The sequence below is a fragment of the Callionymus lyra genome, chromosome 15 (genome assembly GCF_982586985.1).
Source record: "Callionymus lyra chromosome 15, fCalLyr1.hap1.1, whole genome shotgun sequence".
Taxonomy (NCBI): domain Eukaryota; kingdom Metazoa; phylum Chordata; class Actinopteri; order Syngnathiformes; family Callionymidae; genus Callionymus; species Callionymus lyra.
In genome coordinates this window covers 23,020,365-23,156,740 of record NC_141832.1, presented here as the reverse complement: position 1 = coordinate 23,156,740, position 136,376 = coordinate 23,020,365, and the positions used below count along the sequence as shown (strand labels likewise).

Here is a 136,376-nt window from a genome sequence, read left to right as displayed (position 1 = left end):
CTGTTTTTTCTTTTTTGAAAAAACCTAAAAGGTCTTGGAATTCAAGATTTTTATAAAATCAAAATACACACACCTGATGGCAACATCAATTGGAATGGTATTTGAAAACTATTTTGATCATGATGTCTAGACAGAAAATCAATATTTAAGTTGTTTGCTGCAAAGATTAATGATTTATTTTCACTAACATTACTAGATAAACTCGATGCCTATCATCGATCCACCTAAAATGCAAATGTGTGGTTGACAATTACCCCAAATTGTCTCATCTATTCCATCCACATTTGTCTAATAAGAATCAAGCCTTTAAAACACTCACTTGAATTAATCTAGTTAATAAGTATTTCCAAATGAGATGTTGGCTAGGAGGTTTATCCAAAAGACGAGGTTTGTTGTTTTTGTATTGTTTTTAAGACTGCAGGAGTTCTTCTAACAGAGCGCTCGTAGTGTGCACAGTGTGCCCACACGCGGCCCCCATCATTCCCGCCAGAAGCATGTTCATTCGCTACTTGCGGTACTAAAAAAGCTGGTATCATTGTATTTTTTGTGTGCTGGTATCGAATTGGTACCGAAGTATCTGTTCTTGTGACAACCAGGGTTGTGTATTGGTAAGAATCTGACGATACATGTATATACGATATATATATTGCGATTCTGTAGGACCAACGATATATCATACACTTTTTCTCAAACAAGCTGGAGCAATATCCAGTATCTGTCAGTGTTACATTTTTTTTACTTTCAACTTTGTTATAAAGCCAAAATGAGTCGAAACGTCAGCTTTTAAATCTGAGGTTAAATATACTGTATATCGTTATATCAATATTTTCTTATACCACAGTGATTTCCCTAGTATATTCCATATTTTTTATTGCTCGTTTGTACAATTCAGTGGTCCCAAAATTCTGCGAAATAATCATCTTTTATTTTTTACAATTATTCTACATGCCAAATCCTAGACAGATGATCATCCTAGTTAAAATGAAGAAAATCCAGAAAGCGAGACGCCTGTTACGACGTCAAATATGTTTCTCCGTTAGCCAATCAGGACGCTGAACACAACGCGGGTACACAGTAAAAAAAAAAAAAAGCAAGCAAAATTACACAAAAAAAAAACTACGAAAACGGTGAGGCCGCTATAGGTGAATCCTGTTATACTTTATTTACCACTGTACTTGTAATAATCATTTAGAAATTCACTTTAAGATTGATGCAGCCATTTGGAAGTCGAGCATTGCACTGGATACATGTTGGAAGTTGCAGCCACATTCCTCTTGCATCAACCTCTGTGACAGGTTTAACTCCCTTTTCCTTTTTTCCCAGCTTTAAACTCTTTGTCTTGTTCCCCTGCCTCATGCATCGCGTCTTTTAATATTGCCTCAGTGGTAGTTCACGTTTTCATCCCGACAAGCTCTCTTTAGATGGTGTGAATGTTGTCACCAACCCCCCTCTCCTCGACTGTCGGTCTCTTCATGTAAGACGATATCAGATGTCGAGAGGCAGCCAACTCCAGGGGCCTTTATGAAAGCAATTCTTAGATTGAAGCAGAAGTGAACAGACTGTCCTCTGTTCACTAACTGCATATACCATCATGCAACTGAATATCTGTCCGTTTTTGTTTTTTTCCCTGTTGCTCCTTCAGTGTTGACAGAATGTTGTTATTGCTCACAAGATGAATTGGAAGATGTGATTGTATGTCCACAAGCAAATATCGCTTTTTCCCAATGTTAATTTGTTAGACATTTCCTGATGTCGTCTCTTTTGATTGGTCCCTGTGGGCATCTAAGCAGCTTCAGACAGGTTTTATGTTTAGACTTTGGCAGTATGCCCGGGTGGAGCCAGCGAGGGGAGTGTTACCAAAGGTGGAGTTTGACCTCGGAACCTGTGTCCACAGGCAGCATTCTTTTGTAGAAGTAGTAGAAGCAGCAGTAAATAAAGTGTCTTAATTTTCTAATGCCCAATAGTTGATTCTAAACAGAACTGATGCAGTGAGTTAAAACGTATAGCTGTGGACAATTGGAGTAAATTAACCTGGTACCAGTCCCCTAGAAGTGTTTCAAATGTAGGCTTATTTTTTTTTATTATTGCCCTTTAAACATTTTTGATCACTTAAATGTGATCTACTATGGTAGAAATGTATAGCAAAATGCTTTTCGAAATTCTTAACTGGCTGTAAACACGCATTGAATATATGCTTTTGGTAAGCGCATATTACCTATACACAAGTTTGTATATCTTATCGTGTTTGCTGGTGAACAAAGTGGTTGCTATTTGAACTGGAGTCTTATAAATAGACCTGTGTACTGCAGCAGCAGGCAGAGCGTTAACAGAGTCGGTAACCTGTACAATCAAAAGGTCAGGACACACACATGCGCTCTTGCTGTCAAAAGCACCAGTCCACTTTTACTGAAGAGTTTTTGACATTCAGCTTATTGATCCCTCTTCTGTCACCTCCTTTTAAACACATTCGTAGGAGGTCCATACGAGAGTGAGGTGATACAAGTGAACAAAGGTGACCAGATTAAGGTTTCACTACTATGTCCTTAAAGTGTTGTTTATCGGTGTTGTTCGTTCAAGCCCCCTAACCTAGAGTGTAGCTAACTCATTAAACTTGGACCATTTCAAATACATTTCACATGTATTACAAAATACATGTATATGTTTTACTCTTATTTGGTCAGATATAAACAGTATCATTGATGAATCCAAAAAATCATAAAATAAAATATTTTTTAATGATTCATACATTTTGTTGTGTTGACTTTTTTTTCTTCTGTGTTCCCAAAGCAAAAAAGGTCCCGACTGAGGCGGTATTTTACACCACTTGCACATACAGAGTAATTCAGTGTTCTACAAGTGCTCAGCAATGCAAAGGGGACCCGATCAGCCTGCTTGCACTGAAAAACCCGGCCGCTATACCCCAATCCCCTGAGGCAGTGCCCTCCAAACTTTCCATCCCTGGTCACTTGTTCTCCACTCAAACCAAGGAGGCTACCTTGCCGAGCTAAGGTCTGCAGCTGTGTGCTGCGAGTACATCGAGGTAATGATTCCTTCCTTTTCTTTACACTTGTTTTTCCAACACTTCTTAAACAATTCAGGTTAACCGAGCTAAGTCTATGAAGTTAGATCTTAATCTATCAATGTTCTTTTACATTCTTAATTTTCCTGTGGACTGAAAAAGTCACACCTGTGTCTGTGTTTTGGCTCAGGCAAGTCCTATCTTGGGCTTCATTTCCAAATATTTGCCTTGAAGTTCTTTGTATAATTTTAGAGAGAGTTTATAGTACAAAATACTTGTTTTTTTTTAATAATTTTGTCCATAAAAAACAAAGTATCAGTGTGTCCATGAGCATGAAGAAAGTGATCTCCTCTAACTTGCAAGATTCTCCTCCGCCTTATCATTTTTTACATACTTTTTTTTTTCTTGACTCACACCTGACTGAACCTCTTTTTTGCTACTGCTCCACATCTATTTCTCTTCTTTGACTTTGTTTGACAACCTTTCCTATCTGTATTTCCAGGCATGGCTCCCATTCGGGATTCCGTCAGCCACTCCCCTAATCAAACAGGTGACTACACACTGCTGCTTCATTTTCACATTTCTCTGCATTTCCTTCTTCCCTCTCATGCGTTTGCTCTTGGCAGTATTGACCGATAGTACCCTGAGTGTTCTTGAAATGTAGTAGTTTTATTAAATGGTAAATATTTTAAATGTGAATCATTATTTTTCCTTGAGCAATACCATGCCTTTGTGTTGCTAAGGAAGCAGATTGACATGCCTTCCTTAACTAAGCGTAATGCTAGACTTAAATCCTAAATATTTTAACCATCTAAATTTTCAACTTGGTCAACACAACATCTTCAGCATCAGGTTTACGTTTAGATTCTACCTTATCTTCATCTCTGAATGACAACTAATTTTAGATGTTTGAAATCTCTGGCTAAGCCACAAGAATATAATTAAGAATGTTTAAAAAGTTGATTTTTATTTTTGTTTTCTATGCTCCTTCAAGGTCTGGAGCACCCTGTCTTGGACTCCCAGTATGATCCGTCTCCTTGGTCCTCTGGTTCACCCTGCAGCAATGATGGCACCAGCAGCTGGGGAAAGGTTTTAGTTGATGGAAACCCAGACAAACCTAACAACTCTCCAAATAATTCCTCTGCCTGGCCACCTTCTTCATCTTCATTCTCCTGCTCATCCTCCTCTTCCTCCTCGGGTTGTGGGTCAGGATCAGACCCAGAGTTGGCATCAGAATGCATGGATGCAGACTCTAGCTCCTCCGTTGGCTCAGAGAAAAACCTTTCTGCAACAACAGTTATGATAATGTCAGCGAATGCTTCTCCCTCTGTGTCTTCTGTGACATCCTCTCCATCCTCCTCTTTAATGACACCCGCTATGATGGTTGGCGTCACAGTGAACGGAGAGGGAAATGGAAACGGTCACCAAGTCGGTGGCGGAGGAATCGGAAATAATGGAAACATCACTGGACCCTCATCATTCTCCATGACTGGGTCCAGCTGTATTGGCAGCAATAACCTGGCTAACCACAACAACAAGCTTGTTAATAACAGTGGTGTATGGGGCAACCAGTCAGGTGGCAATATGGTCACAGCGAATGGAAGCAACCCATGCATCAATGGAGGGTTAAACCCAAACACTTTAAATCCAAATACCAACCATGGTGCCTGGCCGCAGAATTCAACCTCAAACTCTGTGCCCCAGGGCCAACGGCCTTCACAGGCTCCGGGGATGAGTTCGAAAATGGCTGTTGCACATTCACAAAGTCCCATGCTGGGTTGGAGTGACATGGCAGGTCCAGAGATGGAGGACACTGAAATGAATAATGGTACACCATGCAAAGTGTTAGGAAGCAACAACAATGGAAACAGTGGCCTACAGCCTGCAAAGCTTAACACTGAAATCAATGGACCAAATAACACTATGTTGATGAATACTACTACTACTAACGCCACAATAACCTCTACTCCAACAAACTCTACCGCCTCACCCCAACTAGGTGAGAACTGTCCTTGGGGCTCCATTGGAGGCGGAAATAGCGGTGTAATGCCCGATGGACTCATGTCATCAGCCCTACAGCACTCCCAAGGAGAGCCAGCCGCCCCTGGGGTCTTTGGTACACCATGGGGTGGTGGCCCCCCAAATGCAGACACTGTGAAATCCCAAAACCCTACCTTAATGAGGACTGGGAATTCCCAAGTCTCTGCCGCCACTGCTGCTTTTAAGAGTAATAATAACCACAATAACACTGGGCCTCTGCGCTGGGACCAGGGTCCAGCAAGCTCACCCCAGAGCAACATGACCTGGGGTGTCTCTTCAAATCAAATACCAGGCCCTGCCGGACAAACGTCCGCAAACCAAACTCCAATTGGAATACCTCGCCCGTGGGGTAGCAGCGCATCATCTACTTCCTCATCATCCTCCTCCACGTCAAACAAGATGTCAAATGGAGAATGGGGTTCAACCTCTCATGCTAACAACCCTCCAGAGGCTGGAAGTCTTAAAGGAGGCCCTGCCAGCAATGGCTGGAAAAGTCTGGAGGATGATGCTATGGGTATGGGAGCTAATTCTGTTGGAAATGGAAGCCATGGTATTGGTGTGTCTAGTGGCTGGGGCTGCTCTGGAGGGAGTGAGGGAAGCGGTGAGAGCTCTGGGGGCCGATCCAGCTCTGAAAGGGATGGCAGTCAGACAAAAGGGGGAAACCGCAGAAAACCCAGCAACACTACAACTGTAGTTGCAGCTTTGAGTCGGGCTGATGTAGACCCCAGGGTTCTGTGCAACACTGGCTGGGGACAGACACCTGTACGACAAAACACCACCTGGGATGTCAACCCTTCTGTAAACAACCGCCAGTTCCCTCCCAGAGGAGAAGAAAGAAAGCCCAGCAGTGGAGGCTCCAACTGGAGCTCGGCAACACCAGCTGCTGCCTCCCAGGCCTCTGGAGGTACATGCATGTTGTTTACTTTCAGTCTTATGTTAGATTTTGAAGAAATGAGACCATTTGGGCAGTGTTTATAACCTCTACACTGGTTTCAGGTTGGGGTGGAGGTCCTAGTAACTCTAGCGCAGATGCTGGAGGTCAAGGCTGGGGAGATCAGAGGTCCTCTTCTGGATGGGATAACAAAGGCCCAAGTGGAGGCAGAAACTGGGATGATGGACCCAGCCAAAAGGGAAACAACAGTAACACATGGAGCAATCCCAATAAAGATGATGGGTAATTATTATGCTTTAGTACTTGTATTTTGTTTTAATTTTTAGATGACCCTGGTGGTCAAAAGACTTGCCTTTGTCTATTTGCCAACACCAAAAAATATTCATATTATTAATTCATAAACTTTTCACTTTTAGATCATCCAACACTTGGACTAATGCACCGAAACCACAGCATGGTTGGAGTTCGGCTAGTGGAACTGAAAGCTGGGGCCCTGACAATACCAGAGCTGGCCCAAACAACCACTGGAGTGAGCCCCAGAAAGGTGCAGGCTCAGCTGGATGGGACAGCGACAGTGACAGATCTGGCTCTGGATGTTGGAGCGAACCTGGTCGAACAAACGCCACCACTGGCAACACCTGGGCAGGGAGCGGAGGATCAAATACTTCAGACCAGAGCACTCCCAATCCAGGTCCCAACTGGAATGACTCGATGCCAAAACCGAACCCGCAAAACAAGGGTCAAGGCTGGGGGGAGCAGATCAATAACAGCAATGGCATGCAAAACTGGGGAGAGCCCAATTCTAAGCCCCGTACCAATGCGGAGTGGGGCAAAGGACCTGACACTAGCATGTCTAGAAACAACCAAGCAAACAACAAGCCCACTGGTAGGTCTTGCTTAACCTTAGATGTCGCCACTTTAAATTTGTTTTATTCAAAACTTTAAATCTTCTGCTGCAGGGTGGCTAGGTGGGCCAATTCCAACCGTTGGTCAGAAGGAGGAAATGTCAACCGGCTGGGAGGAACCTTCTCCTGAGTCCATCCGTAGAAGAATGGAAATTGATGATGGAACTGCAGCTTGGGGAGAGCCTGGTGAGTCCAGTGAATCTACTGCTGAGATTCAGTGCATATTCATGACTTTGAAATGTTTCTTCAGGTAAAACTGGCGTGAATTCAGTCAACATGTGGAACAAGTCTGGCCCCGCCGACCAGGAAGCCATGGGCCCACCTCCTCAGCACTCTCATCCAGCACATGGTTCAATGCCACCGCCCCAGCAGATGCAGCCATCTCACCACGAAAAAGGCAATAGTTCAGGTAGGCTGAGAAATTGTGGGGAGATTATGTGGGGGATGATAATGTCCTTCAATCATAGAACTACACATCTTCCTAGCTGTACATTAAGAGGACAAACGGTAGTCTTAAAAGTACTAGGAAGGAAATGCATGTAATGGTAATATGGGCCACTTTTGAAAACGTATCAATAAAATATTGAATGTGAATGATCACCTTGCATAAAAAATATTTATTTGTACTGATTACTGTACAAATGTATAACGACAAAAAAAGTAGACTGTGATAAACCCTTTTTTTTGTTTTTTGTCTGAAATAATAACTGGAAAAAAAACTCTTGAATCAAGCCATCAAATAAGACCAGCCGCGGCCACTTCCCTGTGATGTCGTCAGTGTTCAAGGCTTTTTAAAAGCTGGTTGAGTCATCCTTTCAGAATGCTAGCAGCCTCCTTTTTCCGTCTCTCATTCGGCTCTTTTTTTTCCACTCGCCGACAAACTCCTCTTACTGAGGAATTCGGAACTGCCAGGAGGGTCTGTATTTGAGTAACTGTATGCGAGTTCATCTGGTGACAGGATTATAGCGAAGATTTGAAATCTAGAGAAAGACAAACTGAATTGAATCAAGCGGCTCTGCTGATGGGGGGCGGGGAGGGGGATTGGGGGGAATCTGGGGTTATTCAGGGTTTCTGTCTAATGAGTTTACTGGGGCAGCTAAGTGGTTGACGAATGTCAAACTGGAATGGGTCAGTGCGGAAAAAATAAGATGAATACTGCTTTAGACTTTTAAACTAACATCACACCAGCTTTATCAGATTGTCCAAAGAAAAACTGTATCCCTTTTAAAAGCAAAAATCTATCCTGCTGAGAAACTGATTATGTGTCTGACTTGGTTCGTTATGCTGCTTTTGCAAGAGTCTTTGTGTTTGTATGCATTTATACTTTCAAATGTGTGACACTGGAGCTGGAGGCCACCCTGTGATCTATTCTATTTTTACTAAGAGGTATCTCTGGCATCTCCCCACCTCCTCCTGTGGATGCAGAGGGGGAGCAGGTCTGGGTGGCCAGCTGTAATATAAGCTGTGTACTCTCTGATAAACACTCCAATGACTACAGTTTGATCTCACATCTTCAAGTGTAGCAACCTTCCGAAAGTACACAACATAAATTGCATAAGCTTGTTTATGCCGGTTTCTCCCAAGGTGGAAGAAGTAGAGTCTACTTCCTAAACTTGCTAAGACAAGCTCATGTTACATCTATGTACTTTCAGTACCAAAATAGATTTGCAGTCAAAATCCAGTAGCTCATTTCATTTGAGCTACTGGATTTATTTTCCAATAGGAGACTTAATACACGTATTGTAAATCCATTGAAATGACCGTTGAACTAGAATGTCTTCACATTTATAAACGGCAGAGATCGGAGAAGGATTCAGTGTGGGCACCAGCCATTTCTTGTTTAATCTAGGTTTGAAAACAGAGGCTCCCTTGTCCAGAGTGAACACACTCAAATTGAGTCGCTGCTTCGTATTGGCTTCAACAGGTCCAAGTCTAGCAGTAAAGTGAAATCGGCTTATGTTGTTCTCCAGGCTGGTGTGACCCTTACCCTCCAAAGAAGGAGTCTTCTACATGGGGCGAGCCGACCAACACTGCTCCAGCCGTCTCTGTGGACAATGGGACATCTTCTTGGGGAAAGCCTGTAGAAAGCAACACTGGCTGGAACGAGCCCAGTAGGGAAAACCGAAATGGCTCTGGCTCAGGATGGAATAGCCAGCACAAGTCGGGTAAGAAAATAATAATAAATGCCTAAAATACTATTCTATTTTTATATATTTACATTAATTTTTTCTTTCATGTCAATGACTCCAGGTGTCAGTAAACCCATGGAGACGTGGGGAAACGAGGATGGTTCCATGAGTAATAACTGGAACCAGGAGGAGGAGATTGAAATTGGCATGTGGAGTAACAACCAACAGGAAAGCAGGTCCCATGACCAAAACACATGGAATTACAAAAACAGAGCTTCCAACAAGGTTTGAAAGCCACTTATTCTTAAAGTAGCGTTTAAAAACTGTCAGTCTGTGACACGATTTCATTTTTCATTTAGATGAACAAACCTGTTAACAAACAGGACGAGCACTGGATGAAACCCTTCGTTAACCAATTCAACAACATGAACTTCTCTGTGAGTTTTGCTCTAAGACTTTTAGCTTTGTAAATGTTTAATTTCCATACGAGTTTATTTTGTTTATCCAACAGCGTGACTCCCCTGATGACCACATAAAGTCAGGACCAGGGATGATGCAAGACAAGAGAATGGATGTTGGCAGTTTTGGAGACTATAACGGAATGATGGGGAAGAACCCTGTGTCTCGACACCAGCTCCCCAAAGAGCCTGTCATGGATCGCAGCTCTTACTACGACAAGGTACGTTTGTTATTTGATGTTTTTGTAAATAATATGTCGCTTCTGGAGAAACTCCTAACTACTCAAATGTTAAACACAAACGTTTATACATTTTCTTTGGAACAAGTGCGTGTTCATAAAACATTTATTTGCTCAGCCCTCTATCGCCCCTCTGTGGCTGTGTCATACAACTGCAATATACAAAGACGTTCTTTTCAACCTTAAAAATATAAAGCGTGTGCTAACCCATAAACTTTTCTTTCGAAATATCTGACTATTAAATGAGAAATCCTAGAAAAAGATGCCAGGATCATCCAGTCAGAGTCCTGTGGTGCACAGTCTGCAGAGTCTTGCTTTATATTTTTTCTTAATTGCACTAATGCCATCGAACAGACACAATATGAGTAAAAAGCAATAAGTGGTGCTATTAGCCTTCTGCCATTATAAAGCTGCTGCTTATTTGGTTTTGCTGCTTCTCTTGCGGCTGTTACTTTCAGTGTTTTGTTTTATCCTCTTTTCTCTGTGTGTCTTGCTTACTCTGCAAAGATTAACAGTTTTCTTCCTTTTCTCCTCGCCTGTCTGTCCTTGTCTGGCTGCTGCTGTGCTTCCTCCTGTGTTTGCTGTCCATCTGCTGTGCGCCCGGCCTTGCTTCTCCAGCTGTCTGTCTCTCCCTCTTTTGATAATCCAGCTTCTGATGAGCTCTCATCCAATCAAAGCATGAGCTTTTCCCCTTCCAATTCCACTCAGCCTAGCATTTGTCTTGATTCCGGGCCATCTCTGGCCCACGCTAGTCCCGGGGCTGCTCGCCAGGTGAGTCTAGGAGGAGCTGAACTTTTAAAAAGAGATACACACCATTAGCTGGCTTGGTTAATATTTCTTTATATGGTCAAATCAGTAGAATGTAGTAGAAATGTTAATGAAACATTTGTTTTTATCTTTTCTATTCAGAATGTAAACCCAATGTTGGGTGGCAGCAGCGTAGCACAGGGCAGAGGCCCACAATCGCAGGTCCCCTCTCAACCCAACTTTCGCAACCAAGTGCCTCCACCCATCCTGCCCTCTCAGGTTTGAGGACCATCTCTATCGAATGTCATAGTCTATGCATGAGTGAACCTTGTCATTATTTTCTACATTTGAAATGATTATAAAACAGAACCAAAAGTCTTATCCACTGTGGTTTAGTTTTCATATTTTCACTGTTAAACTGTTCTAAAAACTACTTCTGTGTGCTCGCTCTGGTTCAAAGTCTGTGCATCTAAAAACCTACCAATGTTGTTGTTTCAGGTCCCTCCCTCCCTGCTGAAGTATGTTGGAGGTAACGGAGGCCTGAATCCCTTGTTTGGACCCCAGCAAGTGGCCGTGCTCAACCAACTCTCTCAACTGTCACAGCTCAACCAGTTCAACCAGCTACAGGTTTGGGAACATTGACATGCTAAAAGTGCACGCACTGGAATTTTCACAGCTCTGAATTCATTTTTGATCTACCTTGCAGCGTTTGCTTATCCAGCAGCAGCAGCAACAGCAGCAGCAGCAGAAGGCACAAAGCCAGAGAGCCATGCCGATTGGGCGACAGTCCGAACAGGTAGGTGGTTACATGGCCAATATCATCTCGATCCTAATATTCCTAAAAGGCACCAAGTTGACTTTGATTCCTGATTTCCAGACTCGACCCATTGGCTCTTCTCCTTCAATGATGCCGCCACCACGTCACCTGGATCCTTCCCTGCTGAAACAGGCTCCACCAATCAAGCCGTACCTGGATAACTTCTTATCCCAAAACACACAAGACGTGCAGAAAGATGTGGCAAATCTGGGATCCTTCAGCAATTTCCCTTTAAGTAAGTGGCACGTCCATGAGCTGCGAGTGTCAATGCCAAGCGTTCTTATGCTCTCCTCTGTCCAGGCTTGAACTCGAACCTGAATGTATCCTTGGACATGGGCGTTTGTGGTGGCTCTGGTGGTGGAGCTGTGGGCTACAAAGAACCTTCCCAGTCCAGAATGAAGAAACTTTGGGCTACTGAGCCCATCGAGCAGAACAGCAAACCTGGTGAGGGATGGTTGTCTTCACCAGTACAAACTGGCTTTTCTGCCACCATTATATTTTGAAAGAAGAGTTGAAATTGAATGCATGATTCTCTGGAGAAGTTTTAACTGCTGCTGCCTATCAAAGTCTGGCTGGTAACACCGTTGTATCTCACAGGTGCTATGTCGTCTGGGCTGCGTATGGAGGACTCTCCCTTCTACGAATTCCTGTCTCCTGGCCCATCTCCCATGAGTCCTCCTGGCCAATCATTGGGCTCGGTGGGTGATGGCTGGCCACCCCGTGCCAACTCTCCCCCACCTCATGGAAACACTGTCACTTGGCCCCTCGGTACGTCCGCTTTAGCTTCAAACTGTGTGATCTTTGTCAGGCTCAAACTCTGTGTCTTGCTTCAGAGTTCCGACCAGGGGAACCTTGGAAAGGTTACCCCAACATTGACCCTGAGACTGACCCGTACGTGACCCCCGGTAGTGTCATCAATAACCTCTCCATCAACACCGTCCGTGACACAGACCACCTCAGGGACAGAAACAACGGTAGGACATCAGTGGTCCAAAATGAACTTAAAAAACAAATGACCCATTCACACCATCACCTTGCTTCTCTGCTCTCAGGGCCATCCTCATCACTGAACACCACGATGCCTTCTAACAGTGCCTGGTCATCCATTCGTGCCTCCAGCCACAGCGGTTCCCTCACCAGTACAGCACAAAGCACTTCAGGTGGGATTTCTCCGGCAACCCTCTTCAATTCTTCTACTAACGTATTATAGTGTCTTCTGTCTTTGCAGCCAGACCCAGTGAGTCCAAGTGGTCTCCCGGTGGCACTTCTGTGTCTAACTCTTCCCTTGCCCATGAGCTGTGGAAGGTCCCCCTGCCTCCCAAGTCAGCCCCTGCTAGACCACCACCTGGCCTAACCAGCCAGAAAACGAGCTCCGCCTCCTCAGGGTGGGATGGTTCTGCTCTTAGACTGGGAGGGTGGGGCCCCACCGAGTCCAGATACACACCTGGTATGCAAAACCCTTTCCTGTCCTTTTGGTTTTTTCTAAGAGGAGATAATAATGTCTGTTTTTTTAGGTTCCAGTTGGAGTGACAACAGCAGCAGCTGCTCAGGGAGAACCCAATGGCTTGTTCTAAAGAATCTTACCCCTCAGGTAACAATGTGCCAAAGGTTGCCCGTTGTTTGAAGTCATTCAGTACTTAAAAGCCCTTCTCTGCTCTCAGATTGACGGCTCCACCTTGAGGACGCTGTGCATGCAGCACGGCCCTCTGATCACATTCCACCTTAACCTGCCACATGGCAATGCCGCGGTTTGCTACAACTCCAAGGATGAGGCTGTTAAAGCCCAGAAGAGCCTGCACATGTAAGTTCTCCAACACCTTCTGACATAAAACAATATCAGCAAAGTAGTAAACATTATATATTTTGCATGTTTAATTTGAACAAAACTTGTCTAACATAAATCAAAACTTGCAAACTCAACATTGCATATGAGGTGCCATCTCTCGCTCTCTCTACAACCCCCTTGGTAAAAGTGACCTGAATAGGCTTTGTCACCCAACCAACCAATCACAGCATCAGGCGTAGAATTTAAATGCAGTGTTGTAGCGACCATTCTGCAGTCACTAAATGCAGCAGTGGCATCATGGAGAACCTTTCTAGTTGGCACTGTAGTAATATTTAGGATTAGTTAGTTGGCTGAAAGATATTATAATATTGTTTTTACTCAACTGTGTTTTGACACTATAGTGTTCTATAGAAGTGCATTATTTAAAGTGACCAAAATGTACATTCAACTAATGGCTGCATCACATGCAGTCACACATCGACTGAGTTTGTCAGATGCAACATTAAATCAAATCTCTTCCCAGGTGTGTTTTGGGGAACACTACTATTCTGGCCGAGTTTGCCAGCGAGGAGGAAATCAACCGTTTCTTTGCACAAGGGTGGTCTCTGGCCACGCCCTCCTCTGGCTGGCAGGCCGTTGGCTCCTCTCAAAGCAGGATGGATCAGTCGCAGCCCTTTCCTAGTCGTGCTCCTGAACCAAACCAGTGGAACAGCAGAGACCTGCATAGCTCCTCCCTGTGGGGGGGAGGCAACTATTCCAGTAGCCTCTGGGGGAGCTCCAGTGGCACCGAGGCAGGGAGGCTCAGCAGCCCTTCTCCAATCAGCTCCTTCCTCCCGGTGGATCACCTGACTGGTGCTGGAGACTCCATGTGAGCTGGTGGGCCACGCTGGTGGAAAGGGTCAGTAGAGAATTATCAATAATCAGCAGAAGGAAAAAAAATGGCACTAGTTGGACTCTTTCTCACTTACAAGTTATTCAACAAAACCGGGGTCACCCCTGTGGAAAACAAGTTACGTTTCTCTCTCTGCACATGTGTCCACTTTGTTTTAGCCCAAAAACATATCAGTCGAAATACTTGAATCATGCAGGCCAATTCTATAATGTGAACGGATGGATATTTGCTTCCAGGTAGTGCTCTTTCAGACCGAAAAAAAAACTTCAATCGAGCTCATTATTATTATTATTATTAATATTATATATTTTGTTTCATTCTTCATGTTTATTTGAATTCCGATTCTATTTTTTTTTCTTTTTTTGTTTGTTTGCTGACAATGTTGGAGTATGAGCTTTTTTAACTTTGCACTGAATGTGTTTTTTTCTCAGTATATATATATATAATCTGCAATATAGAGGGAGCAGCCAGTTTTTCCAGTGTAGCTGTTTACTCATTGAGGTCCTTACCGTGTGTGTGTGTGTGTGTGCGAGCGAGCGCGTGTGTGTGTGTGTGTGTGTGTGTGTATGTGAGCTGCGTGTGCTCCTCTCTGCCTTGGCACGCCTACCTTACTGCGTTGTCGTGGAGTTCAAGATCAACAGATAGTGAAAATAGACGCTGACATTGTGAGGAGAGAATATCTAGTGGTAGTAAAAGTGACATTTTAAAAAGTATTGCACCAATTTTTGTTTTTAAACTAAAGAACGTTGAGCTCTGCAGTGCAAAGGACTGTAGCCGCAGCTGGGACTAGCGAGCCCCGCCTTCCCTATTGTAGGGTGCGGGGCCTTTCTAGCAAGCCCTCCTTTACTCCCCCTAGCGGGCGAAGGAGGGAACAGCACTTTCAGAATAGGCTTTCAATGTTTTGGAGGTGCCACACTGCAACCTCTTGTTTACAAGACTTCGGAGGCGAAATGTGTGTTCATGCTTCATTTTAAAGAGATGACAAAACTGAAAATTAAAAAAAAAAAAAAAAAATGCATAAAGACAAGAAAAAAAATATAAAATCTATTGAAAAACTGAAAAAAAATATCAAACTTATCAAGGATGAAGATGATGCTTTGTAACTCTGGGAATTCGGATCAGTGTTTTTTGGCCATGGTGTTGGTTATTTGAACTATTCCTCTTTGTCTGCTAAATAACCAGCAATGGTTCTCAGGAAATCAAGCCAGTCCCCCTCCCAATCACCCCCCCTGTAGTTGAATAAAAGAAAACTACAACTACTCCTTGTCGGAAAGGAAAATCCAACTTCTAGCACTGAAAACTATGTATAGGTCTGTTAGTTTATTTCTCTGCCAAATAACTGCTTTAAGCTGGAGAAGCTCAACACACTGCTTTCAATAAATGCTGTCTTTTTTAGAGTGGGGGAGTCATAGTACATGTGCGGAGGGGGGGGGGGCAGAGATTGGGCTTTATAAACCCCACTACTCCCACTTTCCTCCCGCCTCTCCTCCACTCCACTGATGTTTGGAGTGTTCTTTGTGTCAGTGGAAGTGTCCGACTTTTAAACCAAGAGAAAGGCGACTCTGTATCTATGCACACTGTAGCCTCTAACATGGCCTATAGAGGCTTTTTTTTGTTTTTTTCCTCTTTCCTAATGTTTCACAAACATGTTTTAAATGTTTCATTTACTTACAGCAACGACTTGCTTCTTTGTTTTTAATAAAAAAAAAAACTGCTCTCATTGCCACAAATGGTGTTAAGAAAAAAAAAAAAAAACCTATAAAAAAAAAAAGACGTGTTGAAGATTTTAACGAAAGTCGTCCACATTTCATTGCCTTGATCCTAAATAGTGTCCGAAGATGCAACAAGTCAAGTGGCTTCTACCTGTTTACAAATGGAATACGATTGTATTGTTGTGCTGTTTTTATTTTGTTTTATTTTTCTCTTTGGGGAGGGAGGGAAAGGAATGGAGAGTTCACGATTGCTTCCGGAGGTTTTGCTGTGTGCTTTGAAAAACAATTCCTGCTTATTTCCATCGCTGGCGTTTGTCCGACGACATCGCAAATGAGTAATAGTTCCACAGACGGGCTACGCTGACGTGAGCGGTGGCCGCCAGAAAGAAGTCCAGGATCCAAAAAAGTGTTTTGTTTTGACCTCGGCTAGTCACGTTTAATAATGTTTGAACCATAGCAACCGATCAAACAGCTGAAGTCCGAATGCTTCAACTGAGACCAAAAAGTCTTAATTTCATTCTGATTCAAGTTCTCAAGAATTCAAGACAGTCATGTGACCAGACTTCCATCCAGTAAGGGGGGGGGGGGGTTCAGGTCGGACCAAGTTTTTAGCTAAATAAGCAAAACTGGATTTTTGAAGTGTCCAGTCTTTAAAAGTCACATGAGATTGGAAGGAAATATTGACACTAGATCTTAAAAGATCATCTGACCAAGTATTCCTGGATCAGAACCAGATGATGAATTCATCTCTCGCGACATCCCGCCGTCCACGCCAGCGTAGCCGCAGATCCTCGCTGCTGTTCCGGGAACGACGGCGTGAATGAGAAGTCAGCATTAGCAAAGCCATGGACCTTAATGTCGCTGTTCAAGTTGTGTGTGTGTTTTTGCTTAATTTTTACAAGTTTGACAACTTGCTTTATCTCTGACGACTTGGTGGAAACGACCTTGAGTATTAGCCAGACTTGCCGCGGAGTGTGCCAGTATTGATCTGCTCTTTACCAAATAATTCAATCATACGATGAGAAGATGAGTTTACTTAATTCCAGACCTTTTATTCTTAAGTTGTTTTCTCTGTGTGTTGCGTAACAAATTTGTCAGTGGAACATTGGAACCATGTTTTACAAATGTATCGGAGGAGCCTTGATTTTGCACTTGTGGTGGAGAGAGGAGTGTGGCGGGCGGTCGACGGGACGGGGGGGGTAACCTTCGTAACCGAGGTTCTGGTAGTGACGCGACGGAGCTCAGAACCGAGCTGGAATGTAGCTGCAGGGTTGGAGAGAAACGGTCTTGCCTGATCCGACACTGTCGAGTCACCCAGCAACCACTGCTGCTCTTAATGTGTGTGTGACTACTGTTGTGACTGTTGCCATGGCAATGGTGTCGCGAGCCTAGACTGAAACAAGGCGAGGCTCCTCATTGGCTCATTGTGACGAGGGCTGGCGCGACTTGTGATTGGTTACTCATGGCTTTTCAGGGAAATGGGGGTGGGGGGTAGAGGGGGGGCACTTGCCTCTGCGCGCTGACTTACCCAGGATCAGGTCTTCCTCTCGGTCACTTAACTTCAGAGAGGAGACGCAGATCTGACAGCAGCTCCTGAACTACACTTTCATTCATTCTGTCTGCAAGCGCCGCTCCCCCGGCAGCTGACCTGGCAGCAGCACGTCCCGCCTCATTGTCCTCAACCATTCATGAGACGACTGGTCTGGGATCGGCTGCCGGGGAAGCGGCGCGGCTCTGCTGTTGGGAAAAGGGACGAAGCGGCACCTCTGGTCAACGTTACTGTTCTTAACAGCTGGATCTCGCCTAGTCTACTGTTGTGTGGAGGAAAACTGTGCAAACATTATCATGCCAAATTCTTGTGTGTCTGAGTGAGTCGGTATGAGTGTGTAAAGGGATCATGAGGCGAGTGTGTGTGTGTCTGTGTGTATTTAAAGCTGTACTATGTCAAATGCTTGAAGAAAACTGTCATTTAGGATGATGTAAGGAAATACCTTTTCAGTAATTGAAAAACCACCACGAGCAATGTACAATCGCCAGGGCTGCCAAGCAGATTTCCCAACCGGGAGGGAAGGCGGGTGGAGGAAGAGGGAAGCTGGCAGGTTGATACTCTACTACTTTTTACTATTTAATGAATAAAATGTGACTTTTTGTTGAATATTGTGTGAGCAGATGCTCTGTCGACAACACACAACTGTGATACTGGTTTGTACTCATTCACATTCACCTGAACCCTGAAAAGCTTTAGTCTAACCAGCACAAAGATGTGGGTGGGCGGGTGGGGAGGTATTTCGGGAGGGGTGGGGGGGGGGGGTCCCTAAGAGAGTCTATGCAGTGGAGTGTTGAACCCAGGCTTCCATGTCCACCTTGGGTTTGTTTTTCTTTTTTTGTTGCTTTCTCTGAAAAAAGTTTAAAAAGTAAAAAAAAAAAAAAAAAAAATTAAACTTGGGATAAAAAAAAAAAGAAAAAAAAGATGGAATTCAATCCAATAATATTCCTCAAACATGTGCCATCGTTGAATCGTACTACTAATAAACCTTTATTACCTAGCAAGCGTCGGGCCAGTTGTAGCAGGAGGTGAAGATTTGCAAAAGTCCATTTCTATATTTTCACAGCTCGTTGACAGAAGTGAGGCCGGTGAAACTGCAAATTTTACACGACTACAATGTTTTTTATAGAGATTCTATGATCCACAGCGTGTAGTTGGAATCACCTGTAAACCTAATATGCACATCGCTTTGGGAGACTGTTGAAAATATATATAATATATATATGAGAATATTAACGTACATGTCTATGATCCACGAGAGGTGCTCTTCCTCTCTTGACTAAACAGGAAGTAACTTTTTATTTTCAAACGTCTTCCTCGGGTCATCAAAGATCTTAATCTTCGGGGAAAACTGCACTTTTTGAAGGACAATCTTTATTCGTTGAAAATTGACAAAATCGAAGTCGCCTGATATTACAAGGTATAGAAAACCAACTCCAGTGTGCTCTGATGAATGTCTCCTCTGATGCTGTCTCTTTACTTTCACTCTCCTTCCGTTTTTTTTGTTGCTTGGTTTGTTCAGTATTTTTTTTTTTTCTCGTTTTCAGATTTTAGTGCTCTTAAGAGAATCTGTACTAAGGTGTAGAGTAGTAGGTAGTAGTTCTTCTGTTGGCTGTACTTGTATACTGATTACTGTTTGTAACCTCTGGCCTCTTCAGCCAGCAGACGAAGCTGTATAACTTGGGTACAACCCTCAATAAAAGACTAACAATTCAACCATGTGTGTCTTTGATTCTTGACTTGCAATTCCATCATGTGCTGTTGAATGTGTGGTTCAAACTTTGTTTTAGATTTGCAAAAAAGATGTGAACCATAAAATCTTCATGGGCTGCTTAAGGGTAAAACGTCTGAGTCAACTGGACTGTTGAACCTTTTATCCAATAAGATTTAACCAACTTCAGAGTATGCAGTAGCTCACATCTCCAACTGTCTAGCTTCAGCTTAATTACTGGTGCTCATGACTCAGGTTCATTCTACAGTAAGGGCGCCCTCTGCTGCTAGAACATTGAACTCCATGAGAAGCTAGACTAATTTAGAGGCGCCTTTCTTGACACTCAAGGTCACCATACACAATATGTATAAATAAAAAGTAGCAGACAAGGGTAGAGGAATAGCATCAAATGGAAAAGCACTTTTAAACGGATGCGTTTTGAAATGGGGGAATGAGTCAATGTTTGAGTTGGGGTGGAAGTGAATTCCAGAGACTGGGAGCAGAGCAGCTGAATGCTGTACTAAATGTAGATATAACTTGATCCGTTGAAAAGACATTGAGACAATCAAGTATGAATATTAAGTGACACTTTAAGTGTATTAATGGAATTGAATTGCTGGGATCCATTTTTCCTTAATCAACTAGTCTAATTTCAACTGTATAGTGTCTTGAGATAACTTTGTTATGATAAGACACTTTAAATAAAATTGAATTAGGATTTACTTATTTAAGTTCGATAAAAGGATTGAATAGAATCTTCATTAAAAAATAAAATGCAAACAGAATCACGTCGACATTCGTCTCTTTATTGATCTATATATGAGAAATAACACATGGTGGCGCTGCAGGAGAAAACCAAATGTGTTTAACAATGTTATCTCCCGACACATTTAAATACAAACAAAAACCGCAGCAGGCGTCTTTACTAGGGGAAGTGGAATCTGGTGTCGATCTTCCTGGGATACGCTGAGGGCGGAGACAGTCTTTAGTTGACAGCACTGACACGGTGGAGTGACGCTCACCTCTGCACGCCTACTCGTACACGTCCTTCTTGTCTGCGATGTATTGTACGATCTCCTCGGGGGTCATCAGCTTCTCCGCGTCTACGTCGGGAATCTCGAACCCTGAACAGGAATTTGTCAATTTAAACAATTATTAAAAGACTAAAAACATTTGATGTTGCCATGACGACAAACTCACCAAACTCATCTTCCATAGCCATTATGATCTCCACCTGGTCCAGACTGTCCAGACCAAGGTCCTTCATGAAGTGCGAAGAGTTCTTGAGCTGAGAAGAAGAAGAAGTGGATGATGACCAGGTCGTACACCATCATCATGAATTAAACTCACCACTTCAGGGTTGATCTTGTCGTAGAGCTTCAGGACATACATGACGCGATCTTCGATGAACTCGAGGGTGAGAGGAGGAAGGTCCGAGTACAGTCGACATGACACCTGGTTAGTCTGTTGAGGACACAAGGCATTAGAGTCAGATACTGAGGAGCATGAACATCCAGTTAGTTCATCCTTGTTTAACCATCAGACCAAACGTGACCAAGGCTTGCACATTAAAGTGTTCAATGTTGCTTTTGATATCCACCAAATACAGTTATGCAATTATTTAAAAAAAAAAAATTGTAGATGTTTCTCAAAGTCATTCAACAGAAGATTGTGTGACGTCACTGAAAGTCAAAACACATGCTAGACAACAAACTACATGCAGCAGCTAACAAGCTAACGAGCCGAAAACCCTTCAGCGCACGAGCCTTAAATCTCGGTGCAAGAGTTTTAAATCGCAGGATGTTTTGTTTGTTCCAAAGAGAAGGTCGAGAGACTGGCAGCAGAGTTCAGGAGAACTTCTCATCGGAGAGCAGCGTGAATGACGCCCGTAGGTCACAGCCAGGAAGCGTAAGGCCACAGCACTCACCGGGCTTTGCGTCAGACACCGCGTCCTGCGACTGTCTGCAGCGAAGGTCAGAGGCCGGAGGGCGGCTACCGTCGGAGCGGCGGCTCTCGGTGTCACTTTCGCCGGGAGAAGCCGCAGCGAGGGTCGGACGAGGGAGCGGACACACTGCTGCAGGACACGGGCCGCCATGACGGAGAGAAGTGTCTGTCGTCTCCCAGCATGCACCGCGAAGACGGAGCGAGGTCAAGGGCTCTGAGAGACGACGCATGCGCAGATCCGACTCAAATGTAATCGACTTATGATTATTATTATTTTTAAATAAGTCTAAACTCTGCTTTCAATCTCTTTTCGTTTCAAACATCAACTATATAACGTATAAATTAAATTGTATTTTAAAAAAAAACATCCATCCATGATTCGGTCTCGACTAGTCATCCCTCCCTGGCGAAGGAACAGAACACAGATAAACTGATGCATCTTCACTGATGTATTAAACATTTTAGTTAGAATCGTTTCATCCACGTGTCAAAGATGGAGCTCTCTGAACTACTGTACAACAAAGCGGAGTACATTGAAACGGTAATATTATCGGTTGGAATCGCTGCATCTCAGATGCTAGCATTGTTGCTAACAGGGCGTTGTTAATAATAAAATGGCTTTCATTGTTGTTGTTTTTCAACGATTAATGATCATTTACTCTTTATGTCATTGCAGGCTTCCGGGAACAAAGTCAGCCGACAGTCAGTGCTGTGCGGGAGTCAAAACATCGTCCTGAATGGAAAAGTAAGTGGTGATCTGAGTTTTCTGTCTGCTTTTGTTGACACATTATAACCAATGCATGTGATTCTATTCAGACTATTGTCATGAACGACTGCATCATCAGAGGGGATCTGGCCAACGTGCGGGTGGGGAGACACTGTGTTGTCAAGAGCAGGAGTGTCATTCGACCCCCTTTCAAGAAGTTCAGTAAAGGGTAGGTGTGTTAAAATCAACTTAAGAGAAATGACTTCAAACTCTTCTCAAACTCTTTAAAAAATGTGAATAAAATGTCGTTGCAAGCATGAAATGTAAACATGCTTTTATTGCTTCTCCAGAGTGGCCTTTTTCCCGCTACACATCGGTGACCACGTCTTCATCGAGGAGGACTGTGTGGTCAACGCAGCGCAGATCGGTTCTTACGTCCACATCGGCAAGAACTGCGTCATTGTGAGTAGAAGACACACAATCTGTGTCTGTTAGAGTCGAGTCTGCGGTGCGGCATCACATGACAGTCATGAAGACCGGCTGAAGATAGAAGTGGAAGCTGGGAATAGTTCTTCATAATCGTGTCGTAGTAGATTTTAAAATGCAAAAAAGTAGATGATTGATGGGTTGGTTTTCATCATGACTGAGAGGAAACGGCTGAAGTAATTGCATTATTACAATGTTCTATCAAAGTATTACATTTGAAAATATATTTTTAAAAGTAATAGCCTTTAACAAAAATACTTTGAAAGTGCATTGAATTAAACTTTATTTAAAGTGTCACAGAGTATCTGAAGACAAAGTTTAAACTTTACTATAAGAGAAGAGAACAATCTCAATAAGCATCAGTGATGAGGAAAAACCTAATTTTAACAGACAAAATTAGCTTCAACACGTGTGTTATCTCTGGCTTAAGTCAAATGTGTTTGTAGTATCCCTTGTGTTGATTCTGCAACGGGTCACCTTGACCCAGAGACAACACAAGGGGTTGAAAGTATTTGGAGAATTCCACCAATCTGCTCATTTACAAACATATTATGACTTTTTATGGAATGTTACTGCTGAACAATATTGTATCTGTATAAGAGGAAATCTTGTTTAACATTTTAAATATAGTTCAGTGGAGTAGCATTCAAGAACTCCCTGGTATGAGAAGTATAGCAGGTGTGGCGGCCACTATTGTTTACATAATCGCGATCAACTATAAAAAGCATTGATGACAAATTTAATAATAAATGGCGGTTTTTTTTTTTACGTTTCAATTTATCCTCAATCTAAGCTCCAGCGTGAAGGAGAATAGAGAGTAACGATATCAAATCTGCTGCAAGTCATGTTCTTCTCACATCTTTGGATGTCTGGAAAGGATTTTTCACTGTTTAAGTTGGTCTAACTATCAAATTTAGTTGTCTTTGTTTTAAAATTGGCACATACCTTAAACCAGGGCAACCATCAGTTTAATACACACTATTGAAATGACTTAATATGTATTACAATTGATGATAGATTATATTCCTGTAATGCACATGTTTAATTCTTCAATAATTAACAATGGGGCAACAAGAATGGAAACGTAAAACAAACATAGTCAGATGGTTATTGGGCTCTATGTTGGTGACGCCAGCCTGAAACACATTTGATGGTTTTTTAAGAAAATAAATGGTGGCTAATCTATTATCAAAATAATGGTTTGTGGCAGCTCTAATATTAGGTGTGTGCGAAAACCCTACTTTGCTCCTACTTGTGCTAAATATTCAAACAACTTGTGGATCCAGATGGTAATGCAGAAAACCCAAAATATAATCATATGAGAAGTTGTTTCAAACTTGTCTAAACTATAATTTTAAATAAAAAAAATATATATATACATACATACATACAACAGACAAAATAGAGGTCAAAATTAGGATTTATTGTTTTCTTTACCTAATAATATTTAATTTAAAGCAGTTCTTTTCAGCTTTGAATGTGACATACTTTGTTTTTTAACAAGTCCTGTTGAAATGTATTGAATCTTCAGCACAAATTAGTCTGAGATGAAAATGATTTCTGCACTTAAAATATATTTTTGTTTGCAGGGGCGCCGCTGTGTTCTTAAAGACTGTTGTAAGATCCTGGATAACACCGTTCTCCCTCCTGAGACTGTGGTTCCTCCTTTCACCATCTTCTCCGGCTGTCCAGGTGAGCTCAGCGCCTCGACACCTTGCATGACACGACGACTCTTCTGTTTCCTGACGTGTCGCTCCTCCTCAGGGCTCTTCTCGGGGGAGCTGCCGGAGTGTACACAAGACTTGATGATCGACGTGACCAAAAGCTACTATCAGAAGTTTCTTCCCCTCAGCCAGATCTAACTTCTGTACCACCTGGACTGAGTCACTTTGTCCCACTTCACAGACGACAACAAAAAAACTCCTGACGTGACATTTGAAGATTTGGACCAAAACACTGATTTTTCCGCTGCGTTCGACTAGGAAGAGGATGCCTAATGAAGATGACATTCTTCAGCAATTTTACATGTGATTTTGTTTTCTGCTGAGAAAAAATGTAGACGATATTTAAGCTATTCAGTTATATTTCAATAAAACTAATGCAACAATAAACAGCCTGTCGTTAACTTGTGATCCACTCACTGCCCTTCATTTCCACCTAGTGGCGTATAGACACTCAAGCTGTCATTACATTAGTTATTCATTTAGTGTTACTTTATTGATCCAACGAAGAGAAAATCCTCTAACGGAAGACTTTTTCAACGAGTAGGAGTTTTTCTACATTTATTTCATGTAGCAATTATTATCTACAGCAGCTTGTCAGCAACACAACACATCTCATCAATATCAAAATGTTTCCTCATCTTAACAGAAGAAACTTCCATCTTGACTCATGTGACTGCGCAGTATTGGTGTCATTAGAAGCTTCCATGTGATGCATCATTTAATGTAGACCAACGTCAGGGCTGCTCTTTAAATGTCCAGATCAACCTTCTACATCAATCATCTCATCTCATCAAATCTTGACCACTGGTTCATTCTTAAGACATTCACAAATAAAGATACATCCTTGCCTCGGCTATAAATCTCTTAAAATTGTTATTTTTAATCCTAGATCAGACTAATTCATTTTTCACACTGCAATTGACAATATTCACTTGATTTTATTCATAAATCCTTATTTAATAACATTTATTTTGTGTTTTAATTAAGCTAAAACCAACCACCCGCTTGCTTGTGACCTCGGCTCTTGCATGTGTCTTTGTAATATCCAGAGTAGAGTGGTAAAAATGATTTTAGACTACATGCTATGTTTTAAATTAGGTTCATATACAATTTCATCAGAAATGTTTGAATCCTTTTGAATGTAACACATTTGCAAACTCATGAATTGGAACAGACACTGGCTATTGTAGGTTGTTCTGATACCAACATGCTTTAAAGGTTTCGAAAACTCTTAAATTTAGTTTAGAGCTCATGCCATAAAATGACCAAATCTACCTCTCAGGCCTGGTCTTAAGACACATGTCTGGCAGGAGATAATTTTTTCTAGAATTAAAATTGCATTTGATTCTTACAAAGCTCCGCGAATAACCACAGTCTCTCGAACAGCAACTCAATAGTTTTATTTCCTTTTACAATGTGAACCACGTATCATAGCAACAATTATGTTTAGTATATAGATTAGCCATGTATTACTTTAAAACAAAGAGTGTTAACAAACAGCTGATAAAAGTGTTGGCTCCTTGTGTGGCGGTTCCTTCGGGAGGAGCAGGATCGTCAGTGACGGCAATTCTCGACCAAGAATTTGAACTTCCTGTAAACAACATGATTTACATTGACGGACAGCTTTTTCTGACATGAACCAAGTTGATCCGACTGAAAGAATGTTACCAATGCACTGCGATTAAATCACGACTTGAACTGGCTTCTGGTCACGAGACTTGATCCGGGATGTGAGATGGGACGGTAAACAATCAACCGATGATTGATTTAGAAAAGCATGTTTAAAGATAAATCGCCATGGGCCGATTTCTTTTCAAGAGTTCAGCATGATGATGAAATCTGTGACCAAAATGTAACAGAAGAAAAAGAGCGCGTTTCAAACTGAACAGAACATAGTCGGGCACGTCGATGAACTCCTGCCGCTGGTCGCACAGTTCGGATCAAACCTTCCACTCTTTCTTCTGGCTTGTAAGTGAAAGGCAACAAGAACAAAAATAATCTGCTGACCCAGTGTACATCCGACTCTGCCACTCCCAAATTCTCCAACCATGTGTGCGTTCTGATCAGCTGATTTACCAGCATATTTGCCTCATCGTCAACCAGTGGACGATGAAATAAATTCTACTATGATTAGTGTACGTGCAGGGGGCGCTCTAATGCAAATTTATGAGCATCGGTGGTGAAAGCCAAGTGCCAGACGATTATTGGAACTTATAACAGCAGCCGTTTCTTAAACTTCTTCAGATCTCTTGGTGGAAAATGATTTGGCTGCTGCAAACGTAAAGATTCAACCCTGATGCTGAGAGACAAGTCGAGGCACAAGAGCTGCAAATGAACGGTGCCTTTAAGCAGGACGTAAGGAAGCGGTGGTGAAGTAACAGAAAGATGTTGCAGCTTTCACAACAGTCCAGAATTTGGCCATTTCTCTGCCCTCGCTTCCAGGTTAAGGTGGTGGGTGAGGATGAGTGAGGTCGGGAAGGAGGGCACAAACGGGCCGAGTGGCTTTTTACGTCTCAAGCAGCACAGTTCATGTTCACCAGGCCGTCGTCATCGTCTCCTTCTCAAGCTGATAGTTGTGTGCCCGCCGCCAAGGCTCAGTTGTCCGCACACGCATATGATTGCCGATTAGTGATTCAACGTTTCAAAAGGAAAAGGAGACATTAGGACAGAACTTCCGGGTTCCCATCGTCAACTGGGATCCAAGCGCCTTCCTGTCCTCCCGCTCGCGAGGCTGGACACGTGCGACGAGGCCGCGCTTCAGATCAACCTGTTGCGTTTGTGAGTCGGGGAGTCCGTGATGACGTCGCTACATTGGGTGGAGTTCCGTTTCCTGGTTCCGCCCCCCGCGGACGTGGCCGAGCCTGTGGAGTCCAGGTGCAAAGCCATCTCTTCCGAGATGAAAGTGTTCAGGTCCACGTCCTGAAGCCCGTTTCTCCTGCTGCGGCAGACCAGTCCAGAACCAGAAGATCCTCCTCCGGTGCCGCCTCCGTTGCTGCTACTGCCGCTCACGTGCGTGGGCGACCCTGGAGCCCCGGAGCGCACGCTGATGCTAGCCATGGCTCCGCTCAGACCTACAGACCAGACACAGAAGAGGTTTGATGATGCCTTCTATTGCAGTGATCACCAGGTCGTTCCCAGCGAAGACATTGCAGAACAAACACTAACTCAAGCAAATACCTTTCCTTATTCATCTCAGCACATCTAGACGTGGCCTGTAAAATTAAACACTCAAAGTGGAATGTAGTTGAGCAACGGGGATCAAACTCTTATAAAAGATCTCGTTTAGAACCCTTTGACACAAACCAATTTTTCAGACCAAAAAAGGGCAAACAGCAACACTGATCGCACTCCCCTAAACTGTTTTATGTTCATTTTTATTAAACTATCAAACTATACAATACCTTTTTCCTTAACATTTTTATTAATGCCAAGAAATGTATCCATTTTCAGTTGGTATCTTTAAATATTAAGAATGACATGATGAAAATGGCACTTGGCTAGCAACAAATGCTATGAGCTTGTCATTATTTCTCCTGTGAATTCTACTCTTCAACTCTGTCTCCACTGTTGTAGCGGCAACAGTGAGTGACAGGTGCGTATGGAGGAGACTTGATTTTGAAATGTAAAGGACTTTTCAATTAATTCAGAATGTACTTAAATGTATGCAATTTGTTATGTACATTTCCTTTTTACTCCTGCAGTGCCTGTGTAACGATAGAGTAAAAAAAAAGAGGCCCCTCATGTTATCTCAAAACCACATGCAACGGAAAAGGTGATGGCTCATGAAGAAATACTGTTCAAAAACATTTCACACAAGGTAGTTAAAAATGTTCTTATCACCTGGAAGCGTATATGGCACTTTTATTTTCAGTGAAATGAGCCGAGCAGCGTACTGCCGTCGTATCTTTCTTACCATGCAGTGCGATGGCCTCCCTGAAGGGCTGCAGGTCTGCCTCGACCGAAGAGCCGGTGTCAGCGGGCGAGTTAGCACGGCTGGGGGCCACCATGGACAGCCTTGAGTTGGCCCTACTACTTCGATGAGGCGGCGCTTTGCCGCACAAAAAGCTGATTAGATCCTCCCTGCGGATTGTTCTCCTGCGCTTTTTCACCCAGGCCAACATATCCTGAGGATTAATTTACAACATTAATAATAAGTTGTCTAATACTTTCGGGGGCATACATTGGACAGAACCTACCTTATTACGTCGTTGATGGCCTATCTGGATACCTCTGTCAAAGCTTCTCTGATGGGCGTCTACACTTTCTGTAAAAATGGGATGTGACACTCATTGTTGTTATATTGCTCGTACACAAATGTATATATACTTGACTTACATAAAACGGAAGTGCAACAAAAGTAAATGTGACTTGTAAATATTATTTTAAATCTCTAGATGATGAAATGATGTGTGTTGAACTCAGTATACACACTCTGTCGTCAATGTGTTCTATATCTGTGTGTGAAAATGGAGGATGTCTTAGAAACATCTTTTCATGCTATAACACATTAGTTACACGTCTAATACACAACAAAAGACACACAAGTATGTATATATGTTTGATAATAGGATATTTCAAGTAACAAGTAGGTCTATTCGTATCATAACACACGCATACATGTGTCACACAAGGGAGAGACAAAACTAACCTTTATATAGGTTGGTTACTGCTGTGGCTGCGTTCTGAAATGGAACCCACAACGACAAGCTCTGTTGATGGCATACTCTGTCTGTGGGTGAGAAACACAGTCGGGTCATGATCATGAACCAGCACATGTTCAAGTGCTGAGCCTTATGATAAAAATAACTGCCTGTGTAAGGATTTTAGGGGGAAAACGAATCAATATTATGAAATAAACCTTCTGATAAGCAATGGTAGCTTGAACTCATGTGAGGGTAAAAGGGGAAACCCCTCCAACAGCAACACGGGGGCGAAGTAAAGATCATTTTCATTCGCCATTTTGCAAAGACAGACTTGGGCATAAAAATAACTGTCAGCCGGCGCTCATGGTCAGCTCAGAAAGCACCGACACAACAACTTAACTGCCCTCTCAGCAGGAAAAGTTGCTCAGCAATGCCACCGTGGTGAAGACGGAGAGTTTGGCAGAACTCGGTGTTTATTAAACGTCTTTCAAAAAAAGTAACAAGAAAAGCCCCGGTGAAGAATTTTAATCCTCGCCATTTTGTCATGAAACACAACGAGAAAAACACAAGCCAGGCGTCGTCGGGTGTTTACAGTAAAGATAGCGATGCACGACGTGTTTTATTCACACGATTAACACCAGGTGAAGAAGATATCAGGAGTGTTTATGAGACTGTCAGCGGGGAATGTCGCGTAGATACGATTGTTGTTGCCATCGCCATTTTGTAACTAGTCTGGCTAACGTTAGCTAGCAGCTGCTGAAGTGTCAACAAGCCAGACCGTAGAGTCCAAATGATTTATTTCTACCAGAAAATTAAACGACAACTGAAAGACTACTAAAGGCGCATTTAAGTTTCGGAAATCGAAGGAAGTTTAGAGCAAGGCTGTTCTAGATGGAAACAAGTCAGTTTACACGGATCCAGGATTGCAAAATCAGCTGTTAACCCTCCCCGGAAACAGCTAACGAAACAGTTAGCATTCAGCCGAAGCGAAGGTTGTATAGTGCATGTAAACAATCGTAAACAATAAGCAGATTATTCAACAAAAAGAAGGCGGAATCAAACTACAATGCTCGGACAAAAGTGTTGGCCTTAACCTTTGTATAGCTGAGCCACGGCGGTAGCGGAGTTCTGGAAAAGATGCCACAGTTTATCCTGGTCGTTGTCGGCCTCCTCCTCGCTCGGCTCCCTCTGCTCCGCCTCGGTCAAACACTGCCGCTCCCATTTTGAGAACCAGTGCTCGGGTCCGTGTTCTTGTATCTCCGCGTCCCCGTCTTCCTTCTTCTCCTCCATTTAATTCTCAAAAAACTCGTTAAAACGCCCCTTTTCCGTCTCGTCTCAAGAGTCGCGAACGATTTTGAAAACGTCAATCGTCTGATTATGGTATTTTTCCCTTTTATATTATTATATGTACAATTTCTGTGGCGGCGGTGTGTCGTCGACACCATATGTGAAGCTAAGCTGAGCTAAGTGTTTTTACTGAATGCCGACGATAGGGTATATATATTCACAACTCAAATTTAAACACGCCTCTTTACAAGGAACGGCGGCTCCCATTGGACTAATAGACATCTAAGGCTGGGCTTAAACGTTCAACTTGAAATGTGATTGGACGCATATCCTGTCACTCAAAACGGTACCACAAAGAAATCTGCGAAATGTCGCGATTTCTTAGTAGGACACCAGAATCACATAAACCAGGCGGAAAAAAATCGTTTTCTCAAAATATAACCAAACAGTGAATGTATTTTTAGTTCCAAATATACAGTGATAATATGTACTATTATTTGTTCACATCCTGAGTGACTAAAATAACGAACAAAGACAACCAAAAATAATCATGAATCGTAGGCGGCAGCTCGAGTATCAATTAGAAATTCAGAGTAGAGCTTCTGTTTTTAAAGTGAAATCATCTTCAGCTCTACCATATACATGCTGTTTCACCTGCAGTGTGGAGAGGAAAAAAAATAAGCCTGTGATAAGAAAACAAAGTAAATGCAATCCTAATTACAGTCTAGTTATCTAGTTTTAAGTCCAGAAGAAGAAACCCAGTAAAACATAAACCATATTTTTTATTATCTTGGGTGTGTATATTTTAATCTAATTTGTATTGTAATTTAATTTTTTTAAATACACTTTTAAATTTAGTATAGCATTATTTCAGTCAACTCATTTATTCAAAGGACCAGAGAGCCAGGATGCAGCAATTCAGGAAAAACTAGCACAGAGGTTTAACAGTTAAAAAGAAATCCAGGAGCAGGAACTAGATTTTATCCATTTATTATTTCTTCAGAACACTTTAAAAGAAACCACTTCAGTGCTAGACTCTCACTAATGGTCCTGCTTGCACTAATACTACCAGACGGGTATTTGGCCATCATTGACATTATTAGATTGTACCGTGTTTTTGTATTTCATTGTGTTTTTGCTTTATTTGATACATCTTTTTTGATGACTACAGATGGAAAGTAGCATTTTGCTGAATCTGGTGCAGCCATCTTTTTAATGTAACTGCACATTGTCCATTTACAATAAACTGAACTGAACTTGACTCACAGTTTAGACCTCACCAAGTAAAAGCATGGAATTTTCCGAGCCTCAATTCATGATGTTATAGATATTTTGTGTAGCCTTTTGGGCTAATATTTTGGTTCTCAGTGGCTAACATGTTGTTGTATGGTATGTCTTGTGTCAATGTTGTAGGCAGGTCACATTCCAGGTGCTTGCCAATGCAGAGTCGTATCAGTTGGACTCGACCATGAACAAGACTAAACAAACGTTGCAGTCTCAAAGCTGAAAAGATGTTTGTAGCTCTGTCTTGACTCTGTCATTTTCCCAAACATTTTCACGTGTCTATATAGATAGATGTTATTTTATTGATCCCTTGGAAAAATCCCAATCTGATTTTCAAATGTAAGGTTTGGTTATCTAATTTATTTTGCAAGTAAATACACTTTTCTGTTAAAGTTTATTTGCATTTTCCTTTAACATAGTTGAACGTAGTTAGCCATAGAACACATGCTAAGATTGAATTTAAACATCTTAATTCAATTCATGTAACTCTCCCATTACATGGTTTCATATTATCCATCCTGAAAAGGCTGTTTTTTTTTTTTTGTAAGTAAGTCCAGACTGCTTACTTTGGGAGGTAAATAATGGTATTACAAGTGTGTGTACAAGTACTGAAATCATACCACAGTCACACAGTTCTATAATATGCTGCATTATTTGCAAGAAGCCACATTTTATCTGGTCTCATCTTCTGCTTTATCCGGCGTCGGGTCACGGGGCAACAACTTCAGCAGGGAGGCCCAGACTTTGTTGCATCATCCAGCTCTGTCTAGGGGACCCCAAGTCTCTCCAGTGAGTCCTATGTCTCCGCTGCAGTCTTCTACTGAGGGGACACTCCCCGACCACCTCCCCATCAAGGTGCTCAGAAGACAACCTTATCAGATGTACAAGAAAGTTCATAAAGCTTGTCCCAACAATCTTTTAACACATTTTTGACAATTTTTATATATATATATATATATATATATATATATATATATATATATATATATATATATATATATACTACATGTATTTAAAATTAAAAAGACAGTATAATGCCGTTATTGAAAATATATATATATATATTGGTTTTAGTGTTTGATGTAACTCCACTTTTTGGAAAATATATTATTAATTATATTTAAATGCACTCTATGCAGCACTCATGGTTAAGTGATATGACAATGAAACGTAAAACTATTAAAAATATATATATATAATTTTACATCTGGTGTTATTATATGTGCTGTTAGTAACTAGTCAACATTCAGTTGAGTGGATGCGAACCTGTCAGGAGAGGTGGACCAGGTCTGGGATGGGCCAGTGTTTAGATCTCCATGCGGATGTGACATTTCTGCGAAGAGCGCGACCGCCATTTTGAGATTTAGCTCAGACTCAACACATCACAAACCACGGGAGGAGCGGGTCCAGGGCCACACAGCTCAGACTGCCGCTGCATGACCGGCCACATTTGCTCGTCGGAATTGCTTTAAAAGGACTAAATCGAAGTGCAGTGTTGTGTTTTTCCCATCTCTCCGGGGCGTACGGGATGAATTGATTTATGTCGGGCCGTGGCAACTCTCTTCTCCGCGAACTTCAAAATTTACACTGTTGGAAGCTGGTTTGAATGGATAGCTTCTCCCTCCGCTCTCCCCCAGACGAGGGACAATCGGAGGAGCACACAGACTGGGCACGTCACTGGCAAAGTTGTTGAATGTGTCTTTAAAGTCCATTGTTTTTTTTCTTTCTTGCATTCAAATTCGAGCCCGTTTGCTCGCGGAGCGTCGGATAGCTTGAGCCTCGTAGCTACAGCTCTTCGCTCCTCTCGCTGCTGCCCCACATTTCCAGGTGCAAGCCGGATTGGTTTCGCTTGTTTTTCCCAGGGCTACCCACCACGGAGCCCCGGTCCGTTCACTCCCCCCCACCGTCGTTAGCCAGCTACTCGCACCCACCAAAGGCGCCGAGATTGGGCGAATAGCGAGTAAATACGTCCGCGTTTCTCTGCCCGCTCCCCCGCCGACCTCCCCTCCTCACTCCCCGGCGCTGACAGCGGACAAGGCCGAGGTCGCCAACGAACAGGCCAGGCCGCCGAAGCTCGACCCGTCCACCCCTCCTCCGCATCCTAACACACCTCACCAGCAGACCAGAGCCAGGCTGTCCGCCGAATCCGCCCTGGACAAAGTCGAGGGCAGCAGAGAACACCGGGAGCCCCGCATCACCTCCACAATAACATCTGCCAACATGAACCACCATCACCACCACACGCAGCAGCAACAGAAAGCCGGCGAACAGCAGCTCAGCGAGCCTGAAGACATGGAGATAGAAGGCAAGTACAGACCAAACGATCTTTTACAATCTGTTTTTTTTTGATCGTGTAAATGTATGCACCTGTTTCCACGCGAGCGGAGGCAACTTTACAGTAAACAGAAAGGCCTGCAGCTAACCCGGGGTAGCCGGTTGCTTTTTCGCTGATGGTGCGAGCGCTGCAGCACATCTTTCTACCGGACCTCGATGTGTTCGATCACCGCTCGGACTTTATTGACCGTGACGTTTTTTATTTGCACGGCCAGTCCGTCAGTAGCCCTTCCGTCCCGGCTTTAAGCCGGTCATTCATCGGAACAACAAGTGTATCCCGCTGAAAGTGGGTATAATTCTGAGACTGGTGTGATGTCGAGAGGCTCCGTGTCATAATAAGCAGCTTAAACATGAACAACACCTGAACTGCTAAACCATCAGATGCACCGAACTATTGTAAACATTTAGCTGCATCACAGGGCCGGGAATAGTAATGGATCAAAAAGTGGTTTCTTAACTGACTCACCAGCGTGCACGTAGAAGAATCAAACCTAAATTAACTTTTTAGGAATTAAATCTCTGAATATTAAGAACACGAAGAACTTGAAGTGCGGTTTGTTAGCATCGTGTATATTCGTGAAATCACCGGGCCTGTAGCAACTTCTACACAACATATTTTGTAACTGAAATATATGTCGGTATGATGCACATTATACATCTTTATCAATTGCATTATTAAAAACAGAACAAATGGTTCAGGTTATCGTGTGCTGTGGACTGTGGAGTTTCAGGCCTGCTTTTGTAGAGCGCTTGTTAGCATGCTAGTTAGCTCGCAAGCTAGCGGAGGGGGGTGTGTGGTGCTCCAAAATGGAGGCTTGCCTGTGTTTAGCTAAATTTGATAATTGCTCGACTTTGTATAAGTGTGCTTTGGACGCGTTGGACGTGCGACTCGTAACCATGGCTTGACTGGACGATGGTTTTAAGTGAGATTATTCGCAGCTCGCATGGATGCTTTAGCTCACGCAGGCTAATAACGGCCTGCGTCAGACCTGATTAAGGAACACTGACAATGGTGCAATGTATGAATGCGGCGAACACGGCAACATTTCATACGAATCGATCGTTTTTTGCTCCTTTGGGCAAACCACATGTATTTCGATCGTTTCTCGTAAGAAAATGCCGTGTTGCTGACGAGTAGCTCTAGTCCAGGGCCCTCACGGTGGAGGCGCGGAGATTTGCTGCTTCATTGTATGTCAGACCGAACGGCATGGGGCTCGCCATTTTTAATGATCACTGTTTTTGTTTGTCCAGTCTCCACTGCTGGCCTCGCCTCCTCACACGAGCCTGATCATTTATCCACAATGGCCATATTTTTTCATCAGTGTTTTGATGTCTTAACCCACTGTAGCCTTCCTTGGCCGGAGCACGCTTGTAGGCAGCATCACTGCGTCATTTGGCTCCAGTAATGACTTGTTCACACGCACTTGTTTCCTTTCGCCTTCAGGAGAGCTGTCGGTAAAAAGATAAACCTGGTCCTGGATCTGTTAGGAAACATCACCATAATACCTTTCATGACGTTTGCTTAAAAAAGTGTTGTGAATATCAAATTAATGTTGTTTATAAGGTGCTAGTTACTCTGTTGAGAAGTCGGTCAATGGTGACTGGTACAGAAACTACACGGGTCGAATGAATCCTGGGGGCCTGTTATGTTTATTTACTTCCATATTGCAAGACGGACTTCTACCAAGTGATTTCATTATTGCGTGGCATAAAAGAAAAGGGTCAAAAGGTTTATATTGGTTATTAAAATATTTAAACGTTGGGATATACTATAGCCATCTCAATCTCTTTGTTATTCATCCTTAAATTGGTGTCCTCGACAGGAATTATTTGTTAAAAAAAAGAAAGATGCATTTTTTGTAGAGAAAGAAATCCTTCATACCTGTTATTTTCCATCAGTTCCCTATCAAATTGTCGTATGTATTTGCACAAAGTTATTAGAGAGAATACTTAGTTAATTACTATTTTGTTTTTCGCTTAGGTTACATGTTTTAGTCCCTCTCTAAAATCAATCATTTAATTTTCGTTATGAAAGTCAGGGTGTGTGATTCGAGCTTTGATAATGTCTTTGATCATCAAAAATGCATGTTTCAAAGTAGGAAGGAAGTTATAAGTGTTGTAGCACAGTGGTAGGACACTTTTATGATGGTCTGTTATGTCGGATGGCAGACTGACATGTTTGCAACCTGTCAGTCTTTTGCTATTCCTGACTATAGTTCATTATGTTCAAGTTTAGTTTATACTTTTTTCACTTGAACCTGGTAATAGCGACACATAGGTGAACTCTCGACACTCATCCGGAAATCATCATTTGGCACAAAAGGAAGTGTCGCAGAAGAAATCATGGCAAAGCTTACAGGCACGTTTTAATTCACAGGGTTGGAAAATGTCTGTAACCTACCTTTGTGTAGTCATTCGATGTACCTGTTAACAATCTTTGTCTGGAAGCATAGCTATAAACAACCAGTGTGTAATTTTTTTGTTGTTGCTATGTTAACAATGCTAAAGGCTAATAAGTACTTGTTTTTGTTTTTATTGAGGCATATTTTCTATGATGCCAGCAATATTTTAACTACCATCACCGATAACATAATAAGTAATGACAACATTTCTTACATGAACAGAAAGTAAGGCTGACCTGTTGTAGCAAGTCTGCAGTAAACAAGATCTCGTACATCTATAAATTAAGGAGCATTATCTTGAAATAAATGTGATCACTACAGAAGAGAGTCAACACTTTCAGAAGGATAACTGTTCAGACAAGTTTATTCATGGTCTGTTAAAATTTTCTTTGAACCCAGATAATTAACATTAATTTCGCACTTGACATCTGGAAGCAAGAATGTCTTCCCTTTTTAACGTTTGCTTTCATTTATAGCTGGGGACACGGACGACCCACCAAGAATTCCAGCCAACCCAGTCATTAATGGTAATGTGGCTATGGCAGATGGACACAACAACGGCGAGGAGGACATTGAGGACGGTGAGTGAAATTTCCATGTCATGATGTGTTGAACAACAGCTGCCCACAACAACAGCCTCTTCAATATTCTGTCTTGTAGATACTAGTTGGAGGTCAGAAGCAACTTTTCGGTTTGTGGTGGAACGTTTCAGTCGTTTGAGCGAGTCAGTACTCAGTCCATCCTGTTTCGTCCGAAACCTCCCATGGAAGATTATGGTCATGCCTCGCTTCTATCCTGACCGGCCACACCAGAAGAGTGTGGGCTTTTTTCTCCAATGTAATGCAGAGTCTGAGTCCACGTAAGTAACTGTAAAATGTATTGTTAAGACCTTCACCCTTTGAAAACGTATATATATACCTAAAATAGTGCTCTAAGTTCCAAGCTACAATAGCCAAACAAACCCTACAATTGCAGTTGAATAATTTCTTTTTTTTACATCATGTAGGTCTTGGTCTTGCCACGCACAGGCCATGCTCAAGATCATAAACTACAAAGACGATGAAAAGTCCTTTAGCCGAAGGATCAGTCACCTGTTCTTTCACAAAGAGAACGACTGGGGCTTTTCCAGCTTCATGTCTTGGAGTGTAAGTCCCACAGGCTTTATTCGTGTGACCTTTAATCTCCAAGGTTGTTTCTGGTCTGTGACTTTAACAATTTGACTCCATTTCAGGATGTGACCGATCCAGACAAGGGCTTTGTTGATGATGATAAAGTCACATTCGAGGTCTACGTCCAGGCAGATGCTCCACATGGAGTGGCGTAAGTTTTTCTTTAAAAATGTTTTCACTTTTAGATAAGGTTATCTATTGGCCAATGAGTACTGTTTTCTTGGATCAAAATATTGCTACCACAACAGTTCTGCCAGCTTCAAAGACATTCAGTAACCTTTAAGTCATATAATTAGAGGTGGGCAGTTAAATTTGCTGATGGGGCCAAATTATATACGTTGAGTGGGTTGAGTTTATATTAGGCTGAAAGGACAAAAGAGCCTTATTATGATGGGAAAATGAAAAAAAAAATCCTCACAGGCAACACGGTGAAAAGGGCACCCAGGAAACACTTAACCCAGCTCTGTTGTAGAGCATCCATTAAAGACTTGTTAGACTCGTGTCTTCTTTTTTTTATAGTACCTTCTTGCATTTGTGGGTTTTTCTGATGGTTTTGGCTTTTTTTCCTGTATCTAGCTGGGATTCAAAAAAACACACGGGTTACGTCGGATTGAAGAACCAGGGAGCTACCTGCTACATGAACAGTCTGCTACAGACTCTCTTCTTCACCAACCAGCTTCGCCGGGTAAGCTTTTCTCGGGTTGATTCTTGATGCCATTCATATCTTCCTGTATTATAGATTATTAAGAGGCGGGGGGTGGAAAACTGCCTTGTTTTGTACACAGTTTAAAATTAAAGTAAATATTGTTCAGATCTGCTAAATTCTCCTTTCTTCAGGCGGTGTACATGATGCCCACTGAGGGAGATGACTCATCCAAGAGTGTCCCTCTTGCATTGCAGAGGGTTTTCTATGAGCTGCAACACAGTGACAAACCTGTGGGCACCAAGAAACTAACAAAGTCTTTTGGGTAGTGTATTTGATAACGCTTGTACTCAGTTATTTTCTTATTTGGTTTGGTGTTAATCTCCATCTGATAACCTTTTACTGTATACTTCCAGCAGATTATAACCGTCTTTTCTCACTTCTAGGTGGGAGACACTTGATAGTTTCATGCAGCATGACGTACAGGAGCTGTGCAGAGTGGTATGTTCTCATTCAGTTATGAACAATCATCAGTGTTTATTTTTTTGTACTAATTACCTCATTGTGTGCTCCAGCTTCTGGACAACGTAGAGAACAAAATGAAAGGCACTTGTGTCGAGGGAACGATCCCTAAGCTCTTCAGAGGAAAGATGGAGGTATGTATGAAATGTCTCAATATTCCAATTATAGAATTGATAATTAAACATTGCGCTTTGTGTCTATTCCATCGGACACCTTATGAGTCGTTCAAGTTGTCACACAAACATGTACTTAATTAAGGTCCACAAGCGACTTTATTGACATGATGCGATAAACAAATATGTTCCAGTGCAGAGGATGTCAATGTTGTTGGAAGGAGAGCATTATGTATTAAAGCCTGAGTAGTTGCCATTTGCAGACCTCAACGCTGCTTTTCCGTTTTAATGGAAGTGAATAGAAGGGAAATGGGAATTGGCTGCGATCCCAGCTGTTAAATCGGAGTTAAAATCTGCCCCTGATTTTTTAGGGCCACATTTGATGAACGGATAGTATGCGGGGGGGGGCAAAAATGAACAGTGACATACCATGACTTATTGAGAGGAGAGAAAATGAGAAAAGGAAACTATTTTATTTATTTTATATATATATAGATATGATCTATATCTACCCACATTCCCCAGTGAAGTGTTTCAATCAAAATAAATGTTTACCTGATTTAAGTCAGTAACCCTTCATGTGCATCATTAATTTGATGGGTTGGACTTGCTTTTCAGTCATATATCCAGTGTAAGCATGTGGATTACCGATCAGAGCGGATAGAAGATTACTACGACATCCAGTTAAGCATCAAAGGAAAAAAGAACAGTAAGTATCCATGTAAAGCAGTTGGTGGGATTGAATTTGATATGTCTGACGTATATTTGTTATTTATCAATGATATGTTTGTTTTATTTCTTGTAAATGTAAAAAATGTTTGCTTTCACGCCAACAGTTTTCGAGTCATTCAAAGACTATGTTGCTACTGAGCAGTTGGATGGTGACAACAAATATGATGCTGGGGAACACGGCCTCCAGGTAATCTTTATTATGACCCTCAATCACTTATTTTTCTACTTTAATACCTCATATGTTTTATATTCATGTAAAACCAATTTCCAGATAAATGTGCTGACCACATTTCTGTTTTCTAACTCCAAAGGAGGCCGAGAAGGGAGTGAAGTTCCTCACCTTCCCCCCAATCCTTCATCTGCAGCTGATGAGGTTCATGTATGACCCGCAGACTGACCAGAACATCAAGATTAATGACAGGTAAAGGGATAATACTGCCTTAGATAAAATAAGTAACCACAGAAATGACACGTTGCCATTTTTGTCTCTGCTTTTTAGGTTTGAGTTTCCAGATCAGTTGCCACTTGACGAATTCCTTCAGAAGCCAGACTCCAAAGATCCAGCCAACTACATTCTGCACGCTGTACTAGTGCACAGCGGAGACAACCATGGTGGTCACTACGTCGTCTATCTTAACCCTAAAGGAGACGGCAAAGTTAGTGTCAAGGAACCAATTGTAAGAGCATTTCCTTTTTTTTTACACATTTAATATAAAATGATTCTGTGATTTAATTACTTGAATCTAAAGTTATCTTTCATCCCTTGTCCATCCTTCTTTTTGTCTCTCCATCCTGTTTAGTGGTGCAAGTTCGATGACGATGTTGTGTCTCGGTGCACCAAGGAAGAAGCTATAGAGCACAACTATGGTGGCCACGATGATGACCTCTCAGTACGACACTGCACCAACGCATACATGTTGGTTTACATTCGTGAATCCAAGCTCAGTAAGTTGCCTCCTGTATCTGTGCCATCACCCTGTTTTTAAGATTAAGTTTCAAAGTGTTGAATTAGTGGAGATGTTGCTCAATGTTCGAGTTCCAAGACTGCCTTTACTTAAAACACTGTAATTGAGGAGTGTTCAAGGACATGGTGTCTTTTTAAAATGTAAAGTTTTACAATTATTGGAATTTACATTTTCTTGGAATTTCCCACATGCACACCATTTCAGTGTACTACTTGTGTATTAAGACTTTCATAATCGTGTTACATATTTAAAGTGAATAATTTAGTTGTTTGCTGATGAAGACGGCACAGTAGTTTATTGTACTGTGCTCAGTAGTGTAATCGGTTTCTTATTTTGGGATGTTGTTTCCAGCCTTGTTCAATTAACTTTCACATCGTGCTGTGCAGTGTTTGGTTTCTGTGTTAAAATGTCAGTTTATGATTATGGTAAACTTGAAGTATTTTAAGGGTTTTGGCAGTGTAGCTCAGCATCAGTAAGTAGAATTATAACTACATGGAACAGTCTCAAAGTGTCTGTTGTGCTATATAGAGCAGCTTCAGGTCTAAGACTGACATGTTTTGCTTTGTTCCAGGTGAAGTTCTGCTGCCCATGACGGACGTGGACATTCCTCAGCAGCTGGTAGAACGTCTGCAAGAAGAGAAAAGGGTTGAAGCACAGAAGAGGAAGGAGCGCCAAGAGGCTCACCTCTACATGCAGGTCCAGGTAAGAACTGCAGTGTGTTATTACATTAAAAAATATCCAATGAGTGAATTCTAGATAGGTGGTTCAACACAGTATGCATAACTTAACACGATAGATCTCCCAATTCACAAGTTTTTCTTTTACTTCCTGAGTAGATGGTGACAGAAGACCAGTTCTGTGGTCATCAAGGCAATGACATGTATGACGAAGAAAAGGTGAAGTACACAGTCTTCAAAGTTCTCAAGAGTTCCACGCTCCAAGAGTTTGTCCAGAACCTCTCCCAGACCATGGTAAGAATCAGATGAGCCCCTAAACTTTGGGGGTCTTATCCACAAGTTCTATTGAGATAAATGTGTCTTTATGTGTTAAAGGGGTTCCCACAGGACCAGATGAGGCTCTGGCCCATGCAGGCTCGTAGCAATGGAACCAAGCGGCCTGCTATGTTAGACTATGAGGCAGACAGCAACAAGCCGGTGAGTTGTGGAGAACACGGAAACAATTTTCACCGAGCAGCCATCCTCTTGACGAGTTTTTAAAATTCAGATGATCGACTTGAGTGACAACGAGAACCCTTGGACAATATTTCTGGAGACGGTTGATCCTGAGATGGCAGCCAGTGGGGCAACGTTACCCAAGTTTGACAAAGACCGTAAGTTAAGAAAATGTTCTTCACTTTGTCTTAATTTGACTAACGTCATACATCTGCCTGTCTTATCTTCTCTTAGAGGATGTCATGTTGTTCTTGAAAATGTATGACCCAAAAACCAGAAGCTTAAATTATTGTGGACATATCTACACACCTATATCCTGCAAAATAAGTAAGTATTGCAATAAAAAGTGTGAATTCCTCACCGGGTTTCTGATGATGTGTATCTTGTCTAAACTAGGAGATCTGTTACCCATCATGTGCGAGAGAGCAGGATTTCCGCAGGAAACTAGTCTTATCCTCTATGAGGTGATGTATTGTTCACTTGACTTGCTCATTATCTGCCATGTGAGCGTCTTATTAAAAAATCTCTTGTGTACTTTTTTCAAAACACTTCTGTTTGCATGCAATATCCTGTTCTACATTTACTTAAGTGACAAATTGACTTGCTAGTATCATAAAATGTATCTCTACCATATAAAATTGTTTTAACGGTGCAGAAAACATGTTGCTGTCTACTGATCTTGGTCTTGCTAACATGGAAATATTGCTGTTTATGCAGACTCCCTCTCCCCAAGACAGCAAATCATTGATGAAGCCTTATGTTCAACAGGAAGTAAAGCCCAATCTAATTGAGCGTATACAGGACTATGGTGTCTCTCTGGACAAGGCCCTGGATGAGCTCATGGACGGGGACATCATTGTCTTCCAGAAGTAGGTTTTGCCTACCTTGCATTGTTTTATCTTTAATTTTCTAATGGTTACAATCAAACTCTCAGTCTAAAGCACAATTCTGGCCCACAAGAGCATAAAATGTAGTTTGCACATATCTTGGTATCTTTTATCATCAATCTTTTTAACTATCGACTTTTTTGTAACTTTGACGTTTTTCTTCTGACAAAGGGACGACCCAGAGAATGACAGCAGTGAGCTGCCGACAGCCAATGATTATTTCAAGGATCTCTACCACCGGGTGGATGTCATCTTCTGTGACAAAACCATCCACAACGACCCTGGATTTGTGGTTACACTGTCCAACCGCATGAACTACTTTCAGGTTTGTTGGGTCTGAAGATTATTCTTGAACTACTCTTATTTGCATGACAAGCTAGTGGCAACTAATATTTACAACTTATGCTAGGTATAATGGCAACAAACTTTATTGTAACTCTAAAATGATTTTATCGTCTGAGCTCTGTTTGACCCAAGTATTTTCAACAGGTGGCCAAGACAGTAGCACAGAGGTTGAACACGGATCCAATGCTTCTCCAGTTCTTCAAGTCACAGGGGTAGGAGGCTCGTCTCATACACACCAACACACACCAACAGTTTATTTTACTTCTCACAGTTGAACCTTCAGGTGTCGTTAGAAATGTTGTGTAATCTGTCCCCCCCACCTGTCTCTGTTTCCCTCTGGCTCCTCCCACTCTGACTCTCTGCACACCTTCACTTCCCTGATGCTGTCTTCTGTGGGTCTACTCTTTTGCTCTCCCTTTTCCCGCTCCTTTTTCTTGCCATCTTTTTTCTTTCCTCAACATGGCTCTCCCCCCTGCCTGGTGGTGTGGTGGCCAGGTACAGGGACGGTCCAGGGAATCCTCTCAGACACAACTATGAGGGAACACTAAGGGACCTGCTGCAATTCTTCAAACCCCGGCAGCCCAAGAAACTCTACTATCAGCAGGTAAGAGTTGGTCTTATCGTAGGGTCATTCTCAGAGTTCAGTGGTGCACAGTGGAATTATGATGTTTTACTTGTTGCTATGGAAAAATGGGGGGAAAAAAGATGTTGACACAAAGTAAATAAGTTAAATGTATATATTTTTTAGTTGTGAATTAAGCATTTGAACATATAAACACAGTATATCATGTTGTTTTTTAAATTTCGTGACCAAATACAAAACGGTAACAATTTGCATTTTAAAGTTTCATAAAAATGAGTACAAAAAGAGCCGAACACTTTCCTAGGTCTGTCTTGGCTATTAAGTGAAGACTGTAGCGTCAAGTGTAGTCAATAGTTAAAATAGTTGGGCGTAAAAAAGACGATGAGCAGATCATAGTTGTAGTACTCACTGCCTTGTAACACTATCAAAGTGTTGATGGAAGCCTTTTGTGGTCTTGCAGCTAAATGGACTGTGGGTGGTAAACAACAATGTGTTTGCTTGTTTTATTCTTAGTATGACCAACACAAGTCATCTCGGAAAGCAAACGCTAATCAACACTTCTATTGGACTGTTGTGTGAGTCTACTCGAATAACCATTATATTAAATCGACTTTTACATTTTGTCTTGTAGTTGAAGATGAAGATCACCGACTTTGAGAACAGGAGGAGTTTTAAATCCATATGGCTAAATAGCCAGTTCAGAGAAGAAGAGATCACCCTCTACCCTGACAAACATGGCTGTGTTCGGGACCTTTTGGAAGAATGTAAAAAGGCAGTGGAGCTCACTGAAAAGGGCTCCGAGAAGCTCAGGTAAGCTTTCATCACATTCATTAACTCGTTTGACTTTGAGATTTAAGTGAACACTTGAATGTTTCCATTTCATGTCTGGTAGTAAATCAATCGATGGAAGACGTAAGGCTATCCAAAAGATCATTCCATGTGTTATTGAAATGTATATTTAATTTATGTGAAAAATCTCTTAAGTAATTAAATGATAAATGTCATGAGAAGAAAATAATTAAAATTTTGGGTGAACTAACCGTTTAAATTATTTTCTACTCATGTTGACCAAGGTTTGTGATTATTTCCCCAAATCCATGTTTTTAAGGTTATACACAACATGCTCACTTTTCCTTATCCAAAAAGACACTAAATAAAACTCTAAATAACTCCATAATTCCCGTCTGTAATCTCCCTCTTGTACTAGCACCCTGACAAGAGGAATTGTTCGGGGAGACATTAAACAAGTCTATATTTAAAGATTGTTTGTAGCAGAGGCTATAAGGCTAATATGCTACACAGAAAAGAAACACTCTTTGTAAATATCAGAAGAGCTCAGTGTCTACTATCTATATTGTCTGCCCTGGGAGCTCTGTAAACATGGTATTTTGATGTTTTTAAGTGGTTTTTTGGATGAAGAAAAGTGAGCATGGTTTGCCACTGTTGTATAGACATGCATGTCTGCACAGACACGACAGTCTTCATTGTTTACAGCCACTTCTTATTTTGTTTGTCCGAGCGTCATTCTGTTGCAGATAACTGAACCCGCCTGTCTCTCCTTCAGGCTGTTAGAGATAGTAAGCTATAAAATCATCGGGGTTCACCAGGAGGACGAGCTGCTAGAATGTTTATCTCCGGCTGCCAGCCGCACCTTCAGAATAGAGGTACGAATTAGTATTTCCTGCACATTTCAAAATGTTAACTTTCATTTATTTTTGTGCCTACAACTGGTCTCACCTTTTCCACTTTGTAATTCAAGGAGATTCCATTGGATCAGGTGGACCTGGACAAGGACACAGAGTTGCTAATCCCTGTAGCTCATTTCCATAAGGAAGTCTTCGGCACATTTGGGATTCCCTTCCTGCTCAAGATAAAACAGGTCTGTGCACCTGACCCTCTTTACATCCAACAACTATTACTCCCTCAGTGAATCTGACTTTCTGTTGCAGGGCGAGTCATTTAGGGACGTGATGAGGAGGATCCAGGCAATGCTGGACATCCAAGAGAAGGAATTTGAAAAGGTGAGAGAAGATCCATTGACCATGGAGGGAGTTGTTGTGTGCAGAATATTGAAGGTTGTATGATACTTCTTGTCTTTTACAAAAAGGGATAAATCAATTTTTAACCTTTTCATATGATATATTTCAATTTAGCCTGATGCAATAGTTTGTAGTCTAACAATAATATTGTGGATTTGCTTTTCTAAAGCTTCACAAACATTTCCTTGTGTCAATTAACATTAAGATAATGTGGTCGTCCGAGATATTTTGCTTATCGACCGATCTTTTCAAACAGATTACCACTCATAAATTATTTGAAGAGGTAGCATTAGCTTTTGTTCTTGCCTCTTAGTTGTTTTGTTGTTGTTTTTTTTGAGTTCTGAAACTTAACTGCTACCTGCTGGCCCATTTTATCTCATTGCTGTTTAGCAATCATGTTCACTTTTCACTGAACAAAACATCGGACTTTAGTGCACTGTCATGTCAGACTGACTGCTTGGAGTAGTATTTTTGTAATATGGGAATCTGATCTAAATCACTCTTATGGATACATTTATTAATACTATGTATATGTTGTACATTCCTTTCACAAAGTCTGACTTAAATTGTAAAATTTTGAGCTGGTGTTTGTGACTTGTACTTGAACAGCTGCTGCTTCCTCGGAGTTGAGCATATTAGTTTGCTTATTTAGTAGGGTAGCAGCCATGATGCGTTGGTCCCCCAGACAAGGAACCATTAAATAAAAGACAAGTCGACTCTTCATAATAACACATTACTTTTACTACATTTTTTTTCCAAATGTAAGAAAAAGTAGCATTTTTGGTCATCATGTGGTGAATGAAGAGTATTTAAATGTTTGCTTCTCTTCATGTATTCTTCCATGTTTTTTGTTTCTTATGTCATAAGCCTGTAATCATGTTGATTTTTGCAGTTCAAGTTTGCGATTGTGATGATGGGCCGGCATCAGTACATCACTGAAGACGAGTACGAGGTCAACCTGAAGGACTTTGAGCCACAGCCAGGTATTTCTCACTTGCACACACACACACACACACACACTTTTCAGTCGACGTAAACCGTCATACATCTGTCTGGTTTGCTGTGGCAGGTAACATGTCCCAGCCGCGGCCCTGGCTCGGGTTGGATCATTTCAACAAAGCTCCAAAGAGAGGTCGCTACACGTACCTGGAGAAGGCAATCAAGATCCACAACTAAAGCAGCCGTCCTCCCTCAGCTCCCCCTTTCTTCTGCACCTCACCTACTAAACACACCTTAACCACAGACTGTAACCAATCGTGTGTGTGTGTGTGTGTGTGACCGACTGAGTGGGCGTGCGTGTGCTCGTATGCGCGTTTTCTCACTTTGAACACCCCTCGCCCGGACCCATACAGCCCACCACCGGCACTACGTCTTCAGAGATGCGGATCTTGCTGCAGCTGATGGATGATTCTGGATAATAAACTGCACCAACCACATCCTGATTTAATTTTCTTTTCTTCCTTCTACATCCAAGACACTTTCTTTTAGCTTTGACTACCGTCTTTTCTTTTGCCTGTCTGGAAGATAAAACTAAACCGGGTTTTAAATATATACTTCAATGTATACCTCTCCCCGTTTGACCCTCTTCCAACCCGTTATATTTTTTTCTCTGAGTTTTTAAATAAAGATGAGTTGTTTAAAGAGACATTATGCTGCTGTGTGACGTTTCATGAAAGGATGATCACGAGGAAATGGACTGAGGGAGGAAAGGGTTGTTTTTTTTTTTTGTTCTTTTTCTCCACCCCCTTCTTCAAGAACCATCCTTGTCAACGATGCCCCTGCGCGACGTTTCTTTTTCGTCCCCCCATCCTTTTAGTGCACACAGTATTCCCACGTTTACGGCTGATTCTTTCTCACAAAGCTTTTGAGAAAGAATGTTTAGGAAATTTTCTTTTGGCTCTTTGTGCAGATCTTGTATATTATGAATCCACATCTGTTTAAAATAATAAATTGGGATAAAAGATGATGGAAGGATCTCGTCTGTATTTTATCTTGCACGTTGGTTCTTGGGTCGGAGGTTTCTCCAGACTTGAGTTGTGCACATCATGCCTGTGATTTTTCAGCTGCTTGGTGACTTTCCATTTTTAAAGACACACACAAACTTCCCATTTTGTTTGGGGGTGTTTCAGTCATTCCTCTGATCACACTGGGACATGACTGCACAGACACGACAGTCTTCATTGTTTATTGCACATAAGCTTTGCCTTCTCCTTTTACCCTCTTTAGAGTAGAGGCGTCTCCTCACAATGGTTGGGAGCAGTTAGTACGCTGTGCTTGGTAGAGCGTCTGAGGATTGTGTGTAGACAAAAACCAGCAATCTAAACCACTTCTGCCACATGACTTTCTTTTCAAAGCACAGATGGAATGCTCCTCTTACGGTGCATAGATGGCTCTGTAAAAACAACGTTTAAGAATTGTACATTTAAAAATATCAACCTGTAAAATTAAGAGAAACTGTCGGGTACAGAAGGCACCGGATGTTCATTTTTCTTGTGTGTAAGGTTTTTTCTTGAGTTTCTACCATTGGTGGATCTGTTACATTCTGGATTTTGTTTCTTCCTTTCTCAACTAACATTTGTTTGTCTTGTAAAAAGAAAAGAAGCGTGCAGTACAAAAAAAAATCCGCAGACACACTTATTACGTTGATCTTTTAAAGTTTTCAAAATCCTCAGTGTAGCAGCAGTGTATGACAACTATTCCTGTATATTGCCTTTTTTGCTGGAAAATGTATGTTGAATAAAATTTTCTATAAAAAAGCAAATGTTACTAAAATTCTCTTAAAGCTATGCTCTATATTTCTAAGAGTGGTATTGCTATGAAGAAGACATGTCAAAAGCCCTACCAATATAATACATTAGACAGACTAGCAATGATCACAGAAAAAAAAAATTAAAATGAAAACACTATTTCCTAAAAGTTACCAGCCAAAAAGTTGATTAAAACTGGAGATGAATAAAATCAGTAATTAATATGGTGCTCTGTCATGATCTCTTTAAAATAAGTAAAAGAAAATAAAAGAAGCAATAATTAAAAATAACATTTATTTTGTAGAGGTAGTTCCGGTATGGCTAATAATGGATAGGTTCGTCCTCCGGTTTCAAATGAAACTGTTTTATTCATTATGCCAACCACTAAGAACAAGTGAGCGATTTTTGTTTATAAATATTAGAATATATTAAATATATTAAAAAAAACAATTTTAAATCTCGTAAAACAGCTTCATGCTACATGTTTAACAATTAGCATACAACTTTATGCTAGCATGCTAAACATTTCAATACAGTATCGTTGTTAGCACTATTTTGTATTTATTTATATTGAAACCTAAGGTCAATTTTTCTCCTATAGAACCAAAGCGTTGCCCAAATTAGGTGAAATGTTTTGAATAAAAAGTTTAATGTTTTAATGTTTATGTTTTACGAGCAAGCGGGTGTTTGTGGACGCTTACACACCTGGTTGAAACATTTGTAAATGATGGATGAGAAAGCGTTCAACATGTTCAGAAAATGGTGTTTTGTTCATCCAGTATCTTATCAATTGATCAAGTAAATCGTGTTCATCTTATTTATTACTCTCACTATATTATTTTGTTGCAAAGAATATTGAAATCTTCATGTATGATGACACACTAGACACACTAGACAACACAGATTCACAAAAGACTCCCATGTTTTCTGTATCCAGGCTGTTTATTAACAATTGTGATAAAATAGTACATACAGAAAACAAAGCGTCCGAGAACTGCGGGTATTGAGAGAAAACGCGTTTGTATCTGATGACTGAGAGGCTTATTTGAGAGTAAAAAGGCAATTTGTAACATTTGAAAAGTAGAATTGAAACATTTCCCCCAAATATGATCAACAAATAGAAAATAAAAGTTTGGAGTGTCAGATTCTCACGATCAAGCGACAATATAACGTAATGATTTAGTTCTGCTGATGGGTCACAGGACAGCCCAAGCTGTCCATCTGATTGCAATCTTTGTATTCACCACTAGATGTCACTAATGTCTGCGTCATCAAGTGATGGACTTCAAACGTTTTTTTTTAAGGAAAGTAAACAATCCCCTCACAAGCATAAGAGCTTATTATAAATGTATGTACAATTCTTCATCTGAATGCAAAACGTGCTTTAATAATTAAAAACGTTGAGATGGTTAAATGTGCGATTCTACCGTAGAGACGAGAGTCAACTGAACTCTTAGGATGCTGTGTCACATGAGCTCATGGGCTGTTACCATGCCGACCTTCTGTGGAAGCTGATCATTTACAACACTTCCTCTTCTCCACATGCAGCACTCTGTTACATCGCGGGCACGTGTGGTGAGCATCCTTGAACTTTTTCATCAACAGTGGAATCAGGCAGCAGCACAGCACCAACCTGCCGGACACACGGACGCTGGTAAATATTTCAAGCTACATGAGAGTGACATTTTCTTTTGACATCCCTGATGAGAATTTTGCTTTTGTTTCACTTTGATGATGAACCCGTTCCTTCCAGGATATATCACTATGTTCAACACAACCATGACTGTCATAGATCAACATTTTGACTCAACAAAAGGTATCAATATATATTAGGTACAAATATATTTGTTCTAAGGTATTCATATTTTGTATTCACAAGTATTTATTCTTCATGGAACCTTGATGTTACACTGTAACCTAGGCAACGAACAGCCAGAGGGCCACCTATTACCCTTTGACAACCCATGCATGTCCCCCATTGAAAGCAGTGTCAAATAAAATAAATATATATATATATATAGTATATATAAATATATATATTTCTAATTTAAGAGTTTAGTTTGGACAACTTAATCTTAATAAAGAAAATAATGCATGTTTAATTTCTGGTCAGCTTGTTCTTTCTCTTAGCAGAGTTATGTGCCGTTTCGGTGCTTTTCCCCTTTCATCATGCTGTTAAAAAACATCATTTTAAATCTGTTAAGATTGGATTATCTGCTCTCTCACACTCACCCGCAGCAGATGAACAGCAGACACATGAGCCAGGCGTACGTCCCTGCTTTGTAGGTGACGTTGGTCATGACCTGCTGCTGGCAGGTGGGACAGGTCGTCATGCCGGCGTTGTATCCGAGTGACGTGTCATAGCTCACATATTTCCTCTTGTCGCCGTCTGCACCTTGATTCAGACCGCCTGCGAAAACTGTGAGCAGAGTTAGGAGCTGATGTGACAACAGGTTAGCATGATTCCACTCACCTGGTGACACATTCGCAGCACCTGCTTTCTCATCCGAAGGAGTAAAGGGCGAGTGCAAGTGGTAAACCTTCACGTTTTCACCCTGGCCCTCCACTGAGGCAGAAGAGACGGTGAAAACATGATTTATGTGACCACTGTTGGTCAACGACAGGGATGATACTTACTTGGTATAACGTAGGGAGGAGGTTCTTTTCTTGCATTTGACATGTTCTTGCTGAAAGAAAACATAATTGTTGTTAACAAAATATAATAAACAACTTGTAAGCAGTGGAAGAAGGGCTGCCACTAGGGGGGATAATTCCCCAAATGCATTACTTTTGTGTCACCAGACCTGGGCAAAATGCAACCTATTTGGCATATTACGCATATTAGGTTTCCCTCATTAGGTTTCAGTTGTTATTGAAGAACTGATTGAAGCTTTTAACTGGTTGGATTATTTTTGTTGATCTTAACCCTTGTGTTATCTCAGGGTCAAAGTGCACCTCAACACCTCAAACAAATATGTTTGAGGTGTAAGGGATACCTCAAGCATATTTGTTTTGATGAACGACCTCCATTACTGCATATGTATTTCTAGAAGCCAGGGAGGTCGTTCACCTTGATCCATAACCAACATAAAGGATAAAACACATTTATTTTAGGGCCTTTGGGTCACCTTGACCCTGAGATAACACAAGGGTTTAAGTGTTGGTAGGTACTGGTAATTGAAAATAAAAGTATTTGCTACTGAAATGTAAATAAGTGGAAACTAATATTTGAGATTCAATGTCTTTTCTTCATAGAATAATGTACGTAATGAAGTAAAGTTGAGTTGACAACTCAGCTTAAATGTAAAATAAAAATAAAAATTTAATTTTAAAATAAATTATATATGTATTTGAACGTTAACATTATTTAATAGTTTCTGGCAGCAAGATTGTGATCATTATAAAAGCCAACTTCTTCTCCTCAAACAACACATTTTTCAGTAACGTACAGGCTGACGGCCATTTTCATGCCGCTGTAAGAGAAAGTAAATAGGTCACATCAAGTGAGGTACATGAGAGTCACTTGATGTACAGAAGACAACTCATACTTATTGGGGTTTTGTTGAAACCACATCAACTCGACCTCGAAACCACAACCCTGTCCAAAAACACATCATTGTGCGGCCTTTTGTTAATCTAATCCTGTTGACGCTCATGAAGAACAGTCATGTGATGGTTTCAGTGAATTAATGATGCTGGAACAGGAAAAACCAGCTTCAAACATGAACATGAATCTTTTGTTGCCATGTCTATGAAACCAGGAAACACACATTCTGAGACTTGGTGTTCTGACCATACACGCTGTCCTTCCTGACCACACGGAGCAGCGTCACTGTTATCACAGTGAGGAAAAGCTGAAAATGACAGATTGTCTTTGTTTCGTCCACACCTATACGTCTCACCCAGAATGCAGCTGGACCAGATGTTTCTCGAGGCCACAGACTCAGAGGGTGTGGGGATCAACCGGTTGCTACTGCGGATTAAACTCGTCACTGAGATCCATCAGAGACTTGTCAAAGAAGTCCATCGAAACAAAGTCCATAAGAAAATAAATGTCGAATCACACTTCTCTTTTCTCAATCTTCTTATGTGTAGCTCCTTCACAATGGACTGCAGCATCTCTACCCTGAGTCTCTCACAGATGACAAAGCTGTGGGTTGGTTTTTTAACCACCAAAATTCTAGGTCACCAGTTAGTAGCTGGAAGGAAGTGAAATGATCCTGAGAGTGGTGACGGTCGCTTAAAGCAACAAAAGAACATTTTTCTCATTGAGAAAAACATGTAGTTGTGTTCGACAAATCTAAACAAAAGAGTTTGATGAGAAAACAAAATTGAATTAATACAAAAAAATAAACTGATAAAGATTAGATGTGTAGTTATTGAGCATCTTTTTTTTTTAAAAGGCTTTTATTTTCCATTCTCACAATCCTTTTAAACTTTGTACTTCAGACGTAGGACACATGAAGAAAATTCAACTGGGATTGTAATTAGATATTGTCATTTATTACAACAAATCTTCTAATGCACTGCTACAGTTTATTCTATCATATTTGATAATGAATCAAAGAACAAGAAACAAGTCTAGATACAATCCATTTGCCACAGATTTGTATCTATATTCTTTAAATTAGATATTGAGAGACATCGTCATTCATCAGTCAACACTTTAAATGTGTAAAACATAGCATTGGATTGTAACATAGATTATTTTTGGCATTTAAAGTTTACATTGTTTAATTCTTTAAATTGCTGCTAATTGGCAAACTGGCAAGATTCAGGCTGATTGAAGATGATGGATGTGATTGTTATTTGGGATCAATAAACAACTTTAGTTGACGATCAACTTTCTTGGATCAAAAACATATTCCTCCAAGTGTTCCGGTGAGGCGACATTGTTGCCATACTTATATGTCAGTCGTCAGCCTGGACACCTGAGGAGATCAGGGCGCGGCTTCCCGATACGCTCATGGTTTGCATTGTAAGAATTCTTGAAGAAAGATTCGCTTCAGGTTTTTTAGTGTCAATTGGGGAAGAATGTAAGTGTGACGATAAGTGGATCACAGTGATTGATCAGATTAAGTGAGCATTGTGTAATTTCAATTTGTTCAGGAAAATCATCTTTGAGTGAAATTAAAATGTAAAACAGGTTTTTTCTTTGACTCTTACTCTGAGTCAATGGACCGACAAATGGGATGAATTAAAACCTAAAATATTAAACATGGAAGCTAGTCTTAAGATAATGTCATGATTATGAGGCTAAATTCAACTGCTATCTGTTGCTGTTCAAATGGAACATTTCTCCACTTCAGCCTTTAAAGCTCTTGTAAAATACTTTATATTAGCATCAATATCTGAACCCACATCAGCTCCACTGCATCTTTGACAATAAAAGTCATTGGTATGCCAGTTTTTTTTTGTTGTTGCTGTAGCTGTGTCTCTCACTGAAAAACTCAGTTCCAGTTCCTGTTTAATTCAATATAACCTACTAATGTAATTAACAAATATTTAGTAATTTAATCAATATTAGAATAAATTCAAACAACAAAGAAGGAGCTGTTGTGGAATTTATGTTACGAATAAACTTTTAAATAATGAAACTGAATTTCATTTGGTTGTAATCCTAAATAACTAATTGAACTTATAGATATATATAATATTATTATATTATATATATATTCTTATATATTCTTTGTCTTTATCTTTAGACTTAGATTGTGTCATCTAGTTTTCTCTTTAGGTTCTTGTGCTTGTTCTTATTTTATTTAATTTATTATTATTATTATTATTTATTTTATTTTATTTTATTTTAGTTTGATTTATTTTTTATGAAAAAATGCTGTATTTTCTGTGGCTATTGGAAAAAAATAATTCTCGAAGGAGACCTCCTGAGGAAACAATAAAGTTTTACCTTACCTTACCTTAGAAACTTTGATCATGACTTCTAAATAGTCACGCATTAAAAGAGGTTTTGTGTTAAATCATCGGCCAAAAAAACTGGTTCTGTAAGTTTCTAAGCTAGCTATATAAAAACAGATATATTTTGTAAGATTTGTTAATTCCTTTATATATGCCACGAGTGACATTTTTAGACCTGAATTTGTTCTGTTTCAATATTGTCTCCAATAAAGGGTGTTCTGACCCAAATCATCCAAATATAAAATCAACCACCAGACTCTTACCTGTCTTTTACGTGCGGAGATGCAGGTGTGTGTGAGCGTCACTGATGTACAGTCCAGACAGATACCAGCTGATCACCTGTACTTCTTCTAGCCTCTCCATGGACACGCCCCTGTAGCCCCACCCACCACCATCACATCTGGAATGAGTCATGCATACAGGCGTACCTTTAGAGCGCTGAACTGGTCTTCATTACTTTGTTCTCAATGTCTGAGAAACTAATGAGGGTGTGTGTGTGTGTGTCACTCTAAAAGTGAGAATAACAGGTTCCCATCCTGCTGACTGTCGACACTGATCTTTCACAAACTATCAACTAATGTTTACATGAACAAAAATCTAAATATATACTTTATCACTGAATAAAAATACCTTCACTAACTTCAAGTAGATGCAATTTAACATGATGAGCTGTGAAATATTACAATTTTTCCTTTTATGTCAAAATCCTTGAATACTTTACTCTCAGATCACATGGACAGAAGTTGAGACGTTTTTCAGCATCATTCCTGAAAAGATTATCATTCATTTCAGGCAGCAAAATGAATAATTGTGAGCATGCATTTCAGTGAAAATAAAAGTTGATATTGTGTTTAATTTGGTGTAAATGTTAGCTTCAAAACATATCCATCGATCCATTCATGAATCGCTATTACTACCTTTTCATTATTCTGGGAAGGTCTTGTGTTTAATGGATTTTCAAACATCCATTAGATATATAGTGTATTTATAAAACTTTACAGATGATTTTATGACTGTTTATAATCATGTATATCATGGACCGACGCATAATTTCCTCGATGTGGGAAGAATAACGGTATTATTTGATAACAAGGTTAATAAATGAATGCATCAATCAAGAGTTCATTAGGGCTTGTAATTCCCAACAATGACTAGAGTCATGGATAACGCAGCACGTTCTATAAACTTTAAGGAATGTTTATTTTGTTAAAGAAAATAACATAATAGGTTGACTTTAGCATCAACACTGGAAAACGCTATTAACACTTTGATTGATTCACAATTTGATCACAGATTATATGTCATTTGTGAGCACATGACCTTTAATCAATCATATACGCTTTTTTTAATGATAAACCATAAAAAAAAACTTCTGAATTAAGTCATGGGTTTATAATGCAGTATTCAAATGACTTTGATTGAAATTGTAAATTACCTGTCGTGAAACACAATAAATTGTATGTAACTAGTAAGTACAACCAAGACAAGTCAATCACAGAAGGTAAAGAAATCACAGTAAAATGAAATACACTTTTGAATTATGCCTGGGGAAGTTTGCCCCAGGGCCTCGAGTTTGACATGTCTGGTGCAACCTTTCACCTAGACAGGTGTCAACTAGAAGATGTTTGTCAGTAGATATTTAGATCTCTTGCTCTCTCAGAGATTTATCCAGACAAAAGACTTTTCATATCCCTCTCGGTAAACTAGACGAACACGTGACACTAACTTTACAGTAACTTTTACTCAGCACAAGACTTGCCTCAGTTGACTTTATACAATGTCACTGAGACATAAATGTGTCTAAGAGTCCAGTTAAACAACATTTTTGCCAACATTGCTTACCAGCTAACATGCTTGCACTGTACTATTTATGACTTTCACAACCTGAGGGAATTAACATGAGTGACTGGATGCTGTACGAGGCGAATTGGTGATTGTTTTATGTAACATTTTATTGTCATTAAAGAAATAAGCAGTTATTTAGTCATGTGTAAATTGGAATCCGCTCCCTCACTAATGGTTTGCGTGTCCATAGAAACATATTCATGTCTCGCTGGAGTTAAAGGGGTGTGTGTGTACCAGTTGTTGCCACTGCACATGATGTCAACGCTGCGAGGTGTTGGTCTGTGTGTGTTTCGATGGGCCTGACGAACAACATTCCGTGGAATTCACCGATCTTTACAAAAGCTCTCTCTGGCAGTCAAGGCACAAAGTGGCACATTGTGTGATGACTGTGTCGTCGATGTGACGCTTTCTGTTGAGACTTTTACATCTTATATCTCTAAAAATGTATGAAGACATGAATCACATCTTTACACATTAATCAAGTTTTTTGAACCACATCTGAGACAGAACTTCCTAATTTAAACACATACGGTTGATCAATCTCAGGAAGACCTCCATTTTTCTCTCCATCCTGCCTCTCTGACGAAAGTTGAACTCTTGTTGAGGTCATCATGTTTGCTGTGACAGAATTTGACGTTTGATGGGCGAACAAACAGAAAATACACAAGTAGTAAAGAAAAACAGAAGTTTGAGGCTTTGACATTATAAAAACAAGCTGAAATTGTTATTTAGTTATATATTGTTCCATTCAATTGTATAATTATTAATAATGAAAAAATTGATTCAAATGAAATAAAAGCATTTTATTTAAAAAATAAACATTTTTTAGTATTCACTTTATTTATTTTGAGGGACAAGATTCACTTTGACCTTGAGATATTAGAGTCATTTCACAATGTTGGCCCGTTTTAAAGTTATCAACAGTCATGTGCTTGCCGAGATGTAGTGAATGTTGGGATTCTTACGTACCCAAAGTCAAAACATCAACTGAAAGGTCAGAGCGGAAATGGAACTTATTCATCGATGATGATAGGAAGGTGCGGCTGCTGACAATCCCTGACATCCAGCAAGGCAGCTAACATATGACTATCCAGTTAAGGGAGGGAGACTCCTGGTCCCGCCTTTAATTTGTTGTAACTTCATAAAAGAATGTAATTTTAAACCAAACAGCCCAAGCTTCCATCTGTTGTGTTATCTCAGGGTCAAGCTGACCCAAAGGCCAGAAATAAAAATACATTCTTATATCCCATATGTTGCTTTTAGGTCAAGAAAAACAACCTCCACCACGGCATATGTATTTCTGGAAGCCAGGGAGGTCATCACCTTGACCCAGAAGCAACACAAGGGATAAAACAAGCACATTTATTTTCGGGCCTTCGGGTCACCTTGGATTATGTATAGTAAATAAAGTAAATCTTTATCTTTATGAAGGACATGGCATTCGGGGGGATTTATGTTTGAATATAAATATAAAATTACATAATAGAAGATATTTTCCCACAGAGTTGGGAGGAAAGTGGGTGGAGTCTAAAATAAATAAAAATAGTTCTTGACTCAGCAGCTATAAAAGCACTGAAGGACGGGAAGTCAGCAGCAGGTTGACTGGTTCTCTTCAATCATCGCGTGCAATTCTCTACATTCCAAAAACCTGAAAACATTCAGAGGGCTGGTGTATCAGTGAATTAATTTGCTTTCTTTTAAAATTCATTACTATAAATTAATTTTTCCAGTTTCTTCTAAATATGTTTGGATTTTAGAGGATGAAAATCACCTGAAATCACTTTCATTGATTTATGTATTTTCCAATTGCCTTGTGTATTTACTTTTGCAATTTATTTGGTGATTGAGTGTTGATGACATGTATTCTAACATAACACAACACAACAAAACTTAATTGTCTGTATTCGAGCTACTACCTTTGGTAGTTTGTTGATTGTGATTTCAATATAAAGTCACGGGTAAATCTGGTTCTCCTTTTGTCTGAACATATGAACGTTGAACAGAACAATGGTGCAAATGCATCAAAAAAGGCCCATCAGGTAGTAGGTCAGGCAGAATCAATCTGTTATATGCTCACCGAATATAAACACCACAGTGCTTATTATTGGAAGGGAGCTTCCTGTTTGTGGTACAGCAGCCAGAGTGATCATAGGTGTGTTGTGGGAGCTGTAGTCACGCCCAGCTTTATCCATCAAAGAAGCAGCCATGGAGTGAGTTCACTGAGAGGGAGCTAGACATAGAAAGTTAACTCCACAGCTTTTAAATGAAGTCAATAGAGTAGAAATGTAAACGTATACAATAATCTTTTTTGTTACTTACCAAGAAAATATAGGACCAACCCTCCTAAAACAGCCGTGATCTGTGGAAAGGTACCTAAAGTGCCTCTCACTCTTTGGTGGGAGATCTCTGAAATGTAAACCTGTAACCAATCACACATGTGTCATGATACTACATTATACCAATACATATATACTACACATTTTTGTTTCCATGGTAACCTACAGGTATTGATGCTGATGTTAACCCTCCAGCAACTCCAGTTAGAAATCGACCCAAATGAATCATCCACAGGTCTGAAGCTCCGCCCAGTAGCATGAAGATGTTAAAAAAAGATATATTACGATAACCTTCTTAACAGTACAGGTATAGTGATGTTTTATACACAGACCCGATACTCGATGGCAAATCAGATGACATCATGCACATCTTTCGACCAATCAGGTCATTAAGCACCATTGCTATGAGGCCACCAGCAGCAGCCCCCGGCATGAAAATGGAGCCAAACCAGGCAGTCTGTGTCTTGTCCATTCTGAGGCGAGGGTCCACGTCTGGTGACTGGAGCTGAGGCAGGGCGGCTGAGGGGTAGACCATGGAGTAACCAAAGATGAAACTCCCCAGGACAGCCAAGATGACGGCCAGGTATAGTTAAGAGTTCCTGATCTGGAATGTAAAATGCATTTCTTAACGTGTTTTCCTTGTGTGATTGAGGAACAATGTCATCACAGGTTTAACATCATAGACATGTGTATGTTGGTTACATATCAGAAATTGATAATGTATTGATAGAGAATTATTTGCTTCTGTGATGTTGTTGTCTAAAATATGTAGGAAAATAAAAGTCCACAAAATCGATCTTGGTAAATTAATTTAAACTAGAAAAGCACTAAGTCAGAATATACATTGATCAAGGTGCTGGTTTGACATGACATTGTCATGAGTCAAGAATTGTGTTAACTCGTTGTTATGATATAGGCTGACAAGATTTGGGGATTTAAAGCTCTTAACCACAAGACCACCTGGTAGTAAAGCTACATTATCATTTAATGAACCTTCCTAAATCCAGATGAAATCCTGAACAAAACACCAATGAAATCCTCGGAAATCAACATTTAACTGAAACTTTCATTGAAAAACAATCACAACCTTTTTGTTATTTTGCTAAATACCAGACCAACTGACAAACATCATTTGACCTCCTTGGGGGAGGTGAATCAAACATTTATTGTAAAACATAGAATAGTGTACACACCTGTCAGTGTGAGTCAGCGGATCTTCTCAGCAGCGGCGACGCCTCGTCTATGTTTAGATGTTGTGGAAAGACTTCTCATCTGCTCACGTTTAGTTCTCAATAAGCCTGCCAGATCTGTGATCCATGTCATGTGTGAAAGTGAAACTTGCTTCTGCTACATTTTGGAAGGGAGTTTCTTATTGTGACTCTTCAAGTCTTCCCCCATTTGACCAATGGCATCATCAATAATGCGGATAAATGTAGATTTTTAGAGAAGATTAAGTGTACCAGAAGTGTATTTTTTAAGGCACAAGTGAAGGAAAACAACATCGAACAGATAATTAATTTGTTGTGATTCGTGACAAAGCCTTATATGTAAATTTTCCCACAACTAAATGAAGGCAGGTCACTGAGAAAAGTAGAAGCGAGATTCAGTATCTCAATTACAGTATTGAGCCATTTGCAGGAAAGCAGAAGAGAAATCTGAAGCTACCTAAAGGGAAGAGAAACAGGCCAGGGAATTTTTCCTCTTGCCACACATTATGAGATTTACCACACATCCACAATCCTGATAGATCCTGTTTCAAAGGTTTTCACCAGACAAAAGGTTGTTTTTTTTTCTTTTTTGCGTGAATCCAAATTAATATACTTAGTAAGTAATAGTTATTTGTAAATATCAACAAAAATGTCCCATATATGTTTTGTGTAGATATCTTTTTCTATATTGGTTTGTTCACAAATACTTTTTCCAAAAACCACTTAGGACAAATTAATTATTGTAAACACTTTTTAATTTTCAATATGTTTCAATTTTCATATATAAAATACACAACCCACTTTTTTTTGTCTCAGATAAAATATTCACATCCTTATATTATTATAGTATTATAATGATACCTTATTTGTAAATAATCCTCCACTTCTATCTTTTACTGTATCATTTGAAGACTACATTTCCCAGAAACCACTGTAGCTAATGGTCTTTGTTTGGCCCTGCACACGTGCCTTACCAAGACGTCACGAGTTGCATTGGTGATCATGGGGGTGACAGGAGGGAGCTTTGAAAGCGGTTTTTGATTATGCGTTTTATGCAAGTCCCTTAACACCACACTATATAACCCTGGTCACGGGTGTTTGCCTTGTATGGATGCTTGGCTAAGTTGGAACAATGTGACACAAACAACAGTGATTTGTTTTTATTTTACAAGCAACCCAAACATTCGTCTATTTCTCGATTCAAAATATTTTTTTATTGAGCATGATCAAGCAGCAACATTGACCCGCAGGTACATCCGTTACACACAATGTACAGTATATGCTCTTTTTTTCCTTTAATACAAATGGTAACAAAAATGACAATGAGAAGAAAAAATAATAATAATAATAAAGAAAAAATAAAAAAAATTCTAAAAATCTAAATCGCTATTCTTTGCAATCGACATGTATCTTAATGGATGTTAAAACCAATTCCAGACATTTACAAGGTGTTAAACAATTTGAGAATAGAGTCCCATGTGTTGTGGAATGCTTTCTTCGATTTTGTCAAGGCATATCTGATCTTTTCCATTCTGAGGCAGGACATGACATCTCTGAGCCACTGAGTGTGTGTGGGCGGGGCAGTGTCTTTCCACCTGAGCAAGATGGCCCTCCGTGCCAAGAGAGAGCAGAGCGAGACTAGACGCCGGTTGTTCGCTGTTATGTTTTTTATCTCTCCCGTGAATCCGACCAAGAGCAATGAGTGGGCTTGGTCTAATATCCGTTTCCACAATTTTTGATAGGGACTTGAAAATGTTTTCCCAGTACTTTTGTAGGCTCTGACACGTCCAGAACATGTGGCCTAAGGAGCCTTCTAGGATCTTGCATCTGTCACATAGTGGACTGACCTCCGGATATATTCGTGACAGTTTGGTTTTTGATAGATGAGCTCTGTGAACAACTTTGAATTGGAGAAGAGTGCGACAAGCACAAAAAGATGATTTATTCACCAGTTCTAAAATTGTTTTCCAATTGTTGTCAGACAGGGAGATGCCAAGGTCTTCTTCCCAATCCTATTTGTGTTTATCTGTAGGTTTCTGTGTCAATTCAGAGAGGCCAGAATATATTTCAGAAATAAATCCCTTCTTCGTTGGGTTCATAGAAAGAATCTCGTCTAATATTTTCCTTTCCTTAACAGTTTGAGGTGACAATTTAGATGAGATGTAGTGTCTTGCTTGTAAGTATCTGAAGAAGTTTGACCTGTGAAGATTATATTTTGTTCTTAGTTGTTCAAAAGAGAGAACGGTGTTGTCTTTAATAATGTCTCTAAAGTAAACTAATCCCTTCTCGTGCCATTCCTTGAAGGCTGAATCCTGCATGGAAGTTTCAAAGAGATGGTTTGAGAATATAGGGCTGAGAAGAGAAAAACTATTAAGTTTTAAATGTTTTCTAAATTGAGACCAAATTCTGAGGGAGTGTTTAACTATGGGATTTGAAATTGATTTATAAGAAGTTGTTGGTAACTCGGAGCCCAAAATGGCTGGCAGTGATATTTGGTCGCTTGTCTGTGACTCTAGTTCTATCCAAGCTGGATTTTCGCTCTGTTTGTGGTAGAAGGTCCAGGAGGTCAGACAGCGCAGGTTCGCGGCCCAATAGTAAAGTCGGAAGTTGGGAAGAGCTAAACCACCTAAAGTCTTTGATTTCTGAAGATGAGTCTTGTTAAGGCGGGCGTGTTTGCCGTTCCATATGTAGGATGATATCAGAGAATCCAAATGCTGAAAAAATGAGGCTGGCAGGAATATTGGAAGATTCTGGAAAAGATATAAGAATTTGGGTAAGACTGTCATTTTTACTGAATTAACCCTACCAATAAGTGTCAGGGAGAGTGGGGACCACTTAGCCAAGGTCTGTTTAATTTCCGCTGTCAAAGTTAAAAAGTTTTCTTTGAATAACTCTTTAAATTTTCGAAATGCGGGCTGAGAGTTGACGAGAACTTCTTATAAAACTCGGCTGGGAAGCCATCGGGGGCCTTTCCAGACTGTAGTGAGCAAATGGCCAACTCAATTTCTGATTGTTTGATCGGCTCCTGCAGTATCTTCATGCCCTCTTTAGAAACTGTTGGCATGTTAAGGGAATTTAAAAAGTTCTTTATTTTGTCATGGTCCGTTTGATGTTCTGAGGAGTATAATTTGAAATAATAATCTTTCAATTCTTTGTTGATCTGTGTGTGGTCAGATGTTAGTTTGCCTGTCGCAGTTTGGATTCTAGAAATATTTTGTTGTGCTTTTAGTCCCTTTAATTGGTTGGCCAGTATCTTATCTGATTTTTCTCCATGCATGTAAAACAATGTTTTATTTTTGAGTAAAAGGTTTTCAGCTGAATGTGTTGTTAGCAAGTCGAATTTGGTTTTTAGCTTCAATTCGTTTTTTTATACATTTCGGGATCTTTAAATTTAGAGTATTGTTGGTCAAGGTCATGGATAGACTTTTCTAAGTAAGATTTTTCTTGAGAAGATGTTCGTTTCAACCTTGCCGTGAATGAGATAATGTGACCTCTAAGGTAGGCCTTCAGAGTGTCCCACACCGTCAGACTGGAGACTTCAGTTGTTGAGTTTGTCAGGAAGAAGGCGTGGATTTCTTTTTCCATCAAGTCAACAAAACACTCATCTGAGAGAAGGGTTGAATTAAAACGCCATTGATTTCTTTGTGTTGGCATGTCTGGCATTGATAAAGTAAGTTCTAAAGGTGCGTGGTCAGATATAACAATGCTCTGGTAGGAACATGATTTCACTTGAGGGATAAATTGGTTGTCGATGAAGAAGTAGTCGATTCTTGTGTATGTATGATGAACATGAGAAAAGAAGGAAAATTCTTTCTTCTGGAGATTTAGGAAGCGCCTGATATCGCAGATACCAAAGTCGGAGAGAAAGGCCTGGATACATGAGGCTGATTTACTAATGGGGGAGACTTTAGGTGATGATCTGTCCAGAGTCGGGTCAAGCCATGTATTAAAGTCGCCTCCGAGTATGAGCGAGTATGTCCTGAGGTCCGGCAAGAGAGAAAATAAATGCTCAAAGAATTTTGGTTCTTCTACATTAGGTGCATAAATGTTCACGAGTGAGACCAATTTGTTGTAAAGTTTACCATAAGCAATAATATATCTGCCAAATTTGTCTGATATGATATTGTGTGGTTCAAAAGAGATGTTTGGGCTGATAACTATCGTCACTCCCCGCGCCTTAGCCCCAAAGGAAGAATGAAAACACTGCCCCGCCCATCTGGAAAAGAGACGTTCACTGTCGGAGGTTTTGACATGAGTCTCTTGTAGAAAGGCGATTCCGGTTTTGAGATGATTCAAATGAGTGAGGACCTTTTTCCTTTTTATAGGGTGATTTAGACCCTTTACATTCCAGCTCAAAAGTTTTATACTACCATTCATTGTTTATATCTAAGGTGAGATGGTCTATGAAAACTGGTTTTGATGTGCAGTAGAAAGCAAGGCAAGTTTGCAAAGTTTGTGAAATTGGAATAAGCAGTGATAGTAATCCCCCCTCCCCACCCACAAAGAAAGCTGCCAAAAAAAAAGAAAAAAGGCAGCAAGCTCTTATCAACAATCATCTTATAACAACTTCTACTTAACCTTCTAACCACATATGAACCTCCGGTAATAATCATTTGAAACATAATACCTGCATTAATGAACACCCCACACAAATTCAACATTAATATTTTGTTGACGAAAAAATATATTGGGGTAAAAGATCTCAGTCCTTAATAAAGTAAACAAAAGTGCGTGAGTGCGCTCGTGCGCGCGCACACGTACGTGCACCATAACTCGGCATAACTATGGAAGAAATAACAAAGTTATAAGTAAACGATACAACCAGGATGAAAGGTGCTGCTCCTCCGCTCTGTCTCCGCTGTCCGTGACGTCACTGTAAGCCGTGTAGGTGAGGAAAGCGATGTCATTCATTCATTGTTTTGATGTTGTGGAGAGTTTTCAACGTATTTCCTCGCCTCGTCCACCGAACTTGGCCATTTGTATGATCCGTTGGGAAGAGTAATCCGAAGTCGGGCCGGGAAGCGAAGAGAAGGTTTAAACACGTTGGTAAAGTTCCGCCACAACATCCTTGTACTCTGAGCGCATCTCCTGGATCTCGGGTGCGTAATCCTCCACGATCCTGATGGTGTGTCCGCGGTAGTGTAGACTCCCTCTCTTACGAGCCTCCCTGATGATCAGATCCTTGGTTCGGTAGTGATGAAGCCGGATAAACACCGAGCGCGGGCGCTCTCCAGGTGCGGGTTTGGCAAAGGTAGCGCGGTGAGCCCGGTCGATCTCCGGGGGAGTCGGCAGGATGTCGGACCCCAAAATCTCCTGGAGCAGGTTGGAAAAATATTCCGTGTGGCGTCCGCTTTCAGTGGATTCGGGAAGACCAAGGATCTTTACGTTCTGGCGTCTACTTCGACTTTCAAGGTCGGTCACTTTACTTTTTAGCTTAGCATTAGCCTCCGTTACGCTGGACAATGTGTTTTCAAGGTCCTTAACACGCTGGGTCAGGTCTTCTGCTGCGAGTTCTAGGGAGGAGACTCTTTCATCGTGGTCATCCACCTTTTGTCTCATCTGGTCCAGCTTGGAGTCCATTAGGGCAAACGATGTGTCGATGTCACGATGCTCTTCCAGTAGCGCAGCGATAGCTTCCATGCTAACGGGAGCCTTGTCCTTCTTGGATTTGGTCGCTTTTGAGGCCATTTTCAAAACTTTGAGAGTTGGTTGAGTTGGAGGGCAATGAAAGTGCGTTACCAGAGTAGTTTTTCTTCTGTCTGCAGGTGTCGCATAGGTTGGTTTTTGGATGAGTTTACCGGAGCACACGTGTATACACCCTACACCATCACACACCCAAGCAGAAGTCCCCATTCGTCTATTTCTGACGTATCTAACTTAAATAACAAATGGTTTTATTTGTATAACGGCACTTTATTATTATTACTTATTTTGTCAGAACAAGAGGAGCTATGCATGGCAAAAAAACACTGAATTCCATGAGAAGAACTTATTGCCTACTGTAAAAAAAATGGTGTAGGGTCCATCATGTTATGGGGCTGTGTGGCTAGCACAGGGACTGGAAACCTTGTTAAAGTTGAGGGCCACATGAATTCCTCTCAGTATCGGCAGATTCTTGACAAGAATGTTCAAGAATCAGTCACAAAGTTGAAGCTACGCAGGGGTTGGATTTTTCAGCAGGACAATGATCCTAAGCACTGTTCAAAATCCACCTAGGAATTTGTTAGATTAAAATGTATTATACACTATATGTATACGCCATACTTAAATGAATGCTAAGAAGATATTCAAAATATAAAGTATAAATTACTAGCTTCATCTAAGAGCTTAAACATTGAATACACATTCACAATCAACATTTCACTCAGATTGATTTACACTGTTTTGAAGGCAAGCTTGGAACAGACTTAGAGTCATGACAATGGTTATTTAAACGTATTTGTCTGCCCTTTTCACACCTTGGGTCGTGGATCAAAAGAACAAAGCAGGGGCACATCTGTGAGGGGGGGGGGCTAGTAAGTAAGTAAGTAAGTAAGTAATTTTTATTTGTATAGCGCTTTTCCAGACCAGGGTCACAAAGCGCTTAAACAATCAAAACAATATTCAATGAATTATATATTTTAAAGACAGGAATTCCCACTGAAGAACATTTGAATGATTAGTAAAGGAAACAAAGTTGGAAGAACTCTCCACAGGAGATCGTGACACAGGGAGTTTGAAGGAACCAATAGGGCGATATGGGGAGGACCTCTCGGCCCGGAAATTTGCCTTAAATATAGCGATATTTCTATCATTCGGGACCGTCTTTCCCGGAGCTATTGACCTGTTGTCAGGTCAAAGCTTGTATCTTTGTTTGACTTGAAGCGGCGAATAAACGACCCGTTACACTCTGCATTGACCTTTTTTCTCCATAAAGCAAAGTATTAAGACCCGGAGGTGACGTCGTGTTGGAGCGACGGAAACGGACTCCAGTTCCAACCGTTTTAAATGGTGCAAGTGACAACGGATTTGTAGTGGAGATTCTTGGACGAAAAGAAGGCGACTGATTGAAGTTTTTCTCAGCCAAACGAATGGGCCCAAACTAAGGTAAGCAGAAAACCTTTTATTTAATTTCTGCATTTAGTTTCGTCTGGCTGAGTTAATCGATGTCTGAAGCCGTGTGAGTGGATGGGTTGTGGATTGCTTCCGCTTGTAAGGCAAACGAACATATAGCTTGTTGTCGTGGTGTGGTTTTCCGTTACGACTCTCGGCACATATAGCAACCACAGATTGAATAAAATTGGCTTGGGATTCTTTCGAGTGGCAAATATATCTCTATTAGCACGTTATCAAGGCATTTATTTCACCCTTTTAGAGAGGCTTAACCCCCGAGAGTACGAATGGTATGTTTTCTTTAAAATAGGCTTTTATAGGTTAAGCTGCCTTATGAGTTTATGAGTTATTATGATAAAAAAAACAAAAAACTTTCTTGATTAATGCAACGTTAACGCTAATGTGTGTTTTTCAAGTTTTGAATAAAACATTTTATAGATAAGCTTTCTTAAATTTCTATTGGCTAAAGAAGATCGTTTTTTTTCTTGTAAGTTTTATGCTGCGAGTTTATTTTTTAAAAGAAAGAGTAAAAACGGCTTACTTGGTCTTTACCAAGTTATATGAAAAAGTAGTTTTACTGTCAACTACCGTAGACTTCTATTGGTTAAAAAAAGGCGTTTTTTCTTGTGAATTTCATGTTGCAAGTTTTTTATAAAGTTTTTTGTCATTATAAAATAAGTATTCAAGCGTGTTATAATATTTTGGGGGGAGGAAAAAATGCATTTCTTGCGAGGTTGGTGCCGCAAGTTTATTGAAACAAGTGGAAATACTCTTGTCGTTTCTTATGTTTACGTTGGTTGCTTTCTTGACTAATGCGACGTTAATGCTAATGCGTGTTTTTAAAGTTTTGTGTAAAGAGATTCTTCAGTTTCTATTGGTTTAAAAAATATTTTTTTCTTGTAAGTTCTATGAGTTTGTTTTTTTTAAAGGGTAAAAATAGCTTCCTTTGATCGTCATATCATAATAAAGTTTGGGATTATAATATAAGTGTTCAAGCGTGACAGTTCTCTTATAGAGAGGGAGACGAACAGTTGGTGTAAAAATAAATAAAATAAAAATAAATAAGGAAAAAATAAAATAAGAAACGGATTTATCTGAACTGCGGGTAAAATGGCAGTCTCGTGGAATAGGATCATCATGTGGTGCTGTATTGTTTCGCTTTGTCAGTTTATATGTGGAAAGAATGAGTCTGTTGGATCGGAAAAATGAAAAATGTATGAATGGGCTAAAAAGCAGAGAAAGGTTTGAAGTCTGCCTGACTGGGACAGGGAGATGCCTGAAGAAGATATTCTTAAAGAAACTGTGAAAAACATTACCATAGAACTTGAAGTCATTAAGGGGAGAAGAACAAGAATGTTGTTTAGCGATAAATGCAAACTGGCTCTTTTGGAAAAAACTTAAACTGATAAAGACAGATTTTCTATGCTGATTGAATGGTAAAGGAATGATTTCCAAAGTTCAGCACAGGTGAGGTCAGACAACATAACAACCCAGTTTCAATTCTGCAGAAATAAAAGTTGTATGTTTTTCTTGTATTTAACGAATATGTCAAGTTCTCCTTTTGCAGTTGAAGGAGACAAAGGAAGCCTTAAAATGACCTAACAAAGGTCATGGAGCAGGCCTGGCGGATCTTTGCCTGGTTTCATGCGGCTCTAAAGTTCTAGTGTTGTGTCGTTCGCGAAGGATTTGTTCGAACGAACGATCTTTTGAGTGAACGTACTGAACCGAATGTGATTTATTCCTTTCTCAGTTCAGTTGAACTCAGCCGCGACTGTGCCGGTGGGAGGGATTCTATTCTATTCTATAAGACTTTGCTACAGAACATTTAGTTTTATGTTGGCACAGATTCGTTCAGTGAACGAGGATTCATGTTCGGCTGTGAACAAACCTCAAGATCTTCTCTATTTGCTCAATTTCTCACGAATGTCTGTGCACTGGTCCTTTTCCGTGTATGCACCGGGCGTCCTTTTTTTTTTTTTGCATTGTCCCTTAAGTGCAGTGAATGTGAACCTCGGGTCTGAATCATTAAACCTAGTAATGGATAGTTTTGCTGCGTTCAGGAAGTAGAAGACATTTCAGTCAGGGCTCCATAAGCACTGAGTTAGGGATTTGGTGAATGAACGGACTGAACAAATCCTATTAATGAATGGATTCTAGTGATTCAGTACAGTCAAAAGAACTGCTGATCCCATCACTAAAACATTAATATCGAAGTTTGGGTTTGTGTATTTTTTAATGTGTTCTCTCCGCTTGAGTTCAATACGTTCAACGATGAAAATACCGCAAAGTTTCCCAGTCGGGACAAGATCTTTTGAGTAAAAAATTTGTGTCAAGTTCGCCTTCAAAATGGCAGGGAAAAAATGCACAGCCAAACGAAAATCTGAAGATGAACACAGGACGTTTTTAACAGAATGGGAGAGTTTTTATTTTTTTGTTGAGCGTAATGGAAAGCTCATTATGCCTTATGCCTTATTTTAAAGCGTCAAATCTTCAGCGCCATTTCAGCTCACTCCATGCTATCATCGAACAGGAATTTCCAAAAGGAACTGAACTCCGCAAGCACAAGTTGGTCACTTTGAACGTCAAACGGGCTGCGCTTAAGATACTGTCAATATTTGGGTCAACATACGTCTGCAAGTCTGTATTTCCTTCCTGAAACACGTGAAATCAAAGCATCGATCTGTTCTGACTGACACCCATGTGAAAGAATTGCTTCGAGTGTCAACAACTGAATACAAGCCAGATCTGAAGAGGTTTGTTCAAAGCAAGAAATGCCAGAAGTCCCACTAAGCAACATGCATAGTAAGAGAAAAAAGACATTTTAATTATTATATTTTTGTTTGTGGACTTGGTTGAACTGAGACTTGTGTGTGTGAGACAGTGCACACAATGTTCATTGTTGAAAATGACTGAACCGTGGTCTGTAGAAGTCAAATTCTGTCATTATCATGCTGGTGTGTGACATTTACAATAAATCTGGCTAAGCAAAGGTCTGTGTGTGTGTGAGGAAGGGATGAGGTGATGTTCATGTGTGCCCATGTGTATGATGTGGCTCTTTGCAGTTACACAGTAGAAAAATGTGGCTCTTAGGCTCTGACTGGTTGGCCACCCCTGTCATGTAGGATCCAGTTTTAAATTTGCATTCAGGAGATACCTGGAATGTGACACAGCAGGTGGTGGCACCAACACCAGTGCAGAACAGTCACACCACCATAAGAAGAAAACCTGGTAAAATAACATCTTAAGACTCTCACAGGGTTCCACAAGGAGGACTACAGCGGAGACAGTGTAGTTAAACAGAGGGAGTTGGATCAAAGTGATCTATGAGATGATCAGACAACAGTAGCCCAAAGGACAGGTAACATAAAAAGATATTATGTGTCCTCTAGGGGAAATTGATGTATGAATGGAATGAATGGAATGAGCAATGAATGAACAGTGAACAGTATTGATGAAAGTGATGTTCCTAATTTGGGGATTCCTGGTATTATGTCCTAATGGGGGACGCCCCGGGTAAATCAAGGCGAAAAAGAAAAGCAAAATGAAAAGAGAAGCAAACAAAAACTAAGAATGAAAATAAAACTTAAACTACACTAACAATAAAAATTAACTCATTTAGATTAAAACTAAAACTGAACTAAACTAGATTTAAAATAAACTAAAGAAGAAACAAAATATATATTAAAAGTAGAAATTAAAAAAAATAAATAAAAAATGTTAATAGAACCAATATGGAAATAATAAAAATACAAAATAAATACGAACAACAAAACAGAGGGGGTAAAAGTAGATGTAGTGTGGTCGACTCATACTGCCAGATAACAGGCACGAGGGCAGCGGACGTGTATATTACTCTCTCCTACCAGGGTCAAAATCAGTGGAGGATATAAAAAAATCAAGTCAAGGGAACGCAGGATTTTCTGACCTGGATGAGTAGACGCACTCAAAAGCATCAACCACCTTCCCCTTATCAGAAGAAACAAGCGGATAAGTACATGGGGAAATTACCCAATTCTATTACATTATTAAAAAACATTTTTTTGGTCAGAGCTACTCCTGAATGAAGGTTATTTGTGTGTAGGTTGAAGAAGATGGACTTGGACAAGATCGAAGAAGACGGATTTCTGGGATCGGTTTTCCCTCTGCACACCTGGAATCGGGACATGGAAGAAGAGGACTAGATGACGAAGAAGAACAGTCACACCGACTATGGAAGATGAAGAACAAACAGACCGACTGCAGATGAAAGAATGATGAAAGACCACTTCTGAATAAGGCCAAACCTTGTGTCACTGTTTAAAAAATATATTAATATTGCAGACATATGTTGATATTTTCGGTTATACATATAGCGTGTGCAGGTACATGATAATAATATGTTGTTGGGAAGATAACAACCATTGATTAAGAAAATTGGACTTTTTTGTTTATGACGTGACCTATAAAGGCCACGTCAACAGGGGGAGTTGTTAGATAAAAAATTATTATACACTATACGTATACGCCATACTTAAATTAATGCTAAAAAGATAATCAAAATATAAAGTATAAATTACTAGCTTCATCTAAGAGCTTAAACGTTTGAATACACATTCACAATCAACATTTCACTCAGACTGATTTACACTGTTTTCAAGGCAAGCTTGGAACAGACGTAGAGTCATTACAACGGTTATATAAACGTATTTGTCGAAGAACGAAGCATGGACACATCTGTGAGGGGGGGGGGCTAGGAGACAGGAACTCCCACTGAAGTACATTTTAATGATTAGAAAAGGAAACAAAGTAGGAAGAACTCTCCACAGGAGATCGTGACACAGGGAGTTTGAAGGAACCAATAGGGCGATAGGGGGAGGACCTCTCGGCCCGGAAATTTGCCATAAATATAGCGATATTTCTATCGTTCGGGACCGTCTTTCCCGGAGCTATTGACCTGTAGAGCTGCCGGCAAAGAGTTCGGCCGATCGATCGTAAAAGCTTGTATCTTTGTTTGACTTGAAGCGGCGAATAAACGACCCGTTACACTCTGCATTGACCTTTTTTCTCCATAAAGCAAAGTTTTAAGACCCGGAGGTGACGTTGTGTTTGAGCGACGGAAACAGACTCCAGTTCGTTGTCTGTGGCTATAGGAGGCATCTACAGGCTGATCTTGCAGCAAATAGAGGCTCTACTAAATATTTGTACAGCAAGTGACCAACTGATGCAGTGATTTTCCTAAGGGATGTGCAAACTTTTGTGTACCACTTCATGAATTGTACCCACTTCTCTGCAGGAGTCTTCTAAGGGATGACCCAAAGAAATTCCTCACACTGAGAAGCTGCTGTCACTCAAATATGAGGTATAACATCTCTTTGCTAAATTTAAAATTGACTTTAATTCCTCATCTATCAAGTCATCATTTATTTCAGAGTCTGGACTATGAAAAACGTGAGAACCAACTTTTTCTGGAGGAGGAGAGAAGGATGAGTTACATGGTGAGTTTTGATCAGATACTGGTGAGTGTTCTTGTCATTTCCTATGATGCACTAACACGAAACATTTTTTTGAAGAGCTTTCGATGTCTGGAGATCAGCCGCTCTGTGGTTTGTGGTCTCATTGGCTTCCTGACTGGTCTCATCGCCTGTTTCATTGATATCTCAGTGGAGCAACTTGCTGGAATCAAATTGTTGTTGTTGTTGAATAAAAAGTTTTAAAGAAAAGTATCCAAATATAATGATGTATAAAAAGATTTGTCTGTGTGATATTCCTGTGTGGCAGTTATGAAAGGGAAATCATTTTGAGGTCAGTAGAAAGAAACTTTCCTTGACTGGTGACTGTCATGATGCGAAAGGAAACCCAGGAGCAGAAAATATCTGTTCATCAAACTTGACAGTTTATTTAGGAGCAGGCAGAGCAGATAGGCGAGAAAACATACCAGGGTCAAAACCAGGAAGGCAAAACAATCTCGGACAGGAGTCTAGAACAAGAAACAAACACTAGATAACACGGGACAGCGAGTGTGACGAACCGAAAAGACAGAGGGAGAGTGAGCAGAATAAGAAGGCTGCCAGCAATCACTGGCAGCTGAAGAACGGGAGAACACAAGACATAACAGTGCCCCCCATCAAGGGACCGCCACTGGCGGACCTATGCCCACCATGTAGCAGACGAGAGGAGGACAGGGGGGACAGGGAACGAACAGGCAGAAGAGAGAAAAAACCCAGAAAAAAAAAAAAAAAAACCCAGAATGAGGCAAGACAGAGACAACTGTTATACAACGTGAATTCGTTTTAGCTGTGGGTTTTGGGTGATGAAACGACTCTCTTAGTCCGAGCATTGAACTCTTCAATCAGGCGGGGGTTCGAGAATGTTCCGAGTGTGCTCCCAGGAACGGTCCTCAGGCCTGTAACCCTGCCAATCCACCAGGTACTGGTAGCCCCGACCAACCCGCCAAGAGTCGAGGATCTTGCGTACCTTCTCACCCTCAACCACCCTAGGAGGGGGAGGAGGTTTAGAGGCTGGAACCAGTGGGGACACCCTAGCGGGTTTAACCTTTGATACGTGAAAAGTGGGGTGAATGCGCATCTCCTTGGGAAGGCTTAGGCGGACCGCGACAGGGTTCACCACCTTGGTGATGGCATAGGGTCCCATGAATCGGGGAGCGAGCTTACGAGAAGGTAGATGAAGATGGATGTCTTTAGTGCTGAGCCACACTTGGTCCCCCACCTTGTAGGCAGGGGCGTCTAAACGCCGCCGGTCAGCAGCAGACTTGGCAGAGACCGCCGAACTCAAAAGTTTCTTTCTTGCCTTGAGCCAGGTGGACTTGCACCGCTGTACCAGAGCCGACGCCGACGGGACTTGGACCTCCTCCTCGAGATCCAGAAAGAGAGGAGGTTGACATCCGTAGGCACACTCGAACAGACTCATTCCGTGGGGGAGGACGTGAGGGAGTTGTGCGCGTACTCGACCCACGGGAGAGCCTTGACCCAGGTGGTGGGGGCGCCGGAGACCAGGCAATGGAGGGAGGTCTCTAGGTCCTGGTTAAACCTCTCCGTTTGGCCATTGGCCTGGGGGTGCCCGACCCCGGGACTCCTCGGCAGGTTGACGAGTCTCGATGCGGGTGACCAGCTCGATCATCTCGTCCAGGGTCCCCGGCAGCGACAGCAGGATCCGGGGAGCGAGGGCCTCGATGAAGACCTCCGCGGGAGTAGAGTCGGGCCAGTTGCTTTCCGCTGCCAAGATGTGGAACTGGAAGGCAAAGTCCGACACATGCTGTGCCCCTTGGCGCAGGCGGAGGAGAGATCGAGCCGACTCTCGACCCAGAGGGCCGCGCTGAAAAATGCGCTCCAGGGCCGTGGTGAACTCCTCCACAGAGTCACAGATTGCCGACTGCCGTTTCCACTCAGCCGTGGCCCGGGCTTCCGCTCGTCCGCACAACAGAGAAAGGATATATGCTACTCTGGTGCGTTCGGTCGGGAATGCAGCAGAGTTTAGTTCAAAGTGCATGCTGCACTTAACGAGGAATCCACTCACTTCAGCGGAGAAAAGGGGAGAGCGGTTGAGTGCGCCGGTGGATGACGCGGCGACGGTAGAGGCACTCACCGGACAGCGGCGACGGGGTAACCGGTGTCGTGGAGGTCCTGGCAGCGAGGGCAGGTCCGGAGGGCAGGAACTGGGCGGAGAGCACCTCCATCTGTTCGCCCAGAGCTTGGATCTGTGCCGCCATGGGGGCCACTTGATGACCCAGCATCTGCTGCTGGGAAATGTGCTGGGCAGCCATTGCCTCCATGCCGTGCCTCAGCTCGGCGAGGGAAGAAGCGCTCCTCACGACTTGCTCACGGTAAGTCGCGCCGGGCTCGGGGGAATAACTTTCCGCTGGGTTAATTTTTGGTCGGTTCGTTCTGTCAAGGTGTGGAAGGAAACCCAGGAGCAGAAAGTGTCTGTTCGTCAAACTTGACAGTTTATTTAGGAGCAGGCAGAGGTATCGTCAAAAGCAGTCCAGGATAAACAGCGAACAGGAATGATATCAGAAAAACAGGTCAGGGGCATTGGCAGGCAGAAAGGCGAGAAAACATACCAGGGTCAAAACCGGTAAGGCAAAACAATCTCGGACAGGAGTCTAGAACAAGAAACAAATACTAGATAACACGGGACAGCGATTGTGACGAACCGACAAAGACTGAGGGAGAGTGAGCAGAATAAGAAGGCTGCCAGCAATCAGTTGCGGCTGTAGAGCACGAGAAGACAAGACAGGTGAAGACAATAACTAATCAGCAGAGGAAGAGACCGGAAAGGAAACTCACAGACACAGAAGGGAGCAGGAATCAAAATAAAAACAGGAAACACCAAGAAAGACAAACGAGACATAACAGTGACTCCCTACAGACATAGAACAATTTACAGAAGCAGGGAGATTGTCCATCTCCCTCATCCTCTGGGCTGTCCTCAACTCCTTCTTCGTCATGCTGGGAGCCATCATAGTTGCTTTCTTTGAGGATGAGGTAAAAAACCTCCATTTGTTTTGTTTAAAATGTGCCTTAAATCATCCAAACCCTTGTGCTTTCAGCCAATTGCAGCTGGAAGTGGAATACCTCAGATCAAGTGATGGACTTCAAACAGTTTTTTTTTTTTTTAAGGAAAGTAAACAATCCCCTCACAAGCATAACAGTTTATTATAAATGTATGTACAATTCTTCATCTCAATGCAAAACGTGCTTTAATAATTAAAAACGTTGGGATGGTCAAATGTGCGATTCTACCGTAGAGACAAGAGTCAACTGAACTCTTAGGATGCTGTGTCACATGATCTCATGGGCTGTTACCATGTCGACCTTTTGTGGAAGCTGATCATTTACAACACTTCCTCTTCTCCACATGCAGCACTCTGTTACATCGCGGGCACGTGTGGTGAGCATCCTTGAACTTTTTCATCAACAGTGGAATCAGGCAGCAGCACAGCACCAACCTGCCGGACACACAGACACTGGTAAATATTTCAAGCTACATGAGAGTGACATTTTCTTTTGACATCCCTGATGAGCATTTTGCTTTTTTTCACTTTGATGATAAACCCGTTCCTTCCAGCATATATCACAATGTACAACCAAACCATGACTGTCATAGATCAACATTTTGACTCAACAAAAGGTATCAATATATATTTAAGGTACATTTGTTCTAAGGTATTCATATTTTGTATCACAAGAATTTATTCCTCATTGAACCTTGATGTTACACTGTAACCTAGGCAACGAACGGCCAAAGTGTCACTTATTACCCTTTGACAACCCATGCATGTCCCCCATTGAAAGCACTGTCAAATACAAATAAATATATATATATACAGTACATATATATATATATATATATATATATCTTTCTAATTTAAGAGTTGAGTTTGGACAACTTGAAAATAATGCACGTTTCATTTCTAGTCAGCTTGTTCTTTTTCTTTCGGCAGTTATGTGCCGTTTCAGTGCTTTTCTCCTTCATCATGCTGTTAAAAAACATAATTTTAAATCTGTTAAGATTGGATTATCTGCTCTCTCACACTCACCCGCAGCAGATGAACAGCAGACACATGAGCCAGGCGTACGTCCCTGCTTTGTAGGTGACGTTGGTCATGACCTGCTGCTGGCAGGTGGGACAGGTCGTCATGCCGGCGTTGTATCCAAGTGACGTGTCATAGCTCACATATTTCCTCTTGTCGCCGTCTGCACCTTGATTCAGACCGCCTGCGAAAACTGTGAGCAGAGTTAGGAGCTGATGTGACAACAGGTTAGCATGATTCCACTCACCTGGTGTCACATTCGCAGCACCGTCTTTCTCATCCGGAGGAGTAAAGGGCGAGTGCAAGTGGTAAACCTTCACGTTTTCACCCTGGCCCTCCACTGAGGCAGAAGAGATGGTGAAAACATGATTTATGTGACCACTGTTGGTCAACGACAGGGATGATACTTACTTGGTATAACGTAGGGAGGAGGTTGTTTTATTGGATTTGACATGTTCTTGCTGAAAGAAAACGTTAAGATTGTTGTCAATAAAATATAATAAGCAGGAAGAAGTGCTGCCACTAGGGGGGATTATTCCCCAAATGCATTACTTTTGTGTCTTAATATTACGCATATTAAGGTTTCCCTTATTAGGTTTCAGCTGTTATTGAAGAACTGATTAAAGCTTTTAACTCGTTAGATTATTTTTGTTAATCTATGTGATACATAGATACATAGTTTAACCCTTGTGTTATCTCAGGGTCAAAGTGACCTAAAGGCCCGAAAACAAAATGTTTGAGGTGTAAGGGATACCTCAAACATATTTGTTTTGATGAACGACCTCCACCACTGCATATGTATTTCTAGAAGCCAGGGAAGTCGTTCACCTTGATCCATAACCAACATAAAGGATAAAACACTTACATTTGTTTTAGGGCCTTTGGGTCACCTTGACCCTGAGATAACACACGGGTTTAAGTGTTGGTAGGTACTGGTAAATGAAAATAAAAGTATTTGCTACTGAAATGTAAATAAGTGGAAACTAATATTTAAGATTCAATGTATTTTCTTCATAGAATAATGTACGTAATGAAGTAAAGTTGAGTTGACAACTCAGCTTAAATGAAATTAAATAGTTTAAATTTAAAAATAAATGATATATATATTTGAACGTTTACATTATTTAATAGTTTCTGGCAGCAAGATTGTGATTGTGATCATTATAAAAGACAACTTCTGCTCTTCAAACAACACATTTTTTAGTAACGTACAGGCTGACGGCCATTTTCATGCCGCTGTAAGAGAAAGTAAATAGGTCACATCAAGTGAGGTACATGAGAGTCACTTGATGTACAGATGACAACTCATACTTATTCAACTCGACCTTGAAACCACAACCCTGTCCAAAAACACATCATTGTGCGGCCTTTTGTTAATCTAATCCTGTTGACGCTCATGAAGAACAGTCATGTGATGGTTTCAGTGAATTAATGATGCTGAAACAGGAAAAACCAGCTTCAAACATGAACATGAATCTTTTGTTGCCTTTTCTATGAAATCAGGAAACACACTTTCTGAGACTTGGTGTTCTGACCATACACGCTGTCCTTCCTGACCACATGGAGCAGCATCACTGTTATCACAGTGAGGAAAAGCAGAAAATGACAGATTGTCTTTGTTTCGTCCACACCTATACGTCTCACCCGGAATGCAGCTGGACCAGATGTTTCTCGAGGCCACAGACTCAGAGGGTGTGGGGATCAACTGGCTGCTAATGCAGATTAAACTCGTCACTGAGATCCATCAGAGACTTGTGAAAGAAGTCCATCGAACTCAAGTCCATAAGAAAATATGTCAAATCACACTTCTCTTTTCTCAACAAATCAATATATTATTTCAATCTTCTTATGTGTAGCTCCTTCACAATGGACTGCAGCATCTCTACCCTGTGTCTCTCACAGATGACAAAGCTATGGGTTGTTTTTTAACCACCAAAATTCGGCGGTCACCAGTTAGTAGCTGGAAGGAAGTGAAATGATCCTGGGAAACTGGCATTTGTCATGAGTCTACATGTTCCTCCTTGTGTTTCCGGTTTTATTGTGAAATCCATTCTGTGTCTGTGCTAATCTTACTTCCCCCCTGTCTGAGTAGCAATTGTTCCCAGCCGTGTCTTGTTAGTCCCGCCCCCAGCTGCTGCTGATTGCTCCCTTGTGTTCTTAAGCCCCCACTCCCTGTCACGTCCTTTGTCTTGTTGTCACCGTTATCCAGTACCTGTATCCTGTCGTTGAGAATTCCTGTTTCCTACCCTGTCTCCTTACCTTTGTCCCGACCAAGACTCCATTCCTGCCTGTTGTGATTATCGACCTGTTTCTGCCACTCGACGCCGAGTTTGCCTTCCCCCTGTTTTTGCCTTTTGTTGCCGTTTCCTGGACAGTTTGACTACGCCTCTGCCTTCCCCTCTGAATTAAACCAAGTCTATGCAAATTACCTCTGTGCCTGGGTTTCTGCGTTCCATTCCATGATAGTACGACGAGACCACTATGAACCCAGCAGAGAGTCCTTTTCTCGATGCTCCGCGTTCACACCAGGAGCAGACGGTGATGAACACTTCCGCCCTTGCTACAATGCAGCTGGGCATGGAAACCATGGCTGCACTGCACGGCTCTGTGCTCCAGAGTCTGGAATACCAGATGTCGGCGATGGCCGCCCAACTCCAGCTCTTCGGCGAGTCCGGCTACCGCGCCGGCTCCAGCTTCCACCATTGAGTCCGCTGTGGTCGCCCTTCTGGTTCCACACTCCTCCATGATCGTCCTGCAACGGCCCGAGTGTTTCTCCGCTGCCTTTCCCAACGTCTCGCTGCTGAGCGGTCGGGCGGCAGAGCGGTCGGGCGGCAGAGTGGGCCACGGGTCGCCCCTCTGCGACTCTGCGGAGCTGTTCACCATGGCGTTCCAGCAGACCTTCCAGCGCATCGTTCCGGGAGAGGAAGCGGCGTCTGCTCTTCTAAGAAGGACGGCTCCATTCTCATTTTTTCGCCAGACAAACAGTCACACCACCAACACGTGCGTCTAGTGTTAGAGAAGCTATTAGCTAACCAACTGTTCGTCAAGGCTGAGAAGTGTGAGTTTCATGCTGTGACCGTCTCCTTCCTAGGTGACGTTATTAGTCCTGGTAGGATAGCCATGGACCCGGTTAAGGTTCAGGCAGTCGCTGACTGGCTCACTCCCGATACCCGAAAGGCACTTCAACGGTTATTAGGATTTGCGAACTTTTACCAGAGATTCATTAGAAATTTTATTTCTTTCTGCTCTCCCCTCTGTGCCCTGACCTCAGACTTTCAGCCTTTCCACTGGATCCCGGCCGCCGAGGGGGGCCTTCCACAACTGAAGGAACGCTTCACCTCTGCCTCGATTCTCTGCCAGCCTGATCCCCACCAGCAGTTCCTGGTCGAGGTGGACGCTTCTAGCACGGGGTCGGGGCCATCCTCTCCCAACGCTCTAGCACAGACGGTAAGGTCCACCCATGTGCGTTCTTCTCCCGCAAACTGAACCAGGCTGAGAGGAACTATGATGTGGGAGATAGGGAGCTGCTGGCCATCAAGGGCGCCTTGGAGGAGTGGCGTCACTGGCTGGAGGGAGCGGAGAACCCTTTTGTGGTATGGACAGATCACAACAACCTGGAATATATACGCACTGCACGACGCCTGAAACCTCGCCAGTCCCGCTGGTTCTTGTTTTTTGCCAGGTTTAAATTTGTTGTTACCTTCCGTCCTGGTACCAAGAACGTTAAGGCCACCGACCTGTCTCGGATGTACGACTCACTGAACTCCGATCAAGCCCCTGAGACTGTGCTGCCTTCCGACTTGGTGGTCGGGTCCCTGGTCTGGGAAAGTCGAGGACCGCCTGTTTGTGCCTGAACCTCTCCGTAAACAGCTATTGCATTGGTGACACTCAGCCAGGTGGTCCTCTCACCGGGGCAGCAACGCACCCTGACTGTCATCCGGCGGTGGTTCTGGTGGCCTGGTCTGCAGCGGGACGTGTGTGAGTACGTGGCGGCGTGTCCCATCTGTGCTGCCAACAAGCCGTCTACTGCTCGACCCAAGGGAAAGCTCCAGCCCCTGCCAGTGCCCGACCAACCCTGGTCCCACATCTCCATGGATTCTGTCACCGGGTTTCCGCTGTCTGAGGGCATGACTACTGTCCTCACCATCGTCGACCGTATCTCGAAGATGGCGCACTTTGTTCCCCTACCCAGGCTTCCCGACGCCAGAGAGACTGCTGAAGCGGTCCTGAACCACGTTTTCCGCCTGCACGGCCTCCTGAGGGACATTGTCTCGGATCGGGGCCCCCAGTTTTCTTCCTGGTTCTGGGCCGAGTTCTGTCGCCTCATCGGTGCTCGCACAAGCCTGTCCTCAGGGTACCACCCCCAGTGCAATGGGCAGACCGAATGGGTAAACCAGGACCTCGAGACCACCCTGCACTGCCTGGTTTCCCGTTCCCCCTCCGTCTGGGCCAAGGACCTGCCCTGGGTGGAGTACGCCCACAACTCTTTGACCTGCGCCTCGCCCGGACTTAGTCCGTTCTTTTTTTTAATTTTTTTTTTTAGAATCCCTTATTAGTCCCGCGAGGGGACTTCAACCATTCACACATACTGATGGGAGTAGGCTGCACACTTGCGCCAAGTCTACCATCAGGAGCAATCAGGGTGAAGTGTCTTGCTCAGGGACACAACGACGCAAGCTTGTCTGGAGCTGGGATTGAACCTGCAACCTTTTGGACTGCAGGCAACCACTCTACCATCTGAGCTATGTCGCCCCACCGTTCGAGTGTGCCTATGGCTATCAGCCCCCACTCTTCCCGGACCTGGAAGGGGAAGTCCAGGTACCATCGGCAGCGGCGCTGGTTCAGCGTTGACGGGACACCTGGGCGAAAGGACGCCTAAAGTTCCAGAACTCTGCAGCCGACTGCCAGCGCTCAGAGACTCCTCCCTACAAAGAGGGAGACCAGGTGTGGTTGTGCCCAAAGGACATTCATCTTAATCACCTGTGTCACAAACTGTCGCCCCACTACATTGGTCCTTTTACCATAGTAAAGATTGTAAACCCTGTCGCTGTACGCTTACGTCTACCTAAGACCATGCGCATCCATCCTACATTTCATGTGTCTAAGTTAAAACCGGCCTCTGGTTCCGGCTTCCAGGCCTCCCCCTCCTCCTCGTGTTATTGAGGGTGAGACTGTGTATACTGTTAAGAAAATAATTGATTCCAGACGCCTGGGCCGGGGTTTTCAATTTCTCATTGAGTGGAAGGGTTATGGACCGGAGGAGAGGTTGTGGGTTCCAGGTCGTGACATCCTTGACCCTAAACTGATTGAACAGTTTAAATCCAAAATCAAAGCTAAGGGTAAAAAGAACTAGCTTCTAACTAACGACCTAACTCTCTCTCTCTCTTGTTTTATTGTTTGAGTGTCCCTTGCTTTTTGCTCTTGAGTCTTGGTCTTGTCCGTTTTGTCTTGTCCCCCAGTGTCCTCCTCTCTTTGCGCGGTCCGGCTGGCCTAGGTCTTCCGGAGGCGGTCCATTGAGAGGGGGGCACTGTCATGAGTCTACATGTTCCTCCTTGTGTTTCCGGTTTTATTGTGAAATCCGCTCCCTTCTGTGTCTGTGCTAGTCTTACTTCCCCCCTGTCTGAGTAGTAATTGTTCCCAGCCGTGTCTTGTTAGTCCCGCCCCCAGCTGCTGCTGATTGCTCCCCTGTGTTCTTAAGCCCCCACTCTCTGTCACGTCCTTTGTCTTGTCGTCTCTGTTTTCCAGTACCTGTATCCTGTCGTTGAGTATTCCTGCTTCCTACCCTGTCTCCTTACCTTTGTCCCGACCAAGACTCCATTCCTGTCTGTTGTGATTATCTACCTGTGTCTGCCCCTCGACGCTGAGTTTGCCTTACCCCTGCTTTTGCTTTTGTTGCCGTTTCCTGGACTGTTTGACTATGCCTCTGCCTTCCCCACTGAATTAAACCAAGTCTATGCAAATTACCTCTGCGCCTGGGTTTCTCCGTTCCATTCCGTGATGGCATTTTAATTAGATATTGTCATTTATTACAGCAAATCTTATAATGCACTGCTACAGTTTATTCTATCAGATTTGATAATGAATCAAAGAACAAGAAACAAGGCTAGATACAACCCAATTGCCACAGATTTGTATCTATATTCTGTAAATTAGATATTGAGAGACATCATTCATTCATCAGTCAACACTTTAAATGTGTAAAACAGTATTGGATTATAACATATATTATTTTTGGCATTTAAAGTGTACATTGTTTAATTCTTTAAATGAACTGCTAATTGGCAAACTCGAAAGATTAAGACTGATTGAAGATGATGGACGTGATTGTTATTTGGGATCAATAAACTACTTTAGTTGACGATCAACTTTCTTGGATCAAAAACATATTCCTCCAAGTGTTCCGGTGAGGCGACATTGTTGCCATACTTATATGTCAGTCGTCAGCCTGGACACCTGAGGAGATCAGGGCGCGGCTTCCCGATACGCTCATGGTTTGCATTGTAAGAATTCTTGAAGAAAGATTCGCTTCAGGTTTTTTAGTGTCAATTGGGGAAGAATGTAAGTGTGACGATAAGTGGATCACAGTGATTGATCAGATCACTAAGTGAGCATTGTGTAATTTCAATTTGTTCAGGAAAATCATCTTTGAGTGAAACTTAAATGTAAAACAGGCTTTTTCTTTGACTCTTACTCTGAGTCTATGGACCGACAAATGGGATGAATTAAAACCTAAAATATTAAACATGAAAGCTAGTCTTAGCTAGTGCTAAGATAATGTGATGATTATGAGGCTAAATTCAAAAGCTATACATTTGCTGTTCAAATGGAACATTTCTCCACTTCAGCCTTTAAAGCTCTTGTAAAATGCTTTCTATTAGCATCAAGATTTGAACCCACGTCAGCTCCACTGCGTCTTTGACAATAAAAGTCATTTGTATGCCAGTTTTTGTTTGTTGTTGCTGTAGCTGTGTCTCTCACTGAAAAACTCAGTTCCAGTTCCTGTTTTGTTTTGAATGACAGAGACAGTTTCATTAATTCAATATAACCTACACATGTAATTAACTAATATTTAGTAATTTAATCAATATTAGAATCAATTTCAAACATTCTGACCCAAATCATCCAAATATAAAATCAACCACCAGACTCTTACCTGTCTTTTACGTGCGGAGATGCAGGTGTGTGTGAGCGTCACTGATGTACAGTCCAGACAGATACCAGCTGATCACCTGTACTTCTTCTAGCCTCTCCATGGACACGCCCCTGTAGCCCCACCCACCACCATCACATCTGGAATGAGTCATGCATACAGGCGTACCTTTAGAGCGCTGAACTGGTCTTCATTACTTTGTTCTCAATGTCTGAGAAACTAATGAGGGTGTGTGTGTGTGTGTGTCACTCTAAAAGTGAGAATAACAGGTTCCCATCCTGCTGACTGTCGACACTGATCTTTCACAAACTATCAACTAATGTTTACATGAACAAAAATCGAAATATATACTTTATCACTGAATAAAAATATCTTCACGAACTTCAAGTAGATGCAATTTAACATGCTGAGCCGTGAAAGAATCACATATTAAATTTTTCCATTTGTGTAAAAATCCTCGAATACTTTACTCTCAGATCACATGGACAGAAGTTGAGACTTTTATCAGCATCATTCCTGAAAAGATTATCATTCATTTCAGGCAGCAAAATGAATAATTGTGAGCATGCATTTCAGTGAAAGTAAAAGTTGATATTGTGTTTAATTTGGTGTGGATGTTAGCTTCAAAACATATCCATCGATCCATTCATGAATCCGTTTTCTATCGCTATTACTACCTTTTCATTATTCTAGAAAGGTCTTGTGTTTAATGGATTTTCAAACATCCATTAGATATAAAGTGTATTAATAAAACTTTACGGATGATTTTATGACTGTTTATAATCATGTACCGACGCATAATTTCCTCAATGTGGGAAGAATAACGGTATTATCTGATAACTAATCTAATAAGGTTAATAAATAAATGCATACATCAAGAGTTCATTAGGGCTCGTAATTCCCAACAATGACTAGAGTCATGGATAACGCAGCACGTTCTATAAACTTTAAGGAATGTTTATTTTGTTAAAGGAAATAACGTTAACTCTGGAAAACGCTATTAACACTTTGATTGATTCACAATTTGATCAGAGATCAGAGATTATATGTCATTTGTGAGCACATTACTTTTAATCATTCATATACGTTTTTTTAACGATAAACCATAAAATAAACCTTCTGAATGAAGTCATGGGTTTATAATGCAGTATTCAAATGACTTTGATTGAAATTGTAAATTACCTGTAGTGAAATACAATAAATTGTATGTAACTTGTAAGTACAAAAACTTCAATAGTAAGTACAACCAAGACAAGTCAATCACAGAAGGTAAATAAATCACAGTAAAATGAAATACACTTTTGAATTATGCCTGGGGAAGTTTGCCCCAGGGCCTCGAGTTTGACATGTCTGGTGCAACCTTTCACCTAGACAGGTGTCATCTAGAAGATGTTTGTCAGTAGATATTTGGTTGAAGAAAGATCTTTTTTTTCCTGCCGATCACTTGCAGGAGATCACTGAGATACTTTTGAACTCAGTTCTCAATATAAATATTGATGGAAAACATGAAGAAGCTGACTTAGATCTCTTGCTCTCTCAGAGATTCATCCAGACAAAATAATTTTCATATCCCTCTCAGTAAACTAGACGAACACGTGACTCTAACTTTGAAGTAACTTTTACTCAGCGCAAGACTTGCCTCAGTTGACTTCACACAATGTCACTGAAACATAAATATGTCTAAGAGTCCAGTTAAACAACATTTTTGCCAACATTGCTTACCAGCTAACAGGCTTACACTGTACACTTTATGACTTTCACAACCTAAGGGAATTAACATGAGTGACTGGATGCTTTACGAAGCAAATTGGTGATTGTTTTATGTAACATTTTATTGTCATTAAAGAAATAAGCAGTTATTTAGTCATGTGTAAATTGGAATCCGCTCCCTCACTAATGGTTTGCGTGTCCATAGAAACATATTCATGTGTCGCTGGAGTTAAAGGTGTGTGTGTGTACCAGGTGTTGCCACTGCAACAGTGTGTGTTTCGATGGGCCTGACGAACAACATTCCGCGGAATTCACTGATCTTTACAAAAGCTCTCTCTGGTAGTCAAGGCACAAAGTGGCACATTGTGTGATGACTGTGTCGTCGATGTGACGCTTTCTGTTGAGACTTTTACATCTTATATCTCTAAATATGTATGAAGACGTGAGTCACATCTTTACACATTAATCAAGTTTTTTTAACCACATCTGAGACAGAACTTCCTAATTTAAACACATACGGTTGATCAATCTCAGGAAGATTGCTATAACATTCCTCATGAGTAATACCTGTTCTTGAATGATTAAAATTTAAATAATCCTTTATACTTATTATTCATCTTTATACTATAGATGAAGAGGTTGCTGCTCCCTCTTTAAATAAAATTGTAGCTGTGTGACCCTCCAAGTTTCTCTCCATCCTGCCTTTCTGACAAAAGTTTAACTCTGGTTGGGGTCATCATGTTTGCTGTGACAGAATTTGACTTAGTTTGATGGGCGAACATACAAAAAATACACAAGTAGTAAAGAAAAACAGACATTATAAAAACAAGCTGAAATTGTTATTTATTTATATATAAACTTGATTCAAATGAAATAAATCATTTTATTTAAAATATAAACATTTTTTAATATTCTCTTTATTTATTTTGAGGGACAAGATTTAATGTTTCACATCGACCTTTAGATATTAAAGAGTCATTTCACAATGTTGGCGTGTTTTAAAGTTATCAACAGTCATGTGCTTGCCAAGATGTAGTGAATGTTGGGATTCTTACGTACCCAAAGTCAAAACATCAACTGAAAGGTCAGAGCGGAATTCATCGATGATGATAGGAAGGTGCGGCTGCTGACAATCCCTGACATCCAGCAAGGCAGCTAACATATGACTATCCAGTTAAGGGAGGGAGACTCCTGGTCCCGCCTTTAATTTGTTGTAACTTCATAAAAGAATGTAATTTTAAACCAAACGGCCCAAGCTTCCATCCGTTGTGTTATCTCAGGGTCAAACTGACCCAAAGGCCCGAGAATAAATACATTTTTTTATCCCTTGTGTTGCTTTTAGGTCAAGAAAAACAACCTCCACCACTGCATATGTATTTCTGGAAGCCAGGAAGATCATCACCTTGACCCAAAAGCAACACAAGGGATAAAACGAGCATATTATTTTCGGGCCTTCGGGTCACCTTGGATTATTTATAATAAATAACGTAAATCTTTATCTTTATGAAGGAAATTGCATTCCTATGGATTTATGTTTGAATAAAATAACATTGTAGAAGATATTGTCCCACAGAGTGGGGAGGAAAGTGGGTGGAGTCTAAAAGAAATAAAAATAGTTCTTGACTCAGCAGCTATAAAAGCACTGAAGGACGGGAAGTCAGCAGCAGGTTGACTGGTTCTCTTCAATCGTTGCGTGTAATTCTCTACATTCCAAAAACCTGAAAACATTTTGAAAACTATCAGAGGGCTGGTGTATCAGTGAATAAATTAGCTTTCTTTTAAAATTCATTACTATTCATTAATTTTTCCAGTTTCTTCTAAATTATTTTTGGATTTTAGAGGATGAAAATCACCTGAAATCACCTTCATGGATTTTGTCTACTTGAAGCCATGTTAAAGACTTCATATTCCAATTAACTAAAATGCACGTCCAGTCCTAAAGTAGTCCTCTATCTCCTCCAGCGTCCGACCCCGTGTTTCTGGGATCGTCGTGGCAGTGAACAGCAGACAGAGCACACACACAACAGTGAAGGCAAAGTATGGCACGACCAGTCCATACGCCAGCACCAGGTACGTGAAGGCATACGTGAGCCAGAAGGCTGTCAACCAGCTGACCGCCACACAGACACCCGAGGCCACGCCCCTGGCTGCCAGTGGAAGGATTTCTGACGTCAGTAACCATGTGATCGGCCCCCATCCCATTGCATAACCTGGAAGAAGAAAAATAATTACACTTAGTTTTCTGTTATTACCATCCAGACATAAGAAATCAAGGAATGGATGCTTGATTAGTTTGTTGTTTTCCACACAGTGTTGTCTTTTCTGGTGTAAGATTGACAAGTTACGATGTGCCTGCGAGGGAACCCTTGACTATCCCTGTCAGGACCCTTCATTTGCAGCAGGTAGCAGATCGTCTTGCCTTAAATCTAGGTTTACTAACTTGTTTGTGGAGTTAGTATTGTTCTTTCCCTTGTCAATGATTTTTGTATGTATTTTATGTCTTTTCTAATTGCCTTGTGTATTTACTTTTGCCATTTATTTGACGATTGAACAAAGAACCTTAATTTTCTGTTTTCTAAAGGATTTAACTGCAACACTTTAAATTTGTGAAAACTGAAGCGTCTTAATTGCATTGCATAAAACTGCATGTTTTTTTTTACAAAAACAAGAAAATGGAATTTTTGAAGCTCTCCTAGAAGCTTAAAAAAAACTTCACTAGTGAATGAAGTGAATACAACCACTGTTGCGGACACACTGGATTTCTGTAGTAAAGGTAGCATTGACTGTCAATCATCACAGATACAATGTTTTTAGAAATGTTATGTTATGATTTCAATATAAAGTCACAGGTAAATGTGGTTCTCCTTTTGGTCTGAGCGTACGAACGTTGAACAGAACAATGGTGCTATCTATTTTTACATGTAGCAATGTGCCATCAAAAAAAAGGCCCATCAGGCAGAATCAATCTGTTATATGCTCACCGAATATAAACACCACAGTGCTTATTATTGGAAGGGAGCTTCCTGTTTGTGGTACAGCAGCCAGAGTGATCATAGGTGTGTTGTGGGAGCTGTAGTCCGCAAACATAGTGCTGTTCGTAGAGCAGGGATTGTGGGAGGTGACCGTCAGGGTAAGAGAGGACAGGAACATGAAAATACTCGATGTGTACAGCAGAGCTTTACGCCCAGCTTTATCCATCAAAGAAGCAGCCATTGTCACAGAAAGGAGGCGAACCACACCGACAATCACGGCATCGTACCTGTCAGATGAAGAACCCCAGAGTTAAAGTCCTGTGCGCCTTTGAGCACAGTTGAGTGTGGCTCAGGACTTACTGGGCAGCCAATGAAACTCGACTTTGTGCAAATATGGGCTCCAGATAAACAAGAATTGGAGTGATGCCTGTCATCTGCTGAAGGAAACGCATGACCACTGAGATAAGGATTGGCTTGTAGAATCTCGGTGTGAGAAGCTGGGCCCGAGTGAGCCGAGTCTGCATGCTGATGCTTTCCTGCACAGAGGTACACATGAGCACAAAAATGGTCCGGCTGATGGCTTTCATACACACTTTGATACTGTTTCGCTCCATGTCTGTGTCGTACTGATCTCCTCTCAGCCACCGAAGAGACTTGTCTGCTTCCTCGTCTTGGTGGACAGACAGGAGCCTCCTGGGAGAACTGGGCATGAACATCAGCAGAAACACCATCAGCAAAACTGGAACTTCTCCCGCTACTGCCAACCATCGCCAAGGCAGCCACAGACCTGTTTCAAAAGGATTGTCAGGAATCAACCAACACAAGAGTGAGTTCACCGAGAGGGAGCTAGACAAAGAAAGTTAACTCCACAGCTTTTAAATGAAGTCAATAGAGTAGAAATGTAAACGTATACAATAATCTTTTTTGTTATTTACCAAGAAAATATAGGACCAACCCTCCTAAAACAGCAGTGATCTGTGGAAAGGTACCTAAAGTGCCTCTCACTCTTTGGTGGGAGATCTCTGAAATGTAAACCTGTAACCAATCACACATGTGTCATGACACAATCTTTATACTACACTTTTTTGTTTCCATGGTAACCTACAGGTATTGATGCTGACGTTAACCCTCCAGCAACTCCAGTTAGAAATCGACCCAAATGAAGCATCCACAGGTCTGAAGCTCCGCCCAGTAGCATGAAGCTGTTAAAAAAAGATGTATTACAATAACCTTCTTAACAGTACAGGTATAGTGTTTTTTTAAGACACAGACCCGATACTCGACGGCAAAGCGGATGACATCATGCACATCTTTCGACCAATCAGGTCATTAAGCACCATTGCTATGAGGCCACCAGCAGCAGCCCCCAGCATGAAAATGGAGCCAAACCAGGCAGTCTGGGTCTTGTCCATTCTGAGGCGAGGGTCCACGTCCGGTGACTGGAGCTGAGGCAGGGCGGCTGAGGGGTAGACCATGGAGTAACCAAAGATGAAACTCCCCAGGACAGCCGAGATGACGGCCAGGTAAAGTTTAGAGTTCCTGATCTGGAATGTAAAATGCATTTCTTAACGTGTTTTCCTTGTGTGATTGAGGAACAATGTCATCACAGGTTTAACATCATAGACATGTGTATGTTGGTTACATATCAGAAATTGATAATGTATTGATAGAGAATTATTTGCTTCTGTAATGTTGTTGTCTAAAATATGTAGGAAAATAAAAGTCCACAAAATCAATCTTGGTAAATTAATTTAAACTAGAAAAGCACTAAGTCAGAATATACATTGATCAAGGTGCTGGTTTGACATGACATTGTCATGAGTCAAGAATTGTGTTAACTCGTTGTTATGATATAGGCTGACAAGATTTGGGGATTTAAAGCTCCTAACAACAAGACCACCTGGTAGTAAAGCTACATTATTAATTAATTTCAAACCACAAACAAATATTGTCGTGAAAGTTTTACCATGCTAGTTCTAAATGGAGCTAAGCGTGCGGGCAGCAGCACTAACAAGCCTTACAAGTGGATGATGAACCTTCCTAAATCCAGATGAAACTCCTGAACAAAACACCAATGAAATCCTCGGAAATCAACATTTTACTGAAACTTTCATTGAAAAACAATCACAACCTTTTTGTTATTTTGCTAAATACCAGACCAACTGACAAACATCATTTGACCTCCTTGGGGGAGGTGAATCAAACATTTATTGTAAAACATAGAATAGTGTACACACCTGACAGTGTGAGTCAGCGGATCTTCTCAGCAGCGGCGACGCCTCGTCCATGTTTAGATGTTGTGGAAAGACTTCTCATCTGCTCACGTTTAGTTCTCAATAAGCCTGCCAGATCTGTGATCCATGTCATGTGTGAAAGTGAAACTTGCTTCTGCTACATTTTGGAAGGGAGTTTCTCATTGTGACACTTCAAGTCTTCCCCCATTTGACCAATGGCATCATCAATAATGCGGATGAATGTAGATTTTTAGAGAAGATTAAGTGTACCAGAAGTGCATTTTTGAAGACACAAGTGAAGGAAAACAACATCGAACAGATAATTAATTTGTTGTGATTCATGGCAAAGCCTTATATGTAAATTTTCCCACAACTAAATGAAGGCAGGTCACTGAGAAAAGTAGAAGCGAGATTCAGTATCTCAATTACAGTATTGAGCCATTTGCAGGAAAGCAGAAGAGAAATCTGAAGCTACCTAAAGGGAAGAGAAACAGGCCAGGGAATTTTTCCTCTTGCCACACATTATGAGATTTACCACACATCCACAATCCTGATAGATCCCGTTTCAAAGGTTTTCACCAGACAAAAGGTTGTTTTTTTTTCTTTTTTGCGTGAATCCAAATTTATATACTTAAAGTATAATAGTTATTTGTAAATATCAACAAAAATGTCCCATATATGTTTTGTGTAGATATCTTTTTCTATATTGGTTTGTTCACAAATAGTTTTGTACCAAAAACAACTTAGAACGAATGAATTATCATAAACACTTTTTAATTTTCAATATGTTCTGCAATATGAGTTGTCAGCAACAAGTACTATAAATGTGTACATAAATTGTATAATCAACAAGTACAATTTTCATATATAAAAAACACAACCCACTTTTTTTTGTCTAAGATAAAATATTCGCTTCCTTGGTATTATAATGATACCTTATTTGTAAATAATCATCCACTTCTATCTTTTACTGTATCATTTGAAGACTACATTTCCCAGAAACCACTGTAGCTAATGGTCTTTGTTTGGCCCTGCACGCATGCCTTACCAAGACGTCACGAGTTGCACTGGTGATCATGGGGGTGACAGGAGGGAGCTAGAACAACTTAAATTCAATTAAACAATCGACCCATAAAGGATCCTAGGCGGGTGGACATGGCCAATATCACGAAAAAGGTGTCATGGTCCAGTCGTGCGGACGATTCCGGTGCCGCCGGGGAGGCAACACCGCTGCTAAACGGTTCTGAGAAGCCCAAACACTCCAGACAGGTACTGCTAGCCTGGTGGCTAACAGCTGTTAGCTCTGCTACGAAACGCTACTTATTTGGTCTCTTCTTTGAAAGCGTTTTTTTTATTATGCGTTTTATGCAAGTTAAAATGAAATTGAAGAAGATAGCAGCCTAAAAGTTGTTAAAAAAAGTTGCTTATCATTTATTTGGTTTTCAAATAAATGAAAACCAGCGATGGGAACGCTCGTCAATAAAGTATGTTTAAAGTTGTATAATATCTTAAAATGACTATATAACCTTGACTATATATGACTATATAATGCTTGGCTACGTTGGAACAATGTGACACAAACAACAGCGATTTGTTTTTATTTTACAAGAAACCCAAACATTCGTCTATTTCTGACGTATCTAACTAACTTAAATAACAAATAGTTTTTTTTGTATAACGGCACGTTATAGAAATACAGTCTAGTGATAAATGCAAACCATAAAAATCCTCCTGCCACTTTTCCACATGACTTCGATTATACTGTACAGTCAGCTCATGAACTCCTTTAGAGTCCCCTGATGTAGTTTTATAACATTGTACTCTGGATAAAATAACTTAAAACTCCTCAGATCCCAGTTTCATGTCTTTCTTTTCAAAGTGACTTAAACCACTAAATAATGAATTTTGCCTTGTGATATATGGAAAGATGTTCTTTGAACTGTAGCACAACAATGTTTGTAAACAATTCATTTATTTAATAAACTCAATTTTACTCAATCACAGCTACTTAATTGGTAATTGGTATAATATTTCAAAACAAAACTGTCATGCTGAATATATATTTCAGGTTATAAAATGAATGCAGATTTCATACTGAAGTCATTTTTCGGATGTTATTATTGTCGGATTTTTCTTCTGAACTCATATTTGGTGGTGGTTCTGTTTTATAGGTTTAATACCAAAACAATTTGTCATGACCTGTAAACTTGCTACAGCACATGTATAAATGTGTTTTCATTTCTAAAGATGTTTCAATTGTTGTACAGCAGCCTGGAACAATGGGTTCGTCTCAAGCTGGGCGGCTAAGCACTGTGAATCTGGAGGAAGAAATCACATCTGAGGAGGTAGAGTATAACAAGTTGAATTCAGGATTTCTTGAACATGTATCTCCGCTGGATGTGTAATCACACCTATAAGTTCTTTTAGTGGCAAAACTGCATAGATATACCTCAGAATCCAAATTTAACAAAGTTCCTATTAATCATTGAGGTTCCCCAACAGAAGATGCCTTTGTTCAGTGTTAATCTGTTTGTGGCAATAAAATATTATTGGTAAATGATCCATTAGTCAGATAACGGGCGTCAAGGCCATACTCCACACTACTATGTGATCAAACTGGATCGTCTGGAGGTATTTTTTCTTTTTCTAATCCAGATTTTGTTTGTTTGTTTATCATCTGACATGTTAGTTTCATCGGCCTACAGTGACATGATGAGATGCATGTGATTTTTGTTTTGTGCCGGTGGTTAGTATCAGTCACAACATCATGAGAAATGTATTAAACTGCCTGTCACACTCCAGTCAGTGTGACAGGCAGTTTACTAGAACTTTTATTTCAAAGCAATGAAAATCATTTTAACAAGTTTTTGTAATGAATCCATATCAAAACTGTATCCTTACCAGACCTTGAGGTTTTCAAGTGAATTTGTACGTATTAAAGAGAATATTTGACTAGAATCCACTTCACACTTTGGTGGAGGATTCTGAAACAAAAAAAACACATCTATTGACCCGTGGAACATTCCTGAAAAATATTTGTACGGATTTATTGAAATAATTATGCAGCTTTTTAGTCACAGTTTTGAATTGAATCGATTCTAAAATAAGGGGGTTATACTTCTGAACTCAGATGTAACTTCAATGGCTCACAGCTAACCCAATTTATGAACATTCTCCTTGTGTTTTTTGTGTGTTTAGTAAAGTAAGTTTACAGCTTTTTTGCTGGCATATTAGGAGGTCCTTGATGTCCTTTTTGCCATGTTGATTGTACAGTGGTATGCAAAAGTTTGGGCACCCCTCTAAGATTTCACGATAATTTGCTCTAACTTTGAAAGAGAAGATCAAAGCAACCAGATTTGATTTCCTCCAGAGATGTAGACACTTGAGTGTTTTCCAGACCAACATTCTTAGAGTAGCATTACATAGTTTAATAATGATAGAATTAAATGTAAAAATGGTATGTGCAAAAGTTTGAGCACCCATTTAATCACATGCATTTCAAGACCTGTAGGGATTTATAGCTGACAGGTTGCAGCACAAAATTGCTTTGATTAGCTTGTGAGACCTTCTATAACAAAGACAGTCATGAACCAATCATGAAAAAGGATGTTTAACAGAGAAAATTGCTGGCTGTGCTCGTCATAGGTTCTTTTTTTTATAGAGTGGCAACATGGCGGCATCAAACAACTCTCCACTGACCTAAAAACTAGGATAATTCTTTGTCATGAATTAGGAGAAGGGTGCAAGAAATCATCAAGAAGATTTGGACTGTCTGTCTCCACAGTCAGAAATGAAGTGCAGGCCACAAGAACAGTCCTTGTGAAGATAGAGTTATTTTGTCAAGAGGAGGTATGCATGGCAAAAAAAACCACTGAATTCCATGAGAAGAACTTATTGGCTACTGTGAAATTTGGAGGAGGGTCCATCATGTTATGGCGCTGTGTGGCTAGAACAGGGACTTGTCTGTGGCTATGGGAGGCGTCCACAGGCTGTTCTTGCAGCAAATGGAGGCTCTACTAAATATTAATGGAATTATTTATTTGGGGTGCCCACATTTATGCACATGCCTGTTTTTGCTTAAATGCACATAAACACGTTCTGTTGGACCAATAAAAATGATTTCACCACCGAAATGTTTGTTTCCATGAGGTTTAATATATGTTAAAAATTAAGTTGCTGCCTCAAAAGCTCAGCAAGTGACAAACTGATGCATTGATTTTCCTAAGGGGTGTCCAAACTTTTGTGTACCACTGTATGAATTGTACCCACTTCTCTGCAGGAGTCTTCTAAGGGACGACCCAAAGAAATTCCTCACACTGAGAAGCTGCTGTCACTCAAATATGAGGTATAACATATCTTTGCTAAATTAAAAAGTGACTTTAAATTCTCATCTATCAAGTCCTCTTCATTTATTTCAGAGTCTGGACTATGACAACAGTGAGAACCAACTTTTTCTGGAGGAGGAGAGAAGGATGAGTTACATGGTGAGTTTTGATCAGATACTGGTGAGTGTTCTTGTCATTTCCTATGATGCACTAACACGAAACATATATTTTTTTGAAGAGCTTTCGATGTCTGGAGATCAGCCGCTGGGTGGTTTGTGGTCTCATTGGTTTCCTGACTGGACTCATCGCCTGTTTCATCGATATCTCAGTGGAGCAACTTGCTGGAATCAAATATCAAGTTGTAAAGAGAAGTATCCAAATATAACGATGTATAAAAAGATTTGTCTGCGTGATATTCCTGTGTGGCAGTTATGAAAGGGAAATCATTTTGAGTTCAGTAGAAAGAAACTTTCCTTGACTGGTGACTCCCTACAGACATAGAACAATTTACAGAAGCAGGGGGATTGTCCATCTCCCTCATCCTCTGGGCTGTCCTCAACTCCTCTTTCGTCATGCTGGGAGCCATCATAGTTGCTTTCTTTGAGGTGAGGATGAAGTAAAAAACCTCAATTTGTTTTGTTAAAAATGTGCCTTAAATCATCCAAACCCTTGTGCTTTCAGCCAATTGCAGCTGGAAGTGGAATACCTCAGATTAAGTGTTTCCTGAATGGAGTCAAAATACCACGTGTTGTACGACTCAAGGTGTGCACACCTCACTGCATAAGTTCATAATGCTTGTTTTAAAGTGTACATTTATTTATTTAGTGTTGTTTAAAAGCTTTTTTTATTGCTGGAAAAAAATGAAATACCCGAACAAGATTCTCAAGCATGACCAGTTTGTTGTTTGTGTCCTGCAGACTCTGGTGATAAAAGTGGCAGGTGTCATTTGTTCAGTGGTGGGTGGTCTCGCTGTGGGCAAGGTAAGACCTTCTTCATCGGTTTAGTAAAAAATGTATAGTGTATAATGAGAACATTGAGAATATTGATGACTCTAAATTTGTCAAGAGTCAAGGGCCAAATAAATTTGTATTTCCTTAACACAAAGTCTGAATCTGATATGACATGTTCTTTTTATTTTGTCTTGTTCCCAATAATTTAAAAATGCCTACAAATTAAAAAACTTTAAAAGGCTAAGACAACATAAAAAACAACACAGGAGTCCCAGAAAATTAGGAAAAAGCCTGCAAAAAAAATAAAAATGTCTTAAGATGTTTCTTGAAGGAGTCAGAAGATCTATTAAGCATAGAGGGAGAGGAAGATTGTTCCAAGCTTAGGAGCAACAGCCTGGAAGGATTTCTCTCCTCTGGTCCTGAACCGTATGTGAGGAACCATCAGTAGATTCTGATCCACAGACTTCAGAGCCCGAGCTGGGGTGTAAGGCTGGATCAGATCAGTGATGTAAGGAGGAGCTTGACCAGGAATAGATCTGAAAGCAAGAACCAGAATTTTAAAATTAATCCTGAAATAAACTGGCAGCCAGTGAAGAGTTTTAAGGATCAGGGAAATGTAAGTTCTTCTACTAGAGCAGGTCAGAATTGTCGCTGCAGAGTTTTGTATTAACTGCAGGCGAGACAGCTCCTTCTTGTTTAGACACGAAAATAAACTGTAAAAGACACAAATGCATGGATTATAAACTCCAATCGGTGTTGTGCCATAATTTTCCTAAATTTAGAGATTTTTCTTAGTTGAAGAACAACCATCAGGTGGGCCACATAAAAAGACTTGGTGGGCTGAATTCTGCCCCTTGTACTTGTGTTTGACACTATGCTCAAAATTACCTTTTCAATGTTTAATCTTTCTGAGATCATGAAGATAAGGATCCTTTCAGCGATTTGTGAAATTTAAATGAAACTAGATAAACGCGGAGCGCATACCTCTACCAAGGACGATTATTAAAACAGAGTCTACAATAAGAAACTAAAACTTGTATGAATCAAGAAATGTGGTTGCTCACAGCAAGAGAGGCTCAACTACTAACAGCACTTTTGCACCCTAAGCAATAATGATACAACTTGTCAACGCTGTTAACTTGGAGCAAAAATGATCGATTGGGAAACTTTTGTTTGTTAAAGAACCGTAGTTTGACTGGAATCTCTGATCTGACTGGGTCAAACTAAAATAACTTCTGTTTTCCTGTTTCAGGAAGGTCCTATGATTCACTCTGGTGCTGTTGTAGCTGCTGGAGTCTCCCAGGGAAGAAGCACCACTTTAAAAAAAGACCTAAAGGTCAGTCAGTGTGTGTCATGATATTCCATTCAACAAAATGTTTTTTTATTGTTGAAAGATGAATGATTTAGTGAACTTTTTCACAAACAAAGCAACATTTTTGTTCATGTTTTATCCTAGATCTTTGAATACTTTCGCAGAGATACTGAGAAAAGAGACTTTGTGTCTGCTGGAGCTGCAGCTGGTGTTTCTGCTGCCTTTGGGGCACCCGTTGGTGAGATAAACCATTTTGCTGTGGCAGTGTTTATCTATATTTTACTCACCACCCAAAAGTTTCCTGATAAGATGGCACAAACATCTAGTTCTTAGCAAAAAAGTTTTTTTCTTCATATGTTATGTAACACGAGACAAATCAACATGTTTAAGTGTTTTTTTTTATTTTGGCACCAATCTGACAAAGTCTGTATTTCCTGTCAACTTGGACGAGTTTTTCAAGTTCATTCGTACAATAAACACTGCTTTGAGACTGGAAGATTAATGGTATCTTCAAATGGGACTTTTTTGTTTTTTACAGGCGGCGTTCTGTTTGCTCTGGAGGAAGGGGCTTCTTTTTGGAACCAGATGTTAACATGGAGGATTGTAAGTCACATCGAGTGCTTCCCAAGAGATTTCTGAAGAAGCTCAATTTAAGGGTAAAAATAAAGCAAACGGATGAAACGGACGAACTAGATTATAATTTGCAAAATATAGCATAATTAGCTAAACATTTTGAAATTTGGAATCCTTCTTTTATTATGTAAATGAAGGAACCGTGATATATTAATTAAAGTGTGTCTTTAAACAAGTGAAGAGATCAAATGTTACAGTTTCTGCTGTGAAATACTTCAACCGTCTGCTCAGCTTGACTTTACAGTTGTCAAAAGTAGAAATTCCCATGCCAGGAAGTTAAAATATTGAGAATAAACTCGAGATATTTTCAGGGTATTAAATGTCCTCTGTTTATAGTTTTTCGCCTCCATGGTCTCCACCTTCACCCTGAACTTCTTCTTGAGCATCTACAACAACAAACCAGGTGACCTTTCCAACCCAGGTCTCATCAACTTTGGACGCTTTGACAATGATGTAAGTAGTCTTACTTGCACACTATTACCTTCACCTTCATCTTGCTCTTTTTTTCAGAGTGTCACCTACAACTTGTATGAGATTCCTTTATTCATCGCTATGGGAGCCATAGGTAGAGTCAAAATCTCTCTCTCTCTCTTTCTCCTGCTAACAAGTAACTTCTGCTCTTAATCGCCTGTTCTAACGTTCACAGGTGGACTGCTCGGAGCTCTTTTCAATGTCCTCAATTACTGGCTGACGATCTTCAGGATCAGGTTTGGAGGAAATGCAACAATAATATAACTATTTCTCGACTGAGAACAAAAGGGTCAGCTGACTAATACTTGAGGAGTGTTTTGTTTGTGCCAACATAAAGAACCCGTCTATCCTGGTAAGAAAACAGGTTGAAGCAGACTTCTCAGGAGTTTTTCAAGCTTACCTGTTAAAACACCTTGTTTAATAGAACAAATGAACTGTTGGCATCTGTAATGACGGTTCCTACTTCCTTGCCTGGAAGTTTCATTACGTCTGTGCCTATAATTAAAATGATGGTTGTGACATTTATTTATTTTTTATTTTTTTTGTTACTCTTGTATAAACTCAATTTCCTTCAATGTGTAAACTTGTATTAAATAGAATAGTAAAAAAGATGTTGGTGCTGAATTTTCTCATCACAAATGAGATGTTTTGTTGCAAGATGTCGTCACTCTTATCACTCATCACAATCTTATAGATGTAGGAAGCACATTTAGGGAAGTGTGACCAGCAAGCTCATGTTGAAAATGTCACAGATGATGAAGCTAAATATCTTTTAAGTATTTATGATCCTGTGCAGTTATTCTTGTGATTCATGGCAGCTGCTTTTGAAGTCTTTAATGTCACTGAGATTATCTTCAGCAATTCAGATGTTTTCTTCTCTTGACACGTAGAGGCTTTATGTTTATATTTATGGCCTGCTAAACAACAGCTACATTCATCTTTGCTCAGACTTTTGTTTGGATCATTGTGCTGCTGTGTCTGTCTGGAATATCCAACATTGTTATGTGATAAAACAAAGCCATGTTTGGATGCTTGTTCTTGACAGATATGTCCACCGACCTTGTTTGCAAGTGATGGAGGCCATGTTGGTTGCTGCAGTCACAGCAACTGTGTCTTTCACGATGATCTACTTCTCCAACGACTGCCAACCTCTGGGACCAGATCAGACAGAAGAATACCCACTGCAGGTAGACTTAATATTGCATAAAATCAAATGAGTTCAAAGTCTAAACTTGGTGGTCCTCAACCACCGGTGAGAGATTTTGCACAGAAAGACAAAATCACATAGTCTGTTTTGTTATTTCTGTTTGAAATATATTTTATTTGGAAAAAGAGTGCAAACGAGTGAAACACAAAATCTTTCTGATTTATTTTTTTCCTTTTTTAAAACTGTAGGTCCATTCTTGAATATACATTTAACAGGTTAAAACGATCTGGGTGTCAGGACTCCTTTGAAAAAGAAATGTGCAGGTGTCAGTGGGACTTTCCGGGTTAAATAAAGGTTAAAAATATTAAAAGCTTAGGATTGCCTGCCTTGGGCAAGTTTTTTAAAGTCCACATTTTGTCTTTTACGAGGGAGTGGCGTGTTACTAACTGAAGCACATGAATGTCAAGACTTCAGGAAAGTAAAAATGTTTTTTTCTTTGCAGCTCTTCTGTTCAGATGGAGAGTATAACTCAATGGCAACCGCCTTCTTCAACACTCCTGAGAGAAGTGTCCGCAGCCTCTTCCACAACCCACCAGGTCAGTGGTGGCACACTTGCTATATATCCACAAACAAGTGATGTAATCAGTTAATTATCAGCCAGACATCTGATGGGTGGAACTGTCTTAAACTCTATACTCTTGTGTGGTTGGTAATGAAACCTGTACCTCCTTAGAGCTTTTCTGGGTCAATTCAAGACCCCTGATGTGGGTGAAGAAAAATCATGCTGTTTGTCAAAAGTTTCTTCTCTTTTTTTTAAGGCTCCTACAATCCTCTTACGTTGGGTTTGTTCACTCTTACCTACTTCTTCTTGGCTTGTTGGACGTACGGACTGGCCGTGTCTGCCGGAGTCTTCATACCGTCTCTGCTGATCGGTGCCGCCTGGGGGAGGTTGTGTGGAATCCTGCTGGCCAGCACCACGTCTGGTGGTTCGGTCAGTTTTTGAATTCCCAGCATCTGTCTTTTCTTGATCCACCTTTCTTCATCTACCTTTTGGGTCTTCTCTTCTCCTCATATCAGCTGGTGTCTTTTTTCCAGGTCATCTAGAGATAAACACTTTCCTTGGTGTGCCTCAAACATGATCAACCGGTTCCTATCCTTGTGATAAAATGTCAAACAAACTTGTGTTCGAGTATGCATGTGTCAGCCTCTTTACCAGAAAAGGAAATTTCTTTATCGTAAAAGTGCAACAACATTGCTGTACAATGAAACTTGTTTTATCGGCTCTATACCGCTGGCAACACACACACAACAAAATACTATTAGTAAATAAGAAATATAAAAATGTGTTTAAATAAGGCAAGACATGACATAGAATATTGAAATATATAACAAAGGGATATGTTATTATTGGTGTTATTCTACACTTTTTAAAGTACAAAATAATTACATTTTGCTAAGTATAAAGTGACATTATTATTGGAAAGTGTCAGTCACAAGACAATAGGTAATTAGATGAGGTAGCAAACAATAATAAATAAATATAAATATATATTAATATATATTTATAAATATATAATATATATAATATAAATATTAATACATAATCACAAGAGCATACAAGAACAAATACATAATAACAGACATGTAACAGACAGTTTGGTAAATATACATGAACACATTTATTTATGATTTGAAGTGATCTTAATGGAATTAAACCTTTAGAATTTGTCATAATGCAGATCATCATTGGTGTTCTGAGAAAATAAATCCAAAGTAAAGAAGTTATCTTGTGTGTTTTCTCTCAGGTTTGGGCTGTTCCTGGTAAATATGCCTTGATAGGAGCCGCAGCTCAGCTCGGTATGCAACTTCCAGATCGTCTCTTGGTCTCCTCAATGAAATATTTGTCAGAAGTTAATTATTTAGGAGTCAACATAATTAAGAAACTGTCTTTTTACAGGTGGCATTGTGAGGATGACCCTGAGTTTGACGGTCATCATGGTGGAAGCCACAGGAAATGTTACGTACGGTCTGCCCATCATGCTTGTTCTGATGACAGCCAAGATAGTAGGAGACTATTTTGTGGAGGTTCGTATGAAACAAGCGTTTATATGTTGAAGCAGTTGTGAAACGACTCTCTAGGTAAACAACCTTTTTATGTTTTGTAACTTTTCAGGGTCTCTATGACATCCACATCAAACTGCAAAGCGTTCCTTTCCTGCACTGGGAGGCCCCAGCCACATCCCATTGGCTCACTGCTCGGTAACTCTCTCGTGCTCTAACCCAAACCTTTATAACCAGCTAACATGTTATGACCAGGACAATTGTAGATGTTGGTCGATCCAAGAGTTGAACTTTAATCAACATGCTGTTGTCGTTGGTGACAGTGAGGTCATGAGCTCCCCAGTCACCTGCCTGAGTAAGATCGAGAAGGTGGGACACATCGTGGAGATCCTGAGCAACACATCATCCAATCACAACGGTTTCCCGGTTGTAGTGCAGGTTCCAGATAAGGTACTTTTTCATTCCTATTACCTTAAAATATTAAATGGACTAACAAGAGTTGAACTGTCCCCCTGAAGCCTCCGAAACTGTGCGGCCTCATCCTGAGATCTCAGCTCATTGTTCTTCTCAAACACAAGGTTGGAACGAGAGAGAAGTCAGAGGTTCTTCAGACGTTTGACTCCGTCCTTCACTGTCTACCTTCTTCCCGCCAGGTGTTTGTGGAATTGGCTCGTTCTCGGCTCAACCAGAGGAAGCTCCAGCTGAAGGACTTCAGGGATGCATACCCCCGTTTCCCCCCAATCCAGAGCATCCACGTGTCCCAGGACGAGATGGAGTGCATGATGGACCTCTCTGAGTTCATGAACCCGACACCTTACACCGTGCCTCAGGTACCAGTGTTCAGTTTACAATCATAGCTACGCAGAAGAAATGACATCTCTGGTGTGCAGGAAACATCTCTTCCTCGAGTCTTCAAGCTAGTGAGAGCCCTGGGACTCAGACACTTGGTGGTGGTGGACGATGAGAACAGGGTGAGCATCGTAGTGCATCCTACCTGACAACAAGCTTTGTAGACAAATCTAGAACACCTAAAACATCTCATCTGTAACTGCTTCAGTATATGGCTTATCTTTATACTGTACTGTATACTAAGAAGAGTTTAACCCAGAGACAACACAAGGGATAACACATAAAACATACAAATTTGTTTTCAAGCCTTCGGGTCACCTTTACTTAGAGATAACACAAGGGTTTAGATTTAAGAATAATTTAAGAATATATATTCAGATGAAGAACTTTTATTTTCTTAATTATTCTATATGCTTTCTGCTAATGAGGTTATTTATTTTGTTCTACTTGCTTGCTTGCCATTTTTATTCAGTAATATTCTCTTAAAATTCCAGAATGTTTATGTTCCTATTTGTCATTATTTATTTGTTTCAAACCTTATGGTTTCCATTTTTCTATATAAAAGCACATTTTATTTTATTATATATTTCTCATTGAGAAATATCTCACATTTGTCAGATTATTTTGAGTTTATTTTGTAGATATTCAAATCTTTTTTTTATTTTTTAACGTATAGAAATGTTACTATAAACTTTTTTTCTGCCCTTTATTGGTGACGTATAAACGATTGTAATAAATAACAAATAAATACATACTTTCACAACATCTGCTTTACTAATAACTTTAGACTGTTTCTATTATTATTATATTTATTTCTGCATTTCTATATATGTCTTTATACATCTATGTTCATTGTTAAAAACTTCAGGATTTTAAAAGATGACAAATGTTCAAATTATTTTTCTTGGTAGGTATGTTATTTTTTTTCCAAAGAAATTAATTAGTTTTAATTCTACAAGACATTTCTTAACTCTCTTTTTTTAGTGTTTCTTTACTCAATTTCTTGCATTGTTCTGCTCCAGACTAACAACCGTCTTTGTTACTTTGGCTGGAGATGGAGGAGGGTTTATGTTTAAGTTTCTTATTGAAAATAAAATCACAATCTGTTTCCTTGTGACCTGTGCAGGTGGTTGGCCTGGTGACCAGGAAGGACCTGGCCAGATACCACTTGGGCAAACACGGACTTGAGGAGCTGCAGCTGGCACAGACGTAGCACACAAGGACAAAAAAAAGAAAACCGTTAAACATAAAGCATTCCATTTGGCTTAACTTTGATCATCACAAGTGCCTAACTGAAGAATCACTTCCTTCTCAAAGTCAACACTCCTTCTCTCGTCACTGTTACACGTTAAATGTTTTAGCAGAGCTAACAAAGGTCCTTTTCAAAGTCAACGAGCTGATCAAGTTCTAGATTATGTTTAATTAGAACAACATGATTCTTCAATAACTCTGGACTAGACTGTAGAAATATAACCAGCAATGGCTGACTCTACTGTTCATAATACATGGAAACAAACATGGTACTGAAGTTAATATTTAAAGCAATTTGAGTGAGTTTGAAGCTAATCTGCCTCTTAACTTGTGTTGTTATGCTCTGAAATGATGTTATTTATTATTGTTGCCCAACATTTGGAGTTTGTAAGATATGGATGCGTTTCCTACAGTGAAGGAACATTGATTAAATATCCTAGTGTGCATACTACTGTCAAAAAACTCCCAAAACCTTTGCACTTCTTCCACTTGCAGTCATATGAGGGTTTGCTAATGTCCAACATTTCTTTAGATATCAGTGTTAGGTTTCCTCTTTAGTCACATTTGCCACATTTTTTTCACGTTGTTAAAAATATATTTTATCAGCACTGGAGAATAATTTTGTGAATAAATAAAAAAGGAAATGGTTGTAGATCGTCTGTCGTCTGGTGAATGATATTCTTAGTGATAAATCGATTTTTGCTGATCGTCACCAACTTGTGTTTCTATTTTGTGCCACTAGATGGCGGAAGAAGACTAACCGACGCTGGGCCTCGACACACTGGCAAGGTTGAGCAATAAAGTGTTGAGTTTATAGGATATTTATTTTGTATAATCATGCCTGGCCCCCACTGCCGACAAGTGCGTGAATGAAGACTTGACGTCACGTGTGGTCCAATGACAAATCACTTTAACTCTCCTACCGTCATCGTCCTCGCTAGACTTTTCCAGGTTTCTAGAACATCCCATCGACTCAAATCGAGGTCAGCAGCTCGTCTTGGCAGCATGTTATCAGCTGGTTATTGTTGACAAGCAGCGGTTCAATGCTAATGGACGCGTCAGACCGGGAGGAAGCTCAGGACTGACTCTAATGAAACCAAATGACTGGAGTAATTTCTCAGGAGGCCCCGGGGGTCACACTGCTTTATTATGAGCAACACTTCTGCTGAAGCGCTGCTGTCTTCACGCTAGTGCCCATGGATGACGTGAAACCCACGTGTTGCACTTCTGTGCGTGGCTGAGAGATGGCTACCTGGATAGAGCATCTAAGCAGGAAAATCTGTTTTCCATATTTCACCTGTGACAAAACGGCAGAGAAGCATGTGTTAGCTGCTATGAACAAATGTACTTCATCTCTTCCCAAGCTGATATTAAACTGTAGTATAGCGCAGGGAAAGGTGTGGCCTGGAGGCCACATGTTGTCTTTTTGAGTTGTGTACAAATGATTTAGTACTTTAGTATTTTTGGTCTAACTGCTCATGTAGGCAATAAGAGCTCTGAGCTTGTCTGATTTATTTCTCCACAATTTTTTTTTTTTTCTATAAATAATATATCATCCAGTATTTTCTGTCCAATTTTCTATCAAAAATAAAGAACAAGAATTTGAATGTATTTTCTTGTGGAATAGACAGTGTGACCCTTTAAAAAGTGTGAGTTGAGGGTGCATCATATTTTCTACTGGCTCTCTCTGAGGTGTGGATGGAAATGGAGGATGAGCGCTGGAGAATAAATGAGTCGGGGTGTGGTCAGTGATGGAGTGAGGCAGTGGAGAAAACGTGATGGAAGGATGAATGGACGAGAGAAGAGGGTAGCTTGTGAGGACTGGTAAAAAAAAGTGAGGGAAGATATGTGAGGGAAGCGGAAGAGGGGAGGTGGAGGATGAGCTCATTGCAGTCTCTGGGCTGATGACAGCGGTGGTGTTGGGGGGGGCAGAGGGGGGATCACTGTCTGTATCGGTGGTCGGAGTCTGAGCCACATCAACACTGAGTGCTGCAGCCTGGTGTGGCAACGCTTTTCATGTCTTTAGTTTGTGAACAGAAGTGTGTCCTTTTTTCACAAGACTGCTCTCTGCTTCCTCCCTACCCCACCCTCCCCCCTCTCCATCTCTCTCTCCATCGCTCTCTCTCTCTCTCCAGCTCCACACCCAAGGAAACCTTCGCTGACTCTCCCTCCTCCTCCTCCTCCTCCTCCTCCTCATCCTCCTCTCATTCCATCAAAGTAACCCCTTCTGCTGGAGTCAGACTCGCCCACATTGAAAAGTGACACATAATCTTCAGCAGGAAATGTTTGCCTGATTTCTTTTTTTGTCTCTTTTTGGGTGGACGCGTCCCTCTTTTTTGAGGCTCTGCTGCTACCTGTGGAGGTTCCCCTGGTTCTCCCGGCTGTCGCACCGAGACCAGCCCCGCAGAGAGGCACCATGCTGGGAGTGGACGTGTGTGAGTTTGGGGGTCAAGTGCTGGAGCTGCTGTGGCTGACGGTGTGTTACAGAGGTGAGTGTGTAGTTATTCAGTTTTTGGCATGAAGATGATCTTTAGGTTCATGTTGAATACAAATTAATCTTTTGTGTATGCGTGACTTTTTGCACCTTATATACCTCAATGATGGGCGGACGTACGTCTTCATGTCGAATATGAGGCGCCATTAACACCCAAAGGTGCTGAATCAATAGTTATTGATCACATCATTCATTGTGTGTGTGTGTGTGTGTGTGTGTCCCTTTCTCATATGTCATCGAGCATCACTTGAAAAGTGACTCATCTTAACGTCAGCTAAATAAACATGAGTGAGGTCAGAGTTGTCCGGCATCCATAAATGATGCAGCTGAAGGTTGAACGATCCTGACAACATGTGTGATCAAGGATGAGCTGCTGGGGTGTGTGAAGCATTCGCTTTTCCTCCCACACACTCTCTGCTGAAGTCATGACATTTATTTTATTTTTTTTGGCCAAAATTTAAACTTTGACCAGTAAAGAAAAGCCAAGTTAAGAATAATAAACTTTTCTCGAGTCTGTGTTTTACTCTTTTAAAATATAGTCGGTAGAAGTGAGCATCACCAAATATATATTTATTCCACTTTATCAATAATTTTGTTTGATTTGTGAGCGTTTGTAACATCTTCTGTGACACCTAATTCTTGAACGATAGACGCTCTTTTTATCTAAATCAAATATATATATGTATATATATTTTTGTTTATTTGTATTCTTGCCTGGGTGAGCAGGTTGGATTTAAGGGTTGAGGAGAAACTAAATAGAGGAAGTACAGATGCAAGATAGTGGAGAGGAAAGGGTAGCGAGATAAAAAAGACAGAAGGTAAAAGTGTTCATAAAGAAGAACATTGAACTGTGTTTGATTTAAGTGTAGGGAAGGCAAGGGAGGGTGGGGTTCGACTGTTCTTTGGTAGCTGTCAATCTTCAGACGCTGGAGAAATAGAAATCCTTCTGTTGCTGAGTTCTTCTCGTCGCTCCTCTTCTTCTTTAAACTAAGCTTTGTTTTACTCACTCCCCAAAGACCTACACGCTTTATTCACACAAACTATGACTTGTTCTACTCAGCTGTCAATCAAATCCACTGATGTCACTCCAGCACCATCCACTGAGAGCTGCTGTTATCATCCAATAGAAATGGATCTTTGGTCAATTGGACAAGCTAGTGTTAGCATAGCAAACAAAGTGAAGCTACCTGCTAACATACCGACTGCAAAACATTGTTGTTTGGTGGCTTTAATGTCAGTCATGACGAGGGTGTTTAGAATTTTTTCCTTTTTCAAAAGCGGCTGTGACTACTTCCTGCCAGAGCAGGTTTACAGTTGCATCTGTCTTTATGTCTGTCCCACGAGTAGAACTTATGATACACGAACGACATGGCTTCTCTCTTTAGTACAATCATGTACAGTTTATATCACTTTACAAATATATCAGTGTGTAGTGATCCACATACACAATAACACACACACACTGAGTCAGTTTGTCAGTTAGTGTGAGTCTGCCTCACACTGGTGTCGATGGTGATGAACGACGTTGTGTGTGAGTCGACATATACGAGTCTAATGAAGTCATTTAATAAATCCAGTGACTGGCTTTCAGGAAATAAATACCTTAGTATGGAGAACTACAATTATGAAGTATTTATGTAAGTGGCGATTATACATTTAACTCATTTACATGGAATCAAAATGATAAATAAGGAGACACATATTAACACAAATAAATATGAATTGAAGTTTTGATAGAAGATGTTGAATAAATGTTTCTGGAAAATGGGAAATAAACAAAAACATGTAGAAATATGTTACTTAAGTTATTTGTTTTAAATCAATTATATATAGCTGAAAAATAAATGTATATATCAACAAGGTGTAGCTGATCTGCCATCTTAATCATAGACGTTTAAGGTTGAAATAAATGGAAGAAAATTAAGTCTAGTGGTTTGTATTTATAAGACTTGTTTCCTTTTATGACTCATTTAAGACATTATTTCAAACACTGAACTAACATTTTTGTTCCTGCATATGATGGTATTAACGACAACATAATCTTAGTTGAGTTTGTGTTTGTAGCTTCTTTGCCTCAAGCCTCGACAGCTGAACACACGGATTTGTTGGTTTTCTCTAAACATGTTGGTTTATATGTGCACAGATGAACGCTCTGCTGCATCTCTTCTCAGCTCCAATTTTTTGGCAAACATTTGGACTTGGCCACTGAGCAAAGACATTAGATGATATTTATTTACACTTCCACACATTCACAGTTTAGTGTCGTTTCCACCTGCTGCAGATGTTTTGAGTCATGTTTTACTCAATGTCGGATCAAAGATGGACGAGTGTTTTACATTTTGCTTGCATGAGGCTAAGTGTGCTTGCATGTTCGCTGCATTGAGTAGCTGGGAAAGATTCAACAAGCCAGACATTGTGGATTACGATGAAGGAATCAACAGGCCTTTTTGATCCATCACAAACCAATTCAAAATTAACATACAACATCCTTCAAAAAAGGATTTTGCATATGATTTTCTTTCGTTTTTATCATTTTTACCTTTTTTAGCATTTGAAATACACTGATAGTAGTTTCATTGAACCTCAGGTGGCAATACAGTGAGGGATAAATCTTCAAATAATGGGTGAATTCAAATTAAAAACCTCAAGATTCTCTGAATGTTTGTGTTAATGTGTGACGTGCTCACGAGCATGACGACCATGAGGAAGAAACAAGTCGCCTCTGGCGGTCGTGAGATGAAAACCTCAACCTCTGGACCAGTCAGCTGTGCAACAGAAAAAAGGTGATGTCACCACGCGGCGAGTTGAAAGAGTTGCCATGGTAACGGGGGAAGGCAGGCCAGTTCTTATGGGTGCGGTATACACTGAAACAAAGAGGAGCGTGAACACACATGCATCAGCCAACGTGTTCTTTCATCGACGCAGATTTCAGCGAGAGTCTGCAACCAAGTCAACTCTTGCTTGACACACAACGTTCCCCACATTTTCTGTTTGTGGTTGAATGTGTTCGTCAGTTACCTCGAGGCCGTCACTTACATTCCTCTTATATTTAGCAAGATGGACATTTTGGAGACTGAACCCACTTCAGCTCAATTCTCTGAACAGGAAAATCCGGATGGCTGGTCTCTCTGCTCTCTTAACATACTTCTTCGCTCTTAAAAAGGTTTGTTGTCAGACAAGAAGGATTTTCAGCTGGAGGAGGGAGACGAAGACAGACACCTCAACTACAACCCACCGGCCCAGAAGTCTGTGCAGGAGATCCAAGCGATGGATAAAGAGGACGAGAGTTTGGTCAGATACAAGCAGACGCTGCTGGGGCAGCAGGACTTGGTGGCAGGTGTGTAAGTTACTTCTGTACTTTTAGGTTTGGTTCGTGGTAAAAAAAAGAAAAAAAAAGGGCTGAGCCAGAAGGCTCATCGAGCCTGTCACACAGGGAGAGACTCTGTCATATAAGTGGAGATTAATAAAGTTTGATTTGATTGATTGATTGATTGAGATGCTGGGACTAATGACTTCTATTTAAAGACGTTTGTTCTGTGAAGTAACATCAGGTTGGAAACACTGACAGTGATTGACATGTAGATGCTGACATACATGTCAGAATAAATCATCAGTTTTCTTGTCCTCAGACTCGTCCGTGCCGAACGTGCAGGTGACCAGGATGACTCTGCTGTGTGACGACGCTGGAGAAAACACCATGGACCTGACAGGTGAGTGACAGCTTTTCATCCATCGTCTTCTAGCCGAGCGCTTACACTCACCTGTGGATCGACTCACTCCGGAGCTTCGACCCACGATGCAGCAATCCGTGTGCCTGCAGTGGGTGTGGCCGACTCGATGTTTAGCTGAGTGGACAGTAATAGTGTTTCCCCTGAATGAAGGCAGATTAGGATCATTCACAAGGGAGGGAAGTGAGATGATGGTGCTCACAGTCAGCAAAGACCTTGTGTCAATAGTTTTTGGGATCCACATTCAGCCCTTTCCTGCATTCGAGAATATTTTCCACTTTTGTATTAACGGTACTAAATATGACTTTTTTTTTCTTATTTCTTATACATTTTTAATGTCTGTCCCATTAAACTATATCATATTTTTTAACTACTTAAATAGAAAACACTTTTATTGCTTCATAATGAGTTATTCAAATAAGAACAGACAATCAACTCCTCTCTCTTTGTCCAGATGTTTTTAAAACCACATTTACTGGGATTTGTGTCTCTTTTGCTCACAACATGTTGTGACTTCTATTCAAGTGTCATTCATCAAATTCCGACTGGGGGCGCTATTATAAGATATTAGTAGCAGACACTAATTTCACTACTAATCGTTCTGGGAATGAACAACAGCTACGTTTTTCTCCATCCACATATTCTTCTACCTGTTCTCCTGCCAGAGTTAAGAGAATAGCTGCCATTTTAATGCCCGAATTATACAAGAAGTAGGAGCTCTACTCCGAGTCTCCGATGACAGACCTCTTCAACAGATCGAACCAAACGTATCAATTATAAAATGAAATAATGTTTTGGTTAAATCAGCTCAACCACGTGAGATAAGAACTCTTCTGTTTGCCTCTTCCTTTTCTGCTGAAGGTCTGACGCTGTCAGAGGAAGTTGTGTCTGTGGAGCTAAAGTTAGCAGCAGCGGGATGATGTTAGAGCTGCTGGATCATGTTTCAGATGGACAGCCGTGCCGGCACCAGAGTGATCCAGAGATGGACTTTCCGTTCTCTGCTGATCACATTAGACTGCATTATCAAAGTCAGTCGCACACCCACACCCGTGCACAGACACACATGCAAAGACAAACGCACATTCACAAACTGCGACACACACATGCAAGACACACACATATCCACACAAACATACATGCAAACACACATTCAAAGACATACATTTACACACAAATGCATGCATACAAGAGACAAGACGTACACACATGCAAAGACATACACACGCTCACACACAAACGCATGCATGCAAGACACACACACAGATATGCACAGACTTACACACACTCACATGTACACACACATATACACATGTACGTGCAAATACAGACACAAGCACACACAGACTCCCACACACTCACATGCACACACACAGAAACACACATATACACATGTACGTGAAAATACACACAAACACATAAGAACCGACTCACCCCCACTTACATGCACACACAGAAACACACATATACACATGTACATGCATAGGCACACACACACTCACATGCACACACAAACACACGCCCAGGTCAGTGAGTTCCTCATTTACACCTTTTTTTTTCATCCGCACAGTTAACGTGCAGCAAAATCAATACAGTTAATTCATGTGTCACCCCGCGCATGTGCAGATGTGTGTCTGCCTGAGTGTGTGTAGAGCACAGGTACACAACCTTTTCCACTGACCTATTTTTCCAAGCCAGACACTCCTGGGAGCAGCAGCTCATTTTCTCCTCCTCGGCTTTCTGAACAGGAGAGGAAATGTGGAGGAAGGTAAACATGATGGACAGTGTCGCGAGTGAACGAAAACATTTAAAAATAAACATTAATAATCATAAGATATTATTCACTAGCATTCAGAAGAGTTCCTGGAAGATATTCACATTTCATCCTTCACGGTTCACAGCATTGCAGTGGTGAGCGTATTCTAAGGGGCCACATTTAGTACTGTCACTGATGTAAGGGGCCGTCAAGCAAAATGAAAGAGAGGACAAATTTTAAAAAAATTAAACATTAAATGTAAGGGTCATCAAAATAAGCTTCAATTCTCTCTTTATATATACTGTATATTATATATATATATATATATATATATATATATATATTTATGTAATCAACAATTAGTTTGAGACTGTGTTGGCGTCCTGCTTCAACAACGATATTTCATGTTAGTCTCTTCCTTTTCTGCTGAAGGTCTGACACTATATTATATATATATATATACATACATATGTATATATATATATACATACATACATACGTACATACACACACATAGTGGGTACAAAAAGTAATCAGACCCCTTTCGATTTTTCACTCAGTTTCATTGCAGCCATTCGCTTAAATCATTTAAAATCACTTTTTTCCTCATTAATGTTCACTCAGCACCACATCTTGACAGAAAAAAACCCAGAAATGTAGAAAATTACTGCAAATTTATTAAAAAAGGAAAATCAACTATGACATGGTCATAAGTAGTGAAGGCGAGATGAAGCCTCATTGAACCACTGAAGCCTCCCAGCAGAGTAGTTCATCTTTGGAGCGAAGCCTCGTGAGGCTTCATTGGCACTACCACGTCATCGTGTGGACAATTGGGAGCATTGCATATTTTGTGCGCAAATTATTCTGATAATTAAAAAAATGTGCTTGACTACATTTCTGAAATACTTGTTCATTTTTATTTTTTAAAAAGGCAGTTTTTCCAAAGGTGATTGGCTTCAATCTGTTTCTTTTTTTAAATGATTTATCTCAACTTTATTTATAAAGCACTTTAAAAACAACAGTCGTTACAAAGTGCTTTACAGTGACATGAAAGTGCTAAGAAAGAACAGTTAAAACACACAAAGATAAAACAAGTAAAAAGCACTAAAAACAGCTCGGAGTCTCAGGCTGTGTTAATAAAAGACAGAATAAAATTGTGTCTTAAGACGAGATTTTAAAATGGACAGTAAGGAGGTCTGCTGTACTGTAGCATCCAAACGATGCCACAGAAAAGCTGCATGTAAGTGACGACATAAAATAACACAAGGGAAATTTAACCGATTTTTGAAGGATTATCTTGAGTACCAGGCCGAGAAGCTTCTGCTGACAAGGAGGAGGTTGCCGCTGCTGTGGATGATGCTGATGCCATCGGAGCGTTCCGCATGACAGCATACTCGGAAATTAATCTTCTTTCTGCCTCCTCAGCTTTGGTAACACTGAAGAACCCATATTTCTTTTTTTTTTTTGAGGTCAAGCTCTGCGACTGGTAGATGAAATGTTTGTTTTTAAGGTGACGACCCATTTTTCTTCAGAAAGCTTGACAGTTGCCTAATGGAATGGAGACCACACCTAGATAGACAGACAGGTGTAAGATGGAGTAAATAATAAATGAAAGTAAATGTGATACCTTAAGACATTCTGCTATAATTGTAAAGCTTTCTGAAGAAATTGGTGGGATATCGGTGGTTAATCCCACCATTGCAGCTCCAACAGGCTCCCTCAGGTCACAGATCCTCTGGAGCATCTGGTAGGTGCTGTTCCAACGGAACATTTGGTTTATCACCGTTACCAGTCTCTCCTAAACAAAAAGTAATTGATTTAAGCACAGCTGTGGCAGCAGCTTAAACAAATATTTCACCAGAAATACATCAGTCGAAAAATAACTCACCTTTGCAGTTTGCTTTTACTGTAGCCAAACTTACTGCTGTATGCGTGTGAGGGAAATGTTGCACCCCTAAAACAACAGTTTGTAGTGAGGTGCTAGCATCTATAAAATGGCATGTCACTGCGAGATATGAGTCAGTGTTCAGGGAGGTCCACATATCTGCAGTCAAGCTCACAGCTGTGGCTTGAGAGACGGTTAATTTGGCCTCTCCATCGACATCCCATATCTGTCCTCCACCATAGCTTTCAAAGCCTGAAGAGGGAACTTTTGGGTTAATGGAATATTGGGGAAAATGCTTCATGTTCTCATATACATACCTGCCTAGTTGGGAGAACATAGTTCGGGGTCAAAGCTTTCACAAGCTTTTTGAACCCTTCACCCTCCACAACTGTGAAGGGCTGTGAGTCCTCAATGATTTCTTCTGATCCTCCTGGAGATGGTTCTACTCCTTCATTGAGTCCAGCTGTGTTTCATTAAACTGATCGGACTTGATTAGGAAACACACCTGTCTATAGAAGACCTTACAGATCATGATGCATGTCAGAGCAAATAAGAATCATGAGGTCGAAGGAACTGCCCGAAGATCTCAGAGACAGAATTGTGGCACAGATCTGGTCAAGGTTACAGAAGAATTTCTGCAGCCCTCAAGGTTCCTAAGAGCACAGTGGCCTCCATAATCCTTAAATGGAAGAAGTTTGAGACGAGCAGAACTCTTACTAGACCTGGCAGTCCAGCCAAACTGACCCATCGTGGGAGAAGAGCCTTGATGAGAGGTCAAGAAGAACCCAAAGATCACTGTGGCTGAGCTCCAGAGATGCAGTGAGGAGATGGAAGAAAGTTCCCGAAAGTCAACTATCACTGCAGCCTCCACCAATCGAGGCTTCATGGCAGAGTGACCCGACAGAAGCCTCTCCTCAGTGTAAGACATATGAAAGCCTGCATAGAGTTTGTCAAAAAACACGTGAAGGACTCCCAGACTATGAGAAATAAGATGATCTGGTCTGATGAGACCAATATTGAACTCTTTGGCCTCAATTTTAAGAGGCATGTGTGGAGAAAACCAGGCCCTGCTCATCACCTGCTCAATACTATCCTACAGTGAACATGGTGGCGACAGCTTCATGCTATGATGGGTTTTTTCAGCTTGAAAAACTTGTTGCATCATTCACAAGCAGACCCATGACTGTACAAGCTCTAAAAGCTGCTTCTACTCAATACTAAGCAAGGTCTGAATACATATGACCATGTGATATTTGTTTAAATTTTGTAATAAATATCCAGTAATTTCGTAGTAATTTTTTTTCTTTCAAGATGTGTTGCTGAGTGAACACTAATGAGGAAAAACTAAACTTAAATGATTTTAGCGAATGGCTGCAATGAAACTAAGATTGAAAAATTGAAAGAGGTCTGATTACTTTACATACCCACTGTGTGTGTGTATGTGTATGTATATATATATATATTCAATATAAAATTATCATTAAACAACTCTACCTCTTCTATCAGTGGAATAAATTGAAGAAGCAAAAGTCCCCCAAAAAATGTGAACAAGCCAATGACGACTAGAAGTGTTGAAACTTAGTTACTTAGACTTAATTGCCATTTAACTACGAGAAAATGGGATATATTTAGAGCTGCATGAATATGGTATAAAGGCCATGAGGTGCCAACACTTTTTCCAAATCTGTGTTATATTGCTGCTGGAGACCTTGGCTCCTGCAAGGTAGTAGTAACTTAATCTCCTACCTAAAGAAACTGTCTTTGTAATAGCTGGAACATCTGGTGGAATGATCTTTCTAGTGGATATACTTTAATGTAAGTATATTAAAAGTATGGACGTTGTTTTTATGGTGGAATTTTAAAAATGTTTTCATTGTCTGTGGGAAATGAGCTTGTTAAAAAGTAGATGTATATGGAGTGATGGGTGTTGACATCCGTGTTGGACCTCTCACCCTCTGCTCTGTGCAGAATTCTTATCCTGTTCTCCACCTCTGCACATTACTTCTGATGTTCTCCAGTGCATCCCTCTATCTCAGCATCATCTTCTTCTCCCACTCCGTCCATTAGTGAGCACTCAGGGCGGAAGGCTGCTTTTAAATTGACATATAAAGTGATTAGGCTGTGAATGCACTTTTAAACATCTCCTGCTGCTCCATGAGGACGGTCAGCTCCACGGGGCCACAGAGACCACTGAAGTTAACTTCTACCAGGGCAGCGACCAGCATGTGAGTGCTGAGGCCTCCGTGCTGTCTTGCACTGCATATGCACCATGTGACCTGTTAAACTCTTTTTCATGCAGGATCTTAAAAGATGAATAACTTTATACTCTTTTACAAACATTTTAACAGTTAAAAGGACAGAAAACTCTACCCTTCTGATAGTATTAAAATGTGATTTAATGTTTTATATAATGATCCACTGACACTTTTTTAAGGAATGAGAAGCTATTCCGCCATTTGTACTACAAGGCCCATGATGCAGTTGAAAAGCCAACTACAACTCTCTACGCTCTAGTCGAGGAACTTAAAAACTAGAATAAAGGATAACCTTGTTTGTTCTTGGTAAGGATTATTATTTGAGATAAATCAGAAATATGTGTGTGATAATAACAGAACGTGTCGTATACAGTATTAATGAGTTGTTGTGTTGTTGGGCAGGTGACCTGAGCGAGCAGGAGACGACATTCGTCTTGAAGGAAGGAGTGACCTTCAGAATAAAGCTCCACTTTAAGGTAAGTCACAAACACCTAGTATTTTTGCTCCGTTCGTGTCCACTGTGCCTGTTTATTTGTAAAAGCAAAAATCGCCCGGTTGACATGTTTGAATGTGGCGACCTCTGCTGGATAAACACCGTCAATGCGTAGTTTTAAAGATTGTTTGCATTATTAATGAATTTGAACAAATACGTGCGTAACTTCACTCGTTTAAATCCAGGGTTGTTGTTGTGACACATTCTTAGACATTTGTATATTCATCAGAGAGTCCCTGGTTATCACTTGAGAGCATATCAACTGCTGCAATCCAGACTACAATGCCCTCCTCAGTCATCTGTCAGAGACTCTGAGTAGATTATGTTGTTCTGGTCTAACAGGTGTGTGTTCACAGGTGAACCGAGAAATCGTGGCTGGCCTGAGGTACCATCATGTGGCCTCTAGGAAAGGGATAAACGGTAAGTTTTCCATCCACATGTGTAGATCTGAACGTAACAACCTCCTCAATTGTCCCCGCAGTGGACAAGGCTTCGTACATGGTCGGAAGCTACGGCCCGCTGGCGGAGGAGCACGAGTTCCTGGCCCCGGCTGACGAGGCCCCCAAAGGAATGATTTCCCGTGGCAGTTACCAGTTCAAGTCCAAGTTGATCGACGACGACAAGAACGTTCACTTGACCTGGACCTGGAACATTGACGTCAAGAAGGACTGGGAATAGAACCCCTTCCTCCGTCTGTCCTCGATGAAGAAGAGAAGAGTCTTCGTGTCCTTCTTTTCAAGCCTTTATCATCCCTCTTTCTTTTATACTCCTCCCTGATAAAGACTTTCTCGATATCTTCTTCCTCAACATGTACTCAACTCTGGCTGTAGTTGGCTGTTTTGCCATGAAAGGTCCCGTATCATGCTCCTCCTGAACCATCTTCACTTTTAAGATTCCATTGAAAACCGATGATGTCACAGACTTGGCCGTAAAACTGTATCAGCCACATTTTGTTGTTCGCTACAACCTGTCAAGCTAGCTTTGCGTGTACTTAGGGTTGGTTTTTCATCACCTTCATGTTATTTTTTGAGGCATTAACAAGGCTGAAGAATTCACATGTAATCACAAGATTTATACTATAACTTTCTTAATTGCTCAAAACCTCTGGTCTGACTCTGGATTTAACAATAGCATGCTACCATTTATGGAATTCTAATGCCACAAACCTTTCAATCATTCAAGTCATTCATCTTTGCCACATATAACATTTCTTTTGTCATAATACGGGACCTTCAGAAGAGATATCATATTGTTTACATGTCATTATCTTGATATTACCTTGTTTACGAGGTCACTTACAGGATTTTTCCTTCAACGCATCAGTTCTCTTACATGGCCATTCATGACAAGTGAAGCAATGAACGTGTGTGTTATAGAAAGAAATGCATGTTTGTCATTACACTTCAACAACAGCTCATATCTCAAGAAGTCAACTCACTCTGAAGTTTGAAGCCAGACGTTTTCTAAGAAACTCCTAGACGATTGTCAATATTGTGTCGGGTATATTGTCATGTTGAGCATATTAAACAAGTTGTTGTGATTGACATGTTGGTGTTGGCTTGTTGGGTGTTGCATGGTTTAGCCAAGATTCCTTTTTTTATTGTAAAGATAAATACATGTGATTGAAACAAGAATAAAGATTGTGGCCGATGGCGACGCAGAGCAAAAGTCCAACGTAGCATCCTGTAGCTTTTAATAAAGACCATTTAAGTCAAAATTGTGGATTCCATTTTTATGATTTCAGGATTATACCCACCCTGAGAGACGGAATGATTCGAAGTAAACATCACATTGATGGGTCGTCTTTCTTAATAGGATCTAATTCTAATGTTAATTCCAAAGAGTCGCTCTCATGGAGGGTGAAAGGTCATGTCAAAGTGAAGAGAACTCCACTTTCAAGTGACAAAGCAGATTAAGGGATAATCTTAATCCTGGAGATTAGTACTTTAAGAAGAAGATGAAAGTCGAGTCATTATTTGTATTATGGGATGTATTAAGTCTGGACTTTTTTGGTTTAAAGAGAATTTGATTTAGAACAAATTAAATATCTATTTATCTTTCATGTGGCATAATCGTGGTAGGAAATGTTTAACAACATATAGAACGCGAAATTAACTTCAACTATGGTTAAAATTGTTTAACGAACAGCAAATTTCTAAAATGTCCTAGCGCAGCAGCCGTAGTGAGGTCTCGCGATGACAAGCCATTGCGCATGCGTTGGTCAGCAGCCTTGCAGCGAGTGGATTTGTTTACAGTCGTTTTCTTTCATTTATCCAGGATTTAAAGTAAGTTCCGTTAATGTGTAAATATACAGATTAAAGTTCAGGTTTGCATGACATGGATATGGATTCCTGTTTATTGTTGATCTATTACGAATTACTCTTAAACTTCATTACGTATTCTTTATTTTTAAATAATTGTTTTTATTATGCCTGTGGAGTGTTGTCACCAACTGAAACTGTGTTTAGAAGCCTTGTAAACGTTGTTAGTGATGTTGATCATCGAGGATTTCAACCATTGACTGTTTGTTGTTATTTGTAACCATCCATCTTGGTTACAAACATGTTCCGTGTCTCAGTGTTTTGTCCAACCATTCGTTAGGAACATGATCAATGTCTGACGGTGTTTACAGGTTAAAGGTCATGGAGTCCGCCAGCCTGGAGAGCCTCCATGTTCTGTTCCAGAGTGACGACTACATCGTGGTGGACAAGCATTGGGACATTCGTATTGATAGCAAGATGTGGTACGAGAAGCAGACTGTACAGGCACAACTACGCCATCGCTTCCCGGAACTTGCCGATCCAACCACGTACTATGGATTCAGGTGTGTCACAGAAGTGTGTGTTGCAGCGTATTATAAAACTTGACTCTGACATTACTGGCACAGGTTCTGTCATCAGTTGGACTTCTCCACCAGTGGGGCTCTCTGCGTGGCTCTGAACAAGGTGGCAGCTGGTCGAGCCTTCCGCTGCTTCAAAGATCGCACCGTTACCAAAGCCTACCTGGCCTTGGTACAATTTGCACCCGAAATGAATCAAGAATCAAAGGAGTGTATCTTCATGGCTCTCTTTGTTTGGGCTTCCAGATCCGTGGCTGGGTGGAGAAGGAAACTCAAACTGTAGATTTTTCTATCGGCAAGAACTCCACTGAGGGCAAAACTCATATGATGTGCATTGATAGTACAAATAGTGAGTATGATTTTTATAATAAACAAATAATAATTATTTTATACTTTATTTTTACTGTATTATTGATTGGCAGCAGTACATGAATAAATCCGGAAAATCACTTTTTCTCCATGTCAGGCTGTGAAAACCCTAAACCATGTCAGACGGAGCTGACGGTGCTAGAATACGGCTTGTATGATGGCGATCCTGTAACTAAAGTGTTACTTCAGCCCCTGACTGGTGAAAGCTGCAAATGATCATCTCCTGTCTGATAGTTCTGGACGCTCATGTTCTTTTCCGTCTGTTCAGGTCGCACTCACCAGTTACGGGTTCACTGCAGTGCTATAGGTCACCCCATCGTGGGTGATTTCACCTACAGCTGTGGAGCCGACGACGCACCGTACCGCATGATGCTTCACGCTCATCTCCTCCTCATTCCACTGGAGCCGGAGCCTTTGCTGGTCTGTGCTGGGGACCCCTTCCTCCCATCCGTGGACCCTAGGTGGCTTCCAGAACGTTTTATACGGACTTTGACAGAGACGATGGACACCCTGTTGAAGCAACAGACGGACAAGCAGCAACAATTAAGAGAAGAACAGCAAGAAATGATAAGAAAAAAGGAGAAGAGGAAAGAACAAAGGAGAAAAGCTGAGGTGGAAACGGAAGAGCAGAGGACCCAATGTCAGGAATGGCTAAATGAATGGAGTGGAAACTTTTGAGCCTTGTCTTTCAATCATTATTTTAACAGTTGCATATATATAAAGATGTGTAATAATAATAATAAAAAAATGTATACAGTGTTTGCCTGTTGTTTAACAACTTCCTGTGTTTACCTTTTTTTAACTCTTATCAACATGTTTTTTTATTCCTCACTTCATCGGAATAATATTACATTTTATTTCGATCATTGCCTCCTATCATAACTTCATAAATATAATGACCCAATGAAAATGTGTTTTAATATCTATAAAAATAACAAAGTTGTGTTGTAAGAATGAAATATTCATTGGATAATTATTTCATAATAAGATTTTTTTGTTGTTGTTAAATTCACAGTAATGGTTGTGTAAAATATCTTTGAAAATAATACACTAATAACGAAATCAAAAGGTTACATATAAAGGGTGAGGTTCTTAAATCTTTCTATTTTATGTAACGGCGTGATGACTACAATACCCACAATGCATCGGATTTTCAATGGAGCAGCACTCAGGGAAGACGACTCAAAACTAGCTGCAGGATTTAGGAAATTGGACTTTCTATCCAGCACAAACTTGACGGATTACTATAACCTGGAAAGTTGGACAAAATGAGTTTCGACATATTTTCGTACGAGAGTTTAGTCCATGCTGTGGCAGGAGCTGCGGTAAGTTGCACACATGTGTTCGGTCTTTATAGTTTTATATAAATGTCCTGTTTTTACCTGAAATATAACCACGTTTAAATGTTGAGCTATTTCAGAGATACCACATTGCGCTTCTGTTGACATTTCAAATTATTGAGTCATTTAAAGGGTGTTAGAAACAGCGGAAGTCAACCGAACAGTACCGTGACTTGTGAAATGTAGCTTACAGATAAATGTGTGCATTTTTCCACTTCTCTGACCTAGAAACTTTTAAAAACGGTTAGATTCTCAACACAGTCTGGTAACACGAGTGCTCTGTTCAGGGAAGCGTCACCGCGATGACAGTTTTCTTCCCACTCGACACCGCCAGACTCCGACTTCAAGGTGAGTATTTTTAAGTGTCAAACTTTAGATGATTTACTAAAAGCAGGTTTCAATGTTCTGTTCTGTTTAAGTGGACGAGCTGAGGAAAGCTAAATCGACACCTGCCATCCTGGCGGAGATTATGAGGGAAGAAGGGCTGTGAGTTTCCAAAGTTTTTATTGCATTTTTAATATATATATATATTATAGCTGTTGTATGCGTTATAGATTCATGTGGAAGAATAATATTAAAAGCATTATTTCGAACTTAATGGATTCACAATTTACTCCCACATTCTTTCGTAACAGATTTCCATTATAAATATAATCATAACATGCATGTGTAGTAATAAAACGGTAATAAACCCTCCAGTGTGTCCAGTCTTTCTCGTTTATGAATCACTTGGATGCACTTGAAGATACATTTAAACTCTTTCGCCCTGTCTTTGTGGTCCCTCCTCCAGACTGGCCCCATACAGAGGATGGTTCCCGGTCATCTGCAGTCTCTGCTGCTCCAACTTTGTATACTTCTACTGCTTCCACAGCCTGAAGGCGAGCTGGCTGAGGGGACGCCAGTCTGCGCCTGCTACTGACCTGCTTGTCGGGATAGCTGCTGGTGAGACGTTCACTGTCCATGCAAAATACGTTATTTTTTCTAAAGATGGTTCTGGTTCAAGGTGTTGTGAATGTGCTTGTTACCACTCCTCTGTGGGTGGTCAACACCAGACTGAAACTTCAGGGCTCCAAATTCCACAGTGCGGACTTCCAGCCCACCAACTACTCTGGCATTTTGGGTGAGTACACAAGATAAATATTCTTATCATGCAGTAACGCTCTGTTGTTTTACAGACGCCTTCGCTCAAATCTCACGTGACGAAGGCGTCGGCGCTCTTTGGAACGGAACCTTCCCGTCACTGCTGCTGGTTCTGAACCCCGCCATCCAGTTTATGATCTACGAGGGTCTGAAGAGGCAGCTGAGGATAGGAGTACCTCGAGAGGTGAGTCGTGCAGATGAAGAAGAACGTTCTAAAGACTGATGTGTTTCCCTGCTCAGCTGACGTCGGTGGAGGTTTTCATAATCGGCGCTGTTGCTAAAGCTGTCGCCACCACGTTGACGTACCCACTGCAGACCGTTCAGTCTGTCCTCAGGGTAGGTGGTCTCAATCTTTCTTGCCTTCAGCTCCCCTTTTTTGACTCTTTCTAATTGACCAGTTTGGCCAGATGAACAAGTCAGGAGGCAGGTGGAAGCTGTTGTCCAGTCTGGAGACACTCAAGTGTCTGCTTTTCAACAGAGTGACGTGAGTGAGCAGTCGTTACACTCCTAGTGTTAGGATGACATCAGACCAGTAATCAAGTTCTCGTCTTCTTCAGGAAATATGGCCTCCTTGGTCTGTTTAAAGGTTTGGAGGCCAAACTGTTGCAGACCGTGTTGACAGCCGCGCTCATGTTTCTTCTCTATGAGAAGATCGTCAGCTCCACCTTTAAAGTCATGGGACTGAGCAGCCGGTACAAGAGACGGTAAAGAGTCCCGGCTCTTTTTTATTGTGAAGAGTCTCTGAAGACGACGCGTTTACCTTAAATGACGTTGATTTAACAATGATGGAAGTTCATGTGAAGTGGGTGAGTGGTCTACATGTTCTAGCATGGTTGAACTTTTCTTCCCTAATAAAAGTTTTTGTTGGGAGGAATTCTAATTGTGATTATTTTCAAATATACGTATTACAAAGTTATTAGTGTATCAAACTGATTGTACACCTTGGAGAAGCTCGAAGTTGCAAGACATTTGGAGATCCCTGGACTAGAGCAACAGCAGAGTGAATAGAGACACAACAGTAAAGCTGCTAGAGCAACAACAGTAAAGTGACTATAGCAACAACATTAAAGTGACTAAAGCAACAACACTAAAGTGAATAGAGACACAACACTAAAGTGAATAAAGCAATAACAGTAAAGTGAATAGAGACACAACAGTAAAGCTGCTAGAGCAACAACAGTAAAGTGACTATAGCAACAACATTAAAGTGACTAAAGCAACAACACTAAAGTGAATAGAGACACAACACTAAAGTGAATAAAGCAATAACAGTAAAGTGAATAGAGACACAACAGTAAAGTGACTAAAGCAATAACAGTAAAGTGAATAGAGACCCAACAGTAAAGTGACTATAGAGACGCAACAGTAAAGCTGCTAGAGCAACAACAGTAAAGTGTCTAGAGCAACAACAGTAAAGTGAATATAGCAACAACAATAAAGTGACTAAAGTAACAACACTAAAGTGAATAGAGACACAACACTAAAGTGAATAGAGACACAACAGTAAAGTGACTAAAGCAACAACAGTAAAGTGAATAGAGACACAACAGTAAAGCTGCTAGAGCAACAACAGTAAAGTGAATAGAGACACAACAGTAAAGTGACTAGAGCAACAACAATAACGTGACTAAAGCAACAACAGTAAATTGAATAGAGACACAACAGTAAATTGACTAGAGCAACAACAATAAAGTGACTAAAGCAACAACAGTAAAGTGAATAGAGACACAACAGTAACGTGACTAGAGCAACAACAATAACGTGACTAAAGCAACAACAGTAAAGTGAATAGAGACACAACAGTAAAGTGACTAGAGACACAACAGCAAAGTGAATAGAGACACAACAGCAAAGTGACTAGAGCAACAACCGTGAAGTGACTAGAGACACAACAGTAAAGTGACTAGAGACACAACAGCAAAGTGACTAGAGCAACAACAGTGAAGAGACTAGAGACACAACAATAACGTGACTAAAGCAACAACAGTAAAGTGAATAGAGACACAACAGTAAAGTGGCTAGAGCAACAACAATAAGGTGACTAAAGCAACAACAGTAAAGTGAATAGAGACACAACAGTAAAGTGACTAGAGCAACCAAAATAAAGTGACTAAAGCAACAACAGTAAAGTGAATAGAGACACAACAGTAAAGTGACTAGAGCAACAACAATAACGTGACTAAAGCAACAACAGTAAAGTGAATAGAGACACAACAGTAAAGTGACTAGAGACACAACAGCAAAGTGAATAGAGACACAACAGCAAAGTGACTAGAGCAACAACCGTGAAGTGACTAGAGACACAACAGTAAAGTGACTAGAGAAAAAACAGCAAAGTGAATAGAGACACAACAGCAAAGTGACTAGAGCAACAACAGTGAAGAGACTAGAGACACAACAATAACGTGACTAAAGCAACAACAGTAAAGTGAATAGAGACACAACAGTAAAGTGGCTAGAGACACAACAGCAAAGTGAATAGAGACACAACAGCAAAGTGACTAGAGCAACAACCGTGAAGTGACTAGAGACACAACAGTAAAGTGACTAGAGAAAAAACAGCAAAGTGAATAGAGACACAACAGCAAAGTGACTAGAGCAACAACAGTGAAGAGACTAGAGACACAACAATAACGTGACTAAAGCAACAACAGTAAAGTGAATAGAGACACAACAGTAAAGTGACTAGAGACACAACAGCAAAGTGAATAGAGACACAACAGCAAAGTGACTAGAGCAACAACCGTGAAGTGACTAGAGACACAACAGTAAAGTGACTAGAGAAAAAACAGCAAAGTGAATAGAGACACAACAGCAAAGTGACTAGAGCAACAACAGTGAAGAGACTAGAGACACAACAATAACGTGACTAAAGCAACAACAGTAAAGTGAATAGAGACACAACAGTAAAGTGGCTAGAGCAACAACAATAAGGTGACTAAAGCAACAACAGTAAAGTGAATAGAGACACAACAGTAAAGTGACTAGAGCAACCAAAATAAAGTGACTAAAGCAACAACAGTAAAGTGAATAGAGACAAAACAGTAAAGTGACTAGAGCAACAACAATAACGTGACTAAAGCAACAACAGTCAAGTGACTAGAGCCACAACAGCAAAGTGAATAGAGACACAACAGCAAAGTGACTAGAGCAACAACAATAACGTGACTAAAGCAACAACACTAAAGTGAGTAGAGCATCAACAGTGAAGTGACTAGAGAAAAAACAGCAAAGTGACTAGAGAAACAACAGTAAAGTGACTAAAGCAACAACACTAAAGTGAATAGAGACACAACACTAAAGTGAATAGAGCAATGACAGTAAAGTGAATAGAGACACAACAGTAAAGTGACTAAAGCAACAACAGTAAAGTGAATAGAGACACAACAGTAAAGTGACTAAAGCAACAACAGTAAAGTGAATAGAGACACAACAGTAAAGTCAATAGAGACACAACAGTAAAGTGAATAGAGACACAACTGTAAAGTGACTAGAGAAACAACAGTAAAGTGACTAGAACCACAACAGTAAAGTGACTAGAGCCACAACAACAATGTGAACAGAGACACAACAGTAAAGTGACTATAGCAACAACAGTAACTGTGTTACATAAAAAAGAACAGGAAAAAACAAACCCAAGCAGAAATAAAAATATGTTTAAATGAGCTTCAATATGATACGACGATTTTGTTCATGAACAACAACGATGGCTTTAATGCGTTATAATAAACTCGGGCTATGATTGGTGAGTCAAAACGCGTCACGAAAGTAGGCGGTTCCCGGAAAACAGCTAACCGGAAAGGAAGGCCGGAGCCCAAGAAGAAGAAGGAGACAGCCGATGAAAGCAGCAAGAGACGAAAAACAACAGTGAGTCGAATTCTGAAACACATTTCGAAAGAAAGAAACGCACTGACTTAACTTGTGCGTAGATATGTCAAAAACATTGGTGTCAGTCGTTTAATCTTTGCTAGCCCGGCGGTCAAGTAGGTTTGGACGTCCATCAGAGCTACATCGAGCCGTCTGGACTCCAATATAGCTCTTAAAATACAATCCAATGTTCAAATTTGACATGTGTCATCTTGAGATACAAGCACTTATGTTGAAAACCTGCCAACAACTGTATTCTTTACACATTTTTAACAGCGACCACCCAGGGCCGAGAAGTTGTTAATCTAATGACGTTGTCGACAGTTTGCTACACAGATGCTAACATGGCTAACGCCAGGAGTTTTTGCCATTAGAGACAGTGTTTGTTAAAACCTCCTCGTACACGGATGAAAACATCAATTATATCTTTCTCATGTGTTCCCACCAACAGTGTTTAACAACAGATGCGGGTCTATTCTCATTGACCAGCTAGCTAACACTTGTACATTTAACATTTGATGTAACGTTCATAAATCTATCGTTATATTTCACACACATTAACAAAGATACAAATAACACGATAATGTCTTAACTGTTTTCAACTTTTGTACTGTACCAAAAACCCCCTCGAAATAAAAGATATTAATATAAATGTTTCTACTCGACTAGAGTGGACAACACTTATTTAAACAAGTGTTGTCTTGGATCCTACTGTCCTGTCTATTCGTTAGCAATTGTTAATACTGTGTAATGTTTAAAAACCAACGTTATCATAAAAACCAATACAACTTGTGGTATGCATTTAGATAATGTTTAAGAACTTTATACTTTCACTTTTGAAAGTCTGTATACATGGACAAACTGACTATATGTTCCTCATTTATTTGTAGATGTCAAGGTGTGATAAACTTGCAGGTTGTAACTACAAGGAAAATAGTGTTTTTGTATTATGATGTAGCACAATAGACACATTTTGGTTACATTTAGTTAAATTACTTGTGTTTTTAAAGATGAACATGTCTGTGCCTGATTTTGAAACCGTATTTCTTTAAAAACGTACTTAAAGGTTCAATATATAATTTAATGATCCTTCAGACAACTTTAGCCTTGTCAAGTTTATTATACACGGACCTTGAACTCCTGAAGTGATGACCAGACTTTCAAAACAATCCTGCGACTCCTCAAGTCATTTGCGTTCGTAGACATGATTAAGAAAACAAGCTGAACGAGGTTTTTTTCAGAAACTGCTGATTAACTGCAACTTTCTATTTAACCATCCTGAAGGGAATCACTAGAAAAGGGGAACGTAAAACAGAATCACTTTAGATTAAACGAAAGTATCATGACATTCTATTCCATGTTAATCTTTGTATCCTTTGTTATTTGTCTTTGATCTATGTTCTTTATCTTTAGAATTACATTGTGTTATCTTTTTTTTATAGAAACTTTGTTCTGTTCTTTTTCTTTTATTTTTATGAATTATCGTCTGTATTGCTATGTTCTAATTGGAAAAACGATTTAGTATTAATAAAGTTCTATCTCTCTTATCTATTCTAAACCTTGTAGGAGATTGACCAGTGCAAGGGAGAAGTATTTGTAGTCTTTCAATTGGATTCTGATGACTCATGAGTTTAGTTCACTTTGGAATTTGTGGAAGTTGAATATTGATATCAGACGGTGAAGCTGTTATGTCAATATGAAGAAAAAAAATGTCTCTTCAATTTCTGGAACTTGTTGAATCTATGCCAAACAGATTTTGAGGCTTCTTGGAACTTGTAGCAACAATTGTTGTAATCTTTTCACAGGGTGCCCATTAAAGTAGACTATCCTTCATTTTATATACTATATATAGCAAATTATCTTTTGAATTTATGAAAATTTGAATTCGAGCTTTCCCTGTTTGGTCACCAAGCTTGTTGCCTAGAAGTCAAAAGAAAAGGAAGCGTTATTGTGATATTTCCTACTGGCTGTGCTGATGAGTTTCCTGTCTGCTTTTCCTCAGTTATGTCATCAGTTTCCCATGAATGCTGACTGCAATTTTGCCCTTCTGAGGGAGAGAAGACGCTTGTGTTGTTTGTTTAGCAGAGAGGAATTTAGTACAACATTTGCACGCATATTTCAACATTTTTTGTTTAGCTCACGTTACCCGGTTAATTCCTTTTTAATGTGTAAGTCAGACAATTGGAATTAGTACTTCCCCATGTGTTGATTGTTAGCGAAGACGCCCCATCATAACCCCCTACAAGAGGCAACAATGAATATTTCACAAGTCTCACTCTTGTCTGCACCTCTTTCCTGCTTCTCCTCCTCTGTCCAACCAATGCCCCACTCTCTCTCTCTCTCTCTCTGACCCACTTGATGAAGGTCTGTGGAGCCCATTAGGAATGCCCATGAAAGCTTTTGTCTTTGGCTGATGTTTGCAGCCCTTTTTATCTTAACACATGCTGATTGCAGCCCAGTGAGCTGCAGCTTCCTTTCACTTGGTTTTCTTTTAAGACAAGCCAGTAAAGGTGTACCCATCATAGTTCTTTTAAAACCGCTAAACAATTCACTTTGAAATGCACCTTTCCTTGGATTCCTGCTACTGGACGATGTTGCACACTTTATGAATACATCAAACCTCTTGTCTTTGGGGAAACAAGAATTGTAAAATATCACAACTTGTACATTTCTTGGTTGAAGTATTGCCTTCTCAGCCCTGTATTTGTTATTTTAGTACTGGCAAAATTGTATTTTAAAACATTGATCAAGATTAATTTTACTTAACGACGACATATGATGAATAATAAGTCTAACATAATAAAATTTATTATTCCAGCGACATCTCATTCAGTCTTTCCTTTAAAATAAACCTTAGTGTTATTATACTTGATCAAACTGCAGTTAACGGTTCATTTTTAAAATGCAAGAACTTGATTCTTATAAGGTTGAATTATACAGTTGATCTGGTGTACAATCGTGGCTTATAGAATAAGCTACACACAAGTCATAATAATGAATCCCAAAAAAGATGAGTGAGACTAAAAGTATTCTGAAAAACTGTTTAAGTAAGACAAAACTTTTTAATTGTATACATCATCTACCTGCATCATGACAATAAAAATAATAAAAGCATTAAGCTGCTGCATCGTGGGAAATGAATCAAGCCTGTGTGTGTGCGTGTGTAAGTACATGGATACATGCATATCTATGTTATAAACAGGGCGTTTGACAGATTATTAGGTGGGTCACTTCCAAGTAATATCATACCTTTTGATTCCAGGACTTTGGTGAGGCACAAGGAAATGTGCTGTAATTATGTTTCCTGCTTTGTATGGAAACAATATTTAGAAACCTAGCAATCTTTTACATAAAATATTGTACTTTGCTGGATTCTGCCATGATCTCCTGTCACATGCTGGGGATTAACAAGGCTCAAATGTTAGGAAAGATTGTGTTCTCCAAGGATTTCTTGAGGGTTTTTTTAGGTTCATTCTTTGCTTATTCGACATTTCAGTAGCTTGAAATAGTAATTATATGAACCTTACTGTGGTTAACATCCTTATCAACATCATCTGTTTTAAAAAAGCAACAAAGAAAACATCCAAATGGAACCCGGTGTCTCCCTGATAATGCAATTAATCCCTCAGAACTTCTGTGCTCTCAATTTTTTTATTCTTTTGATGATGATGAGTTCAGTGAATTCCATTAATGGAATGGAAAGTAGTATATATTTTGAGGAATTGTTGAATGCCTCATTGAAGTCTGAAAGGAATTTGTTCATATAAGGGGTCAAATTAACTGTCGATAGTATTTGCATGTGATGAGTGGTTTTTGTTACCTAATGCTCAACAGTCATCGGTCTACTGCAACCTTTGTTTCCTGTTCTTAGTTGAGTTGTTTCCGGCATTTGAAAGAAGCAGAAGCTGACCATCTCACTGATTTACCAATAGTCCGTTCTTGTATATTATTATAACTGCAGATGTAAGGTATTGCCACATGTGTTTTAGATATTTGATTTTCCCGTTTTTACTGTTAATTACTACAAAACAATTAGCTGTTACTCTAAAATATATATTTTGTGCATATTACACAATTACATTTTCACCAAGTTGTGTAAGCTTTGCATCATGAAAAGCCATCACTTTTACAGAACATGCACATCAGCGAAGAAATGCAGACAGGTTGTGTGGCAGCTAGGTGTCTATTGCTGTTAATGTATGTGTTCTGTTTCTTAAATGTACTCTTTATTAGGCAGTTTACAAAGTTCTCTACATCATGTGGAGCTTAATTTTAAAGACCTTCAAAGAGGAGCTTCAAAGACCCAGACAATTTTAGGATATTATGTAGTGCAACACATAAGCGAAATTTTATCAACTTCTAGCATATCTCACATATTTAATTGTTGAATACAAACGTTGCAGGCATTAATAATTTCATACTAAAACTGTTGATTTAGTTCTAATATCAAAATATCTTGGATAGGCAATACTGATTGGCTGTTGCAGATTTAGATCAACACAATCGTCCCATTTACTGAATTAGATACATGGATGGATACTTTGTAATTTCATTTTTTGATAAAATATTAGTTAGTGGTTTTATTATTTGAAAAATGTCTTTATTTTATATCACTTTGTTACTAAGAGCTGTTTACATATTGTGTTGTGAAATACATACAAACAATAATTACTTAAAGCTTCTATTTAAATGTGTTTCGAATGAATAAATTGCTTGCACACTCGAGTAAATGGACACTGTGGGCACAGGATTGTAACCATCAGTTAATCTTAAAATGTTTTACCAGGAAACATTACTTTCGCAAATGTTGGAGACTATAATTTTTTCCTGCAAAGTTTTAAAGTGATTAGATTATTTTACAACACTCATAATTTACCGTTGTCTTTATAATTCATAAAAAACATTGAATTCATATGCTCAAAACTACCGGTCAACTTTTCTTTTTAACCTGGAGGATTTGTTAACTAAGTAGTTTGACTTTGCTGCCTTGTTTGAGCACAATGGTTTTAAGTCTCTCACACTGCTTGCGTATTGTTCATGTTCTAACTGTTAGTTCATTGTAAACGCGTTATTCCAATGCTCTACTTCTGTTAAGGCCAGGAAATCTGTAAATTATTAAATTGTTTGCTTCTTAGTTAAGTTTCATTTCCAGTTTGCTGAAGATCACCAACTTATACCAAATCAAATCCGAAGAATAGGGAACATTTGAGTTGTCATTTTTGAAGACTATGTATGTAAAAAAGAAATGTAGTTTTGCTATTAGGAGTGGCCAATGTTACCACACAATGTTGTGTTGAACACACTGTGTTGAAAAGTTTTCTTCCAAAACCAGACCACTCCAACTCGTACCACAGCGTTTTATTATTTCCAGAGAACATGCAATTCTTTCAATTGTAATTCAGGAAAATGTGTGTTTATTTTAAATGAACCCATCCCAATTGTCTTTCCAGTTAAGATACAATGTATTTCGATAAATTCCATGCCATTTCTTTTTAAGAAGGAACAAAGTTTAACCTGTGGTTCTTGTTGTATTTTCAGTTCCCCTTGGTGAGGTCTCCTTTTTCCGGCTCGTCTACCTACCTCACCTGAGCGTCTTTCCCTCCTTGCACCTTCCCGGCATTTGGTCACCACCACATCTCCTCCAAAATTCAAACTTCCTAATATCCAAGTCAGCATGGCAGGGAGAGGGGGCCCAGCACGGACCAATGGCACAGCAGCAAGCAACAAGATCTGCCAGTTTAAGTTGGTGCTGCTGGGAGAGTCCGCAGTGGGCAAGTCCAGCTTGGTTCTGCGCTTCGTCAAAGGCCAGTTCCATGAGTACCAGGAGAGCACCATTGGAGGTGAGTGACCAACTCTTTAAAGTGGTAGTTCAACCAAGCTGACAGTTTCACTCATTTTCTACTTGCCCTCATGTTATCTAAGGCTTGGGGTTCTTTTCAGCTTAATCAGTTCCTTTTTACAGTTATAAGCAAAAGTAATATTAATGTAGCGACAGGAGCCCGGGTGTCTTCATCTTTGTCCAAAAAGACTCTTAAAAACTTCCAAATACCTCCTCGTCTGTAATGTCCATCTTGAGTAAAAAGCCTTGTAAGTTTGTTTGTAGTGAAAGTTATCAGTCTCTCAGTTCCTGCCTGACGTCTTTCCTCATTGAAAAGCATGCGTCAGTGCGCATGCTCAAGATTTAGGCGGCTAAAAACAAGCTATAAAACCTTTCAGAGCCTTTGGCCAACTTGACCCTGACATAACACAAGGGTTAACAATTCTCTTGTGCCCTTGAACAAGAACACCTTGTTGCTTCACTCTTGAGATCAGATCAGCAGACATTTTCGGAGTTTCCATTGTCTCTTTAGCAACAGATCTATAGTATTTATGACTTATTCCTTCATGCACTTTTTTTCCTCTTGCTCATAGAAGTTACTGCTGTGTTGTGTGGCGTCAGGATGTGTGGACAGGATGCTCTCGGCCTCTACCAACTGTTGACTCAAATCCAGTCGGCAATTTCAAAACTTGAGTCTTGAGTCAGCTGCCTCCTGGTCAAAGATTACAAAGCCTTTAACAACTACTATGTCATGTGAGAAGAAAAGTGTGGATTTAAACTGCACGGTGGATGAATATAATGCGGAAAAAGAAGGATATACAGAGAGAGAGCTCGGTGTCTTAAACTCCTCCAACAAGCTGAGCATATAGCAGCTAGGAAAAAACAGAAAGGGCTGGTTCAGACTTGAATGATAACCTTGCATGGAAGGAATCGATGATCTAACTAAGCAAATCTTTCTCACCTTTTCTCCAGCTGCCTTCCTTACACAAACGGTATGTTTGGATGACACAACGGTAAAGTTTGAGATCTGGGACACCGCGGGACAGGAGCGGTATCACAGTTTGGCACCCATGTACTACAGAGGAGCCCAGGCTGCCATCGTGGTCTATGACATCACAAACACAGTAAGTCTCAGCACCTTTTTATTTCTTGAACCTTGTCCTTTGGTTAAGGTTGATCATTAATTGTTGATTCCTGATGACTTGACGTTTTTCAGCCTCACGTCATGCTTTTGTTACAATGTGTCGTCTTTCTTTTTAGGATACATTCACACGTGCGAAAAACTGGGTGAAAGAGCTTCAGCGTCAAGCCAGTCCAAATATCGTAATCGCCTTGGCAGGGAACAAAGCAGATCTGGCCAACAAGAGAGCCGTAGATTTTCAGGTAAAGGGGAAAAAACGAACCAATGCATGACGAGATATTGAAGATTGTCTATGTTGACATTACAAACATGCTCTGTTTGCTGCAGGAAGCACAAACTTACGCAGAAGACAACAGTTTGCTCTTCATGGAGACCTCAGCCAAGACTGCTATGAATGTCAATGAGATTTTTATGGCGATAGGTAAGTGTTCCCAAACATGTTTTACTGTCCATTATGAGATGAATTATTCATTTTTGAAAAGTTACAACAGAACGACCTTCGGGAAGAATACCCCACATATTTTTCCTAAAGGTTTTTGTGTAACATTTTCTAGATCTTGATAGATAAAACTGTATTGATCTATACATGCTACCTGGCGTATTGACAAATGCAGCCTTTATACCAATTTAGTTGGTGCAGCTTATATTCAGCTGCACTTTAGAGTCCAGAAATAAGGGTAGTAATATTAATTATCAACTGATTTACATTTTTTCTTTTTATAATAATAACCTATATTTTTGCCATTTCGCCTATCCTAACTTGAGTGTTATGTGTTACATTTGGGCGTCAAAAATGTTTTCCTGGAAATTACTTTGTTAAAGTCTGCAGCCCTAGTTAGAAGTGTGTAAATGGGATTGATTTTGAATTGATGTCATTTTGTTTTTTAACTTTAAATATTTTGGTTTGGTGGATTATATGTAAAAAGAGTTTTTCAGACACAGCCAGATTGTTTAGTGCAGTATAAGAACCTAAGTATGTACGAGCCGACATGCATTCCCGACAGCCTTGTTTGAGAAAGTAGAACTAAGAGCAAGATTCAAAACAGAATTTGAGATTATCATAGGTTTGCGTTAATTATAAAATAAATGATAATAAACACAAACAACATAGGTACCTAATGAAAAAAGCACTCATTGAACTTTGCTGCTTCAGAATTAAACGTTTCTTTTTAAAGACATTTGTTAAATACTAAATAAAATCGAGATAACAAACAGACTTTCTGCTAATATTCTTGTTTGGATTCAACGGCAACGTTGCTGGTAGTTATGGATATTCAGTGTTCAGGTCAGAGAACATGAGTCATCAGTGAAAGTTGAGAAGTTTAATCGAGGTGCTACAATAAAAGAGACCTTGTGAAGAAGAACAATAAGATGTTCAATAAATTAAGAACTCCTCATCAGAACTATGTCGTATTTATGTCTCACAATAAGCATGTGAGCGAGTCTTCAAATACGGGAATAGTAAGACTTAACAGCTAAACGTTTTCTGCTCTGACGCTTCACTGGCCCTTATTAACCTGATGGCACCTGCGCTCATGTTGTCATTTTTGACAATTCCAGCTTGGAGCTCAAATATAATTAAATATTTAGCTTACGTTTGACTCTTATTAGGAGTATGGTTTAGAATGTGTTCAAGTCTGACACGCATAGTTATGATTCAACTCTGTTTTCACAGCCAAGAAGCTCCCTAAAAACGAGCCTCAGGGTGGCGCTGGCAGCAGTGGACGAGCCAGAGGTGGCGTGGACCTGCAGGAAGCCCAACCACAGGGGAAGAGCGGGCAGTGTTGTGGGGGCGGGAACTAACTTGAGCACAAGCTGATCCAACCAATCAACAGCCTCGATCAACCTTCCAGATATTAGCCAGCTGTCAATTGATATCTTACTGGTCAAAGCCTCTCCCTAGCTTAAAAATCAGGCCAAGACCAAAATGTCCAAAGCAGCACCAATTAACTGACCTCGACGAGTTTACTGCCCGAATCCCCCTGAAGGTTCCACTGATATTAACCCAGCCTCTATTTGATGATGGACACCTGGCACCACTTTTGGGGAGCAAACATCCACCTAATGGAGGAAAAGAAAAAGTAATGGCCAGTGGCACTTAGTTGAGGCGTCACGCACGCCCTTGTTTCTGTATTTATGTAGAAAAGATGACACAAGATGGAGGTGTTCTTTGGCCTCGTCCCGTGTCCATGCCCCGGCAAGTATTTCCATCATGACTTCAAACATCCCTGGGTGGGTTGCAGGTGCATGCAGTGTTCCTTTTCTCGTCTGTCTTGTCCCTGGAAGAGTTGGACTGCAAGCCTTGAGAGGAAAACGGGCACAGGCGAATATCTCCTTCTTGATAGAAGTGTATAGATGAATTATTGTGATCACTATTCTTTGCTTTTCTTTGACACGGGAGCTTCAGTATGGTTTCAATAGACTACCTGAGGTTTTGCAATCATCCATCTATGTTAGCAACTATATACAGTAACATGTACCTTATTAACATTGTCAGTAATTTTAGCATTAATGTGATATTTCTCGATCATGATAACAACAAATCAATTTATTTGACCAAAATCATCTCACAAATATATTGCTCTGTATGTAGCTTTTTCCAGTTTATAATCACTTATTAATATAACAATACTTTCCCAATCTTGAGACTTTTTTTTCATTATTTTGTGATGGATTCTCTAATGTCTTAATTTTCTGAAGATTTATGGTATTAAAATGCACTGGGTGTGTCTCATCATCTGTGGGTTGAGATTCTCATCATGTTTGTTTGCTTTTCTGATTCTTTGTTTTTACTATTCATGTCAGGGAGGGGGATTGCTTCCCACATTGCCGACGTCTTGTTGCGTCGGCGTGAACAACTAGTGCAATCAGCCGCTGCTGTGATATGTGGGGCAATGGGAAAAGAGCGAGGATGGGGGAAAAAAAATGTGTAATTTTACCAATAAACAAGCGGAAGTGATGGTTTTGTATGGCTTTTTTAACACCGTCACCATGCTGACTCGTCAAACATGTCACTCACTTGAAGAATGAGTTGTGTGTTTTGAGGAACTATGGTTTGGTACTGCTATGAACAGTAGTTTCACAGCAAAGACGGTCAGTCTGTCACCCTGGTGACCTGCAGACACTTAAATTAAAACTGTTCCTCTCTCACAATCTATGTTTTAAAATACAGACTTCAACGGATTTGCATGGCTTCAGACATCTGTTAAATGTAGTAGTGATTATAAAATATTCCCTTTTTCAATTATCTTTTATAATTCATCAGAAACTTTTTCTAGTGTTGTAAACACGACAGGAATTGTTTGTGGTGTCGGCATAAAATAAAAGAATGTAATAAAGTTACACACAAAATAAACAAAAATAAATCAGAACATTATTTGTAATGTTTAAAGGTCATCTAATGTGTTGATTGAAGTGTCGTAAATTAATCTTCGACTTCTATTGAACTCATGAGTATGTCTCTGTACAAAACTCTTAACTGAAATATTTACATTAGAAAATGTGCTTGAGTCTCAATTCCCATACTGATCTTCATTCTTCCAGCCAGCTGTAATTGTTCCCTATTTTGTTTATACAACAAGTCCCTAGGAGTTGGAGACCTTCGGGATTGATGATGTGCGGTGACAGACCTCGTCATGATAAGGGACAAGTTCACGTTTCTAATGTTGAAGACTTCCTCTCCAAGATGCAGTAAGTCAGGAGATCTGTGGTTTGACATTAATTGTCCTTCAAAATAGACGTATGCCTAAAATGCAAAAGTGTTTCAAAGTGCTAGAAAATAACTTTATCAATCCCATTCACTGAATATTGTGATGATGTGAACATCGAACAACAATCAAACAAGACTTATGACGTATGAAAGATGTTGCAATCCTTCCGGCTGCCCAGATGTGCCTGTTTATCCTAGATTTCCTTTTATATCATATGTTTCATATCTCATCAGCTTTTCCATGTTGTTCCTTGTCCAGGTGTGTTTATTCAGTCTTCTACCTCTGCTATAGTTTGATATTTGATTATTATATGATTATTTGGAGAGCTGCAGAGCTCGCTTCTCTTTCAATTCAATGACTATTCTTTTCACACTATCATGCATTTGTTATCAGTATTTATTAATATAATAGTCCTCTACATCATAAAAAATCATAAAAATTAAAATTGCACAAGGAGATCTCCATTAAACTTCACTGTTGTATTAAAGCAGATCTAAATGTGTCCTCACGTCCTGAATGTTTTCTTAGTATTGCATAACAATGATTTATGATGATTACAAAACTAGTTTTAAAGACGTGCTTCAGAATCGGTCAAACTATTTTCATAGTCCTCGTCTATATTTGATTAAAGTTCAGAAGCAAATGTCTTCGATCATTATCTTTTGTTTCATATTCCTTAACTAATACGATCCACATTTATTTTTGCTGTATTTTCATTTTTATTTACCATGGAAATCATTGAGCTTGTGCTGGACCCTTACTTTTTTGATGTCACTCATAGCCACAACCATTTTTCTGCTGGGATGCAGAGGGCTGCTGATGATATATTTTAAAATTCACCAAAAACTAAATGATGGGAAAATACTAAATTAGTTTGTTGAATGTTATCAAACAACAGGAAACTAAATGTCAACCTTTGCTCTTGTTTCAATC

The 136,376-nt window shown here is 40.4% G+C and overlaps 13 protein-coding genes and 2 long non-coding RNA genes across 23 annotated transcripts in view; 10 read left to right on the top strand and 5 right to left on the bottom strand.

Moving 5' to 3' along the window:
• LOC148065414 (uncharacterized) overlaps positions 1–2,826 on the top strand; it is an 8,697-nt gene extending 5,871 nt beyond the window's left edge. Inside the window, exon 4 of the long non-coding RNA XR_015713400.1 lies at positions 2,788–2,826. This is a non-coding gene — a long non-coding RNA (uncharacterized LOC148065414). The remainder of the gene's footprint in view (positions 1–2,787) is intronic.
• A 79-nt stretch (positions 2,827–2,905) lies between these two features.
• Positions 2,906–14,911, top strand: LOC148065413 (trinucleotide repeat-containing gene 6A protein-like). 2 transcript variants are annotated; one of them, XM_087809108.1, is made up of 24 exons: positions 2,906–3,040; positions 3,522–3,569; positions 4,014–5,963; positions 6,056–6,233; positions 6,368–6,837; positions 6,911–7,042; positions 7,107–7,265; positions 8,827–9,021; positions 9,107–9,270; positions 9,345–9,422; positions 9,497–9,664; positions 10,301–10,453; positions 10,592–10,708; positions 10,928–11,056; positions 11,136–11,225; positions 11,307–11,481; positions 11,547–11,690; positions 11,844–12,014; positions 12,080–12,220; positions 12,299–12,406; positions 12,475–12,693; positions 12,761–12,837; positions 12,908–13,047; positions 13,556–14,911. In XM_087809108.1, exons 2-24 carry the CDS (start codon positions 3,524–3,526, stop codon positions 13,902–13,904), a joined length of 5,553 nt encoding a protein of 1,850 aa, XP_087665234.1. In that variant the 5' UTR covers positions 2,906–3,040; positions 3,522–3,523; the 3' UTR covers positions 13,905–14,911. The 2 variants fall into 2 exon arrangements, with proteins under 2 accessions (XP_087665234.1, XP_087665235.1); XM_087809109.1 differs by lacking the exon at positions 10,301–10,453.
• Positions 14,912–19,678: 4,767 nt separating this feature from the next.
• On the bottom strand, positions 19,679–21,027 carry ndufab1b (NADH:ubiquinone oxidoreductase subunit AB1b). Its single transcript, XM_087809740.1, has 5 exons — positions 20,821–21,027; positions 20,244–20,357; positions 20,094–20,181; positions 19,916–20,017; positions 19,679–19,859 (listed from the first exon to the last, which is right to left on the bottom strand). The coding sequence occupies exons 1-4, from the start codon at positions 20,986–20,988 to the stop codon at positions 19,926–19,928; spliced, it is 462 nt and encodes a 153-aa protein (XP_087665866.1). The 5' UTR covers positions 20,989–21,027; the 3' UTR covers positions 19,679–19,859; positions 19,916–19,925.
• A 153-nt stretch (positions 21,028–21,180) lies between these two features.
• On the top strand, positions 21,181–24,140 carry dctn5 (dynactin 5). Its single transcript, XM_087809738.1, has 6 exons — positions 21,181–21,378; positions 21,514–21,582; positions 21,654–21,772; positions 21,894–22,005; positions 23,619–23,721; positions 23,794–24,140. Exons 1-6 carry the CDS (start codon positions 21,331–21,333, stop codon positions 23,889–23,891), a joined length of 549 nt encoding a protein of 182 aa, XP_087665864.1. The 5' UTR covers positions 21,181–21,330; the 3' UTR covers positions 23,892–24,140.
• A 998-nt stretch (positions 24,141–25,138) lies between these two features.
• hapstr1a (HUWE1 associated protein modifying stress responses a) lies at positions 25,139–29,865 on the bottom strand. The gene is made up of 5 exons (XM_087809550.1): positions 29,491–29,865; positions 28,402–28,482; positions 27,950–28,017; positions 27,667–27,877; positions 25,139–26,824 (listed from the first exon to the last, which is right to left on the bottom strand). Exons 1-5 carry the CDS (start codon positions 29,684–29,686, stop codon positions 26,511–26,513), a joined length of 870 nt encoding a protein of 289 aa, XP_087665676.1. The 5' UTR covers positions 29,687–29,865; the 3' UTR covers positions 25,139–26,510.
• Positions 29,866–32,761: 2,896 nt separating this feature from the next.
• Positions 32,762–46,839, top strand: usp7 (ubiquitin specific peptidase 7 (herpes virus-associated)). 4 transcript variants are annotated; one of them, XM_087809116.1, is made up of 30 exons: positions 32,762–33,272; positions 36,180–36,284; positions 36,364–36,562; positions 36,710–36,848; positions 36,935–37,023; positions 37,449–37,557; positions 37,710–37,840; positions 37,962–38,016; positions 38,091–38,171; positions 38,769–38,859; positions 38,987–39,069; positions 39,194–39,303; positions 39,382–39,559; positions 39,683–39,827; positions 40,419–40,549; positions 40,684–40,818; positions 40,900–41,001; positions 41,072–41,177; positions 41,254–41,346; positions 41,416–41,483; positions 41,788–41,888; positions 42,078–42,231; positions 42,396–42,463; positions 42,747–42,855; positions 43,466–43,644; positions 44,399–44,498; positions 44,594–44,713; positions 44,784–44,855; positions 45,766–45,856; positions 45,943–46,839. In XM_087809116.1, the coding sequence occupies exons 1-30, from the start codon at positions 33,188–33,190 to the stop codon at positions 46,047–46,049; spliced, it is 3,336 nt and encodes a 1,111-aa protein (XP_087665242.1). In that variant the 5' UTR covers positions 32,762–33,187; the 3' UTR covers positions 46,050–46,839. The 4 variants fall into 4 exon arrangements, with proteins under 4 accessions (XP_087665242.1, XP_087665239.1, XP_087665238.1 ...); XM_087809113.1 differs by having other exon boundaries at positions 33,041–33,272; positions 39,382–39,538; XM_087809112.1 differs by having other exon boundaries at positions 33,041–33,272; positions 42,753–42,855.
• Positions 46,840–48,543: 1,704 nt separating this feature from the next.
• On the bottom strand, positions 48,544–59,051 carry LOC148065408 (lipopolysaccharide-induced tumor necrosis factor-alpha factor homolog). Of its 2 annotated transcripts, XM_087809129.1 has the most exons (9): positions 58,911–59,046; positions 57,884–58,321; positions 57,701–57,800; positions 57,459–57,611; positions 53,800–53,936; positions 50,258–50,307; positions 50,094–50,186; positions 49,853–50,039; positions 48,544–49,253 (listed from the first exon to the last, which is right to left on the bottom strand). In XM_087809129.1, exons 6-9 carry the CDS (start codon positions 50,298–50,300, stop codon positions 49,136–49,138), a joined length of 441 nt encoding a protein of 146 aa, XP_087665255.1. In that variant the 5' UTR covers positions 50,301–50,307; positions 53,800–53,936; positions 57,459–57,611; positions 57,701–57,800; positions 57,884–58,321; positions 58,911–59,046; the 3' UTR covers positions 48,544–49,135. The 2 variants fall into 2 exon arrangements, with proteins under 2 accessions (XP_087665255.1, XP_087665254.1); XM_087809128.1 differs by having other exon boundaries at positions 49,853–50,186; positions 58,911–59,051.
• Positions 59,052–71,286: 12,235 nt separating this feature from the next.
• On the top strand, positions 71,287–71,673 carry LOC148065407 (uncharacterized). Its single transcript, XR_015713401.1, has 3 exons — positions 71,287–71,355; positions 71,426–71,491; positions 71,567–71,673. It is a non-coding gene; the product is annotated as an uncharacterized LOC148065407 (long non-coding RNA).
• A 2,976-nt stretch (positions 71,674–74,649) lies between these two features.
• LOC148065406 (lipopolysaccharide-induced tumor necrosis factor-alpha factor homolog) lies at positions 74,650–82,806 on the bottom strand. 2 transcript variants are annotated; one of them, XM_087809104.1, is made up of 5 exons: positions 82,700–82,805; positions 75,958–76,007; positions 75,794–75,886; positions 75,553–75,739; positions 74,650–74,961 (listed from the first exon to the last, which is right to left on the bottom strand). In XM_087809104.1, the coding sequence occupies exons 2-5, from the start codon at positions 75,998–76,000 to the stop codon at positions 74,844–74,846; spliced, it is 441 nt and encodes a 146-aa protein (XP_087665230.1). In that variant the 5' UTR covers positions 76,001–76,007; positions 82,700–82,805; the 3' UTR covers positions 74,650–74,843. The 2 variants fall into 2 exon arrangements, with proteins under 2 accessions (XP_087665230.1, XP_087665229.1); XM_087809103.1 differs by having other exon boundaries at positions 75,553–75,886; positions 82,700–82,806.
• Positions 82,807–85,230: 2,424 nt separating this feature from the next.
• Positions 85,231–89,752, bottom strand: slc2a6 (solute carrier family 2 member 6). 2 transcript variants are annotated; one of them, XR_015713398.1, is made up of 9 exons: positions 89,616–89,752; positions 88,651–88,922; positions 88,484–88,580; positions 88,314–88,413; positions 87,972–88,165; positions 87,739–87,914; positions 87,388–87,665; positions 86,260–86,616; positions 85,231–86,124 (listed from the first exon to the last, which is right to left on the bottom strand). XR_015713398.1 is itself a non-coding variant. In XM_087809101.1 (8 exons), exons 1-8 carry the CDS (start codon positions 89,664–89,666, stop codon positions 86,324–86,326), a joined length of 1,461 nt encoding a protein of 486 aa, XP_087665227.1. In that variant the 5' UTR covers positions 89,667–89,752; the 3' UTR covers positions 85,231–86,323. The 2 variants fall into 2 exon arrangements, 1 of the variants encoding a protein (XP_087665227.1); XM_087809101.1 differs by having other exon boundaries at positions 85,231–86,616.
• A 933-nt stretch (positions 89,753–90,685) lies between these two features.
• Positions 90,686–103,263, top strand: clcn7 (Cl-/H+ antiporter 7). Of its 2 annotated transcripts, none has more exons than XM_087808506.1 (25): positions 90,686–90,881; positions 91,883–91,957; positions 93,892–93,957; positions 94,031–94,096; positions 94,176–94,308; positions 94,433–94,542; positions 94,619–94,699; positions 94,855–94,917; positions 96,140–96,223; positions 96,344–96,437; positions 96,738–96,802; positions 97,169–97,285; positions 97,343–97,397; positions 97,479–97,539; positions 98,349–98,490; positions 98,953–99,046; positions 99,269–99,441; positions 100,256–100,307; positions 100,408–100,535; positions 100,624–100,709; positions 100,835–100,961; positions 101,030–101,089; positions 101,165–101,341; positions 101,402–101,482; positions 102,487–103,263. In XM_087808506.1, the coding sequence occupies exons 1-25, from the start codon at positions 90,768–90,770 to the stop codon at positions 102,571–102,573; spliced, it is 2,391 nt and encodes a 796-aa protein (XP_087664632.1). In that variant the 5' UTR covers positions 90,686–90,767; the 3' UTR covers positions 102,574–103,263. The 2 variants fall into 2 exon arrangements, with proteins under 2 accessions (XP_087664632.1, XP_087664630.1); XM_087808504.1 differs by having other exon boundaries at positions 91,880–91,957.
• A 1,378-nt stretch (positions 103,264–104,641) lies between these two features.
• On the top strand, positions 104,642–116,899 carry LOC148065403 (rho GDP-dissociation inhibitor 2-like). Its single transcript, XM_087808502.1, has 6 exons — positions 104,642–105,100; positions 108,269–108,442; positions 108,735–108,815; positions 115,129–115,202; positions 115,576–115,639; positions 115,701–116,899. Exons 1-6 carry the CDS (start codon positions 105,028–105,030, stop codon positions 115,895–115,897), a joined length of 663 nt encoding a protein of 220 aa, XP_087664628.1. The 5' UTR covers positions 104,642–105,027; the 3' UTR covers positions 115,898–116,899.
• Positions 116,900–117,427: 528 nt separating this feature from the next.
• rpusd1 (RNA pseudouridine synthase domain containing 1) lies at positions 117,428–119,105 on the top strand. The gene is made up of 6 exons (XM_087808388.1): positions 117,428–117,504; positions 117,852–118,043; positions 118,107–118,230; positions 118,305–118,407; positions 118,525–118,626; positions 118,696–119,105. Exons 2-6 carry the CDS (start codon positions 117,862–117,864, stop codon positions 119,103–119,105), a joined length of 921 nt encoding a protein of 306 aa, XP_087664514.1. The 5' UTR covers positions 117,428–117,504; positions 117,852–117,861.
• A 482-nt stretch (positions 119,106–119,587) lies between these two features.
• Positions 119,588–121,710, top strand: slc25a17 (solute carrier family 25 member 17). The gene is made up of 9 exons (XM_087808498.1): positions 119,588–119,752; positions 120,055–120,115; positions 120,187–120,253; positions 120,558–120,709; positions 120,771–120,887; positions 120,943–121,091; positions 121,148–121,243; positions 121,306–121,391; positions 121,465–121,710. Exons 1-9 carry the CDS (start codon positions 119,696–119,698, stop codon positions 121,613–121,615), a joined length of 936 nt encoding a protein of 311 aa, XP_087664624.1. The 5' UTR covers positions 119,588–119,695; the 3' UTR covers positions 121,616–121,710.
• A 2,932-nt stretch (positions 121,711–124,642) lies between these two features.
• rab5c (RAB5C, member RAS oncogene family) lies at positions 124,643–134,692 on the top strand. The gene is made up of 6 exons (XM_087808501.1): positions 124,643–124,774; positions 130,313–130,614; positions 131,565–131,716; positions 131,853–131,975; positions 132,061–132,154; positions 133,409–134,692. The coding sequence occupies exons 2-6, from the start codon at positions 130,449–130,451 to the stop codon at positions 133,534–133,536; spliced, it is 663 nt and encodes a 220-aa protein (XP_087664627.1). The 5' UTR covers positions 124,643–124,774; positions 130,313–130,448; the 3' UTR covers positions 133,537–134,692.
• Positions 134,693–136,376: the final 1,684 nt, after the last annotated feature.

Excerpts from the sequence above, each read along its gene's own strand:
- hapstr1a (XM_087809550.1), bottom strand. The coding sequence starts at position 29,686 with ATGGAGGAGAAGAAGGAAGACGGGGACGCGGAGATACAAGAACACGGA. Across the intron at positions 27,878-27,949 it reads GCCATCAACGACGTAATAAG|GATATGTTGGCCTGGGTGAA; the intron begins GTAGGTTCTGTC and ends ATTAATCCTCAG. Across the intron at positions 26,825-27,666 it reads GGAGGCCATCGCACTGCATG|GTCTGAGCGGAGCCATGGCT; the intron begins GTAAGAAAGATA and ends TCTGGTCTGTAG.
- rpusd1 (XM_087808388.1), top strand. The coding sequence starts at position 117,862 with ATGGAGTCCGCCAGCCTGGAGAGCCTCCATGTTCTGTTCCAGAGTGAC. Across the intron at positions 118,231-118,304 it reads CCAAAGCCTACCTGGCCTTG|ATCCGTGGCTGGGTGGAGAA; the intron begins GTACAATTTGCA and ends TTGGGCTTCCAG. Across the intron at positions 118,627-118,695 it reads GTTACTTCAGCCCCTGACTG|GTCGCACTCACCAGTTACGG; the intron begins GTGAAAGCTGCA and ends CCGTCTGTTCAG.
- usp7 (XM_087809116.1), top strand. The coding sequence starts at position 33,188 with ATGAACCACCATCACCACCACACGCAGCAGCAACAGAAAGCCGGCGAA. Across the intron at positions 37,841-37,961 it reads AAACTAACAAAGTCTTTTGG|GTGGGAGACACTTGATAGTT; the intron begins GTAGTGTATTTG and ends TCTCACTTCTAG. Across the intron at positions 39,560-39,682 it reads TTAGTGTCAAGGAACCAATT|TGGTGCAAGTTCGATGACGA; the intron begins GTAAGAGCATTT and ends CATCCTGTTTAG.
- rab5c (XM_087808501.1), top strand. The coding sequence starts at position 130,449 with ATGGCAGGGAGAGGGGGCCCAGCACGGACCAATGGCACAGCAGCAAGC. Across the intron at positions 131,717-131,852 it reads TCTATGACATCACAAACACA|GATACATTCACACGTGCGAA; the intron begins GTAAGTCTCAGC and ends CTTTCTTTTTAG. Across the intron at positions 131,976-132,060 it reads AGAGAGCCGTAGATTTTCAG|GAAGCACAAACTTACGCAGA; the intron begins GTAAAGGGGAAA and ends TGTTTGCTGCAG.
- ndufab1b (XM_087809740.1), bottom strand. The coding sequence starts at position 20,988 with ATGGCGGCCCGTGTCCTGCAGCAGTGTGTCCGCTCCCTCGTCCGACCC. Across the intron at positions 20,182-20,243 it reads ACAAGATCAACCCTGAAGTG|CTCAAGAACTCTTCGCACTT; the intron begins GTGAGTTTAATT and ends TCTTCTTCTCAG. Across the intron at positions 20,018-20,093 it reads GGCTATGGAAGATGAGTTTG|GGTTCGAGATTCCCGACGTA; the intron begins GTGAGTTTGTCG and ends ATTCCTGTTCAG.
- LOC148065406 (XM_087809103.1), bottom strand. The coding sequence starts at position 76,000 with ATGTCAAATCCAATAAAACAACCTCCTCCCTACGTTATACCAA. Across the intron at positions 75,887-75,957 it reads TCCTCCCTACGTTATACCAA|TGGAGGGCCAGGGTGAAAAC; the intron begins GTAAGTATCATC and ends CTTCTGCCTCAG. Across the intron at positions 74,962-75,552 it reads CTGCTGTTCATCTGCTGCGG|GTTGGTGCTGTGCTGCTGCC; the intron begins GTGAGTGTGAGA and ends TGTGTCCGGCAG.
- LOC148065408 (XM_087809128.1), bottom strand. The coding sequence starts at position 50,300 with ATGTCAAATGCAAGAAAAGAACCTCCTCCCTACGTTATACCAA. Across the intron at positions 50,187-50,257 it reads TCCTCCCTACGTTATACCAA|TGGAGGGCCAGGGTGAAAAC; the intron begins GTAAGTATCATC and ends CTTCTGCCTCAG. Across the intron at positions 49,254-49,852 it reads CTGCTGTTCATCTGCTGCGG|GTTGGTGCTGTGCTGCTGCC; the intron begins GTGAGTGTGAGA and ends TGTGTCCGGCAG.
- clcn7 (XM_087808504.1), top strand. The coding sequence starts at position 90,768 with ATGGCCAATATCACGAAAAAGGTGTCATGGTCCAGTCGTGCGGACGAT. Across the intron at positions 93,958-94,030 it reads TGCTGTCACTCAAATATGAG|AGTCTGGACTATGACAACAG; the intron begins GTATAACATATC and ends CATTTATTTCAG. Across the intron at positions 94,309-94,432 it reads ATATCAAGTTGTAAAGAGAA|ACATAGAACAATTTACAGAA; the intron begins GTATCCAAATAT and ends GACTCCCTACAG.
- slc25a17 (XM_087808498.1), top strand. The coding sequence starts at position 119,696 with ATGAGTTTCGACATATTTTCGTACGAGAGTTTAGTCCATGCTGTGGCA. Across the intron at positions 119,753-120,054 it reads ATGCTGTGGCAGGAGCTGCG|GGAAGCGTCACCGCGATGAC; the intron begins GTAAGTTGCACA and ends TGCTCTGTTCAG. Across the intron at positions 120,116-120,186 it reads CGCCAGACTCCGACTTCAAG|TGGACGAGCTGAGGAAAGCT; the intron begins GTGAGTATTTTT and ends GTTCTGTTTAAG.
- LOC148065413 (XM_087809108.1), top strand. The coding sequence starts at position 3,524 with ATGGCTCCCATTCGGGATTCCGTCAGCCACTCCCCTAATCAAACAG. Across the intron at positions 5,964-6,055 it reads TGCCTCCCAGGCCTCTGGAG|GTTGGGGTGGAGGTCCTAGT; the intron begins GTACATGCATGT and ends CACTGGTTTCAG. Across the intron at positions 11,226-11,306 it reads TTGGGCGACAGTCCGAACAG|ACTCGACCCATTGGCTCTTC; the intron begins GTAGGTGGTTAC and ends CCTGATTTCCAG.
- dctn5 (XM_087809738.1), top strand. The coding sequence starts at position 21,331 with ATGGAGCTCTCTGAACTACTGTACAACAAAGCGGAGTACATTGAAACG. Across the intron at positions 22,006-23,618 it reads TCGGCAAGAACTGCGTCATT|GGGCGCCGCTGTGTTCTTAA; the intron begins GTGAGTAGAAGA and ends TTTTGTTTGCAG. Across the intron at positions 23,722-23,793 it reads CATCTTCTCCGGCTGTCCAG|GGCTCTTCTCGGGGGAGCTG; the intron begins GTGAGCTCAGCG and ends GCTCCTCCTCAG.
- slc2a6 (XM_087809101.1), bottom strand. The coding sequence starts at position 89,666 with ATGGACGAGGCGTCGCCGCTGCTGAGAAGATCCGCTGACTCACACTGT. Across the intron at positions 88,166-88,313 it reads GTTGGTCCTATATTTTCTTG|GTCTGTGGCTGCCTTGGCGA; the intron begins GTAAATAACAAA and ends CTTTTGAAACAG. Across the intron at positions 86,617-87,387 it reads CACTGTGGTGTTTATATTCG|GTTATGCAATGGGATGGGGG; the intron begins GTGAGCATATAA and ends TTCTTCTTCCAG.
- LOC148065403 (XM_087808502.1), top strand. The coding sequence starts at position 105,028 with ATGCTGGGAGTGGACGTGTGTGAGTTTGGGGGTCAAGTGCTGGAGCTG. Across the intron at positions 105,101-108,268 it reads GCTGACGGTGTGTTACAGAG|GTTTGTTGTCAGACAAGAAG; the intron begins GTGAGTGTGTAG and ends GCTCTTAAAAAG. Across the intron at positions 108,816-115,128 it reads AAACACCATGGACCTGACAG|GTGACCTGAGCGAGCAGGAG; the intron begins GTGAGTGACAGC and ends GTTGTTGGGCAG.